This window comes from Budorcas taxicolor, chromosome 20 (assembly GCF_023091745.1).
Source record: "Budorcas taxicolor isolate Tak-1 chromosome 20, Takin1.1, whole genome shotgun sequence".
Taxonomy (NCBI): domain Eukaryota; kingdom Metazoa; phylum Chordata; class Mammalia; order Artiodactyla; family Bovidae; genus Budorcas; species Budorcas taxicolor.
Genome location: NC_068929.1, coordinates 52,113,485 through 52,257,663, shown reverse-complemented (window position 1 = coordinate 52,257,663; position 144,179 = coordinate 52,113,485). Strand labels below are relative to the sequence as shown.

The window sequence follows — 144,179 nt, the reverse complement described above, 5'->3', positions numbered from 1 at the left end:
CTTTTCCAGGTTGGCTTCTTTCAATTATAATAAGCATTTCAGGCTTCTCTATGTCTTTATCATGACTTGGTAGCTCATTTATTTTTAATGCTTCTTAATATTCCGTTGTTCAGATGTACCACAATTTCTTTATTTGTTTACCTGCTGAAGGACATCTTTGTTGCTTTCAAGCTTTGGCAATTATAAATAAAGCTGTTTTAAGTTGCATGTGCAGGTTTTTGTATACACTTAAATTTTCAACTCACTTGGATAAATATCAAAGGCATGATCGTAGAATCATATGGTAGTAGTACCACATTTAGTTTTATACGAAAATACCAAACTGTCTTCCAAAGTGGTGGTGCCATTTTGCATCCCCACCAGGCTTTACCACTTCTGATTGCTGAGAAGACTCTTATCTACCATTCAGATATAAGTCAGTTCTCATTTATTTAAGAAACCCTCATCATTGCCTTTAAAATTAGAAATTTTGTTCTCCACTTCACCATAAGTCTTGATGTTTTAAAGCATAGGTTAAGTAGACAACTTGCTGTGCTGTGCTTAGTCATTCAGTCATGTCCAACTCTTTATGACCTCATGGACATGGACATATCCTGCCAGGCTCCTCTGTCCGTGAGGAATCTCCAGGCAAGAATATTGGAGAGGGTCGCCATACCCTCCTCCAAGGGATGTTCCTAACCCAGGGATCAAACACACGTCTCCTGCATGGTGGATTCTTTACCATCTGATCCACCAGGGAAGCCCAAGAATAATGAAGTGAATAGCCTATCTATTCTCCCAGGGAACTTCCCAAGCCAGGAGTCAAACTTAGGTCTCCTGACTTTAAGGTGGATTCTTTACTAGCTGAGCTACCAAGGAAGTCCTAAGTAGACCCTGTGCTGTGCTAAGTTGCTTCAGTCATGTCCAACTTTTTGCCATCCCAGGGACTGTAGCCCATCAGGCTCCTCTGTCCGTGAGAGTCTTCAAGCAAGAATACTCGAGTGGGTTCCCATTCTCTTCTCCAGGGTAAGTAGACCCTAAATGGGGCCAAATCTAGGAAAGGAAGATGCCCTTCTAAGGGTCACCTTTCAAAACGTTATGGTATGTCATGGTGACTCACATCAAACGCCAGAGCTGAGTAATTGAGAATGACATGTTTTAGAGCAGAAAAAATGTGGATATGGCTGGTGTCTTTTTAGACTCTGCCACATTCATCTATGGTTACATGAAATGAGCTTAATTACAGATTGCTTAGCACTTCTACTGTGGGAACCTTGATGTACTTTGGAATGAAGGTCCTGTCTGAGCACCACACTGGGAAGTCTCTCCTGAAGCAGGATTTGGCAGGTTAGGACAGCAGAATGTTCTAACACACGGTGTTTCCTGTCGGACTGGACACAGAGCTGACATAATCAGCAGGGGTCAAGATTTTGAGGGAGGAAGGGACTCCTCGTCTCAATTTTATCCTTTGAAATTATGACCTATGAACAAAATTCTTCAGGAAATTTGAGGAGAACATAGTGACGTCCAAAAATCAGCCGATTTATACATAATTCTTAAGGGTTAAGAATTGACAAAAATTACTTAGGAAAGGTAATTGGTAAGGGAATAAACACCTCAAAATCAGCAGAAAGCAAATGTCATTGAAATATGACTAGTAAATATGAAACAGGATCTACCAGTTATAGAAACACTTGTTGTAGTTGTTTAGCCACTAAGTATTTTTCAACCCTGTGGACTGTAGCCCACCAGGCTCCTCTACCAATGGGATTTCCCAGGCAAGAGTACTGGAGTGGGTTGTCATTTCCTTCTCCAGAGGATCTTCCCATCCCAGGGATCAAACTCACATCTCCTGCATTGGCAGGTGGATCCTTTACCACTGAGTTACCAGGAAAGCCCCATAGGAATTATTAAAGATCAAAATAAAATAATGCATATTATTGTACTTTGGAATAACATGTTATATAAGGCAAAATATTATTTATCATAGAAATAAGTACCTTTTAGCTCTCCTGTGAAAAAATTTAAATAACTGCATTCTAATTCTGTTAATATTCTTTATTGGGTAAGATTGATATGAGAAAAATCCTCAAAATTATTTTATTTAGTATGAAAATACAATGTACTAATTTTAATTTTGTATTTTTTGTAATATTCTGGTGTTTTTATGTGGAAGGACTTTGTTCGCAAATTAAAGAATTCAATGAAAGCCCTCAAGATGGCTGAGCTGTTATAATTTTAACTTTTCATGTTGAAAAAATGTTTATCACCAGCTTTTAAAACTGTAGTCACATGTTTAAATGCTTGCCAAACATTTATTGTTTTTCTCATCATTAAACCAAGTGAAGCTGACAGGAATGAGGGCTTCTGCCAAGAAGAGACATTTGTTTTTTCTTCCTTAAGAATTAGGTGATAGAGATTAGACACCTTAATTCCATAAATACTAAATTTTCTAGGAGATTTTACAAAGATTTTTTACCTTTAGTACATTTTTGTATCATCTGACAGTGTTCAAGATGCATATATTGTTTTATTTGTAATATAGATTTGTATCATTTATATTTGCTATAAGAGGATGAAGTGATTTTATTCATGTTGCTGATGACAAAAGACTATCATTAAATATAGGATTGCCTAAGAACATTGTGGAAAAGGCGATGGCACCCCACTTCAGTACTCTTGCCTGGAAAACCCCATGGATGGAGGAATCTGGTAGGCTGCAGTCCATGGGGTTGCGAAGAGTTGGACACGACTGAGCGACTTCCCTTCACTTTTCATTTTCATGCATTGGAGAAGGAAATGGCAACCCACTCCAGTGTTCTTGCCTGGAGAATCCCAGGGACGGGGGAGCCTGGTGGGCTACATCTATGGGGTCGCACAGAGTCAGACACGACTGAAGAGACTTAGCAGCAGCAAGAACATTGACTCAGGTATTAAACTTTCAGTGTCAAATCTTATTTTGACAAATTTTATCTGAGCAACCTTGGGTAAATTAATAAGAGCTCTCTCACTGAAATACTCTAACGATTTAAAGAGTTGACATCTGTAAATGACTTAGAATGATGCGTTTGACATTCAAAATCAATCAGTGTAATTAACAGCATTAACAGAATAAAAAATAAGATCAATATAACCATCTTAAGAAATGCACAGATCATCTGACAAAATTCAATACCCAATTGTGAGAAACAGTTTCAGTGACTTAGGTATCAAAGGGAACATCTTTAATATAATAAAAGATGTCCATGAAAACCAATACCTAACCTAATACTTAGTGTATGGATCACACATTTCCTATGATGGGAACAAGGCAAGGACACCTGCTCCCAGTATTATTCAACATTTTGTTGGAGTTCTTAGCCAATGCAAAGAGAAAACAAATAAATTTGTTTAGTAAATATGGAGAGAAGAAATTATTTTGTTTTCAGAAAACTAAATTGCTTTTTGTATAAAAGATTAATCAGGAAAAAATACTCTAACACATAAATTTAGCAACATTGTAAGACCCAAATCAACATGAAAGAATTAATTGTATTTTACTACACTAGAAACAAACTTGAAAATTAAAGCCATTTTAAAAATAATACTATTCACAGCAACTTCAAATAAAAAATACTTGGAATAAATATGGCAAGCCTACTACAATGAAAACTGTAAAATAGAACAGAGAGAAATGAAAGATTTGAATAAATGGAAGCATAGATCATGTCATAAATTTAAAGAATTTAAAAATATTATGTAAATCCTTCCAAAAATAATATGCAAATTCAAAGTCAACTGTGGAGTAATACAACAGGTTTTCTTAATAGAAACTGTTAAGTTTATTCTAAAAATGAACATAAAAATACAGAAGGGACACAGATAGAATGTGTAAACTACTTGATTTTAATACCACAATTACTATAAAGTGTCAGTTTCTCGGTTGTATCCAACTCTTTGCAACCCCATGGACTGTAGCCCACCAGGCTCCTCTGTCTGTGGGATTCTCTAGGCAAGAATACTAGAGTGGGTTGCCATTCCCTTCTCCAGGGGATCTTCCCAACCCAGGGATCAAACCCAGGTTCCTGCATTGCAGGCAGATTCTTTGCTGTCCGAACTACCAAGGAAGCCACATGGTTACTAGAAATCTATTAAATTAGGAGAATGTAGGATACATGAAAGATCAATGGAACAGAATAAAAGTCTAGGAGTAAACATAACCATATATGAGCAATTAAATGTTGATTAAACATTAAGGTAATTAACCAGGGAAAGGCTTTTCCCTTCAAGAAATGTTCTAAAACACCTTGGTGTTTGTACAAGGGAAAATGAGGATTAATATTATTAACTCAAATGATTCACAAACATTAAATTGAAATGGATAATCAAACTGAGGATAAATATTCAAACTAGAATGTCTTGGAAAAAGATTTAGGATTTTATCTTTGTGAACTCGAGGTCAAGATTTCTTATAAAAAGCACTAAAATCTTTAAATGTAGAAAGAAATGGATATATTAGACTTTCTCAAATTATACATTTCAACTCCTCAAAATAAATATTGAGAAAATGATAGGGCAAGTCACAATTTTGCAGAAAAGATTTAATAAATGTAAAGCTGTCTAAAAGACAAAGAATGTTCAAACTGCAGCACAATTGCATGCATCTCACACGCTAGCAATGCTCAAAATTCTTCAAGCCAAGCTTCAACAGTACCTGAACAGTGAACTTCCAGATGTTCAAGCTGGATTTAGAAAAGACAGAGGAACCAGAGATCAAACTGCCAACACCCGCTGGATCATTGAAAAAGCAAGAGAGTTCCAGAAAAACATCTATTTCTGCCCTATCAACTATGCCAAAGCCTTTGACTATGTGAATCACAACAAACTGTGGAGAATTCTGAAAGAGATGGGAATACCAGATCACCCAACCAGCCTCTTGAGAAATCTGTATGCAGGTCAGGAAGGAACAGTTAGAACTGGACATGGAACAACAGACTAGTTCCAAACAGGGAAAGGAGTATGTTAAGGCTATATATTATCACCCTGCTTATTTAACTCACATGTAGAGTACATCATGAGAAAGGCTGAGCTGGATGAAGCACAAGCTGGAATCAAGATTGCTGGAAGAAATATCAATAACCTCAGATATGCAGATGATACCACCCATATGGCAGAAAGTGAAGGAGAACTAAAGTGCCTCTAGATAAAAGTTAAAGAGGAGAGTGAAAAAGTTGACTTAAAGCTCCACATTCAGAAAACTAAGACCATGGCATCTAGTCCAATCACTTCATGGCAAATAGAAGGGAAAACAAAACAGTAAGAGACTTATTTTCTTGGGCTCCAAAATCACTGCAGATGGTGACTTCAGCCATGAAATTAAAAGACGCTTACTCCTTGGAAGAAAAGCTATGACCAACATAGACAGCATATTAAAAAGCAGAGACATTACTTTGCCAACAAAGTCCATCTAGTCATGGCTATGGTTTTCCCAGTAGTCTCACCAGATTAAGTTTTAGACTGGCAGAACTAATTGATGGTGATAGGAATCAGAAAACTGTTTTGCCCTGGAGGGATTGGGAGTATAGATTTACTAAAACAGGATGAGAAACCTAGACCAATGATGAAAATATTCTGTAGGTTAATTGAGGTGAAAATTATACCATACACATATATGGCAAAGCCCTAAAACCTTGATACATAAATTATACATTAAAAAATAGCATACCTCAAAGCAAAATAATGGATTTAATCTATGAATACTGATCTACAACAAAACCACTACAAAGAAGTATTATGTGTAAAAATACATACATAATTATCTCTGTAATTGTATAAATATATAAAATTACATGAGTGTATATAACAATTTTATAGTATACATACAATGGCATTAAATATGTGTTTAAAACTCTTTAACAGTATCTAAATGCATGTACATATAAGGTCAGTTTTCATTCCAATTCCAAAGAAAGGAAATGCAAAAGAATGCTCAAACTACCGCACAATTGCACTCATCTCACATGCTAATAAAGCAACGCTCAAAAATTCTCCAAGCCAGGCTTCAGCAATACGTGAACCGTGAACTCCCTGATGTTCAAGCTGGTTTTAGAAAAGGCAGAGGAACCAGAGATCAAATTGCCAACATCCACTAGATCATGGAAAAAGCAAGAGAGTTCCAGAAAAAACATCTATTTCTGCTTTATTGACTATGCCAAAGCCTTTGACAGTGTGGATCACAATCAACTGTGGAAAATTCTGAAAGAGATGGGAATACCAGACCACCTAACCAGCCTCTTGAAAAATCTGTATGCAGGTCAAGAAGCAACAGTGAGAACTGGACATGGAACAACAGACTGGTTCCAAATAGGAAAAGGAGTACATCAAAGCTGTATATTGTCACCCTGGTTATTTAACTTATATGCAGAGTACATCATGAGAAATGCTGGACTGGAAGAAACACAAGCTGGAATCAAGATTGCCGGGAGAAATATCAATAACCTCAGATATGCAGATGACACCACCCTTATGGCAGAAAGTGAAGAGAAGCTAAAAAGCCTCTTGATGAAAGTGAAAGAGGAGAGTGAAAAAGTTGGCTTAAAGCTCAACATTCAGAAAATGAAGATCATGGCATCTGGTCCCATCACTTCATGGGAAATAGATGGGAAAACAGTGGAAACAGTGTCAGACTTTATTTTTTTGGGCTCCAGAATCACTGCAGATGGTGACTGCAGCCATGAAATTAAAAGACGCTTACTCCTTGGAAGAAAAGTTATGACCAACCTAGATAGTATATTCAAAAGCAGAGACATTACTTGGCCGACTAAGGTCCGTCTAGTCAAGTCTATGGTTTTTCCAGTGGTCATGTATAGATGTGAGAGTTGGACTGTGAAGAAGGTTGAGCGCCAAAGAATTGATGCTTTTGAACTGTGGTGTTGGAGAAGACTCTTGAGAGTCCCTTGGACTGCAAGAAGATCCAACCAGTCCATTCTGAAGGAGATCAACCCTGGGATTTCTTTGGAAGGAATGATGCTAAAGCTGAAGCTCCAGTCCTTTGGCCACCTCATGTGAGGAGTTGACTCATTGGAAAAGACTCTGATGCTGGGAGGGATTGGGGGCAGGAGGAGAAGGGGACGACCGAGGATGAGATGGCTGGATGGCATCACAGACTCGATGGACGTGAGTCTGAGTGAACTCCAGGAGACGGTGATGGACAGGGAGGCCTGGAGTGCTGCAATTCATGGGGTCGCAAAGAGTCGGACATGACTGAGCTACTGAACTGAACTGATATAAAGGTGTGTGTGTTACATATATATTTGTTAAGATAAACCAATAAACTATAAAAAGATATCCAAGAATAAATAAGAAAATTCACTACATATTTTAATATATTTTACAGTCTGGATATTCTCCAGTATTTCAATCACATGTTAATTTAAATATCAGTATATTCAACTACATCTTAAAAAGCATGATGTTTACATATTTAAATATTGTATTCATTATTCTTCCACAGCTAGGTCAGCCCTATGTAATTATATAATTTAAAGCATATTTTTAATATCTTGGTAATTTTGTTTATACAGATAAGATAGATTTGGGTTTTACTCTTAATTTAATATTTTTTAAGAAGTAGTTTTTTTTTAAATTTTTTGCTTTGTATCATAATAACAGAATGATAATCTTTTCCTCACTTATAAGACAATCCTAAAATATTCTTGGTAATTATGGTCTTGCTGCTGCTGCTGCTAAGTTGCTTCAGTCATGTCCGAAACATACCTACAAACTTGGTAGGTAAATATGCCATTGCTTCTTGTTTCTCTTCTTTTGCAAAAAGAATCAATGACTGACTAATATTTCCTTTAATCTTCCTATTTTTCTATATTTTTAAAATATTGGAATACCATCTTCTTTTTTCAAGTCTTTATTGAATTTGTTACAATATTTCTTCTGTTCTATTTTTTTTTTTTTTTTTTTTGGCCTTGAGATGTGGGATCTTAGCTGCCAGACAAGGGATCAAACCCACACCCCCTACATTGGAAAGCGAAGTCTTAACCACTGGATTGCCAGGGAAGTCCCTTCCCTATAACTTAAATCCAATTTTCTCAAATCATTAAAGTTAAAGTCATGAAATACTTAAGCTAGCATTGACAATTTTGACCAAATAAAAAACAATAATCTGCTCCCAGGCTCCATCCTGAACCCATGAGAAGGAGGATTAAAGCATCTGTTCGCAATTACAGCTGGACTCTGAAAACTCCGTGGGAATGTATAGTGACCTATGTGGAACTCAGCACCGGAGAAATCACTGCCCTGAAGAGGGACAGGACAACAGGCCCACATTAAGTTTAGAGCAGGTTGGAGAAACACTTGTTTGCAGAAAACCATCTCAGTGGGCCACAACAGAAGTGTGTAAATGAAATGAAAGTGAATGGAAACACTTAGGTGTATCACATGAGTGGCACTAAGTATATTTTCCTAAAATATAAGCTAATATTTTCAATGTGTGTGTGTGTTGCTGCTGTTCAGTCGCTAAGTTGTGTTCGACTGTCTGTGACCCCATGAACTGCAGCACGCCAGGCTCCTCTGTCCTCCACAGTCTCCTGGAGTTGGCTCAGATTCATGTCCGTTGAGTCAGTGATGCTATCTATTTTATCCTCTGCTGTTCCCTTCTCCTTTTGCCTTCAATCTTTCCCATCATCAGGGTCTTTCTCAGTGAGTCGGCTCTGAGTAACAGACAGCATTGGAATTTCAACTTCCGTATCAGTCCTTCCAATGAATGTTCAGGGTGGATTTTCTTTAGGGACTGATTTGATCTCCTTGTGTGTGTATCTGTATCTATTTCTAGCTGTATATCTATATGTGTCTCTCTGTGTGTATATAGTTATCATATATTTATTTTCTTCTCTAATGTTAGCTCCCTGAAGACATATCCATTATTAGTCTGTTTTATTCAGTCCTACACCTAAAGTCAGATTGTATTGGTGCACAATACAATGTATTGTTATTATTCAGTGTTAATCGAATACCTGATAGTCAGTAGACATTCAATAAATATTTTTTAATAAATACAAGTATATGTCACTCTATTAAATACACTATGAAAAATATATTTCCAAGATTGTTTGCAATAAAACAAAAGTTTGAAATAATATGTTATAATTTTAACTAAAAGAGAACAAGACAGAGCTTAGAAACTAATCCTTCCATTGGCTTCAGTTGGCTATAATTAGCTGGAATAAAGCAAAGCTCCATGAGCATTCAAAATGAAAACATGACATATGAGAAAGGCAACCACAGTTAAATACCATGAGGAATATAAATCACCATCAAAGAGAATCAGAGCTAATGTGTGGGTATATGTGTTCATATGGGAAAGAAAAAGAAAAAAAGAACATACTGAAGACATGAAATAGGAATAAAAAGCAATTTTAGTAATAGAAAGCATACAGAGCTATTAGGTATAAAGCTATAATTACTGAAATAGAAATCATCTAGTTCAAATTCCTTTTATTCAAAGATAATTTGGGACTAGAAACTGAGATAGGAATTAATTGTTTCATATCTCTGCATGATTTTTCGATTAATATATGAACATTTGAATTTGCATATGACATATTTTGCTTTGCCTTTTTTGCTGTTTCTGAGATATTCTAGGAATAGCAATCTTATTTGGTTCTAAAGAACCATATTTTTCCTTTACTAAATGATTTCAATTTTAGCCAGTCATGTCTCAACAAGTTACAGAAATTAAAAAAAAAAAAAAAAAAAAAAAAAAACAGAAAAAAAGATGGCATAGAAAGATTTGCCACTTAGAAAAACATTAAAATCCCTGTTAAAAGCTTTATCTTTACTAGTATATTTTAGTTTTAAGCAAAGAGATGCATCTTCATCAGAAGGAATATCAGCTCTTTAGCTGTAAAGAATAAATATACAAGAAAACTTGGACTGTAAAAGATACTAATGTTTGCTTGAATCACATTTTCTCTATATATTCTCCCCACCAAAATCTTAAGACCAATGAGTGGTAAAACACACACATGCACACATCTGCCACACCTTCAGATTTACTAAGAAACAGATCATATGATAAAATTTTCATTACTTGTGAGTAGAGACATAAACACTAACATTCCATAGTGATGCAACCTGAAGGTAAAGAGAGCAAAGGCAGTTATGCAAGAGAGGAAATTTAAGAGATTTCCTGAGAAAGCACAAGGGAAAGAGGAAAATTTCAACATGTTACCTTCAATTAGAGAAATTCCAGTACTAAAAGCCAAAATACTGAACACATATCTGGGATTTGATAGTTTTCACAACACCAGTTATAGAAAGGTTGTTTGAAAGAGAAAAGGACCAAAAGTGAGAGAAATGTGGAAATACTTCTCTAGAGAAGATAATAGATCAAGAAGAGGATAAAAGGAATGAGGGGTGGAGGATTAAGGATCCTACAGAAATTAGGTAGAAACAAAACTCACCAACTGTTCACCTTCCCCTGCTTACATCCAACACTAAAGAGGTCATCACTTGATTAATATAAACTAAACTGGTTTCCCAGGTGGCTCAGTGGTAAGGAATCCATTTGCCAAAGCAGGAGACACTGGAGACATGGGTTTAAAACCTGGATTGGGAAGATCTCCTGGAGGAAGAAATGGCAGCCCACTCCAGTATTCTTGTCTGAAAAATTCCATGGACAGAGAAGCCTGGTGGGCTACAATCCTTGGGGTTGCAAAGAGTTGGACACAGTTGCACAGCTGAGCATGCATACACACATACAAAGTAACAGAAGTGGATGTTTTTGAACTTCAAACCTGTGTAGGGGACTTCCCTGGTGGCTCAGTGGTAAAGAATCCACCTGCCAATGCAGAAGACTTGGGTTTGATACCTGATCCAGGAGGATCCCACATGTTGCAGAGCAGTGTAAACCAATGTGCCACAGCTATTGAGCCTGTGTTCTAGAGCCTGGGAGCCACAACTACTGAACACACCTCATGTGCTGCACCTACCGAGCCCACCTCAAGGCTGTGTGCCCTAGAGCCCCTGCTCAGTAACAAGAAAGACCCTTGCAAGGTGAAGATCATGCACCTCGACTGGAGAGAGGCCATCCCTCACCTGAGTAAAGACCTCAAAGCAACAAAGACCCAGCAGAGCCAAAGGAAAAAAAAAAAAATATATATATATATATATATATATATATATATATATATATATGCAGAATAATGGCTCCATTAAGGTAAAAACATCCTAATCTTGCATGTTTCTTTACCTGACAAGAAGTTCAGGATGCCAATGGAAATGTGGTTACAAATCAGTTGATCTTAAAATAAGAGGTTATCCCAGATTTTCTGGTTGAGCTCAATGTAATCATAAGGTCCTTCAGTTCAGTTCAGTCACTCAGTCATGTCTGACCTTTTGCGACCCCATGAACCACAGGACCAGGCCTCCCTGTCCATCACTAACTCCCAGAGTCCACCCAAACCCATGTCCATTGAGTCGGTGATGCCATCCAACTCTCTGTCATCCCCTTCTCTTGCCCTCAATCTTTCCCAGAATTGGGATCTTTTCAAATGAGTCAGCTCTTTGCATCAGTTGGACAAAATATTGGAGTTTCAGATTCAACATCAGTCCTTCCAATGAATACCCAGGACTGATCTCATTTAGGATGGACTGGTTGGATCTCCTTGCAGTCCAAGGGACTCTCATTAGTCTTCTCCAACACCACAGTTCAAAAGCATCAATTCTTTAGTGCTCAGCTTTCTTCATAGTCCAACTCTCACATCCATACATGACCACAGGAAAAACCATAGCCTTGATCAGACTGACATTTGTTGGCAAAGTAATATCTATGCTTTTAATGTGCTGTCTAGGTTGGTCATAACTTTCCTTCCAAGGAGTAAGCGTTTTTTAATTTCATGGCTGCAATCACCATTTGCAGTGATTTTGGAGCCCCCCAAAATATAGTCTGACACTGTTTCCCCATCTACTTGCCATGAAGTGATAGGACCAGATGTCATGATCTTCGTTTTCTGAATGTTGAGCTTTAAGCCAACTTTTTCACTCTCCTCTTTCACTTTTATCAAAAGGCTCTTTAGTTCTTCTACATTTTCTGCCATAAGGGTGGTGTCATCTGCATATCTGCTGCTGCTGCTGCTGCTAAGTCGCTTCAGTGGTGTCCAACTCTGTGCGACCCCACAGATGGCAGCCCACCAGGCTCCCCCGTCCCTGGGATTCTCCAGGCAAGAACACTGGAGTGGGTTGCCATTTCCTTCTCCAATGCATGAAAGTGAAAAGTGAAAGTGAAGTCACTGAGTCATGTCCAACTCTCAGTGACCCCATGGACTGCAGCCTACCAGGCTCCTCCATCCATGGGATTTTCCAGGCCAGAGTACTGGAGTGGGGTGCCATTGCCTTCTTCACTGCATATCTGAGGTGACTGATATTTCTCCCAGCAATCTTCATTCCAGCTTGTGCTTCTTCCAGCCCAGTGTTTCTCATGATGTACTCTGCATATAAGTTAAATAAGCAGGGTGACAACATACAGCCTTGGCGTACTCCTTTTCCTATTTGGAAACAGTCTGGTGTTCCATGTCCACTTCTAACTGTTGCTTCTTGACCTGCATACAGATTTCTCAAGAGGCAGGTCAGGTGGTCTGGTATTCCCATCTCTTCCAGAATTTTCCACAGTTTATTGTGATACACACAGTCAAGGCTTTGGCATAGTTGATAAAGCAGAAATAGATGTTTTTCTGGAACTGTCCTGCTTTCTCAATGATCCAGCAGATGTTACCAATGGATAATAGAAGAAGGGAAATTCAGAGTCATGTCATGCAAAGACTCAAGCCTTCACTGAGGGATTTTAAGATAGAGAAAAGGAACTTAACTAAGGACTGCAAGTGACTTTGGAAGTTTAAAAGTCAAGGAAACAGATTCTCCCCTACAGAGGCCATTAATGAACTGAACTTGATGGACACCTTGATTTTAACTTTTTAAGTATGGATGTAAGAATTGGACCATAAAGAAGGCTGAGCAAGGAAGAATTGATATTTTAGAATTATGTTGCTGGAAAAGACTCTTGAGAGTCCCTAGGACTGCAAGGAGATCAAACCAGTCCATCCTAAAGAAAATCAACCCTGAATATTCATTGAAAGGATTGATGCTGAAACTGAAGCTCCAATACTTTGGTCACCTGATGGGAAGAGCTGACTCATTGGAAATGACTCTGATACTGTGAAAGAAATGAGGGCAAGAGGAGGAAGAGGCAACAGAGGATAAGATGTTTGGATGGCATCACTAACTCAATAGACATGAGTTTCAGTAAACTCTGGGAGATAGTAAAGGACAGTGAAGCCTGGTTTGTTGCAGTCCATGAAGTCGCAAATAGTCAGACATGACTTAGCCACTGAACAACAACCATCAGATCACGGAAGTACTGAAGTTCTGAACTGGAAGTTAATAAACATTTGCTGTTTTTATGGCACTAAATTTGTGATAATTTGTAACAGTAGCATATTAAAACCTTGTTCCTTGTAGTTTGAATTGACCAACCCTTCCTTAGCCTAGGAACCAAGTACTCCACCTGTGACCCTAATAAAATAATGGGCCCATGTCCTGCCCTACTCTCTCTACTTATCCCCTGCATTGAGCTTCATGTTTCCTCTCGGGGCAGACTCGGTACTTTTTCCCAGGACCTACGAGTAACGGATTTCTCTATTTCACTTCCCATGTTGAACCAAGGCTCACCACCCAACACTTTAGGACTTTATGTTACAAATGTTACCTTAGCAAACCCAGAACAATTGGTTTTATGAGTAGAGTGGATCCAATCAAGCTTGCTATTACCATGAGGAATGCTCTTTAGCTACACATGTCTTACTGAGGGGCTCTCCCAGGTGGGTAACTCTGTCTAGAAAAGGTTCACTCTTACTGGCCTACACGTGCTATTTTTTACTGCATTGTACTGATTCTGCTGAGTTTTATCTCAAATTCCCATTCCAAAATGCAAAAATGAAAATTCTGAAAAAAGCAACTAGAATCCTCCTGAACCTCAGAGCATTGATAACTAGAGCTGGTTTCAGATGCTACAGATGTGTTTTCTACCTACAGGAAAAGGAGTAATGTTCCTCCGCAGGTGTTAGACTTAGGTGTGTTTCCCAAAGGTACACAAGAACCCAACTACCAATTCTTAGGACAATTGGCTAAGTTTTCACAAGGTCCAATGATGCTAGTTAGTGGCCAAGAGAGGAAAGTGGCAATTTCCTCCCTCCCAAGTGTGGGGTACTGTATAAATGTGCCAGGAATTGACCCTAGAAAGAGGAGGGGAAGGTTATCTTTCCCTGGCTGTTCTGTTTTCAGGCTGTACCAGAACACTGAGCTCTATACCCTGCCAGGCTCCTCTGTCTATGGAATTCTCCAGGTAAGAATATTGAAATGGGTAGCCATTCCCTTCTCCAGGGGATCTTCTCAACCCAAGAATCAAACCCAGATCTCCTGTATTGCATGCAGACTCTTTACTCTCTGAGCTACCAGGAAAGCCCATCAAACTCCTAACCAAATGGGAAATGCCCATAAAAGCAGCCAGGGCACTGCTCAGCAGCCAGGGCACTGCTCAGCACCCAGGCATACCCACATCTCAAAACCCTAATTCTTCACTCTCCAAGTCTAGGTCTGAATGATCCTGATGCCATCACTCTAGGGAAGGCTGACCACATCTCTGTGAGATCTGTTGAAACATCCTGGAGAGGGAAGTGACTACCTACTCCCCCACCAAGGGATGTCCACTGCAAATCTTTTCAGGGACCATCTGTCTTCAGATGCAAAATATTTTAAAAGACCTGGTACAGTAGGAGAGAAGAGAAAAAAAAAATAAGCTAGGGGGCTGATTGACAGTTGGTAGGATAGTGTTTAATACTAACTCTGAACTGTTACTCACTTCCCCAGAAATGAGGCAATAGTCTGGTTTTCCCAAGGACCCCATAATGTGCTGTGCTGTGCTCAGTCGCTTCAGTCACGTTTCTTTGCAACCTTATGGACTGTAACCCACTAGACTTCTCTGTCCACGGGATTTTCCAGGTAAGAAGACTGGAATGCATTGCCATGCCCTCCTTCAGGAGGTCTTCCAGACCCAGGGATTGAACCAGTGTCTCCTGAGTCTGCATTGCAAGCAGATTCTTTACTGCTGAGCCACCAGGAAAGCTGACCCCAATATACATAACCTTCTAAAAGACTCCCAGAGTGTGAGGGCCAAATTATTGAGTGATACTGATGATCCTCACTCCACCCTCTCATAAGGGGCCACCCCAGGATCAGGTCTACGAGAATTAAAGCAAAGGCAGCTGCCAACAAGAATCCAAATGCCATCACCAAATCTTCAAATGAGGAGGGAGAGTCCAAACCAAAGGTACAAGCCCTATAAGAGAGAAAAATCCCTTCCCCTGCTTACAAGGATTTTTATGACTTGCAGGAAGCTCACCCTTCTATTGCAGTTATTATATCAAAGGCTCAAAGTCCAAAGAAGAGATTGGATGAAGTGTAACTCTCCTTATGTTGATAAGGTCCAGAGGATCTTTCACTCTTTTTAGAGAGCGACCCAGGTGAATCAGATTTCATGTCCAATGATGAGGATGTCCCAGTGAACTCTGAATCCAGAGAATTCTTATAGAATTTGTACTCTTCCCCTTTGTGGGGACTTCCTAGCATTCTGGAGGCCACGGAGAGCATAGACATGGTGCCCTCTGCTGGAGCTAATAGGTGTGCGACCACCATCACTAGATCCTTGCGCTAGACGTTGCTGATCGATTTCCCTCAAAATGCTCCATCTCATCACGCGATCTCCTCAGCCAGGTATGTGCTCATCCCCGTGGGGCCACCGGAATGGTAGATTCAAATCAAGGTCTCATTTCTTCTCCCACAGTGCAGTCACCGGGCTCTAGCCCATGGTCTCTTGTGGAATTGCCATCTAGCTTACCAAACTTATAGAGAAGAACAGTGGTTTATTCAAATATATACTCTTCAAGCTTTTAATCCGTAAGTGCCCCACCCCCACCCCCACCCCCACCCAGTGGATATATTTATCCTAAGCTCTGTTGCTGTTGTTGTTCAGTCGCCCAGTCATGTTTAATAACTCTTTGCAACCCCTTGGACCACAGCAGGCCAGGCCTCTGTCCCTCATTATCTCCCAAAGTTTGCCCAAGTTGAAGTTCATTGCATCATTGATACGTCTAACCATCTTATCCTCAGATGCCCTCTTCTCCCTCTGCTCTCAATCTTTTCCAGCATCAGGGACTTTTCCAATGAGTCAGCTGTTTGCATCAGTTCAGTTCAGTTCAGTCACTCAGTCGTGTCCGACTCTTTGCGACCCCATGAATCGCAGCACGCCAGGCCTCCCTGTCCATCACCATCTCCCGGAGTTCACTCAGAATCATGTCCATCGAGTCCGTGATGCCATCCAGCCATCTCATCCTCTGTCGTCCCCTTCTCCTCCTGCCCCCAATCCCTCCCAGCATCAGAGTCTTTTCCAATGACTCAACTCTTCTCATGAGGTGGCCAAAGGACTGGAGCTTCAGCTTTAGCATCATTCCTTCCAAAGAAATCCCAGGGTTGATCTCCTTCAGAATGGACTGGTTGGATCTCCTTGCAGTCCAAGGGACTCTCAAAAGTCTTCTCCAACACCACAGTTCAAAAGGATCAATTCTTCGGCTCTCAGCCTTCTTCAGATGACCAAAATACTGGAATTTCAACTTCAGCATCAGTCCTTCCAACAAATACTCAGGGTTGATTTCCCAGCTCCAGTATTGCTTAATTTCTGGCCCTGGGGTCTCCACCCCTCAACACACACCTATTACTAGTCTTCTCCAAGGACTCTTTTGCTTGTGCTTACAGGGAACTCCCATCCCTTTAGCATTAAAAAGGATATCATTCATGTCCACTTACCAGAGAAATACTCTCTTTACTATTTCAATTTTTCAATTGTCTCTCCACACACTTGCGGCCCAATTGAGGAAGGGATTATAGAATCCCTCCTCTGTTAGAGAGCCCAAGGGGAAAAACCCCAACTAAACTGAGAGTTCAGAATTATAGAAATTTTACTGGCCTAGAAGATAGCCCAGTCCCAGCCATGAAGCTAAAGCCAATTGTGTGTTTTAAATGCAACGACCTATTGTTTAATTAAAAAGTTCATTCTCTATAAACAACACTTGATAGAAATCTCCTCATTATCATTAGTACCCTGAGATATAAAGATTTTATTATTTTATCCTTACCAAGAACAAAAGCTTGGGTTAAAGAGCACCAACCTTAGAACTGAGCCAATTGTGTTTCCCAGCTCCACTGTATAAAAAGAGTAGAAACTTGGGCAATTTTATTTAATCCTCACTTGTATTTCCGCATATATAAAATGGAGATGATAGTAGTACTTACCTTACAGAGTCATTGTGACACTTAAAGGTATATGTAAGACTTTGAACAAACTCTGGAATATTAGGCACATAAATGTTACTTAAAATTATCCTTATCATCATCATCTCTATCCTATTAATCACTGCATTTGTGCTAAGTCGATTCAGTCATGTCAGATTCTTTGCGACCCCATGGACTGTAGCCCACCAGGCTCCTTTGTCCATGGGATTTCCCAGGTAAGAAAACTGGATTGGCTTGTCATTTCCTGCCCCAGGGGATCTTCCTGATGCATTGGCAGGCTGTTTCATTACTATTATCATCAATTAGACATAACCTTAATATTCTATGTATAAAAACACATATTAAAGATATTCTTAATCATCAATATTTTAGGTCCTTATGTTTATTACTTAAGAGATGCATCACTATATTTTAAATGATTTGGAGAACAACTCTGGCATTTGTCTTTATTTTTCTTACTTTTCAATAAAATTGAAAAAAAAATACATCAATGAAAGCATCAAGGCACAAAAATTAATTGTGTTCAATGTTTTATATTAATAAGGCATTGAGATAAACTTCACAAAGGAATGAAAACCTATTATGATTAATCTTTAAATAAATTACTCATTTCAACAAGAACAAACCAGAAATGGAACTTTACTTATTCTATTCTTATCTCAAAGTTTATAAAAGTGTGCATCAAGTTTGCATTTCCTTCCATCATCTAAATGCTGTCTGCTCAGACTATCACTTTTGGAAGATGATGTAAAAAATTTTCGATATATAGCTGGCATAATTGTGCATAGCTGCTGTCAAGAATTCCTAGGCAGAGACTGTCATCTTAAAAGGTTACTGTGACATTTCTAGAATATGCTTTTTCAAATATGAATGAAACATGCTGCCTTTTTGGTTGAGGGTAGAGAAGGCATGGAACCTGACATTTTCCATAGTGCCAAAATTAGAAAACAAAGTATTAGAATGCCAAGATTAATCAATCACTCAACAAGTATTAATGTAATACCTACTTAAATGTCCAATGCATTGGTTGGAACTAGCATTTTATCAGGTTTAAGTGTTTAACCAAATGCAACCTAAAAATTAAGGAGTTGCTTTAATCTAAATTAGAAAGGTCTAGCAATAGAATGTTCCATATGTTGGCACTACTAAGGTGCCTACTCCCTTTTGAAAGACTGTTTTCTTTGCTTAGAGTCATTACAAAGGCAGAGATAAATTCTACCTGTAAAAAGGTTTAACTCTTTGAGTAAACAAATATGAAAGTTATGTAGTTAAGATGTATACATATATCATCATTATTTTGTACACTTAAGCTTACACAATGTTATATATCAATCAATTATATCTCAATAAAGATGAGAAAAGGTAAATAATAATTTCAAATAAATAACTTTGTAGTGCTAAAGCCCTGCTCTTCTAAAAGAAAAGTAGAATATGCCAGAAGTACAATCCATCACTGTCTCACTGTTTTTCACAACGTTTCATTGACATTGACAAAATCATTTAGGAAAGATTTATTATAAGCTATATTAATAGTGGGGATAAAGGAAATAAATGTAAACTGTAACATAGTGGCATAGATTTTACATATTGATTAAAAACTCATTTAAAATCCTCTTGATTGTAAAAGGAGAAAGGCAAAGATCATGGCAAGAGTCTTAGGAAAGCTTCTAAATATTTCACATTGTGTAGGAAGTTTGTTCAGATAAATTTGGGAATGAAGTTGCTGTTCTATTCTTCCTGTGGAGTTGTAAATGTCATGTTCCAAATTCAGGATAGTTCCACAGCTGGAAAAGAACTTTGACGGGTTGTCTACCAGTGTTCTTTTATGTTCTTATTAATTCTTTCCTATGTAAATCCTTTAGTTTAATTTTTTAAATGTCTACTGCACTACTAATTTATGCATATTCTAAAAGAATCCCATCTATAATAGTAGTAGAAAGTAAGGTTAAACCAAGTAATTTTATTTGCCTTTGTTTTTGCTCTTACTAATTTGAATTGTTGAAATGAGTCTTTTCTCCTCTTCTTTTGCTTAGCTGGTTTCCGCATCTGAAAATGACTTAGCCAGTTCAGCATGGAAATAAATACAATATTTGTAATCTTAAAGAAATAAAAATTTTTATGGAAATCGGATGAAGAGTATAACTTGTATTAAAAAATGTTTGAGTGGATGAAAAATTATAGAGTTTTTCTGGCTTGTTTTATTTATTTGTTTTGAGTTCATATTTGTTTATATTTGTATTTTTGTCTTTAACCATCAGTGTACCTTTGACTCCAAGTATCTTTGCTCATTCACATTAATTCCCTCAGATCATTTTCTTTTTGTGTGTGAGTTCTTTATTCAAGGTTGTCTCCTGAGTTTATGCTTGCATGCTCAGTATCTTCAGTCATGTCCCACTCTTTGGGGCCCTACTGTAGACCATCAGGCTCCTCTGTCCATGGGATTCTCCAGGCAAGAACACTGGAGTGGGTTACCATGCCCTCCTCCAGGGGATCTTCCTGACCCAGGGATTGAACCAGCATCTCCTGCATCTCCTGCAATGCAGGCGGATTCTTTACCACTGAGCCATGAAGGAAGCATCCATGCCTAGGTCAATTTACAGGCTGTTCTCTTTGCATATCAGTAGCTTAGTATATTTTGGCAGTTTCGACAAGTGAGACATTTAAAAGTAATCAAGAAAATGCAAATGGAACTCTATGTTAGTAATCACACCCTGGAAGAAACAAACAAGAAAAGAATACAAGAAGCAGATCAATTCAAACATTGAATGCCAGTGCCTTTTGGCAAAGAAGCAGGATAGGCTTCCTCGGGGCTCTGGTCTTCTGTTCCCTTTCATTATAATCTTTCTCAAAACTTTCCCTGATCAACTATCCCTTTACTTGAGTTTTTTGCAATCTTAATTTCCTGAAAGTCATGTCCCAGACTCCAGTCACATCAGAACAGAACCTGAAAAGTTAGTCAGTTCCTTCCTCTAGCACTTAATTTATTTTATGTCAGTTCCCACTATTATAGTTTTTAGCACTTTGTAAATATTCCAAACACATTAACCATATAACTTCATTTAAAACATCGTTTTGACTTTCTCAGATTTGTGTGTCCTTCTCTGCTTCTATCTTTAATTTGATGTGATATGTTGTTTTGGTTGATATAATGAATATCTGGCCTCACCCAGATAAGTAATTGGAAAAGACAGAAGTATCTTAAACATCTTTTCAGATAATTGTGGAAATTCTTCTTTGCTATAATACTATACAAAAAATCAGTAAGTGGTAATTTCTTAAAGGTTAGCTACAATGTTGAATCTGAAATCATATCAAAAGTAAATATATGGCATAAAATTTTCACATTAAATTTTTTTGAAAAAGATGCACCTCTAGTTTCCTAGAATAATTAGCCAAGATAATCATTGGCTAATCAACATTTATCCTAAAACAATACTCAAGTACTAAGTATTGTATCAGTCTTGAAGTAAAATGGTTCTTGGTGAATAAACGAAGAGACACCTCCTATAACCTTGAGTAGTTCACTATCTAAAAAGGAGGAGACAGAAATATCGTAAGCATAATATGTATACATATACATTTACATTTTTAATATAATAATGTGTGACAAATAGCACAATATTTATGAAGTCTTCCAAGTGTTTATTGAATACCTAAACAGACAGATACATTCTGTTTATCGGACAGCACGAAGAACAAAACACAAAATCCATGCTGTCGTGAATTTCACATTCTATTTGAGAGAGACAGAAAATAATCAGAGTAACAAATCAGTCATATAACACATTAAAATGGTGGTAATGTTAGGGAGAAAACCATTGCAGTAAGAACAATGGGTCAGCCTAGGGAAATTCTATAACTCTAAGTAAGGGTCACAAAGAGTTGGACATGACTGAGCGACTTTGGGCTTCCCTGATAGCTCAGTTGGTAAAGAATCCGCCTGCACTGTGGGAGACCTGGGTTTAATCCCTGAGTTGGGAAGATCCCCTAAAGGGAAAGGCTACCCACTCCAGTATTATGGCCTGAAGAATTCCATGGACTGTATAGTCCATGGGATCGCAAAGAGTCCAGCATGACTGAGGGACTTTCCATTAAGTAAGGTGGAAGGGCAGACCTGAATTAAGATAGCATTTCATAAAGAACCTGAGGAAAGTAAGGACACAGTGAGAGATAGAAGGAATGGTCACACACATGAAGGCAGAGGGGAATAGCAAAGAGTGAGAGTAAATAAGTGGGAGCTGGAGTAAATAAATGGGAGATGAGGTCAATGGTTCTGGACATTATAAGGTTTAGGACATTATAAGGAGCTTGCCTTCTATTCTTGAATAAAATGAGGAAGAAGAGAGTTTAGAACCAGGGAATAATCAAGTGGTAAATTCATTTTTAAAAATATTTCTTTGATCTCAGTGCTGATGGTGGAGTGTGAGTAGGACAAGGTGACAGGAGAGAGAACAGTTAGAGAAGTTAAGTGCTGCTAATAATCAAGAAAGCAGATGTAGATGGTCCAGGTTAGCAATGGAAATGGTGAAACATGGTGGGATTCTGTGTATACTTTGAAGATGAAAGGTATCCAACTTCTTGGATGGGGAATTTTCCCAAAAAAGTATGGTCCACAACAACTAAAAAGTCTTGGTGTTGAATGAAGCATTGGAGTGAAGATGGAAAGACTCAGCTGTCTCCAGCAGCCAAGCAAAATTAACCAGATGCTACTATCTTAACATTTCAACCTACAAGACATCTGCGATTCATGGGGTTGCAAAGAGTCGGACACGATTGAGCAACTGAACTGAACTGAACTGACAGGATGTCCAAGCTGGAGCACCCTCTCTCTAGGCCAGTCCTGCACTCTTACAGAGCAATAGGAAGGTGAAAAAGGACACCAAGGGTCTATTTTACCTCAAGCTCAGGAACAGAGGGTACTTGTAGTAGGTCTGAAAGGGCAACATGTGAGTCAGGGAGGTTCCCTTCACTGCCACCAACAACTGCAGCCTGCCTAGTTCTTCAGAGGCCCCAGTGGTGCCCACCCAGGAGCAAGACCACTGCGTAGGGAGGTACAGTACAGGGTAAGCCAGTGCCCACAGGGAGGGCTGTAGCTGGCGAAGGCCTGGTGAAGTCATTATTTATAGATTCATAGTAGATGTGTTGATAAATGAACCTGAATATGTAGACATCCCTAATTCTCAATTCTTAATCTTATTTATTTTAGACCATCCTAAACATCTAGTTGTGTTGTGCTTAGTCACTCAGTCATGTCTGTCTCTGCAACCCCATGGACAGAGGAGCCTGGTGGACTACAGTCCATTGGGATTCTCCAGGCAAGAATACTGGAGTGGGCTTCCATGCCCTCCTCCAGGGGATCTTCCCAACCCAGGAATCGAACCCGGGTCTCCCACATTGCAGGCAGATTCTTTACCATCTGAGCCACCAGGGAAGCCCAAACATCTAATTTCTCATGGTTTGTATGTTTGAGTCTACCAAAAAGTGTCTGGAACTCTTGAAGTTGTGTGACAATATCTACTTATGCAGAGAAAAAGACTAAGAGTATGACTTTATCATTACATAATTTTTCTTTGATATTCTGTTGAAAATAGAAAAAGGGGAACTGATTAACTTAATCACCATTTCTAATCACCAAAGGTTTGTAAACCATTTTATTTCTGTTATCTGAATATTTAAAACATGAAAAAGGACAACAAAATAATTACTTTTCATCATGCTTTAAAAAGTTAGTAATAGGTATTTTGTTACAAATTCTGTTTGGATAACTATTTTACCCCCCCCCCCCATTTTCATTAGTAGAGGTATTACATGCATATATAAAAATTACATATGATTATTAATATTACATCTCTAGTATCTGGAATATTCTGATTTTTATAATGTGATCAAAATAATAGATGAATGAAGAAATAGGTGCATAGTTGTCTCATAAAATCAGCATGTCACTGAGAGACATTTTTCCCCACTGCCCATATAAAAGAAATTGTGGACATAGAATAATCTATATATTGGGCATGCCTTTGGGAGAGCATAGTGTAAGAGAAACTTACAGTCTGAGCCCATCATTATAGGTATACTTTTTAGTTTCAAAATCTCTAAGAAATTAATTATATAACACATCACCTTCATTATCAAAAAATATTAGAGTGTCTGATACCAAGGACTGTCTCAATACTTTTCAAAATGATTTCTGTGCAATGTAGATTTTATATTGCCAAAGAAGCCTATTAATCAATCTCTTTAAAAAAGAATTTTTGTAAGCCTGGTTTGAATGATGCTAGAGCTCACTGATTCTTAAAATATATAAAAATTGGATGACAAAGTAAATGGCAGAGCAAGTTAACGTCTGAAATTATCTGAATGAGGATAATTATAAATATTCAAATTCTAATTACTGACATCTAATCCTAATAAAAATAACTAATGCTGGAACTCTTTAAACTAATTTTCAATCAGATGAACACTCTAGTTTGAACATAAACTAACACAAAATGCTCATGAGATATACTTTCATCTTTTCCATTTTTTGCTGATTTTATTTGAATAAAGAGTATTCTCTTTAGTTCAGCATATATGATCAAACGTTCTTTTTCCGTTAAATTTTGTCTTTCTAACAGTCAACTTTCTGAGTGTGAGAATGGGTTCTTGGAATATAGGAAGCTGACCAACTTAGGCTTTACTATGGTCTGATATGTCATTTAGCTTTATTTTTTCCTTTTTTTTTTTTTTTCACTTAGCTTTCTAATGTGACTGTAATTTTAATTAAAACACATGGGATTTCTTTCATGATTATATTACTATGAAAACTAAAACCTCTGTGGTCAGAGGGATGTACGTCTTTTAGTCTGGAAGCTGGGGGGAAAGTATCATTCAAGAAGATTGAAAAAATTAATTCTGCATTAAGGATATGTCAATATTGCCCTTTGACTCACTCCAAAAGCATACCATTTTCACTAATTGAAAAGCACAGAGATCTTTGGTATTGTTTATGATAAACTCAGCAGGGAATGTGACTTCCTAGTGTAGACCCAACAAAGTGCTCCATTTATGAATAAATCATATTTGGATCTTGAGAAAAGAGGCATCATTTAATGGTAGCTGGCTTCCCTGAATCTCAGGAACTCTGGATAATTAACAGTCAGTACATCTTTTCCTTTCTATTCAATCATTCATTGACAGAAAAACAGACTTTGTTACAAATATGTAATATGTAATGGATTTCTGGAAATTTTACATAATTACATTGCTGTATCTTAATGGAACACTCAGCATTATTACTGTCATTACTAGAATTTCAGTCACTGTGGGAGGTAAGCATATTTTCCATTAAAAGATTATTTCAGTATGAAATCTGTCTGAACTATTATTGCCCATAAACCTGAATAGCACAAATGTCATACAAAAATAAGAAAATGTTTCATTCTTTCAGATATTATTTTAGTGAGTTAAAAACAAAATGAAATGACTGCATTGCTGGTGTTTGGGGATATTTAGTAGCAAGATGGCTATGTTTTAAATTTTCTTACATGGTAAATTTTTAGGTGATCTGTAAATGACGATCATTTTTAATGTGAAGGGGTTTTCACATATCACAAAATAGCAAGACTGACTGGAAAAATAATTCTTATGCAAATCATATGGATTTGGTTACTCAATAGTAATTATAACGAGTTTGTGTTCTTACCTGCATTCAGTGTAATTTTGTACCAAAATATTTAGTCCCTGGAGAATGCTTTCTTCCTGGGGGGGGGGGGGGGTGTAAAAAAAGAAGCTACAGACAAGGTAGTTGTAAAAACTGGTTTATTTTTTAAAAATAAATACAAAAATATAAATATAAAACATCAGCAGATAGAATTTGATGAAATGAAATTGCACAAACGTTTGTATACCAGGTTGCATATCACATCTACTAACACCACATGTACATGTTTTTGTTTTTGTTTTTTTTTAATTTAATGTACAGAACAGGATATACTTTGAAATTTTTCTTCACCTTTTTAAAAGTTTCATTTGCAAGGGCAGGGCATGTACCTAACAGAAGCGGCTTGTCTGTGAGGTTGTTTAAGGGAGGACTATCCTGTTCATGATTCTGAAATTATCTTTTATTTCCTAAGATGAACGACACTAAATTTCCATAGCTTTGGCTCTTGGAAGTGATTAAATAAAATGTCGTATATATTCCGTGAGACATCCTACAGGGAAGAATTAATGTAATTACTGAACAAATTAAAAAGGAAATGGGGAAAGAAAATTGTGCTGAGTGGCAGGAAAACTCTCCTGGAATACCAAACATTGTGAAGTGGAGACGGTGCGGGTCAAGTTAACTTCTTTTTGCCGGAGCAGAACAGATATCCTTGGTTAAGCGTCTTTGTCGCTTTCCCCGCCGCCGTACATCTCCGCCAGCTTGTTAAACCGAGGGCCCCACTCTCGGAGGTAATCGTAGTTTTGGTCTCCATCAGTGGTACCTGATTCCAAGGAACTCAGAGACTCGGCGATGGAGTCGTTCCCTTCGTAGGCGTAGGTAGCGAGCGAGTCGTAGGGAGGCGCCGTGGGATCCAGGTCGTGCTCCTTGAGCCTCTCATTGATGAAATCCCGGACGTCCGCGTTATCCGGGGCCGTCGGAGTCCTCCGGGGGATAAATAAGGTTTCTGGAATAATATCTCGCCGCAACTTTTTTTCCTCAATAGCGGCCGGATTCCTCAAGGTGCCGATATCAAAGGCCTGAGTGTCCTCCTCTCCGCCACCTTCATCATTATAGCTCACGATGTTGTCTCTGATGTCTTCTTTAGACAAGATCAGAGGCTCTTTTTTCCGCTGTCTTTTCAGAGCTGCAAACAGTACTACTATAACTTCAGAAAAGAAAAAGGAAGAAAAAAAAAAAAAGATGCATTAGAGATTCGTCTGAAACACTCTATAAATAACAAGGGGAGGTACTATAAACCAGTTTAAGTTATTTAGGTTTTTCTGGAACAGGTTAGAATTTAGGATTAATTATGCACTTCCTTTTTTTTTTTTTTTTTTCAGAGTTGAAGGGGGCGATGGTGAGAGGAAAGGGGAATGTTGAAGGATTTACTAAGACGGTTAAAGTTTAAGAACAGTGATTCTGAATTATTTTTAAAGCAATGTGTAAGAGTTTTTGAAATATTGTGACTTGCCTATTTTTCTAAGAACTGTTTAAGATAGTTCCTGATGGTAGATATCATTTCTATTTTGCATTAAATAGTGACATAAGATGTTGCATAAAAAAGACCCAAATCAAATTCAGTTTCAAATAAAACAACTAAGAAGGGCAAACATACGCCCATAGTTTTACATTTGTATGCAATGTTAAAAAGGCAGCTTTCTTCACAAGATATAAAGTATTCATATCTGTTAAAAAGCTTTGATGATGGATTTACATACTTTTTTTTCTTGTGCTGTTCCTGGAGCACCTTAATTACTCGTGGGGGAAAGACCACATTATTTAGACATTATTGGCTTAGAAATTTACCAGATTTTCCATGGAAATATATACGACTCATGAGATTAAAGGAAATGCTGGGTCACATGATGGCAAAGAGTGAATTCAAATTACTACACTGAATTAACTACAAAAATCACATATGAATCTCAACTCACCTGCTCGCTCAGTCTCTCAGTCCTGTCCGAGCTTTTCAGCCCCAAGGACTGCAGCACCCCAGGCCTCCCTTTCCATCACCAACTCTGAGTTTACTCAAATTCATGTCCATTGAGTCAGTGATGCCATCCTACCATCTCATCCTCCGTCATCCCCTTCTCCTGTCTTCAATCTTTCCCAGCATCAGGGTCTTTTCAAATGAGTCAGCTGTAGATGACACCACCCTTATGGCACAAAGTGAAGAGGAGCTAAAAAGCCTCTTGATGAGAGTGAAAGAGGAGAGCGAAAAAGTTGGCTTAAAGCTCAACATTCAGAAAATGAAGATCATGGCATCTGGTCCCATCACTTCATGGGAAACAGATGGGGAAACAGTAGAAACAGTGTCAGACTTTATTTTCTGGGGGCTCCAAAATCACTGCAGGTGGTGATTGCAGCCATGAAATTAAAAGATGCTTACTCCTTGGAAGAAAACTTATGACCAACCTAGACAGCATTTTCAAAAGCAGAGACATTACTTGGCCAACTAAGGTCCGTCTAGTCAAGGCTATGGTTTTTCCTGTGGTCATGTATGGATGTGAGAGTTGGACGGTGAAGAAGACTGAGTGCCGAAGAATTGATGCTTTTGAACTGTGGTGTTGGAGAAGACTCTTGAGAGTCCCTTGGACTGCAAGGAGATCCAACCAGTCCATTCTGAAGGAGATCAGCCCTGGGATTTCTTTGGAAGGAATGATGCTAAAGCTGAAGCTCCAGTACTTTGGCCATCTCATGAGAAGAGTTGGCTCATTGGAAAAGACTCTGATGCTGGGAGGGATTGGGGGCAGGAGGAGAAGGGGACGACCGAGGATGAGATGGCTGGATGGCATCACGGACTCAATGGACGTGAGTCTGAGTGAACTCCTGGAGATGGTGATGAACAGGGAGGCCTGGCATGCTGCAATTCATGGGGTCACAAAGAGTCGGACACGACTGAGCGACTGAACTGAACTGAACTGCATCAGGTGGCCAAAGTATTGGAGTTTCAACTCCAGCATCAATCCTTTCAATGAATAGTCAGGACTGATTTCCTTTAGGATGGACTGGTTGGATCTCCTTGCAGTGCAAGGGACTCTCAAGAATCTTCTCCAGTGCCACAGTTCAAAAGCATCAATTCTTTGGTGCTCAGGTTTCTTTATAGACCAGCTCTCACATCTATACAAGACTACTGGAAAAACCATAGCCTTGACTAGATGGACCTTAGTCGGCCAAGTAATGTCTCTGCTTTTGAATATGCTGTCTAGGTTGGTCATAACATTTCTTCCAAGGAGTAAGCATCTTTTAATTTCATGGCTGCAGTCACTATCTGCAGTGATTTTGGAGCTCCCCAAAATAAAATCTCTCACTGTTTCCATTGCTTCCCCATCTATTTGTCATGAAGTGATGGGACCAGATGCCATAATCTTAGTTTTCTGAATGTTGAGCTTTAAGCCAACTTTTTCCACTCTCCTCTTTCACTTTCATCAAGAGGCTCTTTAGTTCTTCTTCACTTTCTGCCATAAGGGTGGTATCATCTTCATATCTGAGGTTATCGATAATTCTCCTGGCAATCTTGACTCGAGCTAGTACTTCATCCAGCCCAGAGTTTCTCATGATGTACTCTGCATATAAGATAAATAAATAGGGTGACAATATAAAGCTTTGACATACTCCTTTCCCGATTTGGAAACAGTCTATTGTTCCATGTCCAATTCTAACTGTTGCTTCCTGACTTGCATACAGATTTCTCAGGAGGGAGGTCAGGTGGTCTGGTATTCCCATCTCTTTCAGAATTTTCCAGTTTGTTGTGATCCACACAGTCAAAGGTTTTGGCATAGCCAATAAAGTAGAAGTAGATGTTTTCTTGGAACTCTCTTGCTTTTTTGATGATCCAACGTATGTTGGCAATTTGATCTCTGGTTCCTCTGCCTTTTCTAAATCCAGCTTCAAAATGTGGAAGTTCATGGTTCATGTTCTGTTGAAGCCTGGCTTGGAGAATTTTGAGCAATACTTTGCTAGAATATGAGATAAATGCAATTGTGTGGTAGTTTGAGCATTCTCTAGACTTGCCTTTCTTTGGAATTAGAATGAAAACCAACCTTTTCCATTCCTGTGGTCACTGCTGAGTTTTCCAAATTTGCTGCCTTATTGAGTGCAGCACTTTCACAGCATCATCTTCAGGATTTGAAATAGCTCAACTGGAATTCCATCACCTCCACAAGCTTTGTTCATAGTGCTGTTTCCTAAGGCCCACTTGACTTCACATTCCAGTATGTCTGGCTCAGGGTGAGTGACCACACCACTGTGATTATCTGGACTGTGAAGATCTTTTTTGTATAGTTCTGTGTATTCTTGCCACCTCTTCTTAATATCTTCTGCTTCTGTTAGGTCCATACCACTGCTGTCCTTTATTGTGCCCATCTTCACATGAAATGTTCCCTTGGTATCTCTAGTTTTCTTGAAGAGATCGCTAGTCTTCCCCATTCTACTGTTTCCTCTATTTCTTTGCATTGATTACTGAGAAAGGCTTTCTAATTTCTCTTTGCTATTCTTTGGACCTCTGCATTCAAATGGGTTTATCTTTCCTTTTCTCCCTTGCCTTTTGCTTGGAGGGCTCAAATATTGTGCACACCATGACCCAGAGACCCAGAGACCTCACAAAGACTGAGACAGACCTGTGTTTGAGTGTCTCCCCAGGAGGTATGGGTCAGCAGTGGACTGCTGCAGGGCAAGGGGCTTTAGTTGCAGCATAACTGGGTATGGCATAAGCCCTCTTAAAGGAGGTCACCATTAACCGCACCATAGAGCCACCAGAACTTACACAGGACTGGGGAAACAGAGTCTTGGAGGGCACAAACAGAACCTTGTACACACCAGGTCACAGGAGAAAGGAGCAGTGATCCCACAAGAGACTTATCCAGACTTGCCTTTGACTGGCCAGGAGTCTCTGGCAGAAGAGTGTGTTGGCAGTGACCTGATGTAGGGTTGGGGGCACTGAGTGTAGCAGTGCTTACCTGGGACCTTTCGACGGAGGTCGCCATTATCTTCATTACCTCCATCATCATTTGGCTGGAGGTAAATAACAGGGAGGGAACACAGCTCCACCCATCAATAGAAAATGAGTCTCAACTAGATGTATCTTAATAATAAGTATAGATCCACAAGTAGAAATGTGTATTACTCACACAGGTTATTTCCCTACTCCTGTGGGAAGGTATCAATAATAATAAATTGATTACTTTAGTAATCATAATAATGGTAAGAGATAAAAGGAGAAATTTAAAATCAATTTCCCGCTGGTTGTGTTAGTTTCTCAACCTCATTCCTTATTCCCAAACATTTTGATCATAATCCTTTAAAAATTATGATTTGAAGAAACAGATGTGAATTCAATTAGATGAGGAAAGTAAGGGAAAAGATCTTACCAGGTACATATATGAATATATATATATGTATATATTTATATACATATATATATATTCTTAATCTCATTAGAACAAACATTTAAAGGATATTCGATTTATTACAGGTCTAGAAAGAATGCTCAAACTACTGCACTATTGAACTCATCTCACACGCTAGTAAAGTAATGCTCAAAATTCTCCAAGCCAGGCTTCAGCAATACAAGAACCATGAACTTCCAGATGTTCAAACTGGTTTTAGAATAGTAGAGGAACCAGAGATCAAATTGCCAACATCTGCTGGATCATGGAAAAAGCAAGAGATTTTGAGAAAAACATATATTTCTGCTTTATTGACTATGCCAAAGCCTTTGACTGTGTGGATCACAATAAACTGAGGAAAATTCTTCAAGAGATGGGAATACCAGACCACCTGACCTGCCTTTTGAGAAACCTGTTTGCAGGTCAGGAAGCAACAGTCAGAAATGGACATGGAACAACAGACTGGTTCCAAATAGGAAAAGGAATATGTTAAGGCTGTATATTGTCACCCTGCTTATTTAACTTATATGCAGAGTACATCATGAGAAACACTGGGCTGGAAGAAGCACAAGCTGGAATGAAGATTGTTGGGAGAAATATCAATCACCTCAGATATGCAGATGACACCACCCTTATGGCAGAAAGTGAAGAGGAACTAAAAAGCCTCTTGATGAAAGTGAAAGAGGAGAGTGAAAAAGTTGGCTTAAAGCTCAACATTCAGAAAACTAAGATTATGGCATCTGGTCCCATCACTTCATGGGAGATAGATGGGGACACAGTGGAAACAGTGTCAGACTTTGTTTTTTTGGGCTTCAAAATCACTGCAGATGGTGATTGCAGCCATGAAATTAAAAGACGCTTACTCCTTGGAAGGAAAGTTATGACCAACCTAGATAGCATATTCAAAAGCAGGTATATTACTTTGCCAACTAAGGTCCATTTAGTCAAGGCTATGGTTTTTCCAGTGGTGATGTATGGATGTAAGAGTTGGACTGTGAAGAAAGTTAGGTGCCAAAAAATTCATGCTTTTGAACTGTGGTGTTGGAGAATACTCTTGAGAGTCCCTTGGACTGCAAGGAGATCCAACCAGTCCATTCTAAAAGAGATCGGTCCTGGGTGTTCTTTGGAAGGACTGATGCTAAAGCTGAAACTCTAATACTTTGGCCACCTCATGCGAAGAGTTGGCTCATTGGAGAAGATTCTGATGCTGGGAGGGATTGGAGGCAGTAGGAGAAGGGGACAACAGAGGATGAGATGGCTGGATGGCATCACTGACTCAATGAACATGAGTTGGGGTGAACTCCGGGAGTTGGTGATGGACAGGGAGGCCTGGCGTGCTGCACTTCACGGGGTCACAAAGAGTCAGACACACACAACTGAGCTACTGAACTGAACTAAACTGAGACCTAATGAAGTGAAGTGAAGTGAAAGATACTCAGTTGTGTCCAACTCTTTGCAAATATACAGTCGATAGGATTCTCTAGGCCAGAATACTAGAATCTAGAATCTCTAGGCCAGAATCTACTAGTGTGGGTAGATTTTCCTTTCTCCAGGGGACCTTCCCAATCTAGGGATTGAAGCAGGATCTCCTGCATTGCAGGTGGATTCTCTACCAAATGAGGTATCAAGGATGTAATGTGTCCCCTACAAATCATATCTTAAAGCCTAAATATATTCCCAATGTGATGGTACGTAGAGGTGCAGTCTTTGGGAGATAGTTAGGTCATGGAGGTAGAACCCTCATGAGTAAGTAGAATTAGTGTTCTTATAAAAAGAGACACAAGGACTTCCCCGGTGGGTTAGTGAATGGGAATCTGCCTGCCAATGCAAGGACACGAATTCAGTTCCTGGTCTGGTAGGATTCCACATACCATGGAGCAACTAGGCGTGTGTACCACAGCTAATGAACCTGCTCTCCCTAGAGTTTGTGCTCTGCAACAAGAAGCCACCACAATGCAAAGCCCAAACACCACAGCTAGAGAGCAGCCTCCACTTTCTGCAACTAGAGAAAGTCCTCATACAGCAATGAAGACCCAGCACAATCAAAAATAAAATAAATAAATGAAGTAATTTTAATTATAAATAAATGAAATTTTAAAACTTAATAGAACAAATGAGGCATGAGAGAGATGATTCCATCTTCCGTGTAAGGATATAAGACGAGACAGCCATCCATGAAAGAGGAAGTATGCCCTCACCAAACATAAAATCTTGGACTTGATCTTGAACCTCCCTGTCTCCAGACTCTGAGAAATTTATGAGGTTCAAGCTACCAGTCTAAGGCATTCTGGTGTAGCAGCCTGAATGAAGGCAATTATATTATTATGTAACATGGCATTAAGTTATGTTTTTCACTTTTATTACTTAGAACTGTAAGACTTCTAGCCCTCAAGCTGGTCTAAGAGAGCAAACAAGGGGCTTTTTTAAATGCAACAAAAAAGAAAGTTTTAATCCATTGACAACTGTTCTTGACCTTCAAAGTGATTAAAAAATAAATAGGCCACCACCAAGAGAAAGAAACTGTTTATTCTACAAGTTTTTGAGGAAATATGACCTTTTATTTTGGCTAAATTCATAATTTGTGCCCACACATATACTTGTGATCTAATGATTTAAAACCTCAGACAGCTTGTTATCAACTAAATGATCTTACACAATAAAAAAGTTTCTAATAATGAGAATAATTAAACTTACTAAGACTGGCTTCAAAATCCCAGTTCATTTCACTGCTTCTTAAAATGTCAGGTACAGTATTTTTTGATTAGGGTCACAGGAATACTCACAATAGCTTTAAGATAATGCAACTAGAGAGTATGCAATCTGATTTTTGATTCAAAAGCAGTTATAAAGGAATTCGCTCTGGGTTATAGAATAAAATATTGTCATTTTAGGGACAAGTGAACCAGATAAAGGGTTTTGTTAACATTAAACAGTAAAGAGGTATCATAGTGAGACCTTCATCCAACTATAATAAGAAAAAAAGTGGAAATACACTTTACTGAAAAACTATGTACACAGTGACAACAGTGAGGTGCCTGGCGTTGGCTTAGCCACTCAGAAATCTTGCAAAATGTGTTAAATATCTCCAACTTTCAGTTTCATTATTTAAGAAAGACAGGTCATGACTCTATCTGATCAGATGTATTTTAATATAAACAACAGTCCTGATTAATTGATATCTAACTTACATTCAGGGGGGTGGTTAGTTTTGGGGGAAATATTTTAATAGACGGTCTTCCCTGGTGGCTCAGCAGCAAAGAATCCGCCTGCAGTGCGAGAGACTGGGGTTCGACCCCTGGGTTGGGAAGATCCCCTGGAGAAGGAAATGGCAGCCCACTCCAGTATTCTTGCCTGGGAAATTCCATGGACAGAAGAACCTGGCGGGTTACATTCCATAGGGTCACAAAAAGTCAGACACAACTGAGACACTACCACTTTTACTTTCTTCACTACAAAAGCTTTAGAGGTGTTCCATCTTCGTTATTTCCCCCAACCAAGGGGAACTTAGGACTTAGCAACTAAACAACAACAGCAATTTTAACAAGAACATTTCTTACAGACACAGTGAAGTAAGCCATCTAGGAAATAAGCACATTTTCCCCAACCTTTCTTACCCAGCAGAATGATGATGCAGAGGAGAATGGCGATCAAAGCACCTGTGCTGAGCCCAGCAGGCAGGAGCAGGGCCTCGGCGCTGCAGGACTGCATGTTGCCTTGGCTATCGCAGGCGCACACGCGGATGGTGAGTGTGCCCGTGCTGCTCTGAATCGGGTAATCGTTGTCCGAAATCACCACGGGCAAGAGATAAGTGCTTATTTCATGTCTATTGAATCCATTTTTTCTGGTTAAAATTCTGGCAGTATTATCTAAAATAAATTTTACCATATTAAAAATAGCTGGGGACAATTGATTTGTCTTATCCTGATCACCATGGTTTAACACATAAATATGATAAAAAGGTGTCTTTTTAAAACACAAAATTGTTATCAAATGTATGCATGGCCATTTGGATAGATAAGATAAATAAGCTAGTTTAAGGAGTCAAGGCAACATACATAAAATGAATAAGATAGTATGAGGAATCTAATAGCATGATTACTTATTAAATTTTTAACTAATTCTCACACTGTTCAAAATGGTGGATTTTTATAAGCGGATCATTTATGAAGACTATAGAGATGGTACCATATGATTTTTCAGAGTTATCAAAAAACATAAAATATTATGCATACCAAAGAAAAAATCTTAATAAATGTTTTTTGTTTACAAATATATGTGTCCACACACAAAACACACATTAATCTTAATATTCATGAAGAAAAATATTAGATACTAGCACTTTTAGAATCAATAATACAGTCAAAAACTTTCACACGTCCCAATATATGAAGAAGTGAGCTAATTACTTAATATTTTTGAACTTAGATTTCCACCCATTAAAATTAATTTAGTGCATAACTTAAATAGCTGGTGGAAGACACTAATGTAAGAGTGCCTGACAGACATACTGAAAGAAGTAGAGACTTAATCTAGCCCCTACTACCTAGTACATTGCTACTGATATTTCCTTTATCTGATAACTTATCCAGTATCCTCAAATCTGGGTTGTGAGTTAATAATATTTCTTCTAGCTTTATATAACAAATACTGAAAAATAAATATACATGGATGATAATTTCACACTGTCCAATGTGCTCGGTCTTCTTTAGCCACCCCACAGGGCTGTTTAAGATGCCAGTGTAGGTAAGGGAGTGTTAGGCAATTGCTAAATCAAAGAACCAGGTTAGCAACATTGTAAAAGAAGAGGGGTGACAATATTTTTGCAATATATTGGTTGAACATAATCATTTCCCAAATTTTAGCAAGAAGTTAAATCTTACTACATCAGTAGATTACTACATAAGCTAGGAAAGTAGACTAGCAAAAGAGATGTGCACAAGCAAATTTAATAAATCAACTGTAACCCTGATAATTTTGCAATTTTGACTTCTCTTCCAATAAGTGTTAGGATACAGCTCTTCCTTTCACAAACCTACACTAAAATAAATCATTTATATGCATGTAAGTATTTTTATAATCTTCTTGCTTAGACTTTTTTTAACTTTTCAAAAATTTCAAAATCTTAATTTTGCCTACAATAGCTTTGATACATTAAAGAATCAACAGAAGTTTTACAATCCACCTGCAATGCAAGAGACCTGGCTTCGATCCCTGGATTAGGAAGATCCCCTGGAGAAGGGAAAGGCTACCCACTTTAGTATTTTGGCCTGGAGAATCCCATGGACTGTACAGTCCATGGGGTCACAAAGAGTCAAACATGACTGAGTGGCTTTCAGTTTAACCATTCTATACAAGTCATTTTATTAAGTATTCAGAAAAATCATCATATAATAAAGTTTTGATCTGTAAATTAGTGAAAAGTGAGGGATTCTTAAGCATGGGATACCAAGTGTAGTATCACAGAGGCAGGAAATGTATTTTTAAAAAGATGAAGAATTAAAAGATTTTTAAGATGAGGCTATAGATAAATGCAAGGGTATTTTTTCAAGAAGATCAACTTTAAGGTCATGTCTGTCATTGGAATTTCTTTCAAAATTCACCCATTAATAGAAAGTAGTGAATTTATGCAAGATTAAATCAAATATTCCATCAGCTGCTGCTAAGTCACTTCAGTCGTGTCCGACTCTGTGCGGCTCCATAGACGGCAGCCCACCAGGCTCCCCCGTCCCTGGGATTCTCCAGGCAAGAACACTGGAGTGGGTTGCCATTTCCTTCTCCAATGCATGAAAGTGAAAAGTGAAAGTGAAGTCGCTCAGTCATGTCCAACTCTTCGCGACCCCATGGACTGCAGCCTACCAGGCTCCTCCATCCATGGAATTTTCCAGGCAAGAGTACTGGAGTGGGGTGCCAGACTTTACTGGTATTCTAGTTAGTCATGTTCAGGTTTGTATTCATATGGCTTCAGCCATAGGATCAGGAACTATACCTAATATAGGAAAATGGTACTATTTATCAAAAATTAATTAAGATTAGTTTTGAATTGTTTCCCCAGTAATTGTGAAATGCTATGATAAGACAGTTCTATTTCAAGTCTCTTTATCTTTTTAAAATTGAGAGATGGCTTGTTGAGATCCAGGGCTCAGTTTAACAAGAATATAAAACAAATTAAAATACAATTAGAAAGAGGTTCAATATTGTCAACTCAGTACAAAGAATGCCATGTCTAAATCCTATGTTTAAGTTACCAGATTCAGCGAATTAAAATGATGGGTAATGTTTTTCTGATATTCAGATGTAATTTGGCATTTTGCATTTTATCTACCAATTCTATGTTAATTTTTCCAATCACAATTATTTTAGGTGTCCAAAGGAGTAGAATGGCTTCCCTGATGGCTCAGGCAGTAAAGAATCTGGCTGCAATGCAGGAGACCCAGGTTCCATTCCTGGGTCAGGAAGATCCCCTGGAGAAGGGAATAGGAACTGGCTTCAGTATTCTTGCCTGGGGATTCCCATGGACAGAGGAGCCTGGCAGACAAAGTAGTCCATGGGGTCTCAAAGAGTCAGACACAACTGAGTGACTAACACACACAGAGGGATAGAAAACATATACATTTCAAAAGCTCAGATTTAGTAAACAGATGTTACCAACTGATGCAATCCCTTCAACTGATTTGTGCAAAAATCCTATAATATTAAAAATGAGTAGTTGCTCAGTGTAAAACTATCCATTATCCTAAACTGCTTTCAGACACTGAAAGCCAACCAGATGCACTATAGCAACCTCGCTCTGCCAGTATACATACATGGAAAGTATTGTACATATGCCAATGTAGTTATTAGATTTCTTGCAAGAGTATATAATTATATCTATAGCTGCTCTAAAACAAGCATACCTGTTTTGTTTCTGCTTTTTTTTAAAAAAAAGAATTCAATAAATATGTTTAGTATTTTTGATCACATATAAAATTCATATGTTATATAGGAAAATAGTGTATCTCGTCTTTGCCAACTATGTGTTTGCTCTCAGTTCCCTCACAGGCTAATGTGGCTGCTTTTTTCTTTTCTTTTTTTTTGTCTCTTCTAGGCCTTTTGACTATGGTGAATCTGTTGTTGCTAAATCTCATTGAAGTTTGCACAAGAGTCTCACCAAGACATTCATTTCCCTATGTGGCTTACTATTTTGTTATAAGAACTGATTACTTCTGGCCTTTCTGAAGTTTGCAAGATCCAGTGTTTTCGTTAATATCCACATACTGTCTTCTTTCATGTATTTTATTATTTAAAATTCAAAAATGTAAACTCTGTTAAGTAAGAAATTACCAAAATATCTTATTAAAAATCTAATGAAAACAAACCTTTGCAATCAGATCTGTAAATTAATATATCATTTATATGTAGCTGTTAATTTAGAGAAAATTTCTTGTTAAGTCACCTTAAATCATAATGAACACATTCCAAAATTTACCTTCATTGTCTTGTACTGTGAAGTTTGGATTGACAGCAGCTAAACTGAAGAAAAATTTCTGTCCACCTAAAGGATCATCTTTGTCTACTGCACTTATAGTCTGTATTAGCTGCAGAAGAGAAAAAAAATGTACATTTATCAAGCTTCCATGGCTAAAATCTTCTTTATAATATTTAATTTTTAGTATCCAATTTGTCCAACATTTTTAAAGACAATTATTTTCTTCCTTATAAGCATGCATCTTTATTTCAGTTATTCTATCCTTTCATTACACAATAGCAACATTCTCTCACTCTCTCGATTTTGTTTCTTTTTTCTCACTATCAATTTCTCCTAAATACTATCTGTTTTTTAATTAAAATAATGAGCAATAACATAGTATTTTTTATAGTTTTAAGAATTTAGATGTAGCATTTGAAATAAGTAGGTATTTCATATATGTTTAAACATTTATCTAGAGGAGTTATTTAATGTAGCAAAATTTAGAAAGTTATTATAATTATAGCTTCCTTCTCCATCAAAAATAAAGTAAAAACTATTCAAAGAATGTGGAAATTTTATAGAATCATTATGCATAACTTTATAAAGGAAAGAAAAACATTATCTATTTTTAGAGTAGTCGTTCATTTGCACTCTCAATAGAATCACATATTTTTTAATTCAACATATACATACTATGGAGAATGGTTATTTTATAAGGGTTAGCTCAGATTTATTTTAGGATAAGAGAATATAAGAGGCTATCTAGTGACAAAGAAAATATAACACCTTATCCAATGATCATATCACTACTTTGAACATATTGTATAAGAATTAACATTATACATATATAACAGCTATATATTGTTGCATATATATCAATTTTTCCTTAACATATGTATAATAACATTTTATGTGTTTTTTGCATGTTTTTCAAAAAGGCTTCAAAAGTTGTTAAATATGTCAATGCCTATAAAAATGGTCAAATTTATTCTTAAAAGAATATACTTTTTACTGCATTAACTTAATTTAATATTACATGGATATTTGATGGAAATGTTTGTTACTGGTGTTTTTTTGATTAAAAATGGACTCATAAGCTCTGGGAGTTGGTGGATGGACAGGGAAGCCTGGTGTGCTGAGTCCATGGGGTCACAAAGAGTCGGACACGACTGAGTGACTGAACTGAAATGAAGTTTGAAACTGTAAAATAATTAGAAAAATAAATTATTTTAACTATTCCATATTAAATTATTTTTTCTCTTATACTGTTCTATAAAAATAAAAATGGAAGTACTCCCTAATTATTTACTTCAAAGTGATGCAAGAAATATAACTGGGCCAAACAAAGATAAATATTTATCATTAGAAATAAGTAGCAGAAAAATAATTTAAAACTTGAAATAATTCAAAATATTTATTTAAAAATATAACATCATTTTATGATTTTTAGTGGTAATTTAAGATTAAATAAAGCAAGAATTTATGGCTAATGACTTATCCATTTAATAAAAAAAAAAGATGGTACATATATAAAGCAGTTAATACAATCTTTCAGAGTTTGCTCAAACAAATGTTATTGAGCCAATGATATTAAATATTATTAAAATATATTTTATTAACTAAAGGAGCAAGGCATGCCTGAGAGAAAATGGAAGAAAGAGAAATAGCCAGTCCTCTCGTCTGCCCCTTCCCAAGGTCCTCTGACTGTGAAATGGAAAAAATGGGAGTCTGGTTGCCTCATTCAAGCATTGTTGTTGTCCAGTTGCTAAGTCATGTCCGACTCTGTGACCTCATGGACTGCAGTACATCAGACCTCTCTGTCCTCACTATCTCCTGGAGTTTGCCCAAGTTCATGGCCATTGAATCTGTAATGCTATCCAACCATCTCATCCTCTGCTGCCCTCTTCTTTTGCCTTCAATTGTTCAAGCATAAGAAGGGACTATTCATACACGTAAATTACACCCTTTTCCAAGGGGGAAAGTCTTCTACCCTTCAGATGGAGACTAGACAAGAAAAGAGTGCGGTGCGTGCTAAACAGCTTCTGTTGTGTCTGACTCTGTGCAGCCCTTTGGACTGCCGCTTGCCAGGTTCCTCTGCCCATGGGATTCTTCAGGCAAGAATAATGAAGTGGGTTGCCATTTCTTTCTCCCAGGGAATCTCCCCTACCCAGAGATCAGGGATTGAACCCATGTCTCTTATGTTTCCTTCACTGGCAGGTGGTTCTTTAGCACTAGCACCATCTGGGAAGCCCTAAGAAAGGAGGAGGGGTGACACTTAGCTTTATTTCTGTCTCATTGGGGCATCCCAGGTGACACGAGTGATAAGGAATCCACTTGCCAATGCAAGAGATGTGGGTTTGATCCCTGTGTAGGGAAGATCCCCTGGAGTAGAAAGTGGTAACCCACTCCAGTATTCTTACCTGGAAAATTCTATGAACAGAGGAGCCTGGTGGCTTCAGTCCATGAGACCGCAAAGAGTCAGACATGACTGAGCAACTTAGCACACAAAACATACTCTCAATGTGTCCATACCCCAAATGAATGGAATTATGTTCCATATTGATTAAATGCTGCTCTTAAAGAGCACTTAATTCAGAGAAGTTCTGGGTGGACTGAACTACTGTATAAATAACTAAAGCAAATCCAGAAGTCCCCCAAAAGCTCCTACTTCCCTGGAAGGAGGGAAGACAGACTTAATAAATTAATTTCAAGAAAGATTCAGTAAGGAAAGACTTTATCAAATAACTATTTTGATTTTGCCTGCTAGGATGATGTAACCTAGAATTCCATCAATGAGTATTTAATAGTTTAATGCAAGCAAACGTGTTTCTGCCTATGAGACCAAACTGGCATCTAACAAGCTGGTCTTATTGAAAGTAACTAATATGGGAAGGTTTTGCACATGCAGCCAATTAGACAAAAATTAATAATCATATTCTTCCCGTCAAGTTTGTCAAAATAGACTAATTACTGTTTAAAATTAACATCATCTTTGATTTGATTATTTTCCCTCAATATACCAACTTGGTTTTAAAAGTTCAAAGAATATAAAATTACTGAGCCAGATATAGGTTCAAAAAAAGAAAAAGGGCATAAGGAAAATAAACAAACACAATCCCTTATTTTGTGTATTTTGAATACATTTGGGAATGCATATTTATAATGACTCAAATGCTCTGAAAAGATATCTCTTGAAAATCAAATAGAATAACCATAGAGGGAGCAATGTATGCAGCAGTTTCAAAGTGGGTAATTCATCTCCTACAGAAAAGGCTTCAACTTATATCATGCTGAGCCTGCCAAGCACAGAACTATTTGGAATGGTATTTTTAGGGCACACTGTTTCATGAAGAAGTAGGTCGGAAGTAGCTAAGTCCTTTAAATATTCCAAATTAAATATTTCCATAACATTTTCATCTAAAAAAAAAAAAAGAATCCAATTGCAGCAATTTTACCATTTCAGACAATAGACAGGCTATTGAATTTCTGTTAGAATCTTCCTAAGGAAGAATTTATTTCACAATATAACTTGCATAAAAATGTAACAATGACATTGATGTTTATAAAGAGCATCAAACGAAGTCTAAACACAATACAGTTTCGTAATGGCTTCTCTTTCTTTAATAAAACACGTTTGATTTCCAATTATTATTTATAACATGCAGCTCCCTTCTGTGAAAACGGCACTCAAACCAATTAAGAGCATTTCTTTCAACCATACAGGCTGGCACTTTTCAAACAACAGAATGAGCCCACTGAGGAAAAGATTTGAAGAGTTATAAACAAAGCTGGTATAGGAAGAATGCTTTAAAGGATGAAAACCAAGTCATTAAGCACTTTATGTGTTGCTGTAATGATGAAACACAAGTCTAAGCCTTAGGAGCGAGTTCTTTAGCCCTGCTCCAAAATTGTATTTGCATATGTTGGAATAGTGATGGAATGTTTTGATGATCTCAAATATTTGTGTTTTCCCCAACTTTCATTTCCTGTCTTGCAAGCAGTTACCAATATTTGTCTAATGACACATCAGCATTTCTTTCCCCTTCTGTTTATTCATTTGTCTTTGTTTTTGAAAGTTAAAAAGTTATTTCCTCTTACACCTTAAGTTTTGCAGCTACTACTTCATATCTGCCTGCAATGCAGGAGACTCAGGTTCGATTCCTGGGTCAGGAAGATCCCCTGGAGATGGGAATGGCTATTCACTCCAGTATTCTTGCCTGGAGAATTCAATGGATAGATAAGCCTGGAGGGCTACAGTCCATGGTGTCTCAAAGAGCAGGACATAACTGAGTGACTAACACTCACTGACTAACTTGGCTTTGCTATTTGTTTGTTCTAATTATATTTCTGGGACTTTCAGTGAATGATTTTATCTCTGTTTGCTCATTCCTCTCAAGATTAGGAAAAGAAAAATATTTGAAGTGCCCCTTAAAAATCTTCCTATGCTTTTAAATCCTATGGGTGCTTACTTGTCCTGGTCTGGCATTTTCACAGACAAAGGTGTCATAGAACACAGCGAATTGTGGAGCATTGTCATTAACATCCAAAATTCTCACGAAAACAGCCACTCGAGTCATCTCTTTGGGATTGTCTAGAAAAAGGAGAGGAAAAGTTTGTTTAGGAAGACACATTTGTACACCAGATTTAACTTATATAAGCATCTTACAGATATTAAGTGCTCATATTCAAATAGCATCAACTTCATTCTACTATCATAATGAACAAATGCAATAAAGAAAATTACTACAGAGCCTAATTAAGTAGTCATGAATTCAGCTATTATTGGGCTCAAGAGTATTATTAATATTTTGAAAAATCTTTTTAAAAGCACAATCCTGTGTAATTGATTTCACATAATATTTGTGTCTTCACTCTCTAAATATACAACATAAGAACAAATATTTATTAAATCTTTGTTATATGTCATTAGATTTCATACTTTATACCACTTTTTTTTTTTTTTTGGATAAAGAGTAGTATTAGATAAATCAGTAACTTGCCTGAGGTCCCCTTCTATGTGGTAGTTGTTAATTACAACCTACCCTTCTGACTACTTTTATCACTAAAATATATTTCAACAGCTACTGTCAACTATCTTTTTGGAAATTTTACTATATACCTACTATCAAATTGAATGGAAATTTACAACGAAACACAAGATTTTAAATGTTTCATTAATAAAATTGTTAATTGTACCGTTTCATCAATACAAGCTTAATTTTGTATAACAATATTAGTTCAATAGTTACATGTAGTATAATAATCATTAGTCTTTTTGCCAAAATCAAGATCATCAAAATTTTCACATAAAAACATGCATTTTTTGTAAATTTTCAAATGTAATATTAAAACATGTCTGTTTAGCTTATCCTTGGGTAACAAACTCATATTAATCATAACTGTATTTTGCCCTCTAAGGATTTTTCCAGGAACTTGCACTGATATCCTGAGAGTGTTTGAGCATCTTAAATTAAGGTCATAGTCATCAGCCTTCATGATCTCAAAATCTCAGTCTCTGGATATAGTTCAAGTTCTTTGTGAACTCTGGCAAAATCAAACTCAAGATCAATATAAAAGAAGAAAGGAGTAATTAGCTAAAAATAAAGCAAAGAAAAAAAAAGTAGGTGAGCTGGGGGATAGTAACCATCTTATTAAATGGCCTCTGTCTACATGGGTTATGAATAATGATTTTCCCTTTGTGAAATTTATTTGAATTTCTAATTTTATCTAAATAGTTTTCAGATACAAGGGTTAAAAAAATCTTCTCAGGTACAAACAGGGAGTACATCACAACACAAAATAATTTATTTCTGCTTTTTTTTCATATAATTATAATGTAACTAAAATAATGAAATCAGCAGTTTCAAAAAATGACATCTAAAAACTAATTGTTTGGCAGGGAGGCAGACAGAATTCTAAATCCATTTGAAATGGATTTACCTTTCTTTCCTCTTTTCAAGAGAAAATTTAAAACACTTCCCTTCTTTAACACTATTGTTCAGTCCTCCTTCAACCTTCTTAACCCAAAACTATTCAGCTCTCAGGCTCTAATTTCATATTTCCTCATCTACTGCTACGTGTTTTTCACTTCTTAGTATGTCAGGTGGTTATTAGAGTTTAGACTCTGGAGTCAGACTTGATTCCCAGGTTCACCATTCATTCAGTGTTTAACTTTGTCCAGTTTACACTCTTTCTCTATTGCCTCAGTTTACCCAACATGAATCAAAATAGAACTTCTGATGCTATGAAGTTATTTGAATAACTAGGTGAGTGAATACAAGAAAATTTCTTAACAAAGTATCAGTTCGTTGGTAAACACTCAACACTAATACATGTTATTATCGGGGGCTTCCTTGATAGCTCAGTTGGTAAGGAATCCGGCTGCTATGCAGGAGACCCCTGGTTGATTCCTGGGTTGGGAAGATCCCCTAGAGAAGGGAAGAGCTACAGATTCCAGTATTCTGGCCTGGAGAATTCCATGGATTTTATAGTCCATGGATTTGCAAAGAGTCGGACACGACTGAGTGACTTTCACTTTCAATACACATTGACTATTGTTATTAAGATTGTCTTTATTTTCACTGTCATATCTTCTTCATTTCCTTACATTGTTTAAAAGCTTAATCTTTCTTTCTCCATACAAAGCATCTATACTATAAAAATACGTCAACTAGTTTTCTTACAGTTCATGTCGGTGTCAAGAGGAGTACTTTTGGGGAAAAGTGGAGAGAAGAGAAAAAAGAGAAAAATGCTATTCCACTATTTTTCTACCTATCTTACTCCTAAACCATTTGCTAATGCCCAGAGGCATAGTGATTCACCTATAAATGAATCCTCAACTACCCAGAGTTACTTGTTGCTATGGGGAAGAGTGGGGAGGTATGATTCATATTTTCTAGAATGTGCTCTTTAACCTACTTTTATAGTTAGTGGACATAAGCAAAATGTTTTCTTTCAATACAAAGTCTTGACATAAAAATAACTCCTTTGTTGGTAGCAATTCACTTTCTAACTGTGCCACAGAAGCCAAGAAAGACAGAAAATTTCACATCTAAAAATATTGCACAGTCAGTCCCTTCTCTAACACAATACAGAGATTCTCCAGCCTCTTTACACGTAACTCAAGGCTCTTCAAATCAAAGCTAAATCCACAGGGATAAACATGCTTTGTAAAGCATCAGGCCTGGAGTCATCTATTCAAAAAAAACAGTGCTTACACTAATCTTTTTACTGGCAGATGTGGCAGCTTATGTATAAATAAAAATATAAAGCCTTCCCAGGAAGCATCATACTGAATAGGAGCCGGCTTATTTTTACCACCTGAGCCTCTCAGCCATCCGGCAAACTCTAGTGTAGTGAGAACTTGTGAGCAATCTAGGATCTTAAAATCTATGTCCTAAGGTAAAACCATGCCACATATTCACAGGATTTTCTATACCTCCAGGAAGAAGAAAATATAAATCGCCATCTAGAAATCCCAGGTTTTAGAAAGAAGTATCTTTTGTACTTCCTTAGGGCAAGAGTTTCCACTAATTAGGAAGCAGGTATAGAAAATGGAGCCCTTAGTCAGAAACTTTGCTCTACTGTTCTCAGAATGTATTGCAACGCTTATAGTTTAATTCTAAGATATGGTTATAGGAACTCATTGATTTCTACAACCATGTGTTTTATAATCCCTGATGGTGACCTTAGTTTTAGATTTTATATTCTCCACATGGCATTTAATTTTTTCCCCCAAGAAGAATAAATTACTCCATGGTATAATGCACTAAATGATTGCCTAGAATAGAACTTGCCATATGATAGGATACACTGCTAAGGAATGTAGAATTAAACTGTTAGAGGCAGGATCTGGAAAAACATTGATAAGATGTACATTTTTAGGCTATTCTGCACTGTTCTGGATGAATGGCACACTTACCAGTGTTCAAAATCTAGCAAAAACAATGCCCTATATGCTGTTTCCCTCTCACCCTCATTCCATTTAATAATCAGAACAGCGTGATGGGCCCCTCACTGTGTGTGGTTTGGCAGGTAGGCATTTCCAGCAGTTACTCCATAGACTGGTTTTATTTAAGGGCAAAAAGTAGGTTTAGTTCTTAAAACGAAGAACATAATTGACTTAGCTTTCTACAGAATTGTAATTATTTCAACTAGCTTTAGAAGTTAAATTTCTCAAAGTATCTGAAATGGAAAATGCAATTCCTAGCTCATTAGGCTTGAATAAGGAGCTTGACTATAGAGCAGAGAGCACAAACAATCGTGATTTTGGAATAATCAGACTGGATCCTGTCAAGCACATTTAACATTGTGATATGGATACAGATACAGAAATAAAACCTTTCCTTAAAAAAACCTCAACAACTCTTCAGTTCACCCTGAGAGGTACAGCCATTTATGTTTCATTATGGAAAACCTGGATCATTTGGATGGTAGAGTTCATCTATATTTCAGAGCCAGATGTAAGAAAAAAAATTAAGTCTAGTACTTTCTCTTGAGGCATTAAGTTCATTGCTGATGATGAGTCTGGCCCAGCTCCATCCTTCTGGGGCTTGATATTTCAGCCCCAGTGCCCTGCCTTCCAAATCTTGGGATGATTACTTCAAATAACTTGACCTTGATATGTGTTTGTGGATTCAGCTTACTTTTTCAGATCTGAAATGTATAGTCTTTTTTTTTAACCCCATGATTTAGTCCCTAATTAATGCTTTTATTTAAGACAGAGTTGCTCTATTCCATGCACATGTCATAATACAAGAATCAGAAACCATGAACAGGTTTGCATGTGTGGACAGGGCTTGCTTCAGGGGCATGTACAATGGAGCAGGGCCTCACACTCAGAAGACCCCACCCTTATTTAATGCTCTGCTGTTGCCATCTTAAATTTCTTCATCATATTTTAACATGAGGCCTGAGATTTTCATTTTACAATGAGCTCTAAAGATTATGTATCCCAGTTCTGTATATGGGCCAGAACATTTGCAATTGGAGACAAATAAGACTTTGAATGGGCCTCCCAGGTGGTGCTAGGGTGAAGAACCTGCCTGCCAGTGCAAGGGACACAAGAGACGCACGGGCTCTGTTCCTGTGCTGTGAAGATCCCCTGGAGGAGAGCATAGTAACCCACTCCAGTATTCTTCCCCGGAGCGTCCCATGGACAGAGGAGCCTGGTGGGCAACAGGCCGTAAGTTCACAGAGAGCTGGATGTGGCTGAAGTGACTTAGCATGCACACACGACTTTGAATGCTGGCTCTGTCTGATACTAGTTAGGTGAACTTTTATAAATTAAGTATAGAACAATTATTAGATCTAAAAACAGAATGACTAGTTTCAAATCCCAATTTTATTACTTCTGGCATTGTGACTTTGGACAAGTTACTAAAATCCCTGGAGTCTTAATTCATTCTCTGTTAAATAAGGTCAATACAAATATTAGGAAGAAAAATTGATTTAAACTTCTTAGAATACCTGTTTAGAGTGGTTAATGTTAGCTATTATTAAGGATACCTTTGTTTCTTCACCTGTTAAAAAGAAGTAATCATATCTATCTCTGTGTTTATTGTTAAAAAATGGACTTCCAGCATTTCAGCATAAATTTTAATTCATAGTGTCCATGTGATGAATTTAATGCACTTCCGTTTCCCCCAAAGAGAATATCTTTAGTTTCTAATTCTAGATCATTTTTATTAGTTAATACTAAATGTAGATCTGTGGATGCCCACAGCTATTTCTCAGTATATATAGAAACTATTTAAAAAAAATTATAGGTGTTAAGGAGCCTTTTCAAACCTTAGATTAAAATTACAATTCATTTGTGCAATGAGATGGAATTATTCTTAATATAAAATAAAGCCTAAAATTATGCTAAATATGATATACATAAAATTCATCTTACTGATTTCAGCAGCTATAACAGTAAGATTGTGCCACTGAGATAGTTCACGGTCAAGTGGCTTTGATGTATAAAGGGATCCATTTCCAGAATGTATGTTAAAGATCCTGTCAAGGTCAGTATGGCGATCCAAGGAAAATCTGAACATAGAAGGCAGAGAAAAATACATGGCAGTATTATTGATGGCTTGCAGGAGAAAATGGTGAAATGCAGAGACACACATATAGTGATATTTAATAATTTTAGGAAAGTGCAAAGTACTGATCCAGAATGCAGACTGTGTCATGGATTTATCATACACACACACACACACACACACACACACACACACACATACACACACTTATACACATTGACCCTCTAACATCTCCCCAAAATCTCTTCCTAAGGCTGAATTGACTTTTACTGTGCATTTAAATGCTGGTGTTCTCAATGTTTTATGTTATTAAGTCATTATGTATTGCATATTTAACTGGCCCTGATGTATTTTTCCACAAAGCTTAGAATTACACGTTTTACCATACCAACTGAATTTGCCTAGTGATTATTAATCCTATTAAAGAATTATTACATAGATCAAATACAAAAGATCATTCCCAGAAGCAAAATTTTGGAGTAAGAATATTGGAGATGTTAGTTTCCTCAGAGTAGTAGATTATCAAATTATGACAGTGTTCCAAAGTTTCAAAGTTTCAATATGATACCTGGTTTGCTTCAGATTCTTACCTACATGTATCACTATAAAATGTATACATTTTAACCAGAGATATTTTGAGTAAAAAAGTTTGGGATAGGAGTTTCTAGATATTTTATCAAATAAAATCTTAGTGTATGTATTTAAAAGGCAACTATTTTGCAAACTGATTAAAGGCATAGTGTTGAGTGTTATTCCAAAGCCTAAAAACAGGTTTATCCATTAGGATGATGTAGTTGGTATAAATCCCATTATTTTGGAGATTGTCACTAAAGGTTTAAAAGAGTAACTCTCATTGGTGGTTCCTGCCACTTCACACTCCTAGTGGTTTATGAATATCTTGAAATTCTGGAGGCAGCAAGCATAATCCCCCAAGTTATCTTTAATGTTCCCTATTAAAACATTTTAAAAATAAAGCAAGATAAACATGACAAAACCGGAGTAATATGTTATGGCACATATTTTCCTAAGCCACAATGGTCATTTATTTAAGGAAAATATATGAAATAGTATTTTAAATTATATTTTATAAGTAATTATACAAAATAATTTTGAAAGTGCCATAAAACTTTTTATTCTTTTCCTGTTCCAAACTTCTATAATGTTTCCAAAAAGCAGTTGAAATATATGATCTTTATGCTGGATTTTGAATAAATTGCATTAGAAAAATAATTTAACAGACCAATAGAGTTAATGTGATTTTATGTTTGAGGATGGCTTATTTTAGATTTTTATTTTAAGTCTGTTCTAAGGGGAATAGACTAGTAATTTACAAATTTCCTTAATAAACCCCAGCCCTTTCTAACAACATAACATGAATTTAGTTTTCTATTAAAACTACATGTTTTAGCCATTCACAAATAAAGCAAAATATTGTATCTGAAATAATTCATAAATTACATTTCAAGTTGACAAAATTTTTACACTACTGTAAAATCCAACATAAATTTTACCTCCTCCTTGGAGTATTCCATTATTACCTGAAGTAGAAGCTATCTGTCCCCTTTCATCCTAAAGCACCTTGCCATTTACCATATTGTGTTAGGAATTCATCTCACATCTCAAACAGGAAATCAAACATGAAAACAGCAAGCATCATACTTAGTGTCTAGTACATACTCAATGAATATTACTTCTTACACTGAATCTACTTTCTTAACAAACTGAAAATTTCTTGAGAAACATATTAGTAACTGATATGGTCACCCACGAATATTTGTTGAATAAAAGAAATAATGACTCCTTTGGCATTTTGGCAAATAATAAATATCCTTATTTCTATAGAATTATGGCAGGAAATTGAAGGTTGTAAATCAATATAAAGTATCATTTTCTTTGTCAAAGCCATTTTATATGTGTTTTGTCTTTTTTTTGTAGTTCAGTTTAGAAAACAATGATAAATTTAAATGATTATGTGAAATTATCTGGATGATGCAGAGAGATCCTAGTTCTTTTTCACAGTTGACGTAATTATTGCTGACTCTTGCACAACATGGGTTTGAATTCTATGGGTCCATTTTTACTACAAATATAAATTACAGTATGCATTTATTAAAATAAATAAATCTGAGGTTGACTCTTCAGATGCAGAGCCATGGATGTAAGGGCCAGCTATGAAGTTATACTCAGATATTTGACTGCACAGGGGCAAGGGAGATCTACACCCTTAATCCCCAAGTTGATCAAGGGTCAACTGTATATTTTTCAATTCTCTATTGGTAAATTCTACGTGTTATCTAACATTTTTATTTTAGAAATCAGTTCCAGAAGATATATTTTAGGTAAATCCTTTTGATTATTGCATTAGCATCCATGATATATGACATGGACAGTTTATAATATGACCAGTATCATCCTATTGTATGTGTGTGTGCACATTCAGTAGTGTCCGACTCTTTGTGACCCCATAAACTGTAGCCCTTTGGCTCATCTGTCCATGAAATTTTCCAGGCAACAATACTAGAGTGGGTTTCCAGTTCCTACTCCAGGGGATCTTCCCAACCCAGGGATCAAACCTGGGTCTCCTATGCCTCCTGTATTGGCAGGCAGGTTCTTTACCACTAGCGCCACCTTGGAAGCCCCATTGCTGCTGCTGCTGCTGCTGCTGCTGCTGCTGCTAAGTCGCTTCAGTCGTGTCCGACTCTGTACGACCCCATAGACAGCAGCCCACCAGGCTCCGCAGTCCCTGGGATTCTCCAGACAGAAATACCGGAGTGGGTTGCCATTTCCTTCTCCAAGGCATGAAAGTGAAAAGTGAAAGTGAAGTCGCTTGGTTGTGTCCAACTCTTAGCAACCCCATGGACTGCAGCCCACCAGGCTCCTCTGCCCACAGATTTTCCAGGCAAGAGTACTGGAGTGAGTTATCCATCTCTAAATGCATTGGTTTAGTAAATTTACTTTATTTCTTTGATTACATATAAATATATATGTATATATAAATCTGCATGGTATATCAAGATTAACATCCAAAAATATTTATATTCATTTTCTGCCTTGTTAGTATAAATTCAAATATATAACTAGATTCTGTCATTAACTAGCAATGAAGTCATTAATTCATTGTTGCTTAGTAGATAGAAATGGATTTTTTTTTCTCCTGGTCCGTAGATTTGCATCCTGATGAAAAATTTAATTAAAAAAGAATCCACAGACATGTTTTAACATATAATAACCATTAGTCTATAAGATGGGGCTTCCCAGATGGTGCTAGTGGTAAAAAAAACTCGCCTCCCAATGCAGGAGATGTAACAGATGTGGGTTTGATCCCTGGATTCAGAAGGAAATAGCAACCCACTCCAGAATTCTTGCTTGGAGAATCCCTTGGACAGAGGAATCTGGCAGGCTACAGCCCATACAGTCAGAATCTATTTCGTTAAGTGGAAATAGATCTTTATATCATCACTTTATAATGTCATTAGATGTAAACTGAACTTTTAAAAAATACTATTTTTTATTTTAAAAAGGCTCTTTGAAAACTAGAAACACAGAACAAAGGCTGTTAAAGTCAGTTAGGAGCTATGTCAAGGGAATGCTTGTTAGGTATTTAATAGGGAAAAAATAAAAGTGTATATTCAATAAATGTTTACCAAATAAATGACAAAAAAAATCTTGGAAAAAAAAAATCCAAGGAATGCAGCAATAGTGAAGACAAATGGATGGGAGAAAAGACATTTATGAGAAAGTCATGCTGGCAGGTGGGAGCTATACTTGAGTACCATATGCAAGTTTTGGCTGCCAATATGTAACCTGTCATGCTGTATGTGACTATAAGAAAATGTTTAGGTAAAATCACATAAATTAAATATATATATATATATGTGTATATATATATATGAATGACTGCACTTAAGATATGACAGGACTTAGAGAATTTAAACTTTGAGCTAGAGTCACATGGTACATAAAATTAGATATTCCCATAATTCTGTTGCTGCATAGTTAGGAGTCAGGGAGGTGTGTACTTGGAAACTGTACAACCATTTGAACTTCTTCTTGACTGGCCCACATTATAAAAAGGATAAGCAAAACCAGTCTGCTCAGGATTAAGGAAGCAAATGAAATCCAAAACAAGTGATGGACTAACAGCTTAAAGTGAGTAGTCATTTTGATGCTGAATACTGTATATATAGGTACTTGATACATTTTTAAAAATGAGAGAACAAATGTCAACAAAAACTTTGTCTTTCTCATTTGTATTTGTTTATCACATCTTATATGTTTTTAGGTGCCATAAGAAAACAAAGCCAAAGAAAAATTTGAAATGATTCTGATCTTTCTAGAATGTTCTAAGTTGTCTGATATAACCAAAAGAACAACCAAAAACTCTCCCCTTTGCTGGTAGGAATAAAGAAGAGTTTCTAAAATCATTGTGCCTTATGACATTATTATGATTATATTCATTTTAATTACTAAAGCTTCTCTCAACCTCACATTTTATTTAAGAACCCGAAAATACAAATAAATTGATTTAGTTACACTGCAAATGCACAGCTGAAAAACATCTCCTTTACCTGTATCAGGCGTCAGTCAGAACAATAAATACTTTAAAGAGATAGGAAGATGCAAGCCAGTTTTCAGTAACAGGCATGATTAAAACTGAAGCAAACTGTAAACCTTATGCCTACCCTGCCCCAGAACATAAACAATTTATTTTAAATAAGTGTGCTCAGCAAATGTATGCACAGGTCTTTCAATGCATTTAGTGCTTTAAATAAAATTTCATCATATCTCCATTTACTTCAGTTCCCTTTCTTTTCATTGTAAGCATAAGCATACTTACCTAACGGGGCTAGAAGTAGAATCTGGGTCTCTTGCCATTACAGTACCAATGATTGTACCCACTTCAATATCTTCATGAACCTCAAACAGATAGGAGGATCGGCTGAAAACAGGGGGTTCATCCACATCTTCAATCGAGATTTTCACAATTGTTGTATCTTTAAAAGGTCCTAGGTAATAAAAACGTGGATCCACATGGGTATTTTCTGCTTCAACCTTCAGAGTGTAAAGCCTTCGGCTCTCATAGTCAAGTGGCTGCATTAAGAATAAATAAGTAAATAAATCATCAAATTAGATAGAAGGAAATTGAATCATATGTCCTTTCCAAGTTACAGAGTGGCTTTTAAAGCCTAATTGAGTTCTATCAAGTTGTTCATTAACTGTAAATAATTAAAGTAATAAAAATATAAAATATAAAATAAAACTACTTTTACATATCAGGTGGAATTCAGTTTTATTCTCATGTACTTGAAATGTAGTACATCAGAACATAGGAAAATGAGACTCTAAATCTTAGAAAAATTGAAATGGATATTAATATCTATCTTATATGATGGCAACCCATTATAAAACATGGGTTGGTGGATTGTGTGTGTGTTTGTGCGTATATATGCGTGTGCTGAGTTGCTGGCTACAGCTAAATTTTTCAAAGCAAAAAATTCAGTAATCTTTTAAAATATTTGCTGTGATATTTCCACTCCGTTTAACAGGCCCATGGTACTACATAAATTTGATGAAAGTTTGAAGAGTAATACAAAACCTTTCAGCAGTTATGGGACACACTGAAAATAAGAACAACCTTAGGTAAAGAGAAAAATTCTGATAGTAATTGGTAATTAGGTTACATTATGAAACAAAAAGAAACTTAAATATTGAGTTGGCCCCTCCTTTGCTGGTCATTGTCTTTGCGTACTTTGAACTTTGTAATAGAACCTGAGGACAGTTTTGTGATTAACTAGTGGTTACTTTATGCAAATAGTATGCAGGATGTTTTATTAGGACTTAAATTCTACTGGGCCTTACTTTTTCTTATAATGATGGTACTGATGCTACAATAAAAAACTAGTTACCTTTAAATTGTATCACTGAGCATATGTGAGCAGAAAAGCTTAATTTATGTAGCAGAAGGGAAAATGTGAACAATGAAATTATCTTCCAATCCATGCTGTCTCTTTTCATTAGCAACTCTAATTATTGCTTCATACATCTGGATAGATGGCATGTTACTTTTTATGCCTCCAACTGTGATGATATATTGCTATTATTAGCTGTTAACTATTTTTAAGGAAACAATGTTAATAAGGGGCTTTAATTAATGTGACTCAGAAATACAATCACACATATATTACCTTGCCTTCTAAATTTTGTAAATTCTCAGGTTTCATGTTTTAATTAACAAAAGCACTGGGTCAGAGCATCCAAGGTGATCTTTGGCTTTATGTCCCTCATACTTATACATTTACAGTGGGACATGATAGGGATATTTCTTAATGGACAATGCTTGAGTGGATAACACATAGCAAAATATCTACTTTCTAAACAGATGATTATTTCCACGGCTGTTCTGCACCTTTTTCACAGTAATGATGCCCTCCTGTGTGTCCTTCTCAGTTGTAATGTCAAACATATCAGTCCCATCACCATCAATAATTCGGTATTCTACTTCAGCATTTTTCCCAGTGTCAGCATCAGTTGCTTTTACACTTCCAATGGCTGTGCCAACTGGGGAGGATTCAAGAACTCGAAGATGGATGGTGTCTGTACAGATTACAGAAAAGGAGAGAGAGAGAAAGAGAGATTTCCTCAATAGGGTAATTAAAAGAAAAATGTTGTATGAGAAAATATTATAAATCTTAAACCTTACATTAGATGTTTACTAATAAGTTGGATACACACAATATGTATAATATATAGTTTTGGGACAGAAAAAGTAGAAATATAGGGTGCTTGATCTGTGCTTACTATTGAAACAACCTATACCAAGAATTCTGGTTTTAAAAAGAGCATGTTGTCTTCTTTGGCATTTGCATAAGTAACTAGAGATTAGCTTTGAGTACAAATATGTACCTGTATGTGTTTATACAATCACAGCACATCACAGAATATACCACAAATATTTCTATATTGCAGTGAATGAACATATTTTTAAATTGTTTTTCCTTTCTTGTTTTCAGTTATTTACTACTCAGTTTATTGCAGCTGCAGAGCAGAACATTACAAAATTCCATGCAATCAGCCATAGTGGGGAGGAACCCCACTTCTGTTTGTGACAGGAGACACAAAGGATAGTCTGTGAGGAATACAAAGATGTCCTTCACAGTGTCAGTGTGAAAACACTAAATTCTGACAAACTCTCTTCCATTCAGAGCAAAACAAGAATTTGTCTAAGCCCCTGACTCTAGTTGTGCTTCCAGCATGAACCAGCTCTCCTGCTAAATGAGATTTATGTTTTAGCACCTGATCATAAACTACATGCTACTGACAGATTAATTGAGCCAAAGCACACTTCTGATTAGAGCAGATTCTCGCTCATAAACCTTAAGTAATTCTCCTTAATATACATAATAAAGTCCAGACCTCTTAGCTAGTCATACTCTGGCCTGACTATATCTTTCCTAATGTAAAATAGATGGGGAAACAGTGCAAACAGTGTCAGACTTTACTTTTTTGAGCTCCAAAATCACTGCAGACGTTGATTGCAGCCATGAAATTAAAAGACACTTACTCCTTGGAAGAAAAGTTTTGACCAACCTAGATAGCATAGTCAAAAGCAGACTTACTTTGCCAACAAAGGACCGTCTAGTCAAGGCTATGGTTTTTCCAGTGGTCATGTATGGATGTGAGAGTTGGACTGTGAAGAAAGCTGAGCACCAAAGAATTGATGCTTTTGAACTATGGTGTTGGAGAAGACTCTTGAGAGTCCCTTGGACTGCAAGGAGATCCAACCAGTCCATTCTAAAAGAGATCAGCCCTGGGTGTTCTTTGGAGGGAATGATGCTGAAGCTGAAACTCCAGTACTTTGGCCACCTCATGCAAAAAGTTGACTCATTGGAAAAGACTCTGATGCTGGGAGGGATTGGGGGCAGGAGGAGAAGGGGACAACAGAGGATGAGATGGCTGGATGGCATCACTGACTTGATGGATGTGAGTCTGAGTGAACTCCGGGAGTTGGTGATAGACAGGGAGGCCTGGTGTGCTGCGATTCATGGGGTCACAAAAAGTCGGACACGACTGAGCGACTGAACTGAAATGAATTGAACTGAATGTGTCTTTCCTTCTGTCACTTCCAGGAAATATTTATACCAAACTGGACTTTTCAAAGTCTTTCTTGTCAAAAATTAATTTCCTACATCTCTATATTCTCACATACTATTTCCCTCACATAAACTTCTTCCCCCGTTGTCCTCAAATAGTTACAACACAATTTACCAAATCTGAGAAAATGGCTCTCTTATGTGTTGAGTGTTTAGGGGGGTAGGCCCCTTAAAATTCATAAGTTGAACTCCTAAACCCTACTCAGGATCTCAGAATATGACTGTACTAGAATATAACATCTTTACAGAGGTAATTAAGGTTAAATGAGGATGTTAGGGGAGCCCTAATCTAACATGACAAGTGTTTAGACACAACCAAGCACAAGAGGAAAGCCCATGGGAAGCCTGGAAGAAGATGGCCATCTACAAGTCAGTGAGAAACCTCAGGAGAAATCATCTTGATCTTGGACTCCCAGCTTCAAGAACCGTGAGAAGAGAAATGTCATACATTCTGTGGTGCCTTGAAGGGCAGCCCTAACAAACTAATAGAGAGGCCAATAATATCTCAGTTTGAAAAGTCCTTTCCTAGGAGACACCATTAGGTCTCCGTTTCTACCACACCCTAGTTGGTCACTTAATGTGTACTTTTCAATTCTTTTTCTACATTTTTTTTTCTCCATTAATTTCTGGAGAGACACAACGTTGACAGCAACTCTCAGTTCATTCCTTAGTTACTGTCTTGTTGGCTCACTTTGCCTTTGCTATTTCTTCTCTTAGAAACGCCTATTCCTGGATAATCAGATGGTTCATCCTCTTTCTTCTTCAGGTGACTATTCACTCATCTGTGACCCCTGGGAAGCTTAATATTTTACTGAAAAGAACCTTTTTGAGAAGGCATCACTCTTCCTATCATTTACCACTGCTAGGTATTATATGATTTACTTGTTTATTTGTATGTATCATGAAGATGTTACACAAGACAGGACGATTTCGCAATTTTTCACCGCCATATTCCCATTGTATTTCTTTGAATGTAATAGCCACTATGTACTTTTTCTTTTATTGGATATCTGAGAAACTACCTAACTCATCTGCCAGGTCCTATAATTAGCCAAATCCAATTAAATCTTTTATACTCTGAGTGCACACTGCAGCCATATCACCTTTTTGAAAACAATAATTTAATCAACAATTATTCAGAGCTTTGAAATTATTTGACAACTCAATTTGTACTTAAAACATAGATAGGTTGGCCCTCCACAGATTCTTATTTCCTGTCATTTTCACCCTTAATTAATAGTCTCCATACACTGGTCTTCTTTACGTTTCTCAAATACATTCTTCCTCTTTGATTTAATGCAGTTTTCTTCCTTATGAAAGATTTTCTACACAATTCTTTGCCTGGAAACCTCTGTCTCTTCCTTTGGATACACATATGTGTATGGCTGAGTCCCTTTGATATCCACCTGAAGCTAGCACAACATTGTTAATCGGCTGATTTCAATATAAAATAAAAAACTTAAAGAAATCTAGGTGGCTTCGAACAATAAAAATTTATTGTCTTACAGTTTTGAAAGCTAGAATTATGAAACCTAAGTATCTGGCAGGGCCATTCTTTTCTCCACAGCTCTAGAGAAGATCCCTCTTTGCTTTTTCCAGCTTCTAGTGCTTGCCAGCAGTCAATGGCGTTCCTGGATTTGTCGATGCATCATTCCAACCACGTGGCCATCTTTTCCCTGTAATTTCACATTGTCTTCCCTCTGTGCATGGCCCTCTGTGTATTCTAATTGTCCCCTTTTTAAGGATACCATTCATATTAGAAAAGGGCCCCAAACTTGAATACCTCCTTTTAACTTGATCACCTCTATAAAGACCCTATTTTCACATAAAGACTTAAAACTGTATTTTTATGGAACATATTTCAACCCATAATAGGATACTATGATATGAAGTTAAATATTATCATAAATAAAATCCACCAATGTTCTGAGAAAAATAGCTGCAGAAATGCCATATGGAATTATTGCTTATAAAGTTAAAAAAAAAATAGAAAGAGAAACCAAATGTCAAACAGCCTGAAAATAGGTAAATAAACTGTTATATTATCACACATCCTAACATAATATAAAATTGAAAAATATGAGCTATAGTTACATCAAAAATATGGATAAATCTTAGTTGCATCATATTAAGTGGAAAAAGGCAAATTTTAGAAAATTATGCACAGTGGGACATTATTTTTGCAAAACGTAAATAAGACCTCAACACTATTCTGTTTGGAAAACCATAAATACTACGTGTGTGTGTGTGTGTGTGAATAATCTCCCTCAAACACACACACACACACAATTTGAGAGTCTTGCATGTGAATGAAAACTATTTTTAAAGTCCTTGTAATGCTTTAAAGTAGTGATTACTTATGTTCTCTTATAGCTACTGCATGCTATATGAAAACATAAAACAAACAAGCAAACCCATATACACCATAAATAACTGTCAAATACAGCTTTGTTTAAAAGTGTTATTAGTCTTTACTGGCACTTGATGGAAATAAATATCTTCCATTTAAAATTCAGGGCTTCCCTGGTGGCTCAGTGGTTTAGAATCCACCTGCAGTACAGAAGATGTGGGTTTGATCCCACATACATAATAACACAAAAAGAATCACAAGTAGAGTCAGTAGGAAAAGAAAAAAAAAACAAAAAACCAGTGAAGAGCAGGAATAACATAAAATTCAAAAGTAAAATCAAGACAAGTAAAACACTTTAGCTGGATCACATCAACAAAACAAGTAACCTATAGTCATCAGGTGGAGCATATTTTTAAAATATACTCATTATGTTTTAAGGAATGAAAGTTATAAAATTTTTACTAGAGAATGAAAAGTGGCTCCCTATACTGATATGAAGCTAAATACAACATCTAGTAGTAGTCAGGGTTGAAGCAGTTAAAAAATAATGGATGGGTTAAAGGGAAAATTAAAATCACAAAGGACAGATCTGGTGAGCTAGAGGACAGTGGAAGGAAGTCCACATGATTAAAAATTAACATATAATTTGAGGTTAGGAAAAATAAAAGACATGGATCAAAATGTCAGTGGACCTTTCAAGGTAACCCCTGATCCTAGAAAGATACTGAGCAATGTCATCAAAATTTGATGATAAAGTTATTTTGAACCTTGAGTATTCACTATAGCCACAATATTAATCAAGTATGATAGCCCAATAAAGATAGTTTTAGACTCAGCAAATTTCTTTCACTTTAGCCCTTTTAAAATAACCTAATGAAGAATATATTCCAGGAAAATAAGAAGTTAAATCAAGAAACAGGAATACAGAAGATCTAGAGAGCTATGTATCCGAATTAAGAAAATGAAAAAGAAATGTCTGGGATGGCAGACTTTCCTGAACTCCAGAGATTAGCCAGTCCATGCTGAAGGGGGGGATACTGATGAACCTAGGTTTATAATTCTGAATGTTGCTAGAATTAAGCTAAGTGCTATCATGTTTTTTCGCTAATAAATTTTGAACAGCACCTCTAAAGTGCAAATCTGTAACATCTCTGAAAATACAACTTTACTAAAAAGGATCTTTGTCAATAGTGGAAATCATTCCATGGAAAATAAAATATCTGGCTTAGTTTCTCTTAAGACTTTTAAGAGCTGGTGTATGCTTTAGTTTACAGTTTTGAACTAAATATTCAACTTTAACATTTTGAATGTAAAACATGTTTTACATGTTTAATACTTTGTATTAAATTTAATAATTATGTTTACATGCATAATACTTTGAAAAGTGCATTTTAAAAATTATAAAGAATTTTTTAAAGATATGGTTAAAATGTATTAGATATATTTACTGCTTCAGTGAAAATGCTATTGGGATAGAAAGAGAGGAAGGCTGAGAATGGTGGATATAAAAGAAATTCCATAACGGTTAAACTTGGTGATATAACCAATAGAGAAATTTTGAAATGTGTTATAATTATATCAAGGGGAGAATAGATTGAGATGCCACTGAGCTCCATTTTCAAGAATCATGAAAAGAAATCAAAAGGCAATCTTCAAAAATTTTTTAAATAACAAGAAAATATTACTTAATTACAGTTAACCTAGGTGAACTAAAAAGAGTAACAATTTATCATTGCTTTCTGTGATGATTAGAGCTATGGGGAGAAAGAACGGAATGGGTGGCTTATTTTCTATTTTAAAATTTTATCTATGAATTTAATACTTTGGAGCAAATTATTATTATTATTATCATTTGCAACGCCTTGTGGACTGTGGGATTTTAGTTCCCTGCCCAGGGACTGAACCACGACCTTGGCAGTGAAAATGTAATCCTAACCAGTGGACTGCTAGAAAATTCCCTGAAGTGAGTTTTTTTTTTTAATTAAATAGAAAAGTATCCTGATGAAATTGGAGATTATCAGGTTATGGTAGAAAGTTTCTGCATCATGGATCTTTTAGCAGGGAGACAGATAAAAAGAAAAAAATGTTTTTTGTTTGTTTCATTCATTTTGCTGTATCATAGATTTCACTGGGAGTATTGTTTCTGCAAATTTGTTCTCCCACTTTTTATTTTTAGTTTGGACTTTTTTTGAGATTGTTGTAGTTTTAGGCACAGGCTTAGATTCTGAAAATCTGTCTGCTTTGAAATTATCATTGGTATAGTTCTGGTCAAGGATCCAAAACCTTTTATTTCTTTGTTTTATTCTTTGGTAGGTGCAGAGAAAGCAATGGCACCCACTCCAGTACTCTTGTCTAGAAAATCCCATGGACCAGAGGAGCCTGGTAGGCTCCACTCCATGGGGTCGCTAAGAGTCAGGCACTACTGAACGACTTCACTTTCATTTTTCACTTTCATGCCTTGGAGAAGGAAATGGCACCCCACTCCAGTATTCTTGCCTGGAGAATCCCAGGGACAGAGGAGCCTAGTGGACTGCCGTCTATGGGGTTGCACAGAGTTGGACACGACTGAAGCGACTTAGTAGCAGCAGCAGCAGCAGGTGCAGAGACTGTTTCCATCAGAAGGTTATTTCATTTTCATGAGAGTAAGTATTATCCATGTTAATTTTCAGTACTTTCTGAGGTTTAGTAGGAAGTGATCATTCTCCATTGATTCATATTATGTTGTTGTTCAGTCACTTAGTAGAGTCCTACTCTTTGTGACCCCATAGACTGCAGCACGTCAGGCTTCCCTGTAATTTCCTATCCCCTGAAGTTTGCTCAAACTCATGTCCATTGAGTCGATGATGTCATCCAACTATCTCGTCCTCTGTTGCCTTCTTCTCCTCAGTCTCTCCCAGCATCAGGGACTCTTTGCAACCCTATGGACTGTAGCCTGCCAGGCTCCTCTATACATGCACAAAATTATATTTATTTTTTTGAAACACTAGTCAAATTGGTTTCAAGGAGTTCTATTCTTTCCAGAAAAGCAATGACTGAGATTGAGCTCATTCATTAAAATACCATAGATTTAGTTCCTCTGTTAAATAATTCAGATAGTCATACTATAAAAAACATATATATTGTATCCACATATAGAACATATACATTCATAATTGTTTTGATTATATGGCCACTTGAGTAATTCATTTATTCAATAAATCTTTATTCAGTGCTCACGATGAATAGTTAGATAACGCTTTCTCTAGAATTGTGTTTATGCTAAGAAACTTATTCAAGGATGAGATTTATTGGGTCTACTTCAAAGTTTAAAAAGTGCATTTCTATATTTTAAAGGTATGAGAGAGCTATTCATTCATACTCTTAAATTTATTTCCAAAACTTGTCTGTTGAACACAGGTATGCTAGTTTGTCAAGCAAACTGAAATTGCTTTAATGAAGAGCTTGCAAAGGTGTCTACCATGTAAGGGGAGCAGCAGGAGAGGATCCAGAAAGGAGACAGACTGTACTGCACTCACTGTCAAAGGCAAAGTAGCACCTGCCATCCATCTTACATTTCATGTTTCCTTAAAGGCATCTATTTGCATGCTTCTTATTTTTTACCTTACAGTTGACGAAGCTTTAATTATGTGGTATGCTTTCCTATCAATTCCAATTTATAGTTATTTCCAATTCATTCCCAGGTGTCAGATTAAATCATTTGCTTCTCTTTTAATGTTTAGGGCAGATAAATATTTCTTCCCGGTGAGTATGTTCTTAGTTTGGTTATCGACTTAAGCACAAAGACACGAATGCAAAGAGGAGAAAGGCAATTGCCATTTGCAAATTGCCTGGCAAATTTGCATTTAGAAATAAAAACCTAAATGGTGATATTGCAAAGAATACTTCTTAAGGACTGGCCAAAAGATAAGGCTACTTAAATAAGTGTATGTTGAGGCTATTATCAACACCCTCACACAACATCTAAATTTTCATTTATTAATGATTTTAAACAATTTTGATATACTTCTTTTTTTTTTTTTTTGATTCATGACTAAATATTCCAGGTCAATTGTTCTACTAAAATTTAATCAGTAGGACCTCTGGACTGAGTATGAAAAACACTGCAGATTTGTGTACTAGAATTAGAAATAACTGAGAGCTCAATATAAGAGACTTGGGAGGAAAGGCAGAAGCTGGGCACAGTTAGAGCTGTGACAGGGTGACTTCCTCAGGAACAACAAATTAGATGCCAGAAAATGAATGGGAGAGCAAAGAGGGCAAACACAGGTTTTGAATCGTGGCAACAAATAGCTGCCGTTTGTTGATTTAAAAAAAAAAAAACCACAATAAGTTTCAAAGAGATATAATTTGACTCTTTCCTTTGTTTCCTGCCCTTATTTCTATTCAGATTTACATTAAGAACCTCTCTACTTTTCCAGAGTGGTGAGAATAAAGCACTACACACGTGAATCAACAAAATAATTTAACATTAGTTTAATTTTTTTATTTGTTTTGCATATAATCTTATTGTAACATCTCTATGCCGCATAATAATCTCAAACAATACTTTCTCTAAGAAAAATGACACAATTATGCACGTTTATAAACCATTCTGTTGCATAATGTTTAAAAGATGTTTTCTAATGAGCTTAACAGGAAGAAATTAAAAACAAGATAAAGCTCCTGAGAGGAAACTGCAGAGTAGTTAAGGAAATTATGCAATGCTAAATGGGCATTTAGGAAAAGCAGAGGAGAGCTCAAAGTCACACCAGAGACTGACAAGGGACTGAGGCTTTGGAACTGAAGACACTCACCAGAGGAAAGGCAGAAACCTAAATCTGTGAACACCGGAGACATGATCACCAACTTAGCTTAAGGCATTTAAGTTAAATTAGAGCAAAACAAGATGCTGCATGGTGTCTTAGTTTCCTGTTCATGCCATTGAAGAAAGCAATGGGACAAAGCTTTCAGAGACACTGTCACTGATCCCCAGAGACTAGGGAATCCATCTTGATTCATTTCTTTGAAATTGTCTCCAAGTTAATTGGCATCAATAGATACATACAACTGCAATTTGTAGGAACATAAAAAGTATATAGAATCGGGAAGGTTAAGATAACCTTAAATGAGTCATTCATAAACGTATTGCATTGTACTAGGTACTCAGCCTCTCTGCAATGTGTCTCCCTTGAAATTATAGTCTTACTAAAAACTGTTAACAGCATTTGAGCCTGAACAAATTTGTACAGCTAGCTTTATTTCTATAGATCTTTATCTATACCTAGGGGTATTTTCAAGTGTGTTCTAGAGGACACAATAATACAGAGGGACTTTGAATCCCATTTAACAAAATGCTAAATCATTTAGTCTAAGGTAACTTTCTACAGGATTCACTGGAGAGTTCCAGGTGGATTTTTGTATAATTTCTACACACTATGTTTTTCTAGAAAATTATATATTTCAACATACTTGGAAATTGTATATTTCCTCAGTTGTGTGAGTACCTGCTGTGTGCATGCTAAGACACTTCAGTCATGTTCAACCCTGTTTGTCTATGGACTTTAGCCAGGCTTCTCTGTCCATAGGATTCTCCAGGCAAAAACACTGGAGTGGATTGCATGCCCTCCTCCAGGGGATCTTCAGGACCCAGGCATCTAACCTGCATTTCTTGCATATTCCAGATTGGCAGGTGAGTTCTTTACCACTAGCGCCACCTCGGAAGCCCATTTCCTCAGTTCTGTCAGACTAAATGTTCAGCTTAGCTGAGATTATAGGTGTCTATTCTCACATATATTTCACATGTGTATATAGTTCATGATCTACTAGATACTTAAAAATCCACTGTATATGTTGTTCACTATGTATTAGGTATTTAAAATCCACCATCTTTTTGCAGGCATCTTAATTTAAAATGTTCGAATCAAATTGAATCCCTGCCTCTCTCTTCACACAAGCTCTTCTGGTAGAAAATGAGACTGTATCTTTTGCTCTCTTTCTCCCTCAAACCTTTTGTCGACCTAATTACTAAATCCTATGGCTCACCCACTTAACTGTATCTCAAATCCCTCCTCTCCTCTGATTCAGTTCAGACACTCATCAGCCCTTGCTCTTCCGATCCAAGCAATGTGCTCCATTGCTGCCAGAATAATTAGACAAAATGAAGAACTGTATGTAGCTGATGCTTTCTTAAAAAATGCTCCCTTAGATAATACAGGTAGCATTTTATTTTTGTATCAACCCTCTTCATGATGCTGACTCTGCTATACTTCCACTCTCATTTTGCACAACCTCTGCTACAAATCCTGGGATCCGGGCATACCAAATCACGCACATTTTTCCAAATGTCACCTTTGTTCATTCTGTCCTCCCTAACAAATATGCTCTCCCTCTCAATGCCTGTCTTCTTTCCTGGAAAATACTTAAATATTTTTCTCTTTCCTGGTCTCCTTACATCTGAAGTGTTGATCATTTTATTATTTGGGCGTTAAATATATTTATAGCATAAATGTTTTTGTATCATTCTACACTTACATTTCTGTAAATAAGCTTACATGCTTATGTACCTAAATGTACATGTATATTATATTTATGCAACTTATGTATAACTTACATCTATAGACAAAAGCAAACAAAAGAGTGAGGGAGACAATGTGTGTGAGAGAATCTACAATGTAGTAAAATAAAACTGCATGTATATGTGTGTGAGAAAAAGAAAAAGTGTTATGAATTTATAATCTTTCAAAATGCAAATGATTTATTAATGTTTTGTTTATTTATCACTATAATATTATTAGTTATTATTTTTATCATACTTCCTTCCACATAGTAGTAAGTGTTTAATAAATCAAAGAGTGCTTTAATAGCATGACTTCATTGTAATTCTTCCAAATTATAGGTACTAGGTCCATAGGGAAAAATCCTACAAATATATGAGGATATTTTTGTGATCCCAGTAAAAATCAGAGCCATTATCTAACCTATATAAATGGTAGAACAGTGCTTTTGACTATAAGAATATCCTTTTTTTCTACATTAAAAAAGGGGGGAAAGAGACATTTTTAATTTCTTTCCATCCTTTCTCAGGCTAATGCATCTTCCTTGGGACACACCTGACTATTGCTCTACTTGAAATGTGTTTGATAATTTTAAAATATGCAGATCAGCCTGGGGTCTACATTAACTTAAAATCCTCAGTAGAGGAGAGGCTGACTCTATTTACAAAGTGAAAATCAGCACTTATTAAATCACACCTCCCTGGTACCAGGCAGGGATTACGGTAGTCTCACAACTCACTGAAAGTACATGATTAAAATCTCTGTGTGTATCATATAGACATTTCCTTGAAAGACCTTGTCTCATGAAAACTTGTTTATTTACCCACAAAACAGTAGAAGGATCCAATAAAGCATTCACTTGTGTTTGGTCCTTAGATATTGCAAAGGCACCTCAGATATGCAGATGATACCAAATAGCAGAGAAACTAAAGAGCCTCTTGATGAAGATGCAAGTAAAAAAGCTGGCTTAAAACTCAACATTCAAAATACTAAGATCATGGCATCCAGTCTCATCACTTTATGACAAATAGATGGGAAAAAAATGGAAATAGCAGGAGATTTCATTTTCTTGGGCTCCAAAATCACTATAGGTGGTGACTACAGCCATGAAATTAAAAGATGCTTGCTCCTTGGTAAAAAAGCTATCATCAACCTACACAGTGTATTAAAAAGCAGAGATATCACTTTGCTAAAAAAGATTCATATAATCAAAGCTATGATTTTTCCAGTAGTCATGTAGAGATGTGAGAGTTGGATAACAAAGTAGGTTGAGCGCCAAAAAAATTGACAGTTTCGAACCTATGGTGCTGGAGAAGACTCTCGAGAGTCCCTTGTATAGTAAGGAAATCAAACCAATCAATCCTAAAGGAAATCAGTCCTGAATATTCACTGGAATGTTGAAGCTGAAGCTCCAACACTTTGGTCACCTGATGGGAAGAGCCAACTCACTGGAAAAGACCCTGACACTGGGAAAGACTGAGGACAGGAGGAGAAGGGGGCAACAGAGGATAAGATGGCTGGATGGCATCATCAACTCAATGGACATGAGTCTGAGCAAACTCTGAGAGATAGGGAAGGACAGGGAAGCCTGCTGTGCTGCAGTCCATGGAGTCGTGAAGATTCAGACATGAGTTAGCAAATGAACAACAACTGACAAAGTTTTGATTTACCTGGGTTTGTATCAAAATACATGGACATTTTATGAATTCATTATGTCTCATCTGAAGTTGTTCCCTTTTACAGGCAACTAGTGAACCACTGAATTAACTAAACGAAAGATTTATCAGGGAAGATAAAGAGAATCTTTGATGTGGCAATTTCTTTCTGAGTATAATGGTTAGAAGCACAGATTTTTGGGCCATCGAAACTGTTATTTCTTTTCCAGCTGTAAAACAATGAGCAAGTGACTCAAGTTTCATGTTTTTATTGAACTAATAAAAGGGGAGATAAATGTTACATTATTATAATTATACAGATATAAAGATTAAGTGAGTTACTTTTACATTATATTGTACAGTGTTTAATCCACGTTATAACATTGTGCCTATTACTATTATTTTCATACTGTTGCTGTATTTTATTTAAGTGTAGGGAAACCAGACAATCCATATTTATGCTATTTAATGAACTAAATAAATGTAGCCAATAAAGGTCATTCAGTTAAAACAAACAAACATAGTTATGAAACCTCTTCCAGGCTTTGAGTGATTCTAGAATTGCATGCTATGGTATCTGAATTGTCTGTATTTCTGTATAATCTTTAAATATAATTTTATAGAAAAGTGTTAGCATCAAAATACCCAGAAAACTAGTCTCATTAAGTTTATATGTACATCCAATGTCCCATCATCTTAAAAAAAAAAATTTTTCCTATAAGTAAAAGTTCTCTGCTAGTTTTCAGAATCAACAACCAAATGATGAAAAACTGATTTTTGTTATCATTCTCAATGTCACAACCAAAAAAAAAAAAAGTAAGCAGCAATAAATTTACTCTTTGGAGGGCACTTGGGATAGATCTGTAAGCTTGCATAATAAATATATCATATTGTCACAAATTTGATATTAATTATCTATGAATAGTTGACTCATTGGAAAAGACCTTGATGCTGGGAGGGATTGGGGGCAGGAGAAGAAGGGGACGACAGAGGATGAGATGGCTGGATGGCATCACCTACTCGATGGACATGAGTTTGAGTAGACTCCAGGAGCTGGTGATGGACAGGGTGGCCTGGAATGCTGCAGTTCATGGGTCACAAAGAGTCACACACGACTGAGTGACTGAACTGAACTGAACTGATACATAATATTCTGAAATATATTAAGAGATCAAAAATAAATAAATACAAAGAAGCCCATTACTCAATCATACATTTTTGGAGCTTATAAATTCTCTCTCGTCATAAATTCCCAGCTCAACTACTACATAAATGTATTTGATACTGATTCCTGACTTCCACTTGTCCATCTAATCTGTCTGCAAAGAGGTCTGTGTCTTAAATAGACCAGGGGCGTGGTCCTAAGACAACTGGGTTTCTCCGGAGGCCATATGCACTACTAAGTAGATAATAAAATAGTCTCCTTTCTTTTCTCTGTGTTGCAATGTGTGGAAAATCAGCCACATATCAATAACAAGCTGTGGTCTTCTCAAACTATGTTCTAAAGTTGTTTTCTTTCTTTCTTTTCTTTTCTTTTTTTTTTTTTTTTTTGCCGGATCTCAGTCAGATGTTTAGTTTCTTTTTTATTCTTGAGTGTGTGCTTGCTATGTCACTTCATTTGTGTCTGACTCTGTGTGACCCTGTGGTCTGCAGCCTGCCATGCTCCTCTGTCCATGGGATTCTCCAAGCAAGAATATAAGAGTGGGTTGCCATGCTCTCCTCCAGGGGATCTTTCCGACCCAGGGATCACACTTAGATCTCTTTCATCTCCTGAAATTGCAGGTGGGTTTTTTTGGCCACTAGCACGAGCTGGGAAGCCCCTCCTTCTTGAGTCTAGTGAAATACTATTCCATCCAAGTACTACAGCCAAGTCTTCTGGACATCAGCTGGTTGACTAGAACCTTGATCATCCACATAACTGCTTTTGTAAACTTTCTCTAGGCATGGACCTTCCTTTCTGATGTCTACTTTTTTTGTCATTTTGTTTCTATTTTTCTCTTTTTGGAATGTATTTGAGAGAGTCTTACCATACAGTATCTTCTTCTGTATTAAGGCAATGAGACTAGCCTTGCCTCTGCAGATCATCTATTTCTTAATCACTGATTCTGATTCAAGAGGAAACACTATCCTAGCATTATTCCAGAGGTGCTTTTTAAAAAGACCATTTGGGCACAAATCCCACTGTCCTAGGTGTTTTTGCCAAGGCTACAATGATCAGGTTCCAGTACTTTAATCTCTTCATAGTCCTTTTCCACAAAGCCTATTTTGTTTTCTGATTTTTAGGGAAAGAAGGAAGTACGTGGGGTAAAAGAAACTAAAATACTCAATTGAAAATACCAGGTGGATAGAATACAGGTGATAGAGTGTGACGTCTGTCTATCCTAGCACAATGAAGCATAGTAAAATTCAAGGACCATTGAATGTTTGACTGCCTGAAGAGCAGAAACATTTGCTCTGAAGTCCTCATCCATGGATGTTATTTTATTCATATGAGGTAAGTTCGTTCATTTTGCTGAAGTTATAGGTACTTTAGACTTAAGGCACTTTTATTTACTTTTTGGCCATCAGTGAGTAACAGCACAGCATCAGAGCAAGAAAAGCAAGATTAGAAACATTGTACATTCTTGTGGAGAAGGAATAAGGAAAGGAGGCAAATTATGTAAGGAAAAGCAGGAAGCTTGAGACGTGGATTGATCCCTGGGTCTGGAAGATCCCCTGGAGGAGGGCATGCAACCCACTCCAGTATTCTTGCCTGGAAAATTGCATGGACAGAGGAACCTAGAGGCTACAGTCTATGGGGTCGCAAAGAGTGAGACACAACTAAAGCAACTTAGCAGGCACTAACACGGGGAGAAACTATATATTACAGTTACTACTGAAAACACTTACTATAAGTGACCTTATTTGTTAATTACAGCACTCTAAGTACCATATTGGAGAAAGAAATGGCAACCCACTCCAGTACTCTTGCCTGGAAAATTCCATGGACAAAGGAGCCTTGTAGGCTTTAGTCCATGGGGTTGCAAAGAGTCAGACACGACTGAGCAACTTCACTTCACTTCACTTCACTTCATTTCAAGTACTATATATGCAGGGACTGACAATTAGAGAAGCCAAATTGTCTAATTGTATGCATTTTCTATTTTCAAAATTATTCAGGTCTCCTTAGAGAAAGGCCTCTCCTATTCATGCTGAAAATAACTAGTCCTTTATTCTTCCTTCTGTTCTTCATGTACTTACACCATGGCCAGACATCATATTGTATTTTGATGCGATCATCACTTACTTTTCTACACCTTCCACCAGTAGCTCATGTCCTTGGTTAACTGTAGCCCTAATTCTTGCTTTGAGTCTGGATAAAGGATGCTCTCAAAAACTATCTACTGAGCCACCCTTAATCTAGGATTTCTATATAACTATTACAATATAGTCCTTTTCTATTTTATTTTCTTGTTCACCTAAGCTTTTTAAAGTACAGGCATTATTTCTTTGATCCTCTTTCTGACTATCTTTTATTCCTCAATTTACAACCCTACACCTTCTTTAAATGATTTCTACTAAAACCAGTTGGGGAAGATCATCCACAGTTACCCTCATTATGTAAATTCCAATAGCTGCTACTCAAAACTCATTTTATCTGACTTTGAAGCAGTTGTCACTCTTGTTCTTTTCTATCCTTTGTTATTCTGGTTTTCTTGTATCAAGTTATAAAAATAGATTCAAAATAGATAATACAGAAAAGTAAACATTAAAAGCATCACCGAAGATAATTCTCACCACCACTTTGAAGCAATCTTTTACCATTTTCTTTTTCTACTTGCACAAAATATGTCCTTTGCTAATATCCTACATTGCTAATTTTGCTAATTTCCAACTTCATGAATTCTCCTTGTTTCCCTGCCCTTATGACTTGTAGCAGTTCGAAGAAAGGGTTTGTATCAAAATATAAAGTCTTTCAAAAATATCTTCCATTGTAAAGGATGCACTCAGTTCTCCTCCCCTCTGTTTGGAAAAGTGTTGCTTCTCTGTTCGCTCATTAAATTCTGTCCCAAGTTCCCTTATCACATGTATCATTTCATATTGAAATATTCTCTCCCCTGCTAGACAGTAAGCCATTTGTAATCAGGATTCAAGATGTTAGAGAACAGTTAACATACAAAAACACCTGCCTTGGCCAGGTACAATAATAACTGCTTGAGCTGCCTCACAATGGGAGATCCCAATAAGAAATTGGAGTGCTGCTGTGGAAAACTGAGAGAATTTGGGAGGGGCCGAAAGGATGGAGAGATGCCAGCTCCTAATATGTCCTGTCAACCCACCAGAGACCCTGAAGCTAAAACTCATTTTTTCCGGGATGTGTGTACCATCAAGGACAAGCAGGATGACTGGCCAGAGACAACCTGGAAAGCTAACCCCATTATCATAAAACCTGAGACCGTGCCATATGGCAGAGCGGTTCTGGTTCTCCTGGGTTCCTTTTCCCCTGGGGCTCCTTCCCAATAGACTTTTGCTTTGTCAGTATATTTGTCTCCTCAGACAATTCATTTCCAAGTGTTAGTCAAGAGCCCACTCTCAGGCCCTGAAAAAAGTCCTCTTTCTGGTAACAAAAACTTATTAACCCTCATATGCTTAACTGCAAGCACCGTGCCTATCATCAGAAGGAAAGCAATATATATATATTTTTTTCACTAATTGTTTTTAAAATCAAAGTCACTTGAAACAACCTAGCATTCTGAAATAATTTCAACAGATACATTGTTTTGGCAGTGAAAATCCAATTTACTATCTGGAGAAAAACCCTAAAATCCTTTTGGAACTCAGTTTTTAGGTGCACCTCAACCTTCTAATCCATTGCTTCTCTTTTAGAACCATGCTAAGGTGCACATGTCTTACCAGTGTTCACATGCTTATACCTGTAAAGCCACAAGACCATAATGGGAACTTAGATCACACATTTAGCTGTTTTTTTTTTTTTTTTTCAATAATAATTTACTATTGCCAATGTTTCTGTGAGTGCAGGGCTTGCTGATCTATTCCCCCAGCAACCTTCTTGTTTGGTATGATCCAGCCACCTTGGTCTTCATTTCTTGACCATCAACTTCCATTCAACATCACTCAGCTTCCTATTCTGAGTTGCCCATCTGCTGTTTCCTTTGCTTGAAGGACTTTCCCACCTTTGTGTGTGTGTGTGCGCTCAGTCACTCAGTCATGTCTGACTCTTTGTGACCCCATAGGCTGTAGCTCATCAGGCCTCTTTGTCCATGGGATTTCCTAGGCCAGAATACTGGAGCAGGTTGCTATTTCTTACTTCAGGGGATCCTCCTTACCCAGAGATTGAACCCGTCTCTTGCATCTCCTGCATTGGCAGGCAAATCCTTTTCCATTGTGAACTATTACATTTTGCAGTGTTTAGATGAAATATCACCTCATGAGCAAGATCTTCCCTTATCGTCCCCCTTGGGACACTCATGTTTCTCTTTTTACCCAGAACTGAGTGAATATCATGTCTGTATATATATATATTTTTTTCTATCATCTGCCTCCCCCATTTTAACGAATGATCATAGGGACAAAAAGCATACATACAATAGTGTTTGGAAAAAGAGCATCTCAATAAATATTTTTAAATGAAAGAATTTCTGATTTCATTTGAAGAGATCCTCAAATAATATCAAAGTTTCTCAACCTTGGGTCAGATAATTTTTTGTCAAGTGACTTGTAGGGATGGTGAGCAGCATTTCTAGCTTACATCCAATGGATACCAGTAGTAGTGACCAGTTGAGACAAACAAACATGTCTTAAGATATTGTTAAATATATTTGGGGAGACAAAACTGCCTCTGATTGAGATCAATTTTTACAGATCTACACAATAAATAAGATAAGCAATGAAGGACATGTGGGCTTTCATCTGTTTCTATTCCTTCCAAATGACTGAGATATTTATCTCTTACAGATGTATCATATTAGAAAATGTTGAACTTGGATTAACTTGCATGGAAGTTTAAGTTTTAACCCTAGTTTTATAATATTAAACAACAATAAAAATAGAGCAGTATTTGTGCACATTAACATAATTGAGCACATAAATACATTAGTAGCCAACTACTGAGTCAAGTGCTTCATATACTTAAAATTATTTGGTCTTACCACTCCATGGGGTATGCACTGCCATCCAATTTTACTGAATGGCACTGGAATGGCACCTTCTATTAAGAGGTTATTCAAATGGACCAACATGAGAAAGCTTGCAAATGAAGAAGACAGAGTTGGGCTCATGAGAATGACTCCATAGTCTGTCCTAAACTGTCTTATATGGCAGACACCAGTTAAGTCACTAACCTTCATGCAGTTATTGATTGCAAATGTCTGACTTGAGTTTGATATACCTGGAAAATACTTGATGAAAGAGGATATTTCAAAGATTTATGTGACAAAAGAATGTAAAACATCTGTATAAGTTTTATATTAATGATATGTTTAAAGGATAATATTGGGTTAAAATATATGATTAAAATTAATATGCCCTGCTTATTTTAATTTTTTAAGTATGGCTGATAGAAAATTTAAAATTACATTTGTGGCACACATTCTTGGTTTGCATTCTATTTTTATTAGGCAGTACTAGTTTGTTCTCTTTATTATTTCCACTCTGAACCTCCTTTACTTATTCTGCATATTGGGTATGATAATAATAGCAATGTCTGTATACAAGTAACTTGTGAGTGTCAGTGATATGCTACATATGAAGGCCTTCATAACCTGTGGAATTCTCATCAAACATTGGCTATTTAGTGAATTGAGATGAGAAATTAAAATCTAGTTTTCTGCATATTAGTTAACTTAGACTATCAAGCAACATTCTAATTGGCATGACTGAGTGTTCCCAATAGTAAGATACGGTTGCAAATATTCATAGGAGAAAAGATAATTGAGAAAATAAAACTCCATAAATTATATTTCCATTTATAATTTAAAAATAATGAGACAGGATACAGGATGCTCTAAAACTTCTTCTAACATATTATGGTATACATCTGGAGTTGGGCATGGATTTCAAACCAATTCTGCCATTACTTGCAGTTCATCCTTAATGTCTATAACATTCATTTTCTCATTTGTAGAATGGAATTCAGATACTAACTTCAATGGGTTATGACAAAATAAAGTAGGTCAATAAGTAACTTGATGCATGGTGAAATGAAAATGCTATTCAGAAAACATGCTATGCTCTTTCTTTTCATTATTATTACTTTATTATTATTACTATTACTATTATATCCTGGCTTGTGTAATGTGCCTACCAGATACCAACCACAAAATTTGACTTAACAAGAGAAAACAATGTAATCAGTGAATGAATAAATAAAGGTATTGTAGTAGAAGAAAAATGATACAATGAATTTTACTGGATATTTTCATCTGTTCAAACGTCTCTTTTTTCCATTTAATTAGAATCTATTAATTTGTTTATCAAATGCATAAATTTTAAATAGGCTGTGTATTTTGGACACATGTGCATATATGTTCTTGAGAACTGAAACTCTAATAATCCTGGAACTTCCCTGCTGGTCCAGTGGTTAAGAATCCACCTTCCAGTGCTGGTGGCATGGGTTCAATCCTTGGTCAGGGGACTGAAATCCTGCATGACACAGGGCAACTAAGCCCATGGGTCGCAACTAGAGAGGAGCCTGCGTGACACAGGGCAACTAAGCCCATGGGCCGCAACTAGACAGGAGCCTGCATGACACAGGGCAACTTAAGCCCATGGGCCGCAACTAGAGAGGAGCCTGCATGCCAAGACGAAATAGCCTACATGTGGCCACTAAGACCCAATGCAGCCAAATAAATCAATTAATTAACATTAAAAATAAAATGTAAAAAAAATAATAAAATGTAATAATCCTCTTAAGGGTCATTTTTACTCAAAATACTTTTCTCACAAATACTTCTGCTCATTGTGGACTGTGCAGCTAGTTACAGCTTGTTTTTCTGGATTTGCATTCTATTCTCTTGGTAAGACAGGAATGACAGGAACGTCGCTCAGTCGTGTCCGACTCTTTGCGGCCCCATGGACTGTAGCCTACCAGGCTCCTCTGTCCATGGGATTTTCCAGGCAATAGTACTGGAGTGGATTGACATTTCCTTCTCCAGCGTATCTTCCTGACCCAGGGGTCGAACCCGGGTCTCCCGCATTGTAGACAGATGCTTTACCGTCTGAGCCACCAGGGAAGTTCCCTTGGTAAGAGGCTCATGCTAAAAGGTGGTCAGAAATGTAAAATGTGAAATTTAAGTTTTAGCGTACAGGCGTGTCTTTACAGCTGTTCTGAAAGAACTATAAAGATTTATTCTTGATTTTTTTTTCCCTGCCAGTACTAAAATTACCCTGAAGTTGAAGCCTGATAATTGGAAAACAGGATAAGCAGACACCCTTCTCTCTGTGTTTTGGGTCAAATACCACAATAGCAATGGCTGAAGGACATGTAAATTAAATATCTAACAAAATATCATCAAAAATACATGAGTATATGATTAGTCCACTCAAGATTATTCTATATAAATTTTATAATCTTTCAACACACATGATTTTAAACAATTTGATTAAAATCATGCACTATTAATAATCAAAGTTAGATAAAACTGGTACAAGAAGAAAGGTGAAATGCTTCTAAAGAGTCAAAACAACACAGTAATTCTTAGCCTATATTCTTTCTGTGTAATGATCTTTAGTGTAAACATATAAATAGCATGTAATGCTATTGCTTTTTACATTTTGATACATAAACACAAAGTCATATAAGGCAAAAAAAAAAAGCTAAAATTAGGAGATCAATTTAGAAGTTAATATGCAGCAAATGTTAACAATTAAAAACATAAATCATCCCAAAGCCTCCGTTTTATACCACATTTCCTAACAATGTGAGAATCCATCTTGAAATAAAGGGTCTTTTAGATTAACAGGAAATTGACTGAGCCTTGGCAATGTCCTCTAAGACCCAGTATCATCTGCTCTAGCTGCATGTTTTCTAAAAAATTTGTATAAAAAAGAATAAACAAATGTAATTATATGGTCAGATGCTAATGGTTCTTAACCTATTCCTGACCTGTTTCGAGAATTTGAAGGATTCATTTTATACCACAAAATAAATCTATAAATAGATCAGAAATACAAACTGTTTTAGTAAGATTGTTATTCCAAACACATGTAAGCCTAGCATAGAGCTAGCAAATGGAAGTCTGATTAGTTATAAGTTTCTCCCTATGTAGTTCTTTTTGCCTAGGTCTTTTTTTTTTTTTTGGCTAAGTCTTTATAACATGAAAAATGAGCTATTTTACTGAAAAATGTTATCCTTAAATTAGAATCCTCCTTATTAAATTCTAAGTAGAAATAAACACATTCATTGTGAAAGTATAACTTAGTTTTTTTTAATAAAACGTTTCCTTTGCTAACTGATAGAAATAGTTCTTAGATGATAATCATAGATGTAGAACATATAGGTACATATAAATATATATGGAGAGAGCTTGTGATCATAGAGCCCTCTGTCTCTGAAAGAACTATGTTTGAAATGTTTAATGTTTATCTTTTAAAAACAATGAATTCACCAGCATATACATCTATTTTCTTCATCCTTGTAGCACATTTCAATCTGTTTTAAAAGAAATGATTGACAGTTGCTTTTTCTCTTTTCTTTTTTCACTTTAAAGCTTTTGCCCTGCAGAAAGGCCGTTAAAGAAAGCTTACTCTGGGGAAAACGCGGGGGATTGTCATTGACGTCTGTTAGCGTGATGTTGACCGTGGTGGTCCCTGATAAGCCTCCCATCTGGCCGCCCATGTCTTTGGCCTGGATTACCACCTGATATTGCTCCCTATTTTCTCTGTTCATGTTTGGTAAAGCAGTCCTTATGATACCTTGAAGAAAAAAAAGAAAACTTTTATTATGGTCATTAAAATCTCAATTGCTATTTGATTAAGCTCACAAATTGCAAATCCAATGTAGTGATTTTTGAAAGACAAAAATGTTTTCTCCATTGCTTTTTATTGTCTAGATTGTAAAAATGATTCTTAGAAAAATTTTCCAATTTGTGAGGTTCTTCTATTTTCTAAAGAATGTCATTTATGCTATCTAGTGCCCTAAACCCAAATGGAAAAATATAAAAGCAGGTATATTCCCATTAGTTTGCACAATCATTCAACTTTGAGTTCTTATATTTTTAATTGTGGCATCATCACTCTTCTGTGAGTATTAATGTTAAGGTGATGTTCCTTTTTTTAAAACGTATAACGATCATAGAGTTTATTAAATAAATAAACACTGATTCATGATTCCTGACCTGTTTCAGGCTCCACAGAGAAATATGGCTGCCCTTGAAGTATGCTGTAAATGACTCTGGCGCTGTTTCCATAGGATGGGTCATCGGCATCTGTAGCTGTGACTTGCACCACAGAAGTACCTGAAGTATCCAAATTCAGCTTAGTTCTGCACAGTACCAGAAGGAGGAGCAAAAGCACTGGTTTTCATGGAAGACTTGAATGATTTTTGGCTTTAATAATGACCTCTTAAAGAAACTTTTGTATATAATTTATATGAAAAAATATAGAGAGAGTTATTATAGGTAAACTTTGAATTAATTCAACAAGGTATTTTATTCAGCTAACAAGTGCATTTCATTCATGAAATAGATAATGCTGATAGTGTATCAAATTATAGTAAAGGCAGACACTTTACAAATGCTCCGATTTGATATTTAAATTCACTTTCACATAATAGATTTGTTTCAGGTAAAGGGCATATCTAATCACAAAGGAGTAAGTATGCTTTTCTTTTCCTCTCTCCACTAATTAACTATAAAAATAATTAACATCTGCTCCAGAATACAGTTTTATGAATAGATTAAATTCTAAATTTAGAAACAGTCCAAGATGATCCCAAGTCCCATGAACTATTAAAAGCTATTTAATAAAGTTCAAAATATATAAAAGGGCTTTATATTAAGGTGATTGCCAAAAGTCTTTGGAATTTAGTGTAGTAAACATTAAATAATAATCCCTGAACAATGCTTTTGAGAAAAGCAGTATGACATTTTCTATTTGTTACAAAGAAAATATATCAGAATTACTTCATCAGTTTACTTCTCTTACATTTGAGAAATGAATATATTTTACTAAATCTGAATACACATCTCTATAAATGTTATCATTTCCTATATTTACTTTTCTGTAGTTCTTATTTAACAAAAATAAGAAATCAGTCTTAATTTTCTTTGCCTACCAACAACTTCTATTTATTTATTGAAAAGCAAATTCTATTTTCTTGAAAGTTATACTTCCAGTTTTTTCACACATTCTGTTTCACAGCTTTTGCAAAACTTAATTTCGTAATTCTGTATCCATTTGTCATTAGCTTTTGATTTTTAACTGGTTCATTTGAATAAGAGATTTACATCAGGAAAATGATATATATAATGGCTATAGTGAACTATTTTTAAAAAATTAATGTGAAGTAGTAAAAAAATCTAATTAATTTCATTGTTCATGTCATCTAGGTAATACAAACTCTTTAGACAAATTACAATGAGAGAACACATATAAAGATTCCAGATTACATTTATAGTGTTCTAAGTGTACTTATAACATATTTGGAGTCAGAATTTTACACAACTATTCTCCAAATACATGTGACAAACATTTGTGTTTTCATAGTTTTCTACTGAAGTTCAATGGTATTTTCTTGGATTTTTGAGGGAAGTGTCTATTTATTATATTGTAGAAATTTACTAACCCATAGGAGGTGAAAAATGCATTAATCTTTTTTCTGACTCATTTTTTATTCATAAAATTAAGTATGTACTCTTAGGAAATCAAAGATGACTTCAGTTAATTGACCACAATATTCTAAGAATTTCTTGATAACTATTTTTTATATTTTTTGAATGCCACCATAAACATTGTAAATGAACTCACCTACAACCGACATTTCAGGAACACTCGCTGTATAAATTTCCTCTGGGAATGTTGGCTCATTGTCATTGATATCATGGATTTTGATCACAAACTCAGACTCTGGTTCTACTGGCCTCAAAGTTCTTCTGTTAATAGCTTGTGCACGTAGAGTATAAAAGGCCTTTTCTTCCCTATCAATTCTTCTTGTGGCATGAATGTCACCTGTTTTTTCATCAATAATAAAAAGAGTACCAGCTCCATCTCCAGATAAAATATATTTGAGGGATCCATCTCCTTTATCTTGGTCTGAATGAAGCTAGGGGAAATAAAAATGAGCATATCCATGATAATGTCTAAAGGTGCATAATGCAGAAAGAATTCAAAGAAGGTCTCTCAAGCCCCATCTTTGAATAATGGGGTCAGTTATCTTAGTTCTTGAAATGAGAGCTGAATAAGTATGATCACACTCATCTATATACTTTAAACAATATGACTAGCCATTTCCATATCAGTGTGATTTTTATTCTAAATGGAAAAAAGTAATAAAACAGACCAAACACAGCTCCTTTCTTTGCTTAGCTTGGTAAATAACCATTTCTGTACGCAAATAACTCCTGACAAAGACATAAGTCATCAGTCTTGATATGCTGATGTAAACACTGCTGCTCTCTTGCTGTGAATGGAAAATCCTTTTACTCTCATATTACACACAGCATTTATCTCCTGTAAACTTATTATTAATTACTGCATTTCTGTTGGGGAATTCACAGTATCTTAAGGATTGCAGGACAGACCAAGTTGCATGATACAGCTCCTACATTAGAAAACTTACCCATCATTCTTTGATTCATACAAAAAACAGCAGCTGCCCCAAGAAATATTTGTAGAGTTCAGAGCAAGGGTATGAATAGATATCTATATAACACCAGTCTATATATTTGAAAGATATAAATCAAGCTAATAAACACTTAAATAATATATGCTCTATCTAGCTTCCTACCTTGTCAAATCTATCTTCTTAACAAGCGTAAACAAGTTTTATGCAGAAACAATGCAATACAGAGCAACAACACTGATCTTCTAGAATCTAGTCATCACATGCATTCATGTGGCTTCAGCCCTGTGCACATCCCATTCCAGTCCTAATATTGTCCAGGAGCCCATGTATCATTTGGCAATTGCCCTGGAGAAGGCATGGCATCCCACTCCAGTACTCTTGCCTAGAAAATCCCATGGACGGAGGAGCCTGGTAGGCTGCAGTCCATGGGGTAGCGAAGAGTCGGACACGACTGAACCAATTCCCTTTCACTTTTCACTTTCATGCCTTGGAGAAGGAAATGGCAACCCACTCCAGTGTTTTTGCCTGAAGAATCCCAGAGATGGTGGAGCCTGGTAGGCTGCCATCTATGGGGTCTCACAGAGTCGGACACAACTGAAGCGACAGCAGCCCAACAATTGCCCTGTAGTATCCATGGAGGATTGATTCCAGGATCCCAGTGGATGCTAAACTCTGAAGTTTCTTGAATCCTGACATAAAATGGTGCAGTGAAGTCCTGTGTGTGTGTGTATCAGTCACTCAGTCATGTCCATTTCTTTGTGACCCCATGGACAGTAGCTCATCATGCTTCCCTGTCCATGGAGTTCTCCAGGCAAGAATACTGCAGTGGGTTGCCATGCCCTCCTCTAGGGGATCTTCCTGACCCAGGGATTGAACCTGGGTCACTTTCGTTGAAGGCAGATTCTTTACCATCTGAGCCACCAGGGAAGCCCTCAGCCCTCAGTATCTATAGGTTGAGCATCCGTGGGTTCTACCACCCATGGATTGTGCACCATTTTTACCGCCTGCGATTGGTTGAATCTCCCTGTTGATTCAGATGGTGAAGAATCTGCCTGGAATGCAAGAGACCTGGATTCCACCCCTGGATTGGGAAGGTCCCCAGGAATCTGGTAGGATACAGTCCATGAGGCCGTAAAAAGTCAGAAACTATTGGCACTTTCACTTTTCACAGACACTGAGCTCACAGTTATGTAGGGGTGACTGTATATTGTTTTTAACAAATTCACACTAGACCGGCCTCAAGATTAAAGCTTCATAATAATGGGTAAATCTGGCCTTTGGTAGCCTGACCTGGAGAAGGGACTCTTCAGGATCTAGAAGCAATTAAAGGATGTTTGGTCAGGGAATAATGAGTCCCAAGTACTTTGAGCATGGTCTGGAAGTGGATGTGCCAGTTTCAGATATGAAAACTCCCTTGCTTGTCACAGAATTCTTCCCCTGAAGGTAGAGACTTAGCCATAAGATAAACAGAGCATGGCTCTGTAAAACACAAGGATTGTAAGTTTTTCTCTAACTGTATCACCCAACCAATAAACATTTTTTTAATGCTATGATCATGGTTTGATTATTTATAGTAAGAGATTATCATTTATTTTTTTTTATTTTGCTCTTTATCTGGTAAGAAATAGAAAAACAATGTGTAGATTTTTGAAGTTTTGGTAGAGCATGTATTATTACTTAGACATCATCATGTCCATGTTGTCTTTTTAAAAATTGAAGTATAGTTTTGGACTTCCCTGATAGCCTAGTTGGTAAAGAATCTGCCTGCAATGCAGGAAACCCCAATTCAATTCCTGGGTTGGGAAGATCTGTTGGAAGAGGGATAGGCTACCCACTCCAGTATTCTTGGGCTTCTCTTGTGGCTCAGCTGGTAAAAAATCCGTCTGCAATGTGGGAGACCCAGGTTCAATCCCTGAGTTGAGAAAATCCCCTGGAGAAAAGACAGGCTACCCACTCCAGTATTCTGGCCTGGAGAATTCTATTGACTGTATAGTCCATGGGGTCGCAAAGAGTCAGACACCCTGAGTGACTTTCCCTTTCACTTTCAAAGTTGATTTGTCCATCAGCAGATGAATGGATAAGAAAGCTGTGGTACATATACACAATGGAGTATTACTCAGCCGTTAAAAAGAATTCATTTGATTCAGTTCTGATGAGATGGATGAAACTGGAGCCGATTATACAGAGTGAAGTAAGCCAGAAAGAAAAACACCAATACAGTATACTAACACATATATATGGAATTTAGAAAGATGGCAATGACGACCCTGTATGCAAGACAGGAAAAAAGACACAGCTGTGTATAACGGACTTTTGGACTCAGAGGGAGAGGGAGAGGGTGGGATGATATGGGAGAATGGCATTCTATCATGTATACTATCATGTAAGAATTGAATCGCTAGTCTATGTCTGACGCAGGATACAGCATGCTTGGGGCTGGTGCATGGGGATGACCCACAGAGATGTTATGGGGAGGGAGATGGGAGGGGGGTTCATGTTTGGGAACACATGTAAGAATTAAAGATTTTAAAATTAAAAAAAATAAAAAACTTAATACTAAAAAAAAAAAAAACAAAGTTGATTTACAATATAGTTTAGTTACAGGTATACAGCAAATTAATTTGGTTATACATTCTTTTTTATTGTTTTCTATTATAGGTTATTATGATATTGAATATAATTTCCTGTATTAGACAGTAAGGCATTGTGGTTTTATTTTATATATAGTAGTATGTATCTATTAATCCCATATATCTAATTTATTCCTCTTCCTCCTTCCTCTTTGGTTACAATAAGTTTTTTTTTCTATGTCTGTGAGTCTGTTTCTGCTTTGTAAATAAGTTTATTGGTTACATATTTTTTACACTCATATAAAATGTAGTCATTAATAAGAATAGACATACTTACCTGAAGCCCAGAGAAATAAAAATTGGAGACAATATCCTTCAATTATGCAAAATATTATAGAATTAGATATTTACCTAAATAGGTTTGATTTTTTCTCTTTACTTAAACCAGCAAAAATTTTTATCTAATTATCTGTAGAAATATTGCACTGATTATATTCTCTTTAAAGTAGAATATTTTCCCTTATTTGAAAGTTCATTTTGCTTTACAGGAGCTTGTGTCAATGAACTTGCCTGTGAAAGTATTTTTAAGTGGACATCAAAATTGTTTAAATTAAACAAATATTTAATTCCTCCCCCTCCCCAATATATTGTATTACTGGTTACTGCTTGGTCTATAAAAGCATTTTATTTTTCAGTTAATTATTTGTAGTAATCATCATTTAGCCATTAAACTTGGATCAAACTTCATTTTCCTGATTTCTGGATAAAAAACCTCATTTTACAGATATAACAGAAAAAAAGAAAATCTCAAATGAATAGGTACTTTGGAGAAGAAGATCTAGAAGTCAGGTAACAAATACTTTTTTACTGCATTTTTAGCTATTCATAAACAACAAAGTAAGCTTGAAAAATAAGAAATATCTGTGTTTAACAAAACAGCTCTCAGAAGTAACATATGACTGTGTTGTCCAGGGGAAAAAATGTCATGAGATTGAAGCATTTTAGTAATTGAAAATGCACATAGTTGCTGGGAAACTTTCCAATTATATGAATGTGCATTACAGCTTCAGTTTTCCAAATGACAGATATAAGCATTGCATATTTCTTGTTCTGTGTGGGAAACAAATAGTTCAAGAAAAGATTATTGATATCAATCATCTCATCAGATAACTTTGTGATATCTTTTAGACATTTACAGTGTTTACTGTCTATTCATTCAACAATTTTAATTGAGAAATATTTAGTTACTCTCATAAGAATCAAGTCTTTCTAAAAGGAAATCAACAGTTTCATCCTAATGCTATGGGGGATTAAAATACAGTAATAGAAATTCACTGTTTAGGAGAGTCCCTAAACTTTTCCTTATGGGAAAGAGTGGAGTTCCTTAAATATATATCACACAAGTCTCGTGGTAAAGAAGGAGTAGAGGTTTAAACCTGGGGATTTTTTAAACCTACATTTTATGAATTTTATGTCTCATAAAGAACACTGGATGAATATAGAATGTAGATTCAGAGCGGAGACGGAAATAAGGCAAGATGGGAATCATTAAGACCAGTTCTGCTCTTCTAATCAGTTAGGCATACAAAAAAGAAGTTGCTAGTATGGTGAGATTTTAATTTTTAGAAAGTTCAGTTTTGGAATATGAATCGCAGCAGGATTCTTACCTTCACTTATACTACAGAGAGTGAAAATTAAATCTTGTAATTGGACCACATACTGGGGGAGTTTCCGTTGGATTAGAAAATTGAACATGATAGCTGGGAATCAGAGATGTCAGTTGGAAGCTGGACTGCTGGTTTCGTGATTCAGAAATGAAAAGACTTCTTCCCTCTCAAACGTAAGAGAAACAAATTAGATCTATGGATTTATGTGTTCGTTTTAAGAAACCAGACATAATATATTTTTCTTGAACTCTAAGAACTTGCATAAAAGTAAAGAAAAAAACGTTTTTTCACAGAGGGAAACAATAGAAAAGTGATACTAGAATAAAATGACAAAATGACCATATTTGAGGGCTTTGCATTAGTCTATGTTTATTGAAATATTATTCAAATAGACATATGTGAGAATTGGAAAAGTAAAGAGATAAAACAGATACATACTATAAGGCAGAAAGATGCATTTCTACATGTTCTGAGACTTGGCATGTTGCTTTTTACTCTAGATAAACCTGATGGGAGATGAGAGTTAACTAGTATAGGGTATGACGATGATGTTGATTTTCTAAAAGTTACAGAAAAAGACCAATGGACAAAGTTCTTTAATTATAGTCCTCTGCCTAAACTATTTTTTAGGCTTCTATTTTTTAAGCTCTATTTTTTAAGCTTCTCTTTATTACCGTAGTTATTTCTTTTTTGCATTCTCTTCTCTTCTTACCCTGCTATTGTTTATCTCCCTCATTTCTTGTGTGTGTGATAGAAATTTTATTTTACATTCAATTCACTTATTATAATAAGCAAAGATCAGAGAAGATTTAATCTTTTATAATTGTAGTTTTTCTTATTACTCTTACATTTTTTGGTTTAGATATTAGTTATCAGTACTTGGATTTATTAAACATTTAATTGAACAAAATCAGTTGTTTGTGTTATTGAGAAGAAAGATTATGGAAAAAGTGCCAAAGAACTTATAGCATCTACCCTGAAATAAATTTTATATTGATTTGACCTTGAGCTATTTTATTATGTGAGATATTAAGGTTTCTTTAAACATAGAAAAAAATGTCAGATTATTGAAGCTTTAGTTCTTCAGTAACACCTGTTCTCCAGTATGAAACATTTGTGCCACAAATCTTTAAGAAGAATTTTATGTTAATACTGACCTTTTCTTTCCTTGAGGAAAGCCTATTAAAAATTCACAACCTGCTGTGTTACTTGTAAATTCACAAGTAGATAAAGGACATGGCAAGATACATGACAATTAATGAAAATAGAACAACTGATACTCTGCTGCACATTTATAAGTTATTTTCCTATTATTTAACTTTCTAAATTTGGATGGGGTTATTATAACTCATTTGCTTATATTGATTAGTTTAATAATTAAAACTAAACAATCCATTGAATTTAAATAAATATTTTAGCAACAAATTATTTAATTAAAGGCTAGTAATTTTAAATGTGGAAGATTTCTGATAATTTTAAAACATTTCATGTAAAGCTTCATGTTCTTGTTAAGATACTTGTCTAAAACAAACTTTGTATTCTAAAAAGGGTCTTGTGGCTTATATAGATTAAGACCACTTTTACCATTAAGAGGAAGAAACTGAGATCCAGTCAATTTTTGTCACATAGGAGTTAATTTAAGATTACACTTCAGGATGAGTTCTTTGTTGGTGGAAATTTTACTTCTTAATATCAGTCATTTTTATTTTTCAGTTTTTCACATAAATTTGGAAATATAAAAGCAGTCAAAGTATTGGTCTATGAAGTACAGGGAATTTAATTTGTCACCAAAAGGATAACTAATAAAAAAAATTTATCTTGTATTTTCCTCCCTGGCTAGAAGAAAAATGACCAAGTTTTAAAATGTACAAAATTGTATCTATCAATCTGCCAGTAAAAGTCTGAGGAATTTATATTGTTAGGTGGGATTCTTCCTCATTCAGAATATTGATAGATTTTTGGATATTGGTTATCATTGGTATTTGGTTTGAGAAACTTAGAATTATACTTGTGGAATTATGATTATAATTATAATGGTTAGACTATTAATAGTTATCGAAGTGGCTTCTCAGGTGGCACAGTGGTAAAGAATCTGCCTGCCAGGAGATGCAAGAGATGAAAGTTAGATACCTGGGTTGGGTCCCTGGGGAAGAAAATGACAGCCCACTCCAGTACTCTTGCATGGGAAATCCCATGGACAGAGAAACCTAGAAGGCTACAATTATGGGGTTGCAAATAGTTCGACATGACTGAGCGTACAAAGATGGACTAGTTATTGAAGGACACATTTTGATAAATGAATCTAAAGGACTATAAGAAGCACTATCTGAATTTAACCATTTATCATTTGTGTGTGTTCATTAACTTCAAAATATCAAAAACTGTTGAATAGATTTTCTAATATACAGTGATAATTTTATGCCTGCTGTTCTTTCAAACAGCCAATATATTCTATATTTGTTTTTTAAAAAATTCAGCATGTGGCAAATATGCTATGCTATTCTGGTACCATCATCATTAGCATTTTGCTCTAATTGCTCTAGTGACTAACATAATAAAACATTTGATATTATAATATCAAATGGAAGTTAAGGCACTGAATCAAGTAACTTTAAATTTGCATCCAACTAAAAAAGATAGTGAAGATGGTCTCACATCAGAATGCAGCTGAAAGCATACTACTGTAAATAGAATCTGGCCAGAAATAAATAAGTAGTTACTCATTTTGTTGAAAGTAGGGGAAAAAAGGGTGAGAGGGGTTGCAAATCTTGAGTGTGCAAAGTTTACAGAGTAAAATTGAACATTATTTTTCTATTTATGAATCCCAATGAAACAATTTTTCCTCCAAAAAAATAGAAATAGGGATGAGAAATAAAGCTTATCAATGCAATGGATTGCAAAACCAAATATGATAGTTTAAAAATACCCCATACAGATGACTCAGATTAATAAACAATTTTCTGAACAATTTCTCTCTGGGACCAGAAGCAAGAATAGAGGATTAAGTGATTGATAGACAATGTTGTCTAAATAATTTAGGATCCAGAAAAAACTTAAGTGGTTGTCACCCGAATTTGACAGAGTCTCTAGAGAGCTCCTTCAAGTATACAAACTCCAGGAGGTGCCCACATTTAAAAACCAGAGATTCCTCTTCCATTTTGTCTTTTGAGAGTTCAGCCTACTGAAAGTTGGCTTTGTGCTTTTGGGCCACCTTAACTGGTGAGCTCAGTTTAGGATTATCTTGCATTTTGGGGGTCTTTCTTAGAAGTTGCTGGGAATTACTCAAGACCCTGCAGCAGGTCGGATTTCTTAGCAGAGAGTGCTATTAAATTCTAGAAGACATCTCCTGCAAGGAATGCTGCCAATTCACGGTCACACGGTGTCTCAACTCTTACATTTCTTTCCCAGTACTGTGAAGATACCAATATTTCATTGAAGGCATTTATTTAAGTTTTCTATAAGCATACTTTTCTAGGGCATTATCTGCTTCACAATCTTAAATAGTATGCATAAAGCACAGTAGACATGTTCTTTCCTAATTATGTGTTAGTTTTCCTCTCCAAAGAGAGTTATTGGGGAAATATTTCAGAGAAAGTTTATATTCTTTCAGAAGCCTGGCATCGTCTGTCTTACAGTTTTGAAAATCCCTAAATTATGCAAAGTATTTGCTTGTGGTGTGAAAATGACATTGAACATTTCTCACCATATTTTTCTCCACAACTTGAAGTATTCTTAAGCATCTTATATTTGTAATAAATGAATATATGTAAATAATGTCTAACCAAGTGGGGCTAGTGGTAAAGAATCCTACTAGTGCAGGAGACACAAGAGATGCGGGTTGGATCCCTGGGTCAAGAAGATCCACTGGAGTAGGAAATGGCAACTCACTCCAGAATTCTTAAGTTGAAAATTTCATGGGCAGAGGAGCCTGGAGGGTTACAGTCCATGGGGCCACGAAGAGTCAGACTGAGCACACACAGTGAGCACAAATACATGTCTAAAAAGATTAAGTATGTGCAAAATACTTAAAACCAAGAGATCCATTTTTGATTAATAAGGTCTACAGAAATCAGAGAAGAAATAATGAAGAGTGATCATCTCTTCTTAATGAGTGACACAGGCAGCTGACAATCTTTCCTTCTGCCTCTTAATCAAGAAAGATACAATGATATGAAGGGAAGGAGAGGGCTAGAGATACGTATTCACAGAAGGAGTTTATTTAAATAATTATTTCTTGAATTGGATTGAATTAAACTAAATTAAAGAGACTAATGAGGTCTCTCCGTGTGCCATTTTAGGACTTACAAGTTTTGGAGACTTTGCAACAGAGGCAGTATTTGAAGCTGTTGGATTTGTAAGGCTTGTAAAGCTGCTTTTATCTTGAAAATTATAGAGTGATAAGTACATAATTGGATGCCCAAAGGAGAAGGACCAGGCAACTGCCTGCTGTCTCTATGGGCTATGGGTAAGGAGGGGAAAATGAAAAGGGGTTTGGATCTTTACAGTCATTGCATTTTTTAAAGTACTGACTGAAATGACTGAAATAGAAATTCGAAAAAGGGCTATGAATGCTATCGTAATCCCCCTCCCTCACAAATTCATTTGTTCATGTCTGTGTGTGTGTGTGTGTGTGTGTATGTACATAAAATACAAAAGCCATGTGATGTGCAGAATCAGGGGTTATGAATATGGCCCTAGACCACTAAATGAAAACCTTAAATTCTAGGTATTGAAGTAAGGAAAAGATGGAAAGAACAGATGAAAAATGGAGATTGAGAAAAGAATCAAAAAAAAAGAGCTATCTAAACCAAAAATACAATATCTGACCTTCATAAATCTATAGAGTTTTTATAGCAGATTGGGTGAGTAAAACATATGATTCATGTTTTGGAAGGTAAAAAGAGATTGTCAGCTTAGAGTTAGGTATATAGATAATGCAACCCTGAGATGAAGAAAGAAAAAGTCATGAGAAAAAATTAGGATCATTGGATGCTTGTGAAATAAAATGTGCAACACACATGAAATGCATATCTAGGAAAAAAGAAAGGAGAATGAAATGAAATTATATTTGAAGGAAAAAATGGGTAAGAATTTCTAAAAACTGGTGAAAGATACCAAGAAGCAGATTCAGTAAGATCTGAGAAACTCTGAAACAGTAAATAAAAATAAAGTGTTAGTTGCTAAGTCATGTCTGAATCTTTTCGACCCCATGTCTATAGCTGCCAGACTCCTCTTCTGTAGATTTCTCCAGGCAAGAATACTAGAGTGGGTGGCCATTCCCTTCTCCAGGGGATCTTTCCAACGTAGGGACTGAACCTGGGTCTCCTGCATTGCAGGCAGATGCTTTACTGACTGAGCCACCAGGGAAGCTCAAATAAAAGTAAAACAACAAATAATCCCACTATAGTCACATTTTTGCAATTTGATAACATAAAGAAAACTAAAAGTTTTCAGGAGCAAGAAAGATACATTAACTTCAAAGCAGCAAGTATTAGTCTAATTGCCTGTTTCCGAAAAGATATGATGGAAGGCAAAACATGATGGAACAACATCTTACCAAAAATAACGAGCTACCTAAAATTCTACACTGTGCAGAAACAGGCTTCTTAAAGAAAGGTAAAATAAATGTGTTTTTGGACAAAAACTAAGGGTATTTACCCCAATAGGTATTCAGTTAAAGGAATGTTAAACTGAAGTTTCTACAGAAGAAAACAACATCAAATAAAACTTGCGAAGGGAATGACAACATCAGAACTGCAATTATGCGGTAAATATAAATGACTACTGACTATACAAAACAATAATACCATCTTTGGATACTGGAATAAAGTATATGATGGTAACGTAATAGAAATGAAGAAGAGGGAATAAAAATTCAAAGAATTCTAAGTTTAAACTGGTTTGTGAAAATACATTGAAATGTGCAGTATTGATATGCATGGTTTCATATGATTATTATTCCTCAGTTCAAAGTTAGCATAATTTATCTTGATATCTTCCTACCTTCCTTCTGACTCCACCACCTTCACCCACCCAAAACACTTGGCTTTTAAGTCTGGCTATAACTCCCAAAGGAAATGGATGCCATTATAATGGAATATAAAGAAAAACACAGAGAATAATAAAGCAAAAAGTGAGCACCAGGGTTCCATAAATATCAATATTTTGCAAATTTATGTTGGATTCTTTTTGCTTTAAGAAAGAAAACAAAATTAAAATAAACTGTAATTCATCAGTTGAAGCCTTCTCTGTTCTTTCATTCCTTCCCTCACACCTTCATACATATAATCATCTTGAAGTTTATGTGCATCCTTTCCTTCCATTTATATTTTTGCAAGGTGAGTAATAGTACTTGTCCCAAACTGAATGTTTAATCTCCACCTTTCCCACTAATCAACTCTTCTCATTTTAGTAAACAGCATAATTATCTAGCCAGGTTTTCAAACTAAAATCCTAGAGACCATTGATTTATTTCCCCCAATTCTACCCATTTATTCCATAAGCAAATCTTTTTGGACTGCAAATATATCTCCAACTGCTTCTCACAGCCCCCCACACTGCCATTCCAATACAAGTCACTATAACCTGTCACTAAATTGTCCACCTAGCCTCCACAGCTCTAGCTCCATCTTTCTATGGTTACTCTCCATCCACTAATGAGAGGCATCATTTAAAAATACAAGTCAGTACCTGCCCTAACTCTGCTCAAAATCCACCCATGGTTTCTCATCACACTTGAAAGTGAAAGTGAAAATGAAGTTGCTCAGTCATGTCCGACTCTTTGCGAACCCATGGACTGTACCCCACCAGGCTCCTCTGTCCATGGTATTTTCCAGGCAAGAATACTGGAGTGGGTTGCCATTTCCGTCTCCAGGGGATCTTCCCAACCCAGGGATTGAACCCAGGTCTCCAGGATTGCAGGCAGATGCTTTAACCTCTGAGCCACCAGGGAAGGCTTAGAACATAGTCTAAACGCTTTACCATCATTCACAACGTTCATTGTGACGTAGTCCTGTCCTGTCACGCTGGTCTCAACTCTTTCCATTTTTCCCTTTAACTACTTGAAATCACATTGACCTTCCTGTTTCTTGAACATGCTGAGTTTATTCCATCTCCTGTTTTAACACTTGCTATTCCTTTGAATGAGACATACTTTCTCACTTAATTTTCATAGGTGATTTCATGTGTCTCTTTTGTGCTTTCATACCTTTTTTATCCCTTTGTTCCTCTTGCTCTGTCATTTTCTTCTCAATTTGTAACAAATCGTTTATATACCTGAATATTAATAGCTTCTTGGTTATATAATTGCAAGTTTCTTCTTTTAGTCTGGGAAGTTTCTTTTAACACCGGCAGTAGTTCCTTTTGTCTTAGAGAGTACTTAATTTCAACATACTTAAATTTATCAATAATTTATTTTATAGTTATTGCTTTTTGCATCTTATTCAAGAAATATTTCCTAACAAAAACTCGTACTTATGTTTTCATGTAATCTCTGCTTTTAATATTTTTAAAGCTTTTAATTTGACATGTACCTCACTTTTACCATCTGGATATTATGTTGCGTATGTGTTCGTGTGGAGTTAGGAATAGATATAATTTTTTTTTCCTAAGGATTTACAATACATATTTATTAAACCACTGATTTTAATTCCAATTCATCAAAAATTTTTCTCTGTGCTTAGTCACTTAGTTGTGTCTGACACTTTGTGACCCCATGGACTATATAGCCCTCCAGGCTTCTCTATTCATGGGATTCCCCAGGCAAGAATACTGGAGTAGGTTGCCATTCCCTTCTCCAGAAGATCTTCCCAACCCAGGGATTGAACCTGGGTCTCCTGCATTGCAGGTATATTCTTTACCATCTTAGCCACCAGGGAAGCCCTTCTGTATAAGCACAGGTATGCTTTATCTTTTTTTTTTTTTTTTAAATTTTAACCATTATGTAAACAGCCAAGGCCACACTCATGTTGCATCAGGCTGCTGATGGTGACTACCTCTCAGCTGAAGACCATCATACAGCAGGGTCCCAGCTCACCTCCTCCAGTTACCTGATGCTACAGACTTGCATGGGTTAGGTGCTCATCTTCCTCCTCAAGTACGACCTCAACAACACAACCCCTCAAGCATGCCAAGCTGGACTTTCTCAGCAATCTGGCCACCAGTCTGATCTTCAGCATCATCCTAGTCAACTCTCCTTCATGGCCTTTGGCATCCAGAAGCCAGTGATGTACATTGTGCCCCTGAATAATTCTGGACCGCAGACATCCAGCCTGAGGAGCTGCCTTCCCCCTGAGGCCCACTTCCTCTGACTCTCTTCAAACTGCCAGAACCAGGCAGATCCCTACTGGACTACCTCCCAGGATGAGACACACATGGACACCCACGTCAGGCAGCACAGGCCCGATCCACACCTAGGCTGTTCCTCCTAGACTGTGAGGCAGTGAGGCCCAGGGGCAGGACTGGAGAGCCCCCAGGAAGGGTTGTAGCCACCCATAGACATGCTACCGGCCCAAAGATGGGTCTAGAGGTCACAGCTTGCCTGTGTCTCAGGACATTTCCAGGAGGACAAGAAACAAAATTTTCTATATAACCAAGGGTATGTTTTTTATCCCTCTATTTTGTTCCATCTGGCACCAATGTAATATTATTACTATTAATTGAATATTCACTCAATTTCTGAAGGTTTGCAAATGACTGCTGATATCAGTTCAAATAAGTACCCTTTCTTATCTGTCTTTAAAAAAATTGTCTTGGAGGTTCTTGGTCCTTAACCATATGTAGTTTTACATCAGCAGGTTACTTTCTTTTAAAAAGCAGAACAAATAATAAAGAACCAAAATCTTGCTAAAAAATTTATTGGTATTTCAGTGAATTTACAGATTAAATTGGACAGTATCACTTTTTTTTCACCTTTTTTATATATTTTTTTTTTTTTGTAAATTTTATTTTTACTTTATTATCATGAACTCTTCCTAGTCTCAAAAACTGCATGCATCTCCAAAGCCTTAGCTTAATCTTAGAAATACCTGGTGAGACTTTAAAAAAGCCCAAATGCCTATAACATAACCTAAGTCAATTAAATAAAATTTTCTGGGACCTTCCTATGGGTCCTGAAGGTAATGTAGCATACTTCAACTTCTTTAGATACCTGGGGGCCTATAATTAGCATCCTGATCTCTGATTGCTGATATTTTAAGTGTTTTAATACCTTAAGGAAACTATAAGTGCATATTCACAGTGGTTTCATGTTGACATATTGCATACTTTGGAAACATTTAGGTATTTTATAATGACATATTCTATGCAGAAACTCTGAAACATAAATTCTATCAAACATCTGAATAAATCATTCCTCATCTAGTATGTAAGAGAACTCCTTACCCCCACCATAACAAACCAGGAAAAATGGACCCACCTCAGCCTCAGTGGTAAAGAATCTACCTGGCAGTGAAGGAGATGCAAAGGATACGGGTTTGATCCCTGGGTGGGGAAGATCCCCTGGAATAGGAAATGGCAACCCATTCCAGTATTCTTGCCTGGAAAATTCCACGAACAGAGGAACCTGGTGAGCTACAGGCCATGGGGTCGCAAAGAGCCGGACACAACTGAGTGACTGAGCGTGCACCCATGCAGCCCCTCAGAATTTTCCCAGCTTCTCAAATATGCTGAGTGGGGGTGAATTATACTCAGCTTTTGGAGCTTAACTTATGTCTGCTGTTTATTAAAAATGATCAGCTTAAAATAATATGCCAAGGAGGCATATTTTGGGGTGGTCTATTTTGTTCCTATTCAGTTCCCTTCTAAAACTCAACTTTCATTTCCTTTAAATGAAATGTTATGTGACACTGACCTTCAAATGTATATATTTAACTCAATCCTCTCCTCTCAACTTCAGCTCTAAATATGCATCTGTCTTCAATGGGATGTCTCATTGACATTTCACATTTAACAGATCCAAAATTACATTCTTGCTTCCCTTCTGTTCCATCAAAATAACAAAAACTAACATAGAATTCCATTACTCCCTTAAAGAAAAAAAAAAAATATATATATATATATATATACAGATCTATATCTGCATTTACTAAGGACATATAGCTGCTCGTCAGTACAATTTTATATTTTGTTGTGATATCTATCTCACTTTTTCCATCTGAATTTGTAAAACTCTGTTTGCTCTCTAGTGATCTAAGGGCACTAGTTGAACTAATTCATAAAGCCTTCTGAACTAAACCTCGATAGGTGTAATACTGTTATCCATGAAGGACAGACATGAGATTGAGATATGGGGCATTTAGATGCTCACCCCAAGACTCCTTGATCAATTTTGTCTGTCCCTCTATCCCGAATGAAATAAGTTGCATAAATTTTTAGGAGTAATTGGTTACTGCAGCCAATTTTTTTTTTAAAGTTTTTATTTTATATTGTAGTATAGCCAATTAACAGTGCTGTGACAGTCTCTAGAGGACAGCAATGGGACTCAGTTTTACATATATATGTGTTCATTCTCCCCCAAACTCCCCTCCTATCCAAGCTGCCACATAATATTGAGCAGAGTTCCCCACAGCCAATGGATTCTTCATTTTGCTGCCCTTGCTAAACCTCCAATGCCCTTATCCCACATGGAGCCAATTTCCTGAGTATCAGAGGTATTAATCCCCTTTGAAGCCTTAAAATTAAAATTATCCATACCCCTCACTCTCGGCTCACCTAATTTTGACAAACCTTTTCATCTTTACTGCCATGAAAATAACGGAATTGCGGCGGGTATTTTAGGACAAACTTCTGCCTCTCAGATACACCCTATAACATATTTCTCATTTCACTTAGACCCTTTAGCATCTGGTGTTCAAACATTATTTCCAAAGGGGTTAATCCATGTCACCTATTTGGAACATTTTGGAACTTTATAAGGGTCAGGGGTAATGCTTCTGGTCATTTGTCCAGTTTCTTATCAGATTTTTCCTAAAGTCCTTTCTATGCCTACTGGCATCACTAAACCTTCTATTATTAGGTTAAGGGAACACTGTCGGAATTTACATGGACATTCTGATGCTAGGACTAGCTCAATACAAGAACTAACTAGTAACTTGAAGCATGTTGCCAACAGGTGAAAGGGGCACAATTTCCATCTATAGACAAGCTTTGCCATCACTTTCAGCTAGGAGACCAGGTATACATCAAAGTCTTTAGAGGAAAGCACGCACTGTCAGCCAGCTGGGAAGGACCTTAAGGGGTACTGCTAATCACCTACTCTGCCATTAAAACAAGAAAAATCCCCCTGGATTTACACAAGCCACACCAAAATACAGCCAGGTCATCATCACCAGGACAGGGAGGAGAAAATTTCTACAAGCGACCTTAAAGTTAGCTTTTCCAGATCCAGTTCCCAGTCTCCAGAAGCAGATGGTTATGTGAAGCAGACAACTTTCCCCTAGATCCAGGGATGAAAAAACTTTACTTGCAGCTATTCCCTGCCTTTAAAGTCTCCCCATAAACAAATCAAAAAATAAATACAACATAACAAAGCAAAAGTACCTTTTCTTATTAATGAACACTACCCCCCAACACATTAATGAATCATTTATTAGAAGGCTGGCTAGAGGTTGCTTGTTTCCATCTATTCCCCCTCTACACTTCTATTATGGGCTCTCTTTCAACCTGTATCTTGCTCTTATTAATTCTTTTTCAACAGGTCAGGGGCAAACCAAATGCCCCTTTATGTCAGTTTACTGGTCATGTTAAATAATCAATCTGATATCAACATCTATAGTACAAAAGAAGCTGAACTAGTTTTCATTCCTGCCAATGTGAATATGTAGTGGACTAAGTATGGAAGATGGGGAACAACAGGGTGTGCTCTCCATGGCTAGAAAAACAGCAGTCTGCCTCTTTCTAGTGAGTTATCTGGACTGAGAAAAACCTCTACAGATACTCAACGCTGTTCCTTGCCCTGATAAAGACAATAGGTGAAAACTTTTTGCTTGGTGTTGAAAACAGACCTGCCACTGGACCTTTCCTGGGTGACATATCAGGGCAGCACAACAGCCAAACTCTGCAGCTCAGTTACACAGATGGCATCTTCCAACCTGCCAAGGAGTTGAAAAGTGACTCCAGTACTACTTTGTATGGCACAGATATTTGCCAAATCACCAAATGCCAAGTCACCCTTGTACAACATGGGGTTTCTCAGCTGCCCCCTTGATTAGACTGTCCAATACCCCAAACTCTACACAGATGACCTCAAAATATGCACAAACTTGGTCAGATGATAAAACTAAACTTTATTGTTGCCAAAGCCAAACTTCAGACCTGTATCAGATATTCCACAATCTGTTCTGCTTTTACCAAGTGAAAGGAGTACATAAAAAAGTAGAGATAATTAGTTGGATACAAACATTACTAGTAACATTGAATTCTCAGGTCTAGGAAATTATAGTTTCTTTTCTGACCTTGCTTTTGAATCACACTGTCTTTCAATCTGTCTGCCAATGCAGAAGACACAAGAGACACAGGTTGGATCCCTGGGTGGGGAAAATCCCCTGTGGGAGGAAATGCCAACCGCTCCAGTATTCTTGCCTGGGAAATCCCATGGACAGAGGAGGCTGGCAGGTTACAGTCCATTGCATCACAGATTGGACACGACTGAGTGACTGAGCACACACACAATGTCTTTATTTTGCAGCGACAAGATATATAAAAGTTTCCCACCTAAGTGATCAGGATGTTCTGGACTCAGATACTTAGCTTCTTCTGCCACCAGAAAACTCTAACTTAAATACTAACCAAATTACAAACTTGAGCTCCTTTGTCCATAAAGGTCTATCACAAAAGTGGTAGAATTGGGTGAGAAATCATTAAAAAAAAAAAAAAAAAAAACAGCTTGTATATCAACACCCCAAGTTGTTTTCAGTGTTGAGGACTTAAGTCCCAAACTTTGGAACTCATGAATTGAAAAAGGCAATCTTAAACCTTTCTATGGTAACAGAACCGGTGCTATGTGTACCTAAGCACTACTCCAGTGAGTAATAAACAGATTAGCCTCTGTTGAAATCCAAATATTATGGTATACCCTTAAGATATAGGCTTCACAGGCAGCACAGGGGTAAAGAATCTGTCTGCCAATGCAGGAAACTCAGGAGACGCAGACTGGACCCCTGAGTTGGGAGGATCCTCTGAAGTAAGAAATGGTAACCTGCTCCAGTATTCTTGCCTGGGAAATCCCATGGACAGAGGAGCCTGGCAGGTTACTATCTATGGGGTCACAAAGAGTCAGACATGACCGAGCAACTGAGCACATACTTAATAGATACACCGACTTCCCAGCAAGGAGGAGAGTATACAATCATTGGGAAAAATGCTGCTTCTATTAAAGCATATGAAACAAATACTGCCTAACATGTCTATTCAAAGAGAAGATTAACACTTCCCATCAGATAAATGAAGCAGAGCCAGTTTTATTGGACTGATCTATTCCTAGGATTGGAAGGCTGGGTTAATGGGGTATGGGGAAATGTGCTTCAATTTGATCTTTTTTTTTTTTTTTTTCATTCTCATTCTAATCTAAGTTCTTTTCTCCCTTTGCTGATCTCTTACCACTCAGCTACTAAACCAATTTTGTTTTCCACAGACATCAGCTCAGCTTTATATATGCAGGACTAAGAAGACTTTATACACAAATCTTGCTACTTCTTCATTAATGTACTACCCAGAGCCCAAGCCCCTTTGTTTTTGCCAGTTCTTGAAAAAGTATTGTTTGTTTGTCTAAAAGGTATAAAAACAGCTTGCTTCAGTCATTTCTTTGAACCTCGTATCTTTAGGACTCCCCAGTACATCCAAAATTAAATTTGTTTTTCTCTTGTTAACCTGTTAAATATCAATTTAGTAATTAGGCCAAATAACCTAGGAGAAAAATATTTTCTTACCATGAATCTTATTTTCAACCTTTCTTTGTAAATATGATTAAGGTAGATTCTTAAAAACACAGAGTTGATTTTGGTTCTAATCCTCCAGTCCTACAATGGTTAATTTTCTTTTCTAACACAATGTCTTTGACACCATTCTACTTTCTCCTTTCCTCACAAATATAAATTGTCTAAATTCTTTACTTTCTGTACTTTTTTTTTCCCTTAAATTCAACCATAAACTCTTCCACCACTGCCTTTATTTCCTCTCAAGCTGCAAAGGCTAAATAGGTTTCATCTTTCTGAAGACAATTTCCCAGACCCTTCTTACATGTTTTGAAAAGGACTGTTTGAGATTCAAAGTTTACTTATATTAAATAGCTGTTAGCCTCTGATTTTTTTTTCATCACAATCTTTAGTATGTTTTCTATTTTTCATTGTTTTTCACTCTGACTTTGATGTGAAATCCAATACTGAATACACATGCACTTTCTTGTTGGACAAGGAAATCAAGGCTGAGTTCTTTTTTTTTCTTGACAATATAGAATACAACACTCTATCATCTTCATCCTAGTATCACTGTTAAGAAATCTGCAGTATTTCTGATGCCTGATCTTTGTATAAGACTCATGATTCTGTGTTTCTCTGGGGGCTTGTAGAATCTTTTGTCTGTCCAGATTTTTGAAAATTCATGGTATTGTTCTTTTTTATGTTTGTACATTTCTATTAAAATTGCAGGATACACACCAGGCTCTTTCACTCTTTAATCCTATAACCATTCTGTTTATTCTAGTGAATTTTTTATTGATATGCCCTCTCTTCCATCTTTTTTTGTTCTGGCCCTCATCGTTTTCCCCTTTAATTGTTCTTTAGCTCTGATCTTCCATCTTTTTGTCTTTGCTTTACTTCCAATTTGTGTTCTGAATGTTACTCTCCATATCATCTAATGAGACTTTTATATTTGTTATCATATGTTTGAATTCCAAGTATATATTTTTCTTCTCTGTAAATTCATTTATTTAAAAAAAATCATGTATATGTAGCAGACAGTATTTCCCACAGGTGATTGCAACAATATTTCCATTCTATATTCTCTTCCAAGAACTTACTTCTCCCCTGTCAAGAGGAAATGCTCAAAGCCCTCCTCGTGAATCCCTAACAAGAGGTCGAATCAAGCTCCTCGCCTTTTGAATCTTGTAATAGACAGAATGTAGTCAGGGTGATGATGCATGACTTAAGGCTGAGTCAGAAAAAGTGAAGAGACTTCTACTTTGTGAGCTATAACACTTGAGCCAGTGAGTCACTGTGTATGCAGTTCTGTTGTCCTGAAGCTACCAGACACTGAGGAACCCCAACTGGGCATGGAGGGACCACATGGAAAAATACAAAGTCTGGGAGCCAGACAACCCCAGACCACGCCAGGTACTCTACTTTTCACCTATCATTTGCCTGAAACCTCACAAGATGCTCAAAGTCGGACACACCCAGTCAAGTCCTTTCTAACATCCTGAACTATAGAAACCATATGCCAAATCATAAAATTGCTGTTGCTATTGTAATTAAATTTTCTAGTATCAGGCAGCAATGGCTAGCCAGAAAGGTATTCTATTTTATAAGTGAAACATGTTAATTTATATGAATTATATATTAATATATAATGTCTGCATACCTGGAAACTGGTGCTTATTTATGAGCTTTTTCTTTACATATTATCTAACTTCAAGTTGCTTTTTCTCTTTTTATTTTTCTATGATTTACAGTAACAGCTCTCTTCAAATGTCTTGATGGATAATTTAACTAAATATATAATGTTATGTTCCAAATAATCTTTCTCTCAGAAAATTTTAGAAATTATGACATTTTCTTTTAACACTCAATACTGTTAATGAAAAGTTTACTCAGGACCTGATTTTCATTTAGTTATAGAAAAAAAAATGATCTGGTTATATGGTATTTACATGAAAGATCTTGTCCATATAGTTTTAAAATCTCGTGATAATAATTCTAGAAATTAAGGTCCTTCACTTTAATATTTTATAGGTTTTTTTCAGTCTGATCATTGATATTTTTCCTCAGCTTTTTAAAAAAATACTACATTGTCTAATATTTCATTATCTCTACATTGCCTAATATTTCATTATCTCTACATTGCCTAATATTTCATTATCTCTACATTTTCTGATCTCTCTCTTCTCTCTCTCTGTCCTTTTCTCTCTTCTTGTTTTCTCTTAGAAACTTATCAGACATTCTGGATTAATCCTTGAGTGTTTTATTCAAATAATAAATTTTAAATTTGCTTTGACTATTTACAATTTGAAATACATTTTTTGTTTCAAATAAGTCATTTTATAAAAATATCTTACATTTTCCGACTTTCTTAGAAGATAATTTCATTATTCTAAAGTTCTTTACTTTTCTCTGACTTATTTCTTATTCCCCCAGAGATTGATGCTCTATTTGTTAAATGAGGTTCTTCTCTTTTCTTTGTGTTGTGGGATTTTCTAAAGTGTTGGTGACATTTTGTTATTCTTTTACATTTGTGTAAAAGATTCATTAAAGGCTTAAATGACTTTTCTTCTTCCTTACAAGCTTGACCATGAGGACTACACGCTGTCCAAATGGGACTGTCAGACAGCCAAACTGTTTGCAAGCTGTGCATGGTGGCAGCTGCTAGGTTGCCTTGCCACACATACTTCCATAAATTTGGCCACTAAGGACATGATGAGCCCAAATCGACTTAGACAGTTTATTATTATAAGTAGAGCAGACAGCTTAAACTTCAGGCTTGTACAGTTCCCCTGGCTTACCAGGTCCCAAGGGCTGATGGCGCGTCACAGACCCACTGTGCATATAGTGGGTCTGTGTCACAGTAAATCCCCAAGATTTCTAGCACTACCTTTATTTCCTTGGGATGTCAGCAAATCCTCATCAGGAATGAAAGGCAGAGGTTTTTATCTACTCTCCTGGAATATCACTGGGGAGTGAGCTATTTTCTATTCTGTTCTAGAATATACTATTCATTTTGTACAAATTAAGCAAATTGACTGTTAATATGGGGAAGTGAAGACACATGAGGGGTTTATGGAAGAAAAATTAAAAAAAAGGTCTTCCAACAAGGAAACAATCTATCTGGAATCAGAAATTTAAAACTGTGCAAATGGGAAGCATGTAGGTGAGGAGCTCCCATCTCTACTACTGTACATAAATATTAGGCATTAGTAATGCCCAATTTGAGAGCCATAATCAATTCTAGGAAGATATCTCATTGGATGCCTTGCTTCTGTTTAGTAGAGGTGGGAGGTGGAGGGGTAGGAAGGAGAAGACATCAAGGCAACGGATTGTTGAGAAAGAAGTAAACTAACCAATGAGTCCAAATTAAAGTTGAAAGCATAAAACTTTCAAATAATACTTCCATCTCAGCTTTCTCCCTAGTGCTCTCATTAATGTGTGGACATTAATGGTGTCCATTCTGGACATTCTGTTCTGGTGCTAAGGTGCGCTTATCGCAGTGACACACTACACGTTTAGTAATTTTTGTTCATCTGAAATCTCGTCAGTTTGTTCCTTGAGTTTCTTACATACACATATCATTTCACTTTCTTCTTCTTTATGTGGGAAAGGAAATAACCAAGAGTGTTGAGGATATCATGTTGAAGGAAACTTACCTTAAGAAAATAGTGCATTATACTGAGTCAAATGAAAACTGTAGGCTCCAATTGCTTCACAAATAATTGTGGTTTACTTTATATTATTGAGTAAAGTATAATTGTGAAGGTTGTGTTAATTTTTTTATTTTTTGCTGTAGAATCTCCAAATTTGAAGGATATTTAAAATACAAAACGTAGTTGTTTTGTATGATTAGTTCAAGAGGTCTTTCTCATAAGGTTTAATTGAAACTATTATGTTCCATCTTTACTGAAAAATCTCTTAAAGTTCCCGTTAACACTAATGGTTAACAAAATTTTTGATGAACTATCTATTAAATAATAATTACTTGAAAGATTTCTAAAAATTTAATGAATAAAAATTGTAAGGAATAGATTTAAATATTAATACAATTTAATAGAATATTTAATACATCTTCATTACAGAGAAGCTCATTGGTCTCTAAGAGATTAACATATGAAAGTACATGTGACAATCTATTATTAATTGGATATTATTTTTATTACTGCATATTCATAATTATTACACATTCACTTGTTTTCTAGAGTTAATCATAAACATATTTTTATATATGCTCTCACATATCTGAAATTATTTAAAACCAAGTTGATAAATTTTTAATCTCAATATATTTTCATGTTTTTATTTTTAAAATCATAACTATAAGCTATATTTGAAGGTATTCTTCTTTTCAAGTTTGCCTAAATCATTTCCTTTGCCTGAATCCTGTGAAAATGTTAATGCGTAGTTGTGGTGGTGATGTGGTGACAGAGTGGATGGCCTTTGGGTGTTAGTACTGTATAGTACAGCTTTGAACACAGATGAAAATGGAGTTATTAAAATCTATTCCTCATGGAAAAAGGAGCCTGGAGGGGTAGAGTCCTGTGGAGTTGCAAAGAGTCAGCCACAACTGAGCATGCATGTAGCAGGAGCATTCCTTTTTTATTTTGCTTTTAATATTTTATTTTCTATATTTCAATTTAGATATGCTTTCTATTTACCACTAATATTCTAAAAAAAAAGTTTAAGTTGAAATTTTTTGCTTTTTTGGCATTACTTGTAATTTGATTTTATTGCCACTTACAAAAGGCTTACTATTTGTTCTCTTATTTTTATATATTAAATTATCATTCCTATTTCCACTGCACTGTTTTCAATTTATAGCCATTCTGTTATTAGTAAAATAGAACCGAATGCTGCTTGAATAAAGGTTTCAATAAATATCCATGTAATTTTGTGTTTAATTTCATTTGTGATCCTTTTCACCTTAAAATAAAAGCAACACATCATTAAAATTCCAAAGTTTAATTTCATTATTCAGCTAACTTATTTGCATCCTATAGTCATTAGTCAAGGGAAAAGGTAATGAGATAAATTTACAGAGCTTATTTCTAGTCAGTTAAAAAAAAGACCTGAGGTTGTCTATAAGAAAAAATAACTACTTCAGCTTCTGCAGCAACTGGATGACATCCCAACTAAACCTTCCCAAATGAATTGAACAATTACTTAAAAATTTTTACAGTCACTAAACAAAATAAGATGAATGGAATGGACTGAAGATGCAACTAATAATGATTAGCGATTTTCTCAAGCCGGAATTTAACTTGTTTTTAATTCCTATGAGAAATCATTACATAAATTTTATATTTTGCTAAAACTTAACCAGCCCTAGAATTCAAGATTCTTTTTTTAAAAACAAGAGGGAAAGTATGCAAATAAAATACTTTTGTGCCTATTAGACTTGTATGTGGTATTCAGCAAACTAAGCATGGGAAAGGAAAGTGAAAGTCACTCAATCCTGCAAGACGCTTTGCAACCCCATGGACTATACAGTCCATGTAATTTTCCAGGCCAGAATACTGGAGTGGGTAGCCTTTCCCTTCCCCAGGGGATCTTCCCAACCCAGGAATTGAACCCAGGTCTCTCGCATTGCTGGCAGATTCTTTATCAGCTGAGCCACAGGGAAGCCAAGCAAAATAAGCTAGTAAAAGGAAAAACAAGACAAATTACAATTTTTAAACTGAAAGTAAAAAAATGTACAGTGTAACTAAAGATTGAAAAGAAAAAAAAAAAAGGAAAGTCTATCGACTCTTTGAGACCATATTGTTTACAGACCACCAAGTGCCTCTATCCACGGAATTTCCCAAGCAAGAATGCTGGAGTGGGCTGCCATTTCCTTCTCCAGGGGATCTTCCTGACCCAGGGACTGAACTTGAGTCTTCTGCTTGGCAGAAGCACTGCTTAAGCACTCAGCTACCAGATTATTTAAATGTTAAATATCTGTAAGACTTTCAGTAAATAAGGTTAAGAATTACTTATATTCCTGGACAAATTTTTTTTGTAACTGAAACTGTTTAATACAATGTTAATATATTTTATCATTTCAGGATATTTTTTATAGAAAAATAATGTACAATTTACATCACTAATTTTGTTTGAAACTTCACTGTTATAAGCTATGGTTGGAATTCTGAATTTTCCAGAATGTTCATAATTTCAAATATTCTTCCAAATTATTATTTATATGTAGCAAGTAAGCTCACTATTACAAAATAATTATATGAATTTAAGTAAAGTAATAAAATCTATTGGGATGAAAAATTTAAAAATCATAGTTAGTCTAGAGGACTAATTTAGAAAAATATATTTTTATTTTAGATGACCACACATTATATGGACAACACTATTTAATCCTCCAAAGGAATAGTGTATATTTTAAGAGATATTAAAATCCATGACCCTTCACAGGGTATGCTTCTGAGATTGAACAATGAAAACAAATCAGAGTCAATAAATAAAGATGTCAGCATAAAAAGTATAATAGAAAAAGGAGCAAAAAAGAAAAGAAATCAAAGAAATATTATAAGAAGTGATATCCCAATTATTAAAATTTATATCAGTTTGGTTAAGTAAACTCATGTGTGCAATGTTAGAATTCAGGTGTTCAATGATAGAGAAGACTTCATTTTTACCCTGTGGAGATCTGTCAATATGAAAGATAACATATATTAGTTATCAAAATATTTTGCATTTAATGTGTTATAAGATACAGTGTATTTTCTCATGAGCTTAGTTCTACCTCACTCAGCATCCTAGCACTTTTCTTTTATTTATTTATTGGTGTTTTTTTTAATCTTATCCTTTAAAAGCAAACATTTTGCTTAAGGTGTGTAGTTGGGAGGGTTTACCTAGTATGGAACATTTGTTTTAACTGTTCTTTATTAGCAAGACGGTTCTCATAAAAACATACATTTGATTCCTTATTTTGTTTTACTAGTGCACACAAATAAATATGCTGCTAGGTATTAATGGAATTATTTTTCTTTTGTTTAGTAGAAATAAACAGGCAAAGAAAGAAAGCTGAGGTCATTTGACTCTTCAGGCAATTCATCCTATAAACCTACTTAACCAAGGTGTATACCGCATCCAATTTTAGTAATAGACAGCTGTTGAAATTAATTATTTGATTGTGACATTTCTTAGCTATTAATCTGTGTACACAGATATATATCTGGGCACTTAAAGTATCTTAATGAATTATCCTTAAAAAAAAACATAGAGCTACAACATGTATAGATTGACCTCAGATCAATATTTAATCAACAAACAACACTTCCTTCAAACATTTCAGTACTGAGTTGATTCATACCTGAGTACTTTACTTTAAAAAATGTTTTTATTGGAAAAGAAAACTCTAAAGGTTTCTGGTTGACTAAAAACATATCAGGGGCAGGAAAGAGAGTGTGTTCTTAAAATTTTGGGTACAATATTACAAAATACGGATGCATCTGAAAACAAAACAGTAAATTTAAGAAACAAACAAAAAACTGGTTGCAAAGTGAGGCTTTGAGAACAAGGTCTGAATTTTCTAAGAAAGAACTATTACAGTCTTTTTTTAAATTGCTGTTCAAAAAATGGAGAATCAAAATTTCCATTTGGAACTGTTTAAAAATGGAAAAAAAGAAAAAAAGCCACCACAGTTCATTGTATAGGCCAGATTTCACTTGCTATACTGCTTTTGGCCAGAGAACAAATTAAATTTACAGTCACACATTTATTTCATGCTTTTAAAGTATTTTAACATATGTTTAAACTCATGTGGTAAAGTATGACTTTTTACTATTCTGTTAATTTCATTTGGTTGCTGTTAAAGGGCTTACCAGTTTTCATTGCTTTATCTCCAAATTTATGACCGTCTAACTATTTCTGTCTTGCCTTTAATGTAACATTTGTGTGTGATTTTACTTTAGTAATCTAAGATTCCAGCTGCTTAACTAAAGACAAGATTTTCTTTACTTTCTGTTGATTAAATTAAAAACAAGATGATACTTCATTTGGAAATATTTCCAATTCTGTATCTGTGTTTCAATACTCTTCACATTTCTTCTGGTTTCCATGTTTCCAGCATATTAAACAGGCCAGTAGGAAAGTATGTTGGGAAGAATACCCAACAAGCAACACAGCACATGGTCAACATGTAATTACTACTTATGCTGCCGCTTCCATTTCTGGGTGTTTCCTTTCGCTTCCTCTTTTCATTTTGTAATTAAAACTGCACTGAATTAAATATGCTTTCATTAGAAGTTGATGCGCTTTTTCATTAATGTGTGTTCTAAATTGCAATAATACTATGCATTTGAAAGGAGCTTGACAGATTTAAAAGAATTTGCATATTCATCTCCCAATTTTGATTTCCAAAATTACAGCTCACATAAATAGACGTTATTATTTCCTTTAAAAATAGAGTAACTGAGACTCTGGGAGATTAGGTCATATTTTCAAGGAATCTTGGCCAGTAATGTGCCCTGAAGTAGACACTCCAGGGTTCTTTCTTCTCTAAATGGTTATCACTATTTTAAGAGTAAAGCAATTTCAGGTTGAAATTTATTGCTGACAGATTTATGTATTCAATAAGAAATCTACCCTCAAAAATAAAATACAATGAAGTTGTGTTTTCTTTCTGATGTTTTACATCTATTTACTGATTTGTTATCACACTAGAGTGAATTAATCCAAGTTTCTTGATAAGATGGGCTTCCCAGGGTGGCTCAGATGGTAAAGAATAAGATAGTACCAGATTTGAATCCTAGCTGGGAAATTTATTAGTAATTAGATATAACTCACCTCTCAAAGCTTCAGCTTCCTCTTGATAAAGTAGGAACAGCAATCTTTTGTATTGCAATTGTTTATAAATTATAGTATGTAAGTTGCCTAGCAATAACTGGCATACATTATGTCCTCAATAAATGGTATTAAACTCATAAGAACAGATATTATACATAATCTTAGCTAAAAGGTCAAGAAGCTATAATAAACAGAAATTAGTACTATTTTTATTATTTAATGCTTAAACATATTACATATATTTCATTTTTGTAACTATAGTGCTAATATTATGTTTATGGGCTTCCCAGGTGGTGCAAGAGGTAAAGAACCCACCTACAAATGCAGGAGATGTTAAGAGACTTGGGTTCAATCCCTGGGTTGGGAAGATTCCCTGTAGGAAGGCATGGCAACCTACTCCAGTATTCTTGCCTGGAGAACCCCATGGACAGAGGAGCCTGGCAGACTATAGTCCACAGGTTTGCAAAGAGTTACATATGACTGAAGGGACTCAGCACACACACACAGCACACATTGTATTTATACAAATAGCAAAATATGAATAGAACAGAAAATTCATGTCATTTTAAAGTAAAAAATAAAATATCAGGAGGATTAAGATAAATTTCTGAAATGACTATAGTCACTTCAGAAATATGTATTTTATATAAATCTGCATTTGATTTGATGGATCATAGATCTAAGCGTAAACACAAAACATTTAGAATATAGTATTGGAGAAATTATAAAGAAGCTTGGGTGTGTTAGTTAATAACATTAAGGTACAATATCTAAAGAATGATCCATGAAAGAATACATTAATAAGCTGGACTTCATTAAAATCGAACACTTCTGCTCTGCAAAAGACAATGTCAAGGGAATTAGATGCCAGAATGCAGACTGGAAGGAAACATTTGCAAAGACACATCTGATAAAAGATATCTTAAAATCAACAGTAAGGAAGCAAACAACAAATAAGCACATGAAAAGATCCCCTACTTCGTATGTTATCAGGGGATGCAAATTAAAATAACTTTGAGATACCACTACACATCTATTTGAATGCCCCAAAGCTGGAACACTAACAACAAACTTGCTAGTAAAGATGTAGAGCAACTCCTCCTCTTTGCTGGTGGGATTACAAAATAGTGCGGCCACTTGAAAGACAGTTGAAGGTTTCTGACAATACTACACATACTTTCACCATGCGATCCAGTAATCATGCTCCTTGGTACTTACCCAAAGGAGCTGAAACATTATGTCCACACAATACCTGCACGTGGAAGTTCATGGAACCTTCAACTCTAATTGAAAAAACTTGGAAGCAACCAAGATATCCTTGCGAGGTTGTTGTTTAGTCTCTAAGATATATGCCTGACTCTGCGACCCCACGAACTGAAGTTAAGCCAGGCTTTAATGTCCTTCATCATCTCCCAGAGTTTGCTCAAACTCATGTCCACTGAGTCAGTAATGTTATCTAATCATTTCATCCTCTGCCACCCCCTTCTCTTGCCCTGAGTCTTTCCCAGCATTAGGAAATGAGTCAGCTGTTTATATTAGGTGGCCAAAGTATGATGGGAAATTAAAGCAAATTAATACCACAGCATAAAATGACATTAAGATCAATTCATCCCTAACAAATCCTGAAGAAGCTTAAGCTTGAAGCAACAAATCATAATATTTTAAAGGCATGAAACAATGACTACAATAATTAATTAAAAACAGAGATTCAGAACTTTAAGGAAGGCCAGGCTCGTTTCTATTTCCATGCACAGAATGTTGCATAGGAATTTAAAAAACAAAACCAAAAAAAGTGCAAACATAAAGCACATCTGACTCAATGTTGACCAACTGAATATAAATCCTTCTGAGCAGAGCTGATTATTTGTCATTTTTGTTTACATTTTGGTAGATGCATTCAGTGAAATAGTGTGCAACTGTTAAACAGTTAAATTCAACTATGATTATATATTATATATTAAACTTATAATATTATAAATTGTTAAAATACATGTGTATTAAAAACAAAAATATATTAAAAAATAAATGTAATTAGTTTAGCAAAATATAATTCATATGTTTTAATTCATATTTTAATATAGTATATTTAAAAATAACACATATTTTAAAAATACATATTTATTTTTATTAGGAAACATGGAATATTAAAATTACACCTCAATAATTTGGAAATAATTTTATTGGAAAGATTTATGCTGCTGCTAAGTCGCTTCAGTCATGTCCGACTCTGTGCAACCCCATAGACAGAAGCCCACCAGGCTCCCCTGTCCCTGGGATTCTCTAGGCAAGAGCATTGGAGTGGGTTGTCATTTCCTTCTCCAGTGCATGGAAGTGAAAAGTGAAGTGAAGTCGCTCAGTCGTGTCCAACCCTCAGCGACCCCATGGACTGCAGCCTTCCAGGCTCCTCCGTCCATGGGATTTTCCAGGCAAGAGTACTGGAGTGGGGTGCCACTGCCTTCTCCAGGAAAGATTTATAGAGAAAGGCAAAATAAGTGGGGCTATTATTTATTCTTCTTATGAATGTAGGTTTTCTTATTTTATTAGCATGTTAATATAGAATTACAAAATGCAAGCATGTCTCAAATTTAACCTCACCTACTTATTTTGCTTTTAGTCAAGATGCAACCAGAAACTCTATAGATTAAATGATTTTCCCATAATCATAATAATTATGGAAGAGCATGGGTACAACATGTCTCATAATACACTCTCCAGAAAAATAGCTATAAAACTCTTATCCTTAAGTGTGTGTTTTTACTTTATTCTTTCATTATAAGTAGCTTCAAAGCCTTATTTTCTACTTATTCTACAAAATTCCTGTGGTTAATATCACATAAGATATAAAAATGCATAATGATTTAACTGTAAGATCAAAACAGGAAATTTTCCATTCTCATCATCTCCATTTAATATCATACTGAAGATCTTAACCATCACAAATCATAAATAAAAATACAGTCACAGGTGTACTAACTGCAAAAGAAATAAACACAGAAATATAGAAAGTTGGAACTACAGTATAAAAAAATTATTTTTCTCTTAGCTATTTGAGTGTTAATTTGTTAACTTATCAACAAGTGAATTCTCTTACACATCTCAAAGTTGGTGCACTTGACTTCAAACTTACCTTAAAGGCACAATAAGCTAGATAACATAAATAATATACAAATAGATCAATGGAACAGAGTCAACCATTCATAAACAGGCTACTAAATATGGTCAGCTGAGTTTTAACTGAGGCATATGACAAGGATATATAGATCCAACCAGTCCATTCTAAAGGAGATCAGTCCTGAGTGTTCTTTGGAAGGAATGATGCTAAAGCTGAAACTCCAGTACTTTGGCCACCTCATGTGAAGAGCTGACTCATTGGAAAAGACACTGATGCTGGGAGGGATTGGCAGCAGGAGGAGAAGGGGACAATAGAAGATGAGATGGCTGGATGGCATCACTGACTCGATGTATGTGAGTTTAAGTGAATTCTGGGAGTTGGTGATGGACAGGGAGGCCTGGTGTGCTGCGATAATGGGGTAGCAAAGAGTCAGACATGACTGAGTGACTGAACTGAACTGATTGAACTGATGACATTTCAAACAGAAAAGTATTTTCGTAAATTATGCTAGAACAACTGGTTCATTACATAGATCTCCATATGGAAAAGAAAAACAATAAAAAAACTACATTTCATGTGTTATGATATACACGAAAATGTAGAAATGATTGAGATGGAAAATATAAAACCATACATTTACCAGAAGAAAATATGGGGGAAGAATAATCTTATGACCTTAAGGTAATCAGTATTTTGTTAGACTCAGAAAGCACTAACCATAAAAAGAGAAAAACAAAAAGATAAAATGGACTTCATTACAATTAAAAACTTAACATAAAGAAAATGAATGAGCCAACCAGAAACTGGCAGAAAATTATTTTAAATAACTATATATCTGACAAAAAACTTACATGCAAATATAAACAACTCAAGGCTCAATTATAAAATCTCAACAACCTAATAAAATAGTGGGCAAAAGTAGAAAAGAACTGCATAAAGGGATTATATGTATGTTATATAATCATTAACCATTTTGTGCAGCCCCAGTAAAGATGCTCAACATTCTTTGTCCTGAGGGAAATGAGAGAAATGGGAATGAAGGCCCATACTGCAATTTCACTGCACACTCTACAGAATGGCTCAATTGGCAATGACATTGCCAACACAAATGTCAGCCAGAACATTGAACAATAGAACCTCTCTTGGTGCTGCTGCTCCTGCTGCTGCTAAGTCGCTTCAGTCATGTTCAACTCTGTGCGACCCCATAGATGGCAGCCCACCAGGCTCCCCCGTCCCTGGGATTCTCCAGGCAAGAACACTGGAGTGGGTTGCCATTTCCTTCTCCAATGCATGAAAGTGAAAAGTCAAAGTGAAGTTGCTCAGTTGTGTCCGACTCTTAGCGACCCCACGGACTGCAGCCCACCAGGCTCCTCCATCCATGGGATTTTCCAGGCAACAGTACTGGAGTGGGGTGCCATTGCCTTCTCCTCTCTTAGTGCTAAGGGTTTAAAATAGTATATACAATCAGTTCAGAAAATTAGAATTTTTTTCACTAAGTTAACCATATACCTAATCCATGGCCAGAAACTTCACTTCTATGCATTTGCCAAACACATAAACAGATACACACACACACACACACGCAGACACACTCAAACATGTATACACAAAATGACCCAAACACTGATTAGAAGGTGACTGGATAAACAAGTTGTGCCATACTAGTACAATGAACACCACTCAGCAGTAACAAAGAACAGACCACTGATTAGCATGCAGAAACTCAAAAAATATTATGCTGAGAAAAATCACGTCCAAAAGAATATTTGCTTTATAAATTCACTTACATAAAATTCTAAATGGGGAAATATCAATTTTCTGGTGAAAGAAGTTAGAACAGTGGTTGCCTGTTGTGGGTAGGAGGTTGACTAAGAAGTAACAGGAATTTTCCAGCGTGATGGATATTTTACATCTTCATATGATTGCAGAGGTAGATGCATTTGTCAAAATTCATCAAATCATATTTAAGGTCAATGTGTTTTGCTACAGGTAAGTAAATAACACTTTAAAATTAAAAAAATGCTTTTCTTAAGATTTATTGATAAAGTCTAATATGCCAACAAATATTATCTCCCCATTCCTATAATAATGTAATTATGTATATATGTTTCTTCCTTTGCTTTTTATCAGTTATGTTAATATAGAATTATAGAATGTAATGGTATCTGAAATTTGTTCTAAGCCAAATCATGCATTTTTAGGGATAATAAAACCAGAAACCCAGGGAATTAAATTATTTTCCCATAATCATACAGGGAATTAGTTGTAGAAAATGGATTTCAACATAGTTCTTGTGATCTATTCTCCCTAAAAATACCTACAAGGTTGTTTGTCTTAACTATGTATTTTTTAATTTTGTGTTTAGCATGGTGGTGGTTTAGTCACTAAATCTTGTCTGACTCTTGTGATCCCATGGACTGTAGCCTGCCAGGCTCCTCTGTCCATGGGATTCTCCAGGCCAGAATACCTGAGTGGGTTGCCATTTCCTTCCCCATGAGATCTTCCTGACCCAGGCATCGATCCCAGGTGCTCTCAACTGCAGCAGACTCTTTACCAACTGAGCTACAAGGGAAGTCCCTTGTGTTTAGCATAAGCAATTTCAAAAACCTTTTTAAAAAGTAGGTGTATTATAAAAATAAAGAATATAGAATATAAATCAAAGGTAAAAATATTAATATTTGAGCATAGAGAATATATTCTTAATTGAAAATAAAAATAATTCAAAATGAAACCATTTTAATCATTCCAGTTAAAAATGGGGGAAATAAATTGAATAGACATTTCTCCAAAGAATATATACAAAGAGCCAATAAGTTCATGAGATAATGTTTAACATCACTAAATCCTTGTGCTGTGTTGTGTTGTGCTCAGTCGTGTTTGACTCTGTGCAACCCAAACTAAACTCTGTGTAGGCTGCCAGGGCCCTCTGTCCATGAAATTTTCCAGGCAAGAATACTGGAGTGGGTAGCCATTTCCTACTTCAGGGTATCTTCCTGACCCAGGGATCAAGTCATATCTCTCTGTCTCCTGCACTGGCAGGTAGATTCTTTACCAGTGCACCTCCTGGGAATTCAGTGGTAAAGAATCCGCCTGCAGTGTAGGAGATGTGGGTTTGATCTCTGGGTCAGGAAGATTTCCTGGAGAAGGAAATGGTAACCCACTCTGGTATTATTACCTGGGAAATGCTATGAACAGAAGAGCCTAGTGGGCTAAGGTCCATGGGGTTGCAGAATCAGACAGGACTTACCAACTAAGCAACAACAAACACCTGGGAGTCCTTAGGGGAATTCAAATCAAAACATCTGAGATCTCATTAGGATGCTTATTATCAACAAAACAGGAAAGAACACAACAACTGTTGGCACAATGTGGAGAGATTTGAACCACTTTCCATTGTTGCTGGGAGTATAAATGACGCAGTCCCTGGGGAAACAATATGTTGCTTCCTCAAAAAATTAAATACAGATTCATCACATGATCTAGAAAGTCCACATCTGGGTATATATACAGCAGTACTGACAGCTGAGTCTCAAATATTTATTTCTATAAAATAATTATTCACAATAGTCAAAAGCGGTAACAACCCAAATGTTCATTGACAGAGGAATGGATAAATAAAATATGGTTTATACATACAACAGGATATTATTCAACCTTACAAAGGAATGGCTTCCCAAAACATGTTACAATATGATGAACCTTAAAACATTATGTTAAGTGAAATAAGCCAAACACCAAAGGACAAATATTGTGTGACTCATATGAGTTGCCTGGAACAGGCAAATTCACGGGGAGAAAATAGAATAGTGGTTACTAGGGGCTCAGGTAGAGGGTAAAGGAAAATTATTGTTTCATAGATACAGAGTTTTAGTCCGGGTTGATGGAAATTCTCTGGATGGGTACTGATGATGGTTGTTCAAAACTATGAATGTTTCTAGGGCCACTGTTTTATATACTTAAAAATATTTAGATGGTAATTTTTATGTTATGTATATTTTACCACAATAATAAAATAAATTATTTTGAAACTTTTTATTAGTGTACTAGTTTTAATATAGCTGATATGTAATACTGCTTATACTTATGTGAAAAGAAATGTAATAAATGTATGCTTCTAAAGTTTTATTGAGATATTTTGAAATTAACTTTTATTGTGGGAAACACAGCTTTGCCTCAGAACCAGTAGAGTAATTTCTAAAATAATTTGTGCACATTTATATTATTTCAAATGACTCCATCCTTTTCCTAATTTCAATTACTTATTGTTACAAAATTTTAGTAGACTTACTAAACATATTTCAAATGCCTACCTTTCCCCCCCCCCCCCCCAAATTGTTATTCTTTATTGTGGGGCAATTGTCATTTGTGTATGTTTATGTGGGCAGATGTCTGCTTTCTTTGAAATATATTTTTGCCTGAAAAAGATCCAAATTTCCGTTGCACTGTGAATCCATTATTTTCTTAGAGCTATTAATCTGCAGAAATTTTTGCCTATGTTTTTAACAGTGACAGAAGTCTTTGTATTCAATTTTGTTTTCACTGAAAACAATAAGGCTAAAAATATTTATGTGGGGTTTGTGTAGAGTCATCAAGCCCCAGTTCTGCCTGGAAGAAGGGAATGTTGCTCCAACTATATGAAATCACCTTCAAGAACTGTTTCAACTTCAGAGAGCTATCTCACCCAGTTATGTTTGTGAAGGAAGTTCACATCCCTAATCTGATGGAGACAGAGGTGTAAGGGCCTAGCCATTTCAATCCTACAGCTGATGGGATATTTAAACTCCAGAGATCCCAAGATGTGGATTAAGGTGATAGGGCCTGCATCACTTACTAATTCTCTTCATTCTCCTCATTCTCACATCTCTCTTCCACAAGCGTTTATGCCTAAGAAACTCCTCACACATATTTTGAAAGGTTATCTCATGCAACATGTAAAATATATACTATTGTTGATTTTTATCTGATTACTGCTAAAATTGACACAGTAAACTGTTCTCTGCATTTTGATCTAATCATACCCAAAACTTAAAGACTACCTCTAGAGAATATCTAGAAAATGTCTGCTTGGGATACGTTTTTCATCTAATTTGTTTTGGAACCATTTAAGTTTTTCCAATAAGGAAAAATACTACTCTTTTGAAAGGTTTGAAATAATACTGATTTTGCCAAAGGAAGTTATGATCTGGCCAGACTCATGGTAGTGTGAGATGAAGAATTTATTCATAGCTGCTGATTTTGAAATCCTACTAGCTTATTACCTATTTTAATAAAGATCTGTTCCTGATCTAGCCTTTTGCAAAATGTGCTCTGAGAAAAAGAAAAGAAGCAGTGTCCATTAGCTCATTCCATCTCTTAGAAGTTGCAAATTACTGGAAGAGGAATTTTGCGTCAGAAAAGACCCAGTTTAAGAGTCTGGGAGGAGAATCACTTTTCAGTCTTCTTTCACTTTATTGTGGCATTCATCATAATTAGCATTTCAGTGGTCAGTTGTGGGTTGCATATATAGGGTAAATATATTAATAACCTATATGCTTCACTACATTTTACAGTGAGATTCATGATGAACCTTGACAAAACTTGATGAAGGGAAAGATTTTAAGAAGTTGGACAAAAAGATGTGAGAAGTAACAGAAACAGCTTTAATTAAACTAAAAAAAAAAATTTTGATTAATGCTAAAAGCCACAGGGGTCAGCATTAAGAAAATACTTCAGAGAAAGGAAAGAGTGAACAATGATATGAAAGGAGAATAAATTAAGTCAGAGGCCAGGCAAGCATTATTATTCAGCTTTGAGTCAAAGTCAGTATAAGAACAATGAAAAACTTAAGAGGAAATTCCATGAGATCCATAAGAACTGAAGTTAAGACACTGGTTAGAGTACAGAAATAGGAAAGCAAGCAAGCAAGAAATGACTAATGTTTACTGAGTATTTACATCATGCCAGAAAACACTTATTATATCCCATAAATTAATATATTCAATACTATGTTCATGAAAAGAACGTTGCCGCTGAGTGGTAATCTTTAGCAACTAACTCTCTGGAGGAAGGAGGCCTGATTGTTACCGTTTGCCAATTTCCATGCTGTAAATACCATACCATGCTCAGTTTAAAACTACCACCAAGACATTAGCAGTCATGGGATCTAGTAGGCATGAATTAGCTCCGGCATACTACTACATCTATGTCTAGTTTAAAAGTGAAAAACATAAATACAAATTATAAATCCAGGCAGACAAGGGTGGACTTTATGTAAAGCTTTTCTGATTCAAAACTCCATGATATTTTTACCAAACCAGTCTTTAGGAAAAGCAAAATAAAAAACAAAAAATTGTCCAGAATGGGGTGGAGAAATTATATATTCCTAGTACTCTGGCTGGGCTAGAAGTTAAAATTAATTAAAGGCTTAAAATCACCTGAGAAACCCAAGAAATGGAGTTAGAAGAATAAAGTCCACCACCCCCTGGACATCCAGAATGAAGCTTTTGAAACTTGCCTTACAACTCCTAGTTTAAAAAGAACAATATGTAGAGAGGATTTCCCTCCAATAGAGTATTATAAAATAAAAATAAAAATAATAATAATAAAATAAAACACGTAAAGAAATTTAGGAGATCAAGAAGGAAAAATGCCAGCCTCATGTTTAAAGAAACCAAAGAATGCCCTAAAGTTACCCATATGTGGTGAATTTTTAACTGACAGGAGGAAAAGACACTAAGAAAGAATACTTGGAGCTGAGGATCTAAGAAAATTTTGGCAGAATTCAAGTTGACAAAATATTTGACATTACATGACAAAAAAAAAATCAAGACCCTCTTATTTAGCAACAAGGGAATGGCTACATGGACTAATGACAGGAGTAAAGAGGATTAGTTTTGACACATGAATGGCAGGTAAAATGAATCAAACAAGAAAGTCATAATTTGGAGGAAACTATGCTAGCATGAGACTGATGAAGGGAAAGAAATTATATTTTGAAAAGTCTGAGAGCCACTAATTTGAGCTGGCTGCAATGAAGTAAAATTAAACAAATGAAAGCCTTGTCTCTTATTCACACCACACTCACATTTTGTTCACATCATACTCACATGTACACAGAATTACTGACTTGCACTCTTGTCTCTGCTTCACATATTGCCTGTAAATAACTGGACTAGGACAAACATTATAATGATTGATTAGTAGAAATAGACCAGCTTTAAATCTGAATAACTGTACTAGAATAAGAAAAAAAGAGCAAAAAATAGGATCAATGGACAAATACAAAAAGTGGTTATCAGGATATTATGATGCAACAAGCATGTATTTTGTTTTATGAAACAATTAAAAGTATAAAGCAATTTATGTGAAATTCCAAAATACCATACAGATAATGATTTACATAATAAATTATTTTAAACCACATAAGAATGATGAGCACAACATTCAGGATAGCAGCAATTAATTATTTTTGAAAAAGTAACAGAAAATGAGTTTAATGAAACAAGAGTCCAAATATTGATGTAAAAGTTGATATTATATAATTTGACAACAGAGAAAGGGATTAAAATATAAACAGAATTCATGCAAAAAGAATGAAGAGAGCAAAATGGGACAACAATAGAGGAAACAAAATAGACACTAGAACTTGCTATAAACATAGAAGATAAAAGAGAAGACTATACGTGGAAAGAAAGCAAACTGAGTTAGAAAAAGTAAAAAAGATTTAGCAAAAATAAGCTGAAAAACAAAAATCATATGATCATATCAATATATGCACAAAATCTTTTGACAAAATACAACACTCATTCATGTTAACAACTTTAAGTACGTAAAAAGTAGAGGGGAACTTCAACCTAATGAAGATTATCTACAAAAGCCTACAGTTTACATCATACTTAAAGGTAGAAAACTTGAAGCTTTCTTACTAGGATCAGGTACAGTGAGATGATGACTCGTCTCACCACTCCTTTCGACATGATACTAGAAGTTTTAGCTAGTGCGATAAGACAAGAGAAAGCAATATAAGGTGTACATATTGAGGGGAAAAAATAGCATTATTCATAGATGATAAAACCAACTATACAGAAAATCTGAAAGAATTTACAAAATGTTGTTGAAACTTATAAGTGATTATAGCAAGGTTGCATGATACAAGGTTAGCATACAAAAGTCAATAATTTTCCTATACACCAGCAATGTGTAAGTAAAATCTGAAAGTAAGGACACCGATATCATTATATTTGTTGTTTTTGCTGAGTTGTTAAGTCGTGTCTGACTTTTTGGGACTCCAGGGACTGTAGCCTACCAGGTTTCTCAGTCCAAGACATTTTCCAGGCAAAAATACTGGAGTGGATTGCCACTTCCTTCTTCAGGGGATCTTCTTGATGCAGGGATCAAGCTTACATCTCCTGCATTGGCAGGCAGATTTTTTACCTCTGACTGAGACTCCAGGGAAGCCCCAGTATCATCACCAAAATTAAAAACCTATATATAAATCTCAAAAGGATGTACAAAATCCACAGAATAAAAACTAAAAACATTCTGAAGACTGAAATCAAATAAGAACTAAAGAAATGAAGAGAAATTGTATGTTCATGGATAGAGTCAATATCATCAAGATATCGGTTCTTCCTAACTTGATCTAGAGATTCAGTGCAATCTCAATTAAAATCTCAGCAAGTTATTTTATGGATAATGACAATGTTTATATAGAGGGGCAAAAGCCTTGGGGCCAAAACAAAACTTAAGGGAAAGAATGAGATTGAAGGACAGACACTATCCAACTTTAAGACTTATTATAAAACTATACTAATCAAGAGAGGGAAGTATTTGTACAAGAAGAGACAAATAGATCAGTGGAGCAGAATAAGAGCCCACAAATAGACTTACATATATATTTAACTGGTCAGTGATATGGAGCAAAAGCAATACAATAAAGATAGTCTTTACAACAAATTGGTGTTAGAATAACCAGACATCTACATGCAAAAATTAATCTGGACACAGACATATATCCAACACAAAACCAAACTCAAATTGGACCACAGACCTAATTTCATAAACCATACATCTCCTAGAAAATAACATGTGAGAAAACCTCAATGACCTCAGATACGGTGATACATTTTGGATATAATACCAAAGGCACATCCATGAAATAAATAAATGACAAGCTGGACTCCATCAAAATTAAAAATGTCTGTTCTGTGAAAGAGAATGGCAATTGAATGAGAACCCAGGCCACAGACCAGATGGAAATATTTGAGAAAATGCTGCTTTTGAAAAAGGACCAGAACACATGAAGAACACTTAAAAATCAACTGTAAAAGTAAAGAACTCAAGCATAAAATAGGTCAAAAATCTTAAGAGACACCTCACTGAAGAAGATACACGGATAGGAAATAAATATATGAAATGATTTCCCATATCATATGTTATCTGGAAAATGCAAATCTAAATGACAATGAGATACCACTATCTATTAGACTGGCCAAAATCTAGAACACTGACAATACCCAATTTTGGTGAGGATGTGGAACAACTGGAAACCTCATATTTTGCTAGTGGGAAAGCAAAATAGTACAGCCAATTTGGAAGATACTTTGTTGATTTCCTACAAAATTAAGCAAACTTTAACCATTTTGATCCAACTCAGTATTTCAAGGAAGGAGCTGAAAACTTCACAAAACATGTACACACGGATGTTCACAAAACAACTAGACATGGAAAACTTATGTTCACAAAATACCTAGAGGCAGTTCTCTCTATAAATGTCAAATCTCAGAAGCAACCAAGATACCCCTCAGTAGGTGAATGGATAAAACTATGACACATCCAGACAAATATCATTCAGCACACACAGACAAAAAGAGCTATGAAACCATGAAAACACAAGGAAGATCCTTAAATTCATATTACTAAATGAAGTAAGCCAATTTGAAAAGGTTGTATACTGTGTGACTGCAACTATGTAACATTCTGGAAAAGACAAAACTGGAGAGAGTAAAAGGTTGTCATATTTAGGGGATTGGGAAGGATGAATAAGGAGAGTATTTTCCCTATGATTTCATCACAATGATATGTGTCATCATATGTTGCCCAGACTCATAGCATGTACAGAATGGAAAGTCAACTACAAAGTAAACTATGGACTTGGAGTGATTATGATGTGTCACTGTAAGTTCATCAGTCATAACAAATGCACCACTCTGGTGGGGGATCTTGATAACTGGGAGGGTATGCACAAGTCAAGGCAAGGGATGTATGTAAAATATCTGCACCTTCCTCTCCATCTTTTTGTGAACTTATAACTGCTCTTAGAAAAGCTTTAAAAAGCAAATTTAAATAAAAAGGAAATAATTTATGAAAATAATTTTATAGTGAAGATGCCATTTTAATCCAATATTCATAGTGATCACCAAGAATGGCACAATTTGAAACCTTGCACCCCCTGATAAGAGGCAATGAGAACAGAATCACTTGTGTGATTTCCCGCTAAAGATGCATAGTTCAGTTCAGTTCAGTCACTCAGTTGTGTCCAACTCTGCGACCCTATGAATCACAGCATGCTAGGCCTCCCTGTCCATCACCAACTCCCGGAGTTCACTCAGATTCACGTCCATCGAGTTAGTGATGCCATCCAGCCATCTCATCCTCTGTCGTCCCCTTCTCCTCCTGCCCCCAATCCCTCCCAGCATCAGAGTCTTTTCCAATGAGTCAACTCTTCTCATGAGGTGGCCAAAGTACTGGAGTTCCAGCTTTAGCATCATTCCTTCCAAAGAAATCCCAGGAATGGATTGGTTGGATCTCCTTGCAGTCCAAGGGACTCTCAAGAGTCTTCTCCAACACCACAGTTCAAAAGCAAAGATGCATAACCCAAATCTAATCATGAGAAACCATCAGACACACACAAATTGAAGAACATTCAGAAGATAAGTGTCTTGTAATCTTCAAAAATGTCAGGATCAAGAAATCAAAGAATCATTGAGAACTATATCAGAAAACAGAAATAAACAAAAGAGGCATGACAACTAAACACCATGTATGATTGTGAACTGCCTCGATTTTCCATAAATAATGATACTGGAAAAAGTCGCAAAATTTGAAAGGAGTCTGAAGTAATGTCTATAATGCACCAGTGTTAATTTCCTGATTTTGATGGCATGTTGTGGTTATATAGGAAATAAACACTAAATTACTTGAGTTTGGAATAACATGATTTAGAGAGAAATGAAAAAAGAATGAAAGAAGTTTCTTCCAAGAAGATATCAGAACTAGGGAAACAACTTAGAAAACAAAAGAAATAAATAATTTAACTCCATAAAAGTAACTGAATAATTTATTTACAGATACACACTCAAGTGGTAAAACACAGTTTATACTAGGGAATATATATTTGCAATTCCTAATAAAACTCATAGGAAGAGACCTTCATTTTCAGATATTGTAGAGAAGTTATTTGGAAAAATTATGTTAAAAACAATTTGAAATGCTGGAGAGAATATAAACAACAGTTCTTTTAAAGTAATAAAGACAAGGCGAGATGACAGAACCATGTATAATGGGAAATAAACACCTTAGGTCACATATGGCTGTAAGTAGAATAGCAAATCATAAAGCTGCTTTTACTATGTGAATATGTTTATAAGAGAAAACTTGTTTTTCACGTTTGTTGCACTTCTTGTGTAACAGGTACACAATTCAAGGCCAAAGATGTAGACTCAACATTCAAACACTTAACAGTTAAAACCAGTTGCTCATGCTATAGAATTAGAAAGAAAATTACCTTACTGTAAGCAAACCTGGAGGAATAGAGGGGAAAAGGCTTAAGTAATTAAAGGTTAAAAAAAAAAAAAAACTGACCATGACAAGATGAGCCTCAATAATATTTTGAGCCATATTAATTTTTTTAGGTAAACCAGAGAACCCTAAAGATAAAACTTGAAAGAAGTCAGATAGAAACATGTGAATTATCTTCAAAGAAGAAGCAGAGGGTCAGCTGATTTCTCAGAAACAGCAATCCATTCATAATCCAGGAAGCAGAGAAATGCTACTTAATATAGCTATCACTTTCAAATTCTGTAACCACAAAAATTAACTTTTTAACACAAAGCCAAAAATACCCTCAGATAAAATAAAGTTGAAGATACCATCACTAGCACATACACTAATGAATATACTTATTTCATAGCAAAGGCAGACGATCTGTCACTGAAAGTCTAATATATAAGGGGAAATAGTGAAGAAAATGTAAAACGTGTGAATAAATCCAAACAAATAAGGAACATAAAAGTCAATGACAGTATAAGTCAGGTGGACAGGAGGTGAACAGTGATAAAATATTCTGTGGTGTTTTTACAATTCAGCCTCCAGATAACATTACATATTAAAGGGACTCTTAAAGATGTTTCACAAGAAAAACACTTAGGAAGGAATATGAGAATCTGGTCAAGGCATTAAAAAAAAGTTCATGTATTTGAGGAAAAGAATGTAAGCACTATTCAAGCTACTCTTTCTTTAGAAAATAAGATTATTTAATTATCAATGTTTCTAAATTATAGCATAATTTCTTTTAAATTATAGCATACTAAATAATATGAGTTTTATACATTTTTTATTTCCTGTAAATTAATAGCAAATATTAGATGGGTTTTGAAGATTTGAAAAAAAATATTCTAAGGTAACAGAACAGTTTTAATTTTCCTCATTGATTATTGAAATGATATTGCATGGTTTCGCTCACACAAACCTTTTTATAGTCCCATATGACCATAGAAAAAGAGGACTTTCTGTGCTGTTCCTCCTAAAAAAGCCTCTAACACAGGCTCCACATACTTTTGTGTTTATGTGAAGAAGCAGAAAATAAATATTTTAACTTTGAGGGCTACACACAATATCTGCACCATAGCCTTCCTCTTAAAAAAAATATCTAGCCTTAAAAACATATATAAATTCTTTCTAGACCCTGAGCTAAGCAGCTTTCTAGATTTAGCCCATCAGCCTTTATGTCAAAATATTTAACAGATGCCAAAAGTGAAATTTAGAAAAAACTAAGTCAAGAAGGAAAGAGAACCTGAGAAGTCCTATAACCATTAAAGAAAATAAGTCAACAGCCCACATTTTCCTATAATAAAACAATTGTACAGAAGAAATTTCTAAATGAATTCTAGATATTATTCAAGAAAGCATTAATACAATTGCATACACAAATTATTAATATATAAGGTAACAGAAAAAATGATAATACTTTCTGCCTCATTTTATGTGACTGTAGTAACTTTGATGTTTAAATATAATAGGAACAGTAATTTTACTGAGTGATATCTTGTATGAAAATGAATGATTTTATTTCTAGTATGACCCAGCAATCCCACTGCTGGGTGTACACACCGAGGAAACCAGAATTGAAAGAGACACGTGTACCCCAATGCTCATCACAGCACTGTTTATAATAGCCAGGACATGGAAGCAACCTAGATGCCCATCAGCAGATGAATGGATAAGAAAGCTGTGGTACATATACACAATGGAGTATTACTCAGCCATTAAAAAGAATACATTTGAATCAGTTCTAATGAGGTGGATGAAACTGGAGCCTATTATACAGAGTGAAGTAAGCCAGAAAGAAAAACACCAATACAGTATGAAAGTAAAAGTGAAGTCAGTTGTGTCTGACTCTTTGCGACCCAGTGGACTGTAGCTCACCAAGCTCCTCCGTCCATGGGATTCTCCAGGCAAGAATACTGGAGTGGGTTGCCATTTCCTTATACTAATGCATATATGTGGAATTTAGAAAGATGGTAACAATAACCCTGTATACAAGACAGCAAAAGAGTCACAGATGTATAGAACAGTCTTTTGGACTCTGTGGGAGAGGGAAAGGGTGGGGTGATTTGGGAGAATGGTATTGAAACATGTATAATATCATATAAGAACTGAACCATCAGTCCAGGTTTGATGCATTATACAGGATGCTTGTGGCTGGTGCACTGGGATGACCCAGAGGGATGGTACGGGGAGGGAGGTGGGAAGGGGGTTCAGGATGGGGAACACGTGTAAACAGTGGCGGATTCATGTTGATGTATGGCAAAACCAACACAATATTGTAAAGTAATTAGCCTCCAATTAAAATAAATAAATATAAATTAAAAAAGAAAATGAATGATTTTATGGAAGTAGAAATTTTAAACAAAGAAAGAGCAAATGGAATTTGACAATATAAAGCTTTATATCATTACCAGTGTGGCCTATTTCCAAGTCTTTAAGTTCAGTTCAAATAAGAAAAATAAGGTAATCCCTTGGTAACATACTGAAGGGAAAATAAAGAATTCAACAGATGGATACATATATTTGACAATATTTCATACTCATTTATGATTTAAAAGCATAGCAAACTAGGATTAAAAGAAAATCCTTTAATCCTATAAAAATATCTTTTAAAACAACATTAAGAAACTTCACAATTAATGATAACATGTTGAGCACTGTGCTTTTGAACTGTGGTGTTGGGGAAGACTCTTGAGAGTCCCTTGGACTGCAAGGAGATCCAACCAGTCCTTCCTAAAGGAAATCAGTCCTGAATATTCATTGGAAGGACTTATGCTGAAGCTGAAACTCCAATAGTTCAGCCATCTGCTGTGAAGAGCTGACTCATCTGAAAAGACCCTGATGCTGGGAAAGATTGAAGGCAGGAGAAGAAGGGGATGACAGAGGATGAGATGATTGGATGGCATCATCAACTCAATGGACATGAGTTTGGGTAAACTCTGGGAGTTGGTGATGGACAGGGAGGCCTGGTGTGCCATCGTCCATGGGGACACAAAGAGTTGGAGATGACTGAGTGATTGAACTGAACTGTTGAGCACTTTTTAAAATTAAGAACAAAATATAATCCCTCTCATATCATCTATTCAGTATTCTATTGGAGTTTTTTTCAATGCAGAAAGACAAGTCAAAAAAAAAGTTGTTCCTTTTTTTTCTTTGATCCAACTCACACTCTCCCCATCAGAGAGTGCTACAAAAATTCCCTCCACTTCACAGCAAGACTCTAATGTTGCCTGTGTGTGACTTTTCCAATTTCTCTCTCTCCATTCCCTTTAAGATCCACTATGGTAAGAATTCTGGACCCACATCATTGGAACCATAAAAGTAAGTTCACCTAGAATCTCCATGAAACTAAAGTCAATAGAACTCTCCACGTATTTGACTTAGCAGCTGTTGACTCAGTTAACACATTCTCCTCTCCAAATATGTTCTTTGCCAGTCTTCTAAGACACTCCAACCTCTTAGTTTTCCTCACAGTTCAAAGAATACTCTTTATTGGTTGTATTTGTTATTTTCTGTTCTTTTGTCCCACATCCTCCTCCTTCTCACACACACATCCTAATGTGGGTTTGTTCTTGAAAGCAGCTTTATTTCCCTTATGACTACACTCACTTTCTTGATATCTTACAGTCCCATCTCCCATCTATATGCTGATGACTTAAGAGACCAGTTTAGAAATCTTTCCTGAACTCATATAATCACAAAATTCCATTTATTTTAACATATCCAAAGATGAACTCAAGGTTTTACTCTTAATGCCCTACCACTGCAAATAAAAGCAAGTCAGTTTTCAGCCCAAAATGTTTTGAGTCATCTGTAACAATGCTCCCTAACATCTATGCATGAAACTACACCAATTTCTACTGTGCCAACTTTAAACCCAGAAGTCAGACTGATATTTTAACAACTTATTTCATACAATGTCAATCTTCTGCTAAAAATTCTGCAATATCATCCCATTTCAACTCAGAGTGAAAGACAAAATACAGTATCTTATGTCTTTGCTTCCTATAGTTGCTGTAAAATCACAAACTTTAGTTACTTAAACCACCACAAATTTATCCTCTTACAGTTCTGGAGGTCAGAAGGCTAAAGCAAGGTGTTGGCAGGGCTCTGCTCATTCTGGAGGCTCCAGATGAGACTCTGTTTCTTTGCCATCTCCAGCTGTTGGAGGGTCTATGCATTCCTTGGCCCCTGTTCCTTTCTTCCACATTTAAAGCTTGTTACTCTAATCTCTGGTTCCATTGTGGCATCCCTTTCCTTTGATTTTAACCCTCTTGCCTCATTCGTACAGGGAACCATGGGACTACATGGGGATCACATAGGAAATCCAGGATATAATCTCTCCTATCTCAAGAGCTTCAAATTTACCACAGCTATAAGTCTTTGTTTGCAATTTAGAATAACATCTACACAAATTCTGAGAATCAGGATGTGGATATCTTTGGATGTCAGAGGATGAGTTGGCTGGATGGCATCACCAAAGCAATTGGCATGAACTTGGGCAAACTCTGGGAGATGGTGAGGGACAGGGAGGCATGGCATGCTACAGTCCATGGGGTCATAAAGAGTTGGACACAAATGGGTGACTGAACAATAACAATAGTCTTTGAGGGAATTATTCTGTCTATCACATTCTGTAGGATCTGTGCATACTGTTAAACTTTCTGCCTTCCCCTTAGGTTGTTATTGTTGTTGTTGCCTCTTTTGCCCCAGGCACACATACCTCCTTGCCTTTCCTTGAATATTCATGGGGAATCTCTTGATTTAAAATATTTGTAGTAACTATTTCATCTTGATGCAAAAAAAAAAAAAAGAAAGAAAAATGTATTCCATTAATAGCTATTAGTTACCCCTTTCACTTCCTCCAAATCCTTTGCTTAAATATCACCTTTTTAGTGATGAAGTTTTGACCACCATCACTTGCTCTGTTCCATCCCTCAATATGCATTACCTTGCTTTCTCTCTTCTTTTCTTTATAAAAAAATATTTTCTTTACTTGGCTACACTGGGTCTTTGCTACAGCCTGTGGGATCTCATAGTTGCAGCATGTGAACTCTTAGCTGTGGAATATAGAATCTAGTTCCCTGACCAGGGACTGAACCCAGGCCCTCTGCATTGGGAGCATGGAGTCTTAGTCACTGGACCACCAGAGGAGTACCTTTCTCTTCTTTTCTAATAGCAACTTTTATCATGTAACATACCATAAGACTACTATATTTATTATATTTATTTTTAATTTCCTGCATTTCCCACCGAAAAAAAATAAAAGTGAGCTTCATGACGCAGGATGTGTTGTCTTTTATTCAGAGATGTAACCTGGTAACCTAGAGTGTGTCTAAAAATAATAAGTTCTCCACACCTATTATGGATTTCAGAATGAAACAACCAATAAGCAAGGAATAGATGACCTGAAGAAATGGTGGATAGAACACTTGAAAAACTTGTTGACACACACACAAAGTTCATTGTTATTTAGGAAAATGCCAATTAAAACATCAGATTTAAAAAAAGAAAAGTCTAAAAATAACAAAATTGAATCTCTACTTAGAATAAAAGAAACCGTTGTATACTGACAGTGGGAGTATGCACTGGTTAAAATTGAGGAAACTAAAACGGCAATACTTGGAAAAATTGAAGCTAGGCACACAGTAAAGATCAGCAAATTTACTCCTAATTATATACTCTTTCAATGTACATAAGCAAGAGAGTGCATGTACAGAAACATTCATAGAAGCACTGTGAGCAAGAACCAAAGTAAGGTGAAAAGACAACATGGTATCTCCATTATTGATAATAATGTAAAACTAAGTCCAAACACAGAGGTACTCTGCACAAAATATGGTTTAATTTCATAACCCCATTTGGGCGAAAGACATAAAAGAATATATGAGCAGATTACCTTAAATTTCAGAAACATTTAAAACTCAGCATGTTCTTTATGACTGGCTCAAACTATAAAGAAACACAAGGCATTATTAACCCCAAATGAATGTAATTGCCACTTTTATAAAGGAGAAATGATGTTGTTGCTAATAGACTGACACACAGAGGTTCTTAGGGACGACTAATTCTCCATTTCTTGACTGGGGTTGAGGTCATACACTTATTCGTTAAAATTTGTATGTGTGTTTTATTCAACTTTCAGCATGTATTACATTGAAAATAAAAAAGAATTAAGGGTCAATTAATAAAAAGAACTTACAGGTTAAAAAAAAAACTAGTTTAACAATAGAAAATTTGGTGAAGGATATAAACACTAATTTAAATAGAAAATGCTTTAAACACGTGAAGAAATGTTCACTCTCACTTAAAATAAGAGAAGTGTTTTAATTTACAAGATTGAAAAATTATTACAAATGTTGATAGTACAGAGATTTAAACAATTAAAGAGTTACATAGATATGAATTTGAGCAAACTTGGGAGATAGTGAAGGACAGGGAAGCCTGGTGTGTTGCAGTCCATGGGGTCGTAAAGAGCCGGACATGACTTAGCAACTGAACAACAAAAGTTGCTTACATACCTTGCTGTTGGCATAATAAATTCAAACAACATTAATGGAGAGCAATTTAGCAATATCTCTGAAAGTTTAAAGTTTCCAAACTTTACTTCAACATTTGAAGTCTAGTCATATTCCTAAAGCTATACTAGCACTGTGTGAAATAACATATGATTATATTACTTAATTTTTTAAAAGAATAAAAGTCCTTCAAAAGGAAATGGTAACATAAATTACAATATATTCACTGGAACTAATGCTATAAAGCTACTAAATGCTTTAAAAAATGAAATGTATCTTTTTGCCCTGAAATGGAATATATCAAGTTACATTTTTAAGTAAAAAACAAATCATGTTTTATAACATTGTATAAAGTACACCACCATTTATATAAAAACAAAACATTAAATACTTGTTAAGTAGTTCTATAATATCTTTTGGAGTATATATGTAAAAAAACAAAACAAAACAAAACCCAGAACTGATCAATGCAGTTTCTGAGGAAGAGAACTATGGATCCTGGTGGGAGTCATAATGGTAGTTTTAACTGTAATATATACCCTATTTTGCCTTTTAAATTTTATGCAAAGTTCATGCATTATCAATTCAACATATAAATTGAATAACAAACATATAACAACTACAGAAATAAATTGACTTTTCTATGAAGCAGTAGAAATATTCCTGTTACCAATGCAATTTTAGTTTTGTGCTGATATTATTCAGAAAAGAAAGTCAGGTAACCTATTCATCGCTGCACTCCTGGATGCTCAGCTCTCAGGAATGCATACACCAGTGCATGATTCACAACATTATCCCTCTGCTCCTCTGATCTCAGGATAACCCAGTATTTACAAACTAGATTTGGTGCTAAGCTTATGATGTTTTTTTGTATATAGTGGCAGGACTAGTATCAGGGAAAATTGAAGAATTCAATTTTCTTGGACTTTTTTGGGAGTATTTGGGAGATACAACACTGAACTGAGGAGTTCACTGAGGGAATTTAAGCTAAACAGCAGTCAAAATAGGAGATGTTCCTTGAGATAAATGCTATAGTAGTACACATTCTTATAGCTTAATTTCCTATTTGATAAAATAATTTTAATCCTGGATTGAGATTTAATATCTTAATTTAAAATTCTAAATATAATAACTTTATGTAGTCTATAAATGCATAAAGTATAGCTTTAAAAGTGAGGTTAGTGAAAGAATTTTACCAGAGAGAATCTGAAATTTGCATAAAGTGTTTTTGCTTCCTGTAGATTAGAGTTCTAGGGAGAAAACCAAAGGTTTGTATATTATATCCCAGCAAAATCATTGTTCCCTTTTCTAAACTTAGTTCATCTACCTGCAAACTAATATGCTTTTCTTTAACTTCTATTTATAATTACCAGGAGCCCATGAAATGCAGTTACTCAATTAGCAACACAGTAATACAACCACCAACAATATTAATAATGATAATAAAATTCAGATTAAATCATGTTTTTTGATAAAACGAAAGTAGAAGTTTGACTATACTGGATTCCCCTTGTGGCTCAGCTGGTAAAGAATTCGCCTGCAATGCGGGAGACTTGGGTCTGATCCCGGGTTGGGAAAATCCCCTAGAAAGGGAAAGGCTACCCGTTCCAGTATTCTGGCTTGAAGAATTCCATGGAACGTATAGTCCATGGGGTGGCAAAGAGTCAGACATAATTATATTCTGTAAATATTTAAGAATTCATTTCAGAAAATTTATTGAAGTGTACTGTCCTTTTCTATTCAGGTTTTCATAAGAAGCAACTGAGAATTTGAATATTTGAACATATTCCAAGTATGAGACATTGATGAGCAAGCATAATAACAGGCATCCCCTTTTTTCATTTTCTTTACTGAAAAGAACATTATTGTTTAGTACAAAGAGGACAAAAATTTAATTGACTATATAATTGTATATTGTCTCCAAGAAAGAAAATGAGAGGGCTTTGGTAGAAATTCATAATGCCATAATAATAATTTCCTATGCTTCATGGCCATTATACACTCACTTCTTACTGATTAATTATACTGAGAGACTTTCTACAGAACAAATTTAAGTGAGATTTCAATACATTTTTCATTTACAGAGATTTCTCTCAAACTTTACCAAATGTCTGAGTCAATTTTCACATAATCTTCATTAGAAGATTATTATATTTCTTAAAGTTCTGTATTTGAAAAATGATGGGTTAAATTGTAGATCTAAATTTTTCTTAACTTTAATATTTTAAAATAATAGCTAATATTTTAAAAAGTTTATTTGGCACAGAGAAATTGAGTCATTTTTAAAAAATTATTACCCGTCTATTATTATTATCAAAGTACTTCTATCTACTTGTGTTACTAACATTTGTGAATTAATTGGTCTAAAAGCATAGAAATAATATTTTTAGAAAATAAATCTATAATTATCTATTATATAAGATATACTCCAATGAAAATAAATTCAGGGGACACAGCATAGAGATGTAGATTTTAAAAGATGCTGGGTGACAAATTGAAGAAGCAGAAAAAAGAGACGAGAGAGCTTCTGTGTGGAGGGGATTATAAAATGGTAAGTCCAAGAGAAGGGTATATAAAAATAAGTCTGGTGGGAAAGAAAAGATGGAAACATAGCTTCTCTGGGTTACTAAATCAAGGGTATAAAGATGAGTGGAAAGACAGCGTTCCCACAATTCACTAGAGTACAGGAAGGGCAGTGAGCGTGGTAAACTATTTAGGTGATGTGGATGTACTGTTGTTTTGTGAGGGTTACAGAGATATAGCATGTTATGTAAGTAAGTTCATGGAAGAGTTTAGTAATTCTATACTGTCACTACTACCAGTAAGAACTTTTAAGTAAAAGAATGATTAAAGTTGTTTTTTATATATGAGTATCCCATACTTAATTCCATTTATCTTTTTTTAATTCAATATTTGGCATTGGATATTTTATTGGAAAGTGCTAACAAGAAGTCTATTTCCCCTTAGTTCAAATGGGAAAAAATAGAATGCTTACACATTAAACCCAAATTCAAAACCAATTTCTTAAAAATGTAAATAAAGCAGTAAAATCTCTATGTAAGAATAACATGCTATAACATTAATACATAAAATGCTTAAATCAGTGTTACCTGATCACTTATGAGTTAACATGAATTAGTATGGCTTCCCAAAAAAGCATACAAAATTTTAGGTGCACATTTTATTTTACAGCCTCTCTTATCTTTAAACCACTTATGGGTGGTTTTGAACTTCTACCACGCATATCTGGAACATAGCTTAAGATCTTCCTGAATTTAACTACTTTGTTAAAATGTTATAGTGAGCTTTGAGGATGTGAGCCTAATTTTCCAATGTAACTTCTAGCTGAAATATTGAGAGATAATGACATTGGATGCATTTTGAAAATGAAAAACCAAAGGTGGTCTGCCTGGAAAACAGTGTCAGGGTTGTGCAGGACATATCTTTATTTAAAAATACTTGAGGATTAGTAGAGTCTTTATAAATTCTAATTCAGGTTCATCTTTTTTTTTATTGTGGGCTTTACCTATATTAAACTCCCTGATGGCTCAGATGATAAAGTGTCTGCCTGCAATGCAGGAGACCCGGGTTTGATCCCTGGGTTGGGAAAATCCCTTGGAGAAGGAAATGGCAACCCACTCCAGTACTCTTACCTGGAAAATTCCATGGACAGAGGAGCCTGGTAGGTTACAGCCCATGGGGGTCACTGACTTTGTGAATGTTTAAAGTCGGGTGATTCTCTTATGAATAACACTTTACCTATATTAAGGAAATAACGTCTATGTGAAAGTGAAAGTGAAGTAGCTCAGTCATGTCCCACTCTTTGAGACCCTGTGGAGTGTAGCCTACCAGGCTCTTCTCTCCATGGGATTCCCAGGCAAGATACTGGAGTGGGTTGCCATTTCCTTCTTCAGGGGATCTTCCCAACCCAGGGACGTCTATATTCACCTCAAAAATCCAAATATCTCATCAAGAAGGTTTTCATTAATCATTTAATCTAAAGGATTTTCTGTTGATGTCTATCAAGTCATTCTGATTTATTTTCTTCCAGGATATTTTCCAACTAAAATCACTCACTGTATTAATTTGTTTTGTGCTCAGTCCTTTTATGGTGTTCATTACTAGGGTTCAGATAGAAAATAACTCTATCACAAGACCGTTCCTTCTCCCATCTTAGCACTAAAGCAAGCCTATATGTATGGAACAGCTAAATGTGTATGTGTTTTATGTAGGTTCTCTTCATCATGCTTGTATTTAAAAAAAGAAAAAGAAAGAAAAAATCACCTGGGAACTTTTGGCCTCAACATCACAGCTTTTAAAATGTCAAAGTGAGTGCTTCTAACTCTCTAAACTCCGATATAAAGTTCTTCCACAAGTTCACCTGAGAACTTCTTCCTCCGTAGGAAGATTGCAGTGGGGAGGTCAGCACAGTTTCTTCTACCTTAGTTCCAACTAGTCCTTCCCTGGTTGCAACTAGGTTTGATTTGATTGTACCCATATTATTACAGACAAAACACATACAATCTAATTTGGTGAATGCAGTTGGTACTTTCTGACTTTGTGAATATTTAAAGTCGGGTGATTATCTTATGAATAACACTTTTATTCTTTTCCCTGATTTTGGAAGACATTTCTTCTAGAAATTTCCAATAATAACTTAATTATAAACTGCTGCATATTAAAAGCCCCTTCCAAAGAAATAAACAGACAAATAAAAATAACTTGCCTCTCCAGGCTCGTCATTTAATAGCATAGATTAGTGTAATGCAAATCTCAAATTAAGTCAGGATAACAAAAAGTTATGAGACTCTTTTCATCTCAGACAGAGCACAAGTCCCAGAAGCCTCGGACAAAATAGTAAGTGCCAAATATTGCTGCGTTTCAGGCTTTTGGGGTCTGTGCGGTTTCTAAGACAGAAAGAGTCTCATAACTTTTTGTTATCCTGACAATGTAGGAGATGTAGGAGACACGCCAATATTTTATAATAACCTATAAGGGAAAAGAATCTGAAAAAGAATATATATGTGTGTGTATATATATATTCACTTTGCTATACACCTAAATCTAACACAACATTGTAAATCAACTATACTTCAATAATAATAATAATAATCTATCATTGGGAAAAAAAGAATCTACGTGTTAAATGTATTTCACATTTAGAGAATGATGACATCAATGAGACTATCAGATCTGAATCACTTGGAGGCCCCAAGAATCTCTTTCATGTGTCCAGATGGTGTATTTTTACATTAAGTCAATAAGTTAAGACAGTTGCCCTAATTATTTATTAAAATTATTATGTTTTTACTTCCTAGAATGAATTATTTTATTGATACTATGCTGACTCAGAATCAGATTTATTGTTGCTCAATTATGTTATTAAGTTTTTAGTGTTTGGGGATCTTTCTCATTCTCTGCTTTTGATTAAAAATCTATTTTTAGCATGTTTTTCTCAACTTCAGAATCATTATTATATACTGTGCAAAATTTGGACAGTAAATAGAATTAGTAATTCACTTAGAACTGTGTGTTTATTACAGCTCAAAGTAAATTCAAGCATATCTAGCTTAATGTCATTATTTATTTGAATTTTTGGAAGCCTAGAAATTTGAAATTATTTAGAGCAAGTGAAACAGGCAATGGAAATCTGTGATAAGCTATGTGTAAAAAAAATTAATAAAAATAGTTGATAAACACAATGTTTCTCAAATCTTAAATTGGGGAATTAAAAAATGTTCATAGGAAGTTGAGATATGAAAGCAGCATAGAGCAAACTAGATACTTGAAGTTCAAGTTATAAAACCCTTGTTTTGGAAGGTAAAGAAAGGTTAGCAGACACTATCTCATCTTAAAGGTCAATATTGTGATTAGTTCACTGAAAAAGGAAAAAAACTTAGGAGAAACGTATTTTGGTTTAGAATACATTTGATTAAATTATTTAGAGGAAAATATTTTTTTGCTTATTGAGAGGTGAACAAAGAAATGCTTTGAGTTCATCATGGGTTTAGCTAGTTTCTTAATAAAAGCCATGGCAGTGGCAATTCCGCCACTGGCTTTCTTCTTCTTTTTCTCAGTCTTCCTTTATTTCTTCTTATTCTTTTTCTTAATAAATGGGTTTTTAAATGCTTATATATTTCATATTTATAATTTAATCATATAAAATTAAAAATATAATGTACATTTGTTGTTGTTTAGTTGCTAAGTTCTATCCAACTCTTCTGTGATTCCATGGACTGTAGCCCACCAGGGTCATCTGTACATAGTATTTCCCAGGCAAGAACACTAGAGTACATGGTATTTCCCATGCAAGAACACTAGAGTTGCCATTTCCTTCTGCAGGGGATCTTCCAGACCCAGGGATCGAACCTGCATCTCCTGCATTAGCAGGCAGATTCTTTACCACTGAGGCACCAGGGTAGCCTATAATGTACATTAATATAATATGTACATTATATATACATAGGAGAGTGAAAAAGTTGGCTTAAACCTCAACATTCAGAAAACGAAGATCATGGCATCTTGTCCCATCACTTCATGGGAAATAGATGGGGAAACAGTGGAAACAGTGTCAGACTTTATTTTGGGGGGCTCCAAGATCACTGCAGATGGTGACTGCAGCCATGAAATTAAAAGACGCTTACTCCTTGGAACAAACGTTATGACCAACCTAGATAGCATATTCAAAAACAGAGACCTTACTTTGACAACTAAGGTCTGCCTATTCAAGGCTATGGTTTTCCCAGTGGTCATGTATGGATGTGAGATTTGGACTGTGAAGAAAGCTAAGCGCCGAAGAATTGATGCTTTTGAACTGTGGTGTTGAAGAAGACTCTTGAGAGTCCCTTGGACTGCAAGGAGATCCAACCAGTCCATTCTGAAGGAGATTAGCCCTGGGTGTTCTTTGGAAGGAATGATACTAAAGCTGAAACTCCAGTACTTTGGCCACCTCATGAGAAGAGCTGACTCATTGGAATAGACTCTGATGCTGGGAGGGATTGGGGGCAGGAGGAGAAGGGGACAAGAGAGGATGAGATGGCTGGATGGCATCACCGACTCAATGGATGTGAGTTTGAGTGAACTCTGGGAGTTGGTGATGAACAGGGAGGCCTGGTGTGCTGCGATTCATGGGGTCGCAAAGAGTCGGACACGACTGAGCAACTGAACTGAACTGAACTGATGTATATATAATGTACATTATAGGCTACCCTGGTGGCTCAGTGGTAAATATATAAATATAAGTATATATTTATATATAAGGCAAAACCACTGATATGATCACACAGTAGATGGGAAATGAAGGCCAGAAGAAGTTAACTGATTTAAGCACCGAGAGAGAAAAATAGTGGCAGTAGCAAGGATATATATGAGTGTTTAGACTGGCAGTTACATGTTTTTCCTAAGCTTTCTTCTGCTTTAACCCAATGAGGACAAGGGGTTCTTTCTCTTGCTTTAATTCTGTAAGCAGTAATGGGTTTTTATATAAGAAATTATATGCCATCCATTTTTTTACAGGATCTATTGGCTGTTTTGCAAGCTTCCCTTGTTAGTCAGCTGGTAAAGAATTTGCCTGCAATTCAGGAGACCTGGATTTGATCCCTGGAGAAGGGAAAGGCTACCCACTCCAGTATTTTGACTGGAGAATTCCAGGGACTGCATAATCCACGGGGTCTCAAAGAGTCAGACGCTACTGAGCGACTTTCACTTTCTCATTTTCTCACATTGGCTGCTCGGTATTTAAAGGTTCCCCCTCTTTATGCATGTGCTTTTCAGTTTTGTCCTCAATTCCCCATTGTAAGTCTCTTCACTGACTCTACTCAGAGCTCCCACTATGTTTCCCACAACAATGGAGTGTCTGTCATTGTCTTCCCATGTGTCTAGTATTTGGAACAATTATAACTTCTACCTCTAAACTAAACTATTCGTTGAATCACTTAGCATCAATATTACATATTTACTTTAAACAAAGTAAAACTAGAACCAGAATTTCTGAAAGAATGAATATGTAATACATTTGTTATAAGTAATGTTGGAAAGACTATCTAGGAAATTTCAAAAAAAAATTATATCTTATGAAGAGAATATATCTTAGCCCCTATTATATTCATTAAAATGCACATTTATAAAATATTCTATATTGCATATTATCTTTTTTGCATACACACATTGATATGTTTATCTCTAAAATAAGATCTTTATATAAGTAATTAATGCAATATAAACATTCAATGATAATATGCACATATACTATATATATATTATATTGTATAAGGCAATAGACAAGGAAAATTTAAAGATAGATATCTCACAGGTTGGGCTTCCCTCGTAGCTCAGTCATTAGAGAATCCACCTAAAATGCAGGAGACCTGGGTTCAATTTCTGGGTCGGGAAGATCCTCTGGAGAGGGAAATGGCTACCCACTCCAGTATTCTTCCCTGGAAAAGCCCATGGATGGAGGAGTCTGGCAGGCTACAGTCTATGGGGTTGCAGGAGTTAGACAAGACTGAGATCAAGCATACATACTCATAGGTCACTACATGAATAAATGATAGAAATACAAAATGGACTTGAAATATAAGCTAAATAACAGATGCTCTGAATATCAGAAGTAAAGTCAGAGTTACAGCATTGAATATATTTATTTCTGTTGATCTGGTAGCTCAGAACACATAGAAGAAACTGGTGAGCACATTCTTTAACTTCCTTATGACTCTACTTATTAAAGAGTTTTCTGACTTGCTTTTATAGAGCAGACTATGGAAGCAGCACTTGAGTTGCTTATCAAAATGCATATGTCTTTTAAGTATTTACCGTCTTTAATACCCCATAGTAATGTAAATTCTACATTAGTGTTCCCCACGAAAGAGTTAAGTGGTACCAGACCACCACTCTGAGAATTCAGTCCAATACAACTCAGGTTAATCCAATCAACTAAATATTAAAATCTAAGGGTTAGAAAAGGAGACATGAAGTTTTTGATTTCAAGTTATTGATATTTTTTGTAGAGAGTACAAATGAAAGCACATAAAGTAGCTTGACTATCACAACAGCACATAATGCAATAATAATCAATTTAGCAACATTTATTACTCATTAAGGACTAGATGAAGGAAAATCTATGCAAATAACTGCTATGTCTAGGAAGAACCAAATGAAACCATTTATAATTTGTATGGATCAAATTTCAGTTATTATATTTTCATGTGGTTGGTTACATAAACTGAAAGTTGCCTATTGCAGCAACCATAAAATTTGCCTTCACCTTCTGATCTCAGGCATTTGATCAGATGACACTTGTGATAAGTCCACTACTGCTTGCTTTCTGGTAAAATTGCTTGGGTTGCCGTTTCTTTTTTTCTCCTTCCAGGCAATATGACATTTAACCTTTAATGCCATCATTCTTATATTGCCAGAAATTTTAAAAGGATTGAAATAACTGGAACATGAAAAAACATACTAAAGTGTTTAAAAATCAATGAACATATATTTTCTCAAATTCTTTTTCTTAGAAGACAAAAACTTCAAGCATGATTTTAATTAGGTTGATGCAATAACTGCTGACACAATCATGGAGCTATCATAATTTTATAGTCTTCACTAGAGCTGTAAGAACATGTGATTATATCTGTTTGTCTTTTGTGTGTTTAACTTTTTTTCCCTTTAACATAGTTTCATAAACTGTCCATAAAAATAATAACACCATTAAAATAATTCTTTCTTTAAGAAATTACCTAATTTTGATTAGATTCAGATGGTGCCAAGAAAGAAAACTGAAATTAATACAACCCAGTGTATAAAAGCATTCATCGTTAATTTTGTCACATTTATCCTTCCATTCCTAACCACAGATCATTTTCTTCCCAAACTTTTATAACTGAACAGCATGAAATCTCCTCATATGATCATATCCTGATTAGAAAACTACTTTAACTGCTTGTCTTTCCATTTGTTTCTCCCTTACATAAATGTACCTGTGGTAGGACTTTAGAAAAATAAGTAACATTAATATTTGGAATACATTTTCTTATAAGTAAGCATTCTTTTGGCCTTAGGTCATGTTTCTAATGACATTTGCTTTCTCATTCTGCAAAATATCAAAGAACTTCTAAATACATCTTTTCTTCCTCACTAAAGTCAACAGCAATGAGACTATATGCGTAAATATTCATGCATTGTCAATTTAAGTGACTAGATTGACATACAGTTTTCTTCCAATCATTGATTTTTAAATACAAATTCTGAAATTGCAATTTTGTTACCTCTAATCCATGAGGTAGTAGGCAGAATTAATTCTAGTAAGTGAACTCCTATATTTATCATTCCGTATTCATTACATAGTTTTAAAATTCTAATTTGTATTCCATAATCAAATATTGCTTTAGAAATATTTAAAGAATAAAATTTGTAAGAATGGTAATTTTTACAAACTTCAAGTATTCCTTATGAGATATTATATATATATATATATATATATATATATATAAAAGAATGTAAATATTTGCAATTTCAATACAGACTTACCTTGCCAACATATTGGTAATCAGATCCTGTATATTCCTCCAGTAAGAAAAATTGATTCCACATCCAACCACGCTTTTGACGATGAAGTATTTTGCCATCACTCCTCGGTACACGTGCACCTAAAATTCTTTTCTGAGGCACAGGAGTCCTTCTGAACATTATCTCTGGAGAACAGAAATGTGGCAGGCATACCCAGAGTAGAAATAGTAGCAAAAATTGATATATTGTCATAGTTCACTTCTTGACAATTTCCAACGTGGATGAAGAAAAAGGAGTCTTATTTTACTCGGTTGAATTTTACTGTATTTCAACTGGTTTCCAACATTTCATCAATGTTTTGGACATGTTTCCAAAAGCTTCAAACAAACAAACAAATTAAAAAAAGTCAGTTGACAACATTATAAATGTTACCTGTCACTTTAAATTTAATGTGACAAAGATTAATTAATGATAGCAATGAAAATATTTACCTTCCCTCTCTTACATAAAGTAATTGCTAGAGATATGACATTGGAGATATGACTTGTCTAATAAGATGTCTATAAGAATAGATGATTGCAAATAATTTCAAACAAATTCCAAAGAAAGGACATATTAAGCCTTATTTTTTTTTTTTTTTCCTTTTGGAACTTTACTAGTTTTTAGGAATTATAACCCCTGTATAGAGTGGAGATGTAGTTAATTTTACATGTCAACTTTCCCAAAGTAATTTAACATAAATTAAAATTCTGAAAACAAAATAGTGATTTTTAATAACTACAGGAAATAAGCACTTATCATGCAATGCAATGATATTCAAATAATTATTTTAAACAGCAGCACGGTTTCTTCAATTTTCATCCACCTCAAAGATAAAAAAAGCCAAAATAAAAAAAAAATCTGAGCGTCTTCAGTTGAAGACTTTTCTTCTCTCCTCTCTCAGGTAGATCTGTGAAACAAATAGAGCTTCCTAGAGTAGAAAATAAAAATCACAATTACAGTAAATCAACATGTGACATAATTTACACTACTGTGTATAAGGATTTAATCATGCTGAAAGTTCCAGCTTTGACACATTTGCACAATGTATCACCACAGACTTGCCCCTATGCTAATCTGGAATTCCATGATGCCCCAGCCTTCTCACTGCTCTCCACCTGCAGTTATTTTTTGCTCAGCAGTGTATCTCTGGTAAATCCTGTGTGTGTGTGTGTGTGTGTGTTACTTATTCAGTCATGTCTGACTATTTGTGAACAAATGGACTGTAGCCCACCAGGCTCCTCTGTCCATGTTATTCTTCAGGCAAGAATACTGGAGTGGACTGCCATTCCTTTAAGCAAGGGATCTTCTCAACCCATGGATCGAACCCAAGTCTCCTGCATTTCAGGCAGATTCTTTACTGTTTGTTTTACCATTTGAGCTACCCAGGAAGTCTTTCAGTAATCCCACTACAATGTAAATCAGATCATGTAACTTCTTTGCACAAAACTCTCTGATGGCTTCCCACCTCGTTTTGATTAAAACCCAGCATCTCACAAAGACCTACAACTGAGTACTCCTTTTCATAACTGCTGGTCTTCTCTCTGACCTCATGCTATACTTCAATCCCTCAGGTCACTACTCAAAATTGACTCTTTTCCAGCCAAGTGTCCCTCTTGCTTCAGCCTGCAATATACCTCATATACCCCTCTCTTCAACCAGGACCTCTTTACTTTTTCTCTCCAACTGGAATGTTTTTCCATGTAGTTATCCACATAGGTAGAGCCCCTGCTTCCTTTGGATCTTTCTTGAAACCTCCCCTAATATTTTCTAGATCTCAATATACATGTGTTTTATTTATTATTTATTGTGCATATATTCTGCCTGTCATCATCCCATGTAAAAAAGGAACTTTGCTCTTTTCTTTGCTATTGTTTTCACAGTACCTAGAACAGAATCTTGCACATGGTAGATGTTCCTTAAACAATCTGATTGAATGAATGCATGAATTATAAATTGATCCGAACATCTGAGCATCATTAACTCCTCTATAAAGTTAAGCCCAAATATTTATGTATGAAAATAATATTTTCAAATCATCATTACTTTTATTCTTTGTTTATATTATTCTTAAGGCTATTTTTATTTAAAATTTCCTACTTTCTTTTTATTTTCAGTTAGGTATGCATTTTATTTCAGGATATGATAAAATACAACAAAAAGTGGTTGGGAGACCAAAAACGTTATAAAAAGTGGTTGGAGGACCAAGAGGATTGAGTTTCATTTCTTTAATATGACAATGTATTCTTACATGCTCCAGCATTTACATGTATGGTTTCATTCACAAAGATTTTTAAGCAATATATTTACTTATTTGCGTGTTTGTTTTATTATTCAGATGATTTAAAGGTTAATGACATTATGCTTCAGAAGTAAGATTAAAGATGAAGCAGTATTTCCCCAGAGTGTATGACTATGGAACTCTCTACAGCACATGAAGCATTCAACATGACAGATATAACCTGTATTAAAATCTGTCATGTAATGCTATACTTGGGAGAAAAGAAATTATCAGATGCATAAAATGGTTTTACATCACAAAGTACTGACTTTACAGAAACTCAGATTGATTGGATTCTAAGTAATAGGAACATTTACCAAAATGATATTTGACTTTTTAAATGCATCAGAACACTCTAGACAGTATTCTCCAGAAATTTATACTGTTCCTAAGAGTTAGAGAAGAGTTTGTACAATTGAGGGTTTCTTTTATCTTCTATGAAAGCCTTAAAACTTATTGAAGCAAGATTCTCATTTCAACTCTTTTTTTTTTTTAATTTAAAACTATTTGCTAGCACTTGCTATATTGATTATTTTCAATACAATATAACTTTACTTATAGGTTTAGAAGCTTAATTATCAATATTTTTAGGAAGGAGGATGAGGACATTGCATTTTTAAAAGTTGTTAGTAAACAATTGGAGCTACATATATATATATATATATACACACACACACACACCATTTTGTTTTGGGGGCTTCCCTTGTGGCTCAGAGGTTAAAGCGTCTGCCTGCAATGTGGGAGACCTGGGTTTGATCCCTGGGTCAGGAAGATCCCCTAGAGAAGGAAATGGCAACCCACTCCGGTATTCTTGCCTGGAGAATCCCATGGACGGAGGAGCCTGGTGGGCTGCAGTCCACGGGGTCGCAAAGAGTCGGACACGACTGAGCGACTTCATTTATTATTTTAGTTTCTATTATTTCATAAAATATTTTCTGAAGAATATATAGTTAAATGCATTTTAATACTGATTTAAGATGTGTGAGAGTTGGACTGTGAAGAAAGCTGAGCACCGAAGAGTTCATGCTTTTGAACTGTGGTGTTGGAGAAGACTCTTGAGAGTCCCTTGGACTGCAAGGAGATTCATCCAGTCCATTCTAAAGGAGATCAGGCCTGGGTGTTCTTTGGAAGGAATGATGCTAAAGCTGAAACTCCAGTACTTTGGCCACCTCATGCGAAGAGTTGATTCATTGGAAAAGACTCTGATGCTGGGAGGGATTGAGGGCAGGAGGAGAAGGGGACGACAGAGGATGAAATGGCTGAATGGCATCACTGACTTGATGGACGTGAGTCTGAGTGAACTCCAGGAGTTGGTGATGGACAGGGAGGCCTGGCGTGTTGCAATTCATGGGGTCGCAAAGAGTCGGACACAACTGAGTGACTGAACTGAACTGAAGATAATTAAAAGATATTTAAATATATTCTCCATACATGTATTTGATAAAACCATCTCAAGCAATGACAAGCTTAAATAAAAATACATTTAACCATGACTAATTAGATATATGAATTTATTTCATTAATAGATTGTGCTTTTGGTCTCATATCTAAAAATTTTTGCGTAACTTTAAGGTCAAAAACATTTTCTCTTGTATTTTCTTTTAGAAGTTTTATAGTTTAAGTTCTTAGCATGTATGGTCCAATTTGAATCAAACTTTGTATATGGCTCAAGATATGAATTGCAGTTTGATGTTTTGCTTATGAATATCCAATTTTTCTAGCACCATTTGCTGAAAAGTGCATCCTTTCTCCACTGAAATGCTTTTGTAACTTTGTCAAAAATCAGTTGTATATCTATGTGTATTTATATATTTTTGGACTCATATATATTTGCTTGTTTGTTCATCTTTATACCCATAGAGCACTGTCTTAATCACTATAATTAGTAAGTCTGGAAATCAAATAATCTTAGTCCTCCAACTTTAGTTTTTTAATTTTCGTTTTTTTGGATATTATAGAACTTCTTGCATTTTCCATTAAATTTTATAGTTACCTTGCATTTTATATATAAAAATCTGTGGGGATATTAATGGAGATTGTATTGAATCTATAGATAAATTTGAGAAAAATGAGCATCATAACGACATTGACTCTCCTGAACTATGAACACTATATGTATCTCTCAGTCATGTTTTGTAGATTTCAGTACATAAGTCTTGTCCACATTTGTCAAATATAACCTGAGTATTTTCATTTTTTTCATGCTATCACTTTATCACATTTTTGTTTTTAACCACTTTTTTTAGGTGAGATTGAAATACAAAGAGCTGAAATACTCATTGTATACAACTTGATGAGTTTGGACATTGTTAAGAGGAATACAGACACATCCTAGTCTGGCATGAGTATATGATAGCAGATTGTAAATCATCTGATTATAGACTTGTATCCAGATATATAAAGAATTCTCAAAACCAACCATCAAAAAACACAAAACCCAATAAAAATTGGAAGAAGATTTGAATTGACACTTCACCTAAGAAGATAGAGGGCAAAAAATATATAAAAAGATATTCAACATCATTCATCACTTGAGAAATGTAAACTAAAATGACTGATGACAAGCATATGTCAGTGAGGATGTGGAGGAATGAGAACTCTTTTACACCTTTGATGGGATTGTCAAATAAGATAAACTCTTTGAAACAGTGTAGTAAGTTGAAAAATGGCCCCTCAAAGATGTTTATATCTTGAATTCTAAAATATGGATCTATATATATGCTACTTTACAGGGTAAGGAAATTTTAGAGATATGATTCACTGAAAATCTTGGGGATCTAGGAAATTATCCTGGATCATTTAGACAAAATCAGTGGTGGCTCAGACAGTAAAGAAACTGCCTGCAATGCAGGAGACTTGGGTTCAGTCCCTGGGCTGGGAAGATCCCCTGGAGAAGGGAATGGCAGCCCACTCCAGTATTCTTGCCTGGGAAATCCCATGGGCAGAGGAGCTTGTGGGGGCTACAGTCCACGGGGTCACAAAGAGTCACTTTGTGACATGACTGAGTGACCAGCACTTTTATTTTCTTTGAATATGATCACAGGTGTTTCCCAGGTGGTGCAGTGCTAAAGAATCTGCCTACCAATTCAGGAGATTTAAGAGACACAGTTTCAATCCCTAGGTCAGGAAGATACACTGCAGTAGGAAATGACAACCTGCTCCATTATTCTTGCCTGGAAACATTCCATAGACAGAGGAGCCTGATGGGCTATAGTTCATGCGGTTGCGAGAGTTGAACACGACTGTGGACACGACTAAGCAACTGAACACACACATACAAGGTAATCACAGGGGGCCTCATAAGAGGGAGGCAGGAGGATCAGTCAGTAAAAGAGATGATCACAGATGCTGGAGGTTAGAGTGTCCCAAGTAAGAGTGCAGTAGATAAGGATTACAGGCCACCCTAGAAGGTAAAGAAACCAAACAATGGCTACTCTCCTGGAGCATCGTCTTCCCCTTCACCCACGCAGAAATCTTGATTTTAGACTTTTGACCTCTTGCTGTTGTTCAGCTGCTAAGTTTTGTCCAGCTCCTTTGTGACCCTGTGAACTGTAGCCCGCCAATCCCCTCTATCCATGGAATTCTCCAGGCAAGAATAATGGAGTGGG

General features: G+C 35.8%; 1 protein-coding gene and 1 pseudogene across 1 annotated transcript; both read right to left on the bottom strand.

The window, feature by feature from the left end:
• Positions 1 to 25,728: 25,728 nt before the first annotated feature.
• LOC128065957 (cadherin-10) lies at positions 25,729 to 138,503 on the bottom strand. The gene is made up of 11 exons (XM_052659002.1): positions 138,273 to 138,503; positions 78,569 to 78,863; positions 76,939 to 77,058; positions 76,349 to 76,516; positions 54,323 to 54,510; positions 52,754 to 53,007; positions 47,784 to 47,920; positions 42,358 to 42,479; positions 37,907 to 38,015; positions 34,056 to 34,307; positions 25,729 to 26,219 (listed from the first exon to the last, which is right to left on the bottom strand). The coding sequence occupies exons 1-11, from the start codon at positions 138,501 to 138,503 to the stop codon at positions 25,729 to 25,731; spliced, it is 2,367 nt and encodes a 788-aa protein (XP_052514962.1).
• On the bottom strand, positions 106,395 to 106,501 carry LOC128066279 (uncharacterized; annotated as a pseudogene).
• Positions 138,504 to 144,179: the final 5,676 nt, after the last annotated feature.

Coding starts and splice junctions, on each gene's coding strand:
- LOC128065957 (XM_052659002.1), bottom strand. CDS start 138,503: ATGACAATATATCAATTTTTGCTACTATTTCTACTCTGGGTATGCCTG. Junction 78,864..138,272: donor ATTACCAATATGTTGGCAAG/GTAAGTCTGTAT, acceptor TATTTCCCCTAG/CTTCATTCAGACCAAGATAA. Junction 38,016..42,357: donor AAAATGCCAGACCAGGACAA/GTAAGCACCCAT, acceptor TCTCTTCTGCAG/CTAATACAGACTATAAGTGC.